At 37.4% G+C, this 144,179-nt stretch overlaps 2 protein-coding genes across 7 annotated transcripts; one reads left to right on the forward strand and one right to left on the reverse strand.

Moving 5' to 3' along the window:
* Nucleotides 1–1,940: 1,940 nt before the first annotated feature.
* Nucleotides 1,941–29,978, forward strand: GFRAL (GDNF family receptor alpha like). 5 transcript variants are annotated; one of them, XM_048298877.1, is made up of 10 exons: nt 1,941–2,039; nt 5,215–5,349; nt 12,033–12,191; nt 13,685–14,122; nt 14,815–14,871; nt 15,492–15,819; nt 17,791–18,050; nt 21,151–21,249; nt 26,686–26,767; nt 27,781–29,978. In XM_048298877.1, the coding sequence occupies exons 1-10, from the start codon at nt 2,018–2,020 to the stop codon at nt 27,866–27,868; spliced, it is 1,668 nt and encodes a 555-aa protein (XP_048154834.1). In that variant the 5' UTR covers nt 1,941–2,017; the 3' UTR covers nt 27,869–29,978. The 5 variants fall into 5 exon arrangements, with proteins under 5 accessions (XP_048154834.1, XP_048154837.1, XP_048154835.1 ...); XM_048298880.1 differs by having other exon boundaries at nt 28,086–29,978; XM_048298878.1 differs by having other exon boundaries at nt 12,039–12,191.
* Nucleotides 29,979–35,331: 5,353 nt separating this feature from the next.
* HMGCLL1 (3-hydroxymethyl-3-methylglutaryl-CoA lyase like 1) lies at nt 35,332–113,231 on the reverse strand. 2 transcript variants are annotated; one of them, XM_048297925.1, is made up of 9 exons: nt 113,066–113,231; nt 91,236–91,313; nt 90,162–90,269; nt 86,698–86,793; nt 84,822–84,970; nt 69,887–69,950; nt 65,225–65,413; nt 40,320–40,445; nt 35,332–36,179 (listed from the first exon to the last, which is right to left on the reverse strand). In XM_048297925.1, exons 1-9 carry the CDS (start codon nt 113,168–113,170, stop codon nt 36,066–36,068), a joined length of 1,029 nt encoding a protein of 342 aa, XP_048153882.1. In that variant the 5' UTR covers nt 113,171–113,231; the 3' UTR covers nt 35,332–36,065. The 2 variants fall into 2 exon arrangements, with proteins under 2 accessions (XP_048153882.1, XP_048153883.1); XM_048297926.1 differs by lacking the exons at nt 35,332–36,179; nt 40,320–40,445 and adding an exon at nt 57,821–60,327.
* Between the last annotated feature and the right edge of the window lie 30,948 nt (nt 113,232–144,179).

A 144,179-nucleotide genomic window follows, 5' to 3' on the forward strand; every position in this document is an offset into this window, starting at 1 on the left:
GAAATAGCTTTGAGAAGAGAGGGTATAATGAATGAATATTTCTTATCCAGTGTATAAATACTGAAAATTATCTGAAACCTGAGCCTTAATTGGGTTTTGTTACCTCTAGCTGTTTTGCTATTCAAATATTTCTAATATTCTAATATTGAAATGGAGAGAAATGGAGAAATAGTTTTCATGCCATTGTCCCTGCTTGTCCACAGCAGCATTAAACATAGAGTTTAAATCACAACATATTTGTTCCTGCAGATACAAATTGTTATGCCACCCTCATTCTGGTGCTTTTTCTCTCAACTTATTTCACAGCCTTGGAGGTCTGATACCCTGACCCGTTTCTCCTTTACTGTTGTCGCTGTAGTGATAAGCTTGCGCCTTGCAGTGACAATGAATGCAAGATAATATCTCCCTGTCTCCACCTCCAAAAACGCTATCTTTTTCCTTTTCTTCTGGACTACATAGAGAGAACCATTTCATTCTCTAATATTATCAACATTGATATGTGTTATTAACCTGGAGAGTGCTTTATAGGATGGAGAATACACAAACATTAGTTTAACTCAGCCCTCCCTGTATGATGTATCATAACCTACTGCTGCATGTTACAGTGGTTTAAGGCAAAGGCAAATTTAGCTTTCCAACCTAAAATCTGTCTCACAGCTAAAATTATGTTAATCTCTCAGGCTGTTCCTTCTACTTGACAATTAGGTTTTTCTGTGGCTGTTGGATATATTGGCTGAAGTAATACATTATTTATGGAACAATTTAAAAAAACATAAACAAATATTTAGTAATTTTGTCATTAAGAGCTTACATAAGTAAGGCAATTTAAAAAAACTAAGCTAAAAATCTGTGTAAAAAAGAAGAGAAATTACATGCAAGATTGATTTTTCCTGAGCTAAGAAAAATACGCAAAATCTGGACTTTGGGTAAAGTTTTGATTTGTCAGTAGGGACAGGATTTCAACCACTGTATCTGTCTCTCTGATAGCTAAGCTGTAAATTTAATGACATCTTTTAGTTTAGGCATTTAAGGATCAAATACAGTTAAAAATGTTCTGTATGGAATAGGCCATTTGTGAAAATAAGATTCATGAGTAGCATGGAGAAATCAATAGGGATCTGTTGCTTCCTCCTCCTTCCACTGCAAAAGCAAAGAGCACACACTGAAGCCAGCAGGTGTATGATTGCATCCTTTATGGTTGATTGCTTCAGTGTTAAGTACCAAGTCAGCTGCTGACTTTTGTATGGAAAACTGCCATACATTTTGACGTATTTTAGTGAAACACCTGAGGTTATACTCATAGTCCAGTCTGGGTCTAGACTATAGATCAATTATTTATTCCCCTGGTCTGCTGTCCAACATATTCCATAGGTCTTCTCTCTCCTTAACTGATGAAGATCCTATTCCACATCTGAGATGAAAACAAATTCACTTCTAAAATGTGTTGAAAAGTGCTTACAGAAGGTGATCGGACATAGCAACAGGCATTTTCCAAAGAGCTTTTAGGCAGCAGCCACAGACCTGCTCTGTTAGTTTCTCTGGAGATCAAGTGCGAACTAAGTGCAGAGGGAGTGCCAGATCCCGTGGAAGATGCCGAAGAACTCATGCGTCTCATCTGGACACAGTCCCGCTTAGCGCTTGTGGCAAGAGAAGAAATGTAAGCAGGGGGTGTGACAGTGGCAGCAAAGGCCGCTCACGGGGGTGCGAAGCTCTATTGCCTGCTCCTGGCCGAGGAGGTGGGCAGAGACGGCGTTCGCAGGGGCGGCTGTCAGGCCTGCCCCCGCCGCCGTGCGCCGCGCTCGGTGCCGCCCGGGGCCGCCCGGGGCCGCCCGGGGCCGCCCGGTGCCGCTCGGTGCCGCCCGGTGCCGCTCGGTGCCGCTCGGTGCCGCCCGGCGCGGCGGGCGGGGCGGGGCGGGGCGGGGCCGGGCGGGCGCTGTCCCCGGGCCGGTGCTGAGGGGCGGCGCCGCTCCGGCACCTGGGCCCCGCTGAGCGCGGAGCTGCAGCGCCCGCGGCCGCCATGGCCGCGCTCCTCGGCAGCGGTAAGTGCGGCGGGGCGGGGGAGCTCCGGCCGCGCCGGGACCCTCCCGCGCCCCCCGGCCGCTCCCTTCCTCACGGCGCCTTCTCCCGGGGCTCTCCGGGCGGGGCGCAGGTGCCCGGCGGGGTTCGCGGCGGCGGCTCGGCCCCGCGGCTCGGGCAGCTCCGGGAGCGCCCCGCAGCAGGGGCTGGGGCCGGGCGGCGGGAAGGAGTGGGAGCGGCGGGGACACCCCCGGCTGGGACGCCTTGTCTGAGTGAGCAGCCACTTGTTTGCTGGCTGGGGAGCGCTGGGTGCTGGCAGTGCTGCACAAAGGGCTGCTGACACTTTGGGTTTGAGTGGAGGAAAAGGGAAAATCAACAAAGCTGGCACAGAAGGATTTGGTACAGGAGAGTAGGATGGGTCAAGTATGTTTTCATTTCTGTTACTCTCCTTTTCTACTCACTACATACTGTATACACGCTGCTTCTCTCTTTAACTCCCCACTACTCCAGACTTCTATTCCTGTGTTAAAAGTATTCTGTAGGTAGTTCTGCCCCAGGTTTTGTTAGAATAAAGTTGTCATTTATCACTTTTCAACTATATTCAAAGTCTATTCAGCTGTAGTTTGCCATTTTGCCTTAGGAGCCAGTTATCTGGCTGCCCTTGACATTGGATGGAAACCTTAGCTTGGTTTCCCAATATTCATTATTACTTATTTACATTACTTTAAGATTGCAGAATTGGGAAATGTAATTCCTCCATTCCTCAGTTCCCAATCTTCAACGTGAAGGTGCTAAAATGTTCCTTTTTTTTTCTTGCTTTTGACTTTCCTTGCTTTTGACCAAATTCTACACAGAAGCAAGAATTTTACACCTACTCAGTGAATCAGTAGACTCTTGCATAAAAGTACAGATATCTGTAGAAATTTAAATGTGTGTCTTCTTGTCAATATGGATCCCTCTAAAAGTTTTTGCTACTAGCTCTTAGATGCCCTGAAGTCTTCTATGTAAAAATCACATTGTATTACAAACATTAGAAATAAATAATTAAAGTGAGTGACTGAAGTAATAACTGTCAATTTAAGCAATTGTATAAGTTACAGTGCCCTGGATTCTAAAATCATGTAGGACAGTTTGTTTCATGTAGGCTTCTGGCAGTGTTCCCCCTCTGTACTGGTAAGGAAGCAAAGACCCATCCATAATATGTCATTAGACCTAAAGAAGTCCTTTCTTAGGCTGAATTGCCTTCAATCATAGATTATGCTGCTCAGCTCTTTATTTTGCAAAAACATCACGTCCTTTTTTGTGGGCATTTTCCAGGTAGGTTCAAAATAAGCAACAGTGGGAAATACTCCTTAAAAAGTAACAGGAAGGCTGTGCAGTCAGTCCTGTTTTGACTGTCTCAGCCACTGCTCCTTGAAAACTGTGTGAACAGGAGGAAGACAGCACAGAGTCCTTGTGCTGTGAATCCTAGTCAGATGTGTAAATTTTCTGTTGTGTTAGAATCTACAAAATAGGTAAATGGTCATCCAGCAAAATACCCTTTCTTAATAAGTTTGTGGGTTTATAATTTTGTATTGTTTTATATATACAGTCATTTTCACCTGTAAGGTATTTGACAACTTTTTTCTCTGTCATCTGAATAAATAGAGAGTAATTTCACAATAAGGAAGACCTTTTGGAGACAGTCCCAGAACTAAAATGTTGTTATAATAAGCCAAAATTGTCCTTATGGATAGCACCAGCTGCACATTCCTCAATGTCAAGAGGTAGGAGCTGTTTCTATCAATATGTCTTCGAGGCTGATGAACAGACACAGCCTAAGAGTGTTTCAGGCTGGAACTCACTGAAATCACCACCTGCACAGATCTGAGAACTGCTGGGAATATGCACAACTGAGGAAGGATTAGCACCAGCTATAATAAGCACGTGTGGCCTCTTCTTTGTCTCATAGGCACACTAGATGCTGTTGCACCTGTCAGTTAAAAAGTGTTAAATATTGCTTCATATTTATCGACATGTATTCAAAAAGTGTTCCCTACAGCAGCACTGTTATATCACAGGTAAATAATTTCCAGAAGGGATGGCATCACCTCTCATCAGTAGTGACTCTTTTAAGATTATCAAGAGGGATGTTTGATATATAATTTTTTTATTCTAAAATGTATAATTGGAAAAATGTAATTTCCTTGGATAGGGTCTGGCCAAATCCTGAAGCAAAATTTCCTGGCTCTTGCACATGATGTTTAAGTGACTAAACAATGCTGGAAACTACTCAAATTCCATATGAACTCTTACCTGAACATGAGGGGGGGAAAAAAAGATATTTTGTCTGGAAGATGCTGTGTCCTTCACCAACTAAAGAAAACACTCATATCAGGTGTTCATCAGGTAGTTTGATAAGGCCTGAAATCAGTGACTGAAACTTAATTTTATAGAAAATAAAGACACATGATTACAAATTAGAGGTTGTCTTACCATGGGAATGTTAATGAAAGAGCTAAACCTCAGCTGATTTATCTTTTCTTAGCAAGGCAATTTAATTTTCTACTGATAAGTCACAGGCAGTGCTGCTTTAAAATTGTTTACCTTGAAACCTCCAGAATTTTTTTATGTAATTAACAGGCTCAATGCACTCAGGAAGGCAGATAAAGACATAAATGTGGGGGTTGCTTTCAAGAAATGATGCATCTGTGAAGTAAAAATAAAGAGGGTGAAGAGTATTGTATTTATAATATAAAATCACATTTATTATCTAACAGTTGTGTACTTGTCAAATCTCTTTCACACAGTCTCTTCATAGGAATTACTATATAGCCTAGCTTGGTGAGATTTCATACGAATAAAATGCTGTTTTCTCTGAATTTTATCCTGTCTTCCTTTCTGTAATTTATTATGTATCTCAGAACTGCAGCAATTTCTATATATCTATGCACTGATGTCATATATAGCTATGGTTGATGTTATAATATTGGAGTAAAACCAATGCAAAATATGCCACACTGAAACTTTGAACATTTAAATTTAATTTTCCAGTTGCAAAACTGAGGAAAAGCTTTGTTCTGCTAAAAATTAATTTGATAGAAAATTTGAATCTATAGAAAAACTATATTAAATTGTATTTTTACAATCTATGTGTAAAGGAAAAAGGTCAGTACAGTATCTACTGCATTAAATAGTCATTATATTCTGTTTTTACAGTGTTGTTCATTTACTTCACATGTATATCTACTGTCCAGACAACTGACTGTCTGCACTTGAGGGAGCAATGTATAAATGCTGCAAACGGATGTGAGAGTGTCTGGAATGTGGTTGAAGATGCCTGCAATATTTCAGGTGATTCTGTATGGCGTACACGGCTTTATTTTGAATTGCTTTGAATTTGTATGGTTGCATAATCATAGTTCATTACATATATGCTGTGGTAACTAAATGAAGGTGGTGAGATTTAAAAGAGAAAAATTGTGGCAAAAGACAGTCAGCTTCTGAAATCCTTTACAATGGCCAATGCCACTTTTAGTAACAGTCATACTGTCTCTTCAAGAAAGTGATAAATGAAATTTCTGCACTATGAACAAAGTCAGAGCCTGAACCAACTCAAGAAGTCTAAATTCAGCAGAAATCAGCCTCTTGTGGGATCCTGTTAAATAAAGCCAGCATTTGGCTGGAAAAGAAGTTCCAACCTTGTTTTACACAATCTGGAGGAGTTGATCTGCCCCCTCCCTGGCAGTGCTTAAGGGCAGGTTGGATGGGGCTTTGAGCAACCTGGTCTGGTGGAAGGTGTCTGTGCCCATGGCAGAGGGGTTGGATCTACATGATCTTTAAGGTTCCTTCCAACATAAGCCGTTCTATAGTCTGTATTTATTCAGTGAATAGTACCAACACATCACAGAGATTCACTTGCAGGGGGTGGTGGTATGATAAAGTGCACATTATGACATGACTAAGCTCCCTTGAATTGTTAAACAGATTCTCATGTAAATGAAAGCAGAAAATTAGTCTGTTTATTGCACTTCCAGTAGTTGGTGCTTCACTTCCAAATAATCAATGTTTTAAGTAGGGAAAGACCAGGTATTATAAGTTTGACCTGAAATTTATCTTAATCTCTGTGGTTATTCAAATGAAAATATTCCTTTCCCTGAAAACATCTTGTCTTCTTGAACAAATCTTGGGTGTCATTCACCACCTCTTTCTTTAAATCCCTCCAAGACTTCGCTGTTAAATGATGAGAATCCACTTTCCAGGCACTGTGAATATGGAAGAGAGAAGAAGAGTGGCTCTATAGTCTGCTAGTGTCATTAGACCAAGCTAGTATTGACACCTTTGTTGATTGATAAGTATCAAGTGATCTGCAACTACATCATCACTAGCAAATGATAAGGGCCAGGGACTATTTTCTGATTGCGTTTACCTGTCATGGGGCAGTGTGTAGTGGTGAATCAGTGTTATCTACATCTCCGTGGAAATCTCCCTTCTTCTTATAATGACATTATTTGAACAGAACAAGCTGTGTTGTGATGCCATAATCTGTTCTGAACCTCAGCTGCAGCAGATTTGACAAAGTGAATGTTCCTCTGTCTTGATGTCAGGACCCAGTCTGACCTGTGGGGGAAGCCAGGCAGCAGAAGTTGCTTGGCTTCATGGTCAATAAGCCATTGCTAAAACATTAACCTGCAGTGTGGGCTACCTGAATGAATGCCTCTGTCTGTCTGTTGCATACATTTGATGTCTCAAATATCCCATGTCACAAGGCAATATTTAAAATAACTAGAGCAGAAAATTCTCTGAGGGGTCTTTCTTAGTGTGTCCTTTTCCAGATACTTATCTACTTTGCATAGAATGGCTGAATACTTTTAAGAACAGATGGAGTAAATGAAAAATACATGATAATTTAACAGTTGCAGCAGTCCCCAAAGCAACTGGGCTTCAGCCCGTGTTCTGTTGATCTGTTAAATATTTCATGTGAGGTGAAACAGTCTCAAAAGATATGGCTGCTGTTTGGAAAAAAAAAATACTGGAATATGCAGTACTTTCTGGCTCAAGTGACCTAAAGATGAGCTCTCTAGAACCAAAACAGAACAAGCTGAATTTGCTTCTCTCATATAATTCATGAGGACATTAGCACCAAGACTATTTGCCACAGAGATCAATATTTGTGCTGTAGCCTATTAATCTGGATACCCTGCAGCCAAATGAAGTGGGCCAGCATTATTACTTCTGTGGTTCCCCCTTTGGATGTACATTGTGCTATAATATGACGTTTCTCTCTGTTATTGTCCTATGTACTTATTCACTGATATTAATGATATTTGTAACTGGGCCAGAGAAACCTTCCAAAAATAATTATTCTTGTGATTGCTTGTTTGGATTTGCATCTGTATGTTTCCTTAGGATAATAGCTCTTGGCAAGGACTCTCTAGCATTGCAGAGCACTCAGATACTGTGTCGGGTCTAGGACAAATTATACTAAATGTGCTTATTAGGTACCATGATCCCAGAGCATGTAAATCCAGTCAGACAGCTGATGGTACCTCTCAGACAGCCCACAGAAACAGTGATAGAAAATCTACCAGCAGCATCCTTAGTAGGAATCAATTAGTAGGAGTAATGTCTGTCATGTGCAGGTCTAGAAACATCATGGATGAGCTGTAGGAATGGAAAAGGTCCTTTGAGCACAAACACGCTACTCGGAGGCAATAGACAATGGGGGAAATATTTGTTTTGTTAGATTCTTTATGCAAAACCTAACTACAAATTATAATTACACTCCTTCTTTGGGATATGAGTTCAACAACTCAGTCCCTCAGACCGTAACCTCGAAGTTAAATGTGTACATTCTGAAGACCTCCATCTTTTGCAGTGCGGGTCTGGGAACACTCTCCAAACTACTGCCTAAGTCACTCCTTTTCTGTCAAACTTTCCATCACTGCCTCCCCACTACTAGCATTTCCAGAGTCTCAGACATAGTCTTCTGAGTCCTCTTCTATAGCCTTCTTCCATCCACCTCTGTGGCCAAAATATGGTGGAAAGAAAAAACAGGGTGTGAAAATGTCTATGAATCATCTTCCAGGTCAGGATAGAAAAGATAGAAATATTAAATTTTGATGAAATAAGATTTTTCCCTTTGAAAAGATCAAAAGAGTTTCAGCACTGCAGAATGGAGATTTTAAGATTTGGGCTTTTATGGTTTGTTTGTGGGATTGGTTTTTGTTTGTTTGTTTTCCTTCTGTTTTTTCACTGAAAAAACAAAGACATTTACGAGCTCTGATTTAACCATAAGTACAAATCTTCTTAATTTTTCTGAATGGGAAGCAGCTGTGTTCAAAAGGAAAAAAAAAATCAATTCATATCACTTAAATTTTAAGGAATCACATTTTGAATTAGATTTGGATGAGTTTACTTTTCTTAGAATAACAGAATCACTGAGGTTGGGAGGATCTCTAGAGATCTATCCGGACTGTGGTCTCACCACTGCTAGACAGGAAGACCTCAGATTTTCCTCTGCAGTCTTCAAATTCAGTTCCCACTGAGACAACTGAACAGCTGACTAAGCAAAAAAAGAGATTATCACTCTGGAAATGTCAGCTTCTACTCTGTCATGCTTCTCTCTGTGGTCTTGTGTACATGAATTATGTACCTATAAATAAATCAAATTATAAATAATGGCTGCCAAACATCAGGTCAAGAGAGCATTTTTTTTTTGTAAATGCCTTGGAAGCATATGTATAAGATAAAATATATTACCTAGAACTAATCTCTGGTAAAGAAACAGTAATTGAAAACCAGTAATAAAATATTTTCTGCTGTTCATCACAGCTGAATCAATACCATGTACAAACAGACCACTACTGATAATAGGCTATTTCTACACAGTTTTCAAGAAGCCATGCAAGGGAGCCCCATAAATGTGATGTGCTTCCTGATTCTGTCTATGCCCTTTGCATGTCCATAGCCCCACAACCTGCCCCCCAGCCCTGCCTGTCAGGTGCTGACTCAGCACAGTGTGCTCACAGAACATCCCTGGGGGGCCACTGAACGCAGCCCCTGACCCCTGGCCATGACTTGTCAGTGTCATGAAGATAGGTGAGTTGAGTGAGGCTGGGGTATGGGGTTTTATTCTTCTAGTTCCACTCACCTCCACTCTTGAAGTGTACTCTAGACCTTGAAGAAGACAGTCATAAATTTTGTGAATAAGCTGTTGATCCTGATCTTTGTTGCTCTTTTTCTACCACTGGAATATATTCTCCTTAAATTCTTTTATTATCCCTTACTTAGTTGATAAAATATGGAGTAGAATATCCACACACTCATCTTCATGGTCCATGTCACCACATTCTTTCTGACCTATTTTTATGGTCAGGGAGTATCCTATGTCTGTGACCTTCGACAGATCTCCTGAGCTCCTTGAGTACTGGAACTGTGAGGGCTAATGGTCGAAGGCATGCTCTACTTCTGAAAAAGCAGAAGGAAAGTCGAAGATGGGGTTGGAGTAATACGGGCAATCCCAGCCACCATCACCTCCTTCCTTGCTGACACAAGAAGTGGAGTGGGAGCAGAAGCTGGGAAGTGCAGCTCTTGCTGGCCCGTGACATTCCTCTCCAGTAGTGTATTTTTTGATATACTCCCCAAGTCCTCCTTAGTCAGCAACAGCAACTGGAGAAAGGATAATGCAGAGACTGTTTGAAAAAGGGGGGTCAGGACAGGGATGTGAAGTCTGGAATAGCTGATTCTCATTCCTTCAGGGACAGGCAAAATGCACTGTTTCCTCTTGCAGAGCTTTGCCTCAATTGCCTTCCACTGCTATTTGTATCAACCACATATAAGTGATTTTAAAACTCTGATCTCATCAAAGTTTGCTCATGGCTGGGGACACATGACTTCTTCTCGCTTCACAGTTTTACTGGAGCGCACGGTCTCTGCTGCTCCACGCCAGTGGGGAAGCAGCAAGGCAGGAAGCCAGACAGCACCATTCACAGGGCAGAGACATCAGCCTATGTGCTCAATAGACTAAAAGCAGTCCTCATGCTGCCCTGTGACCTGCCTGGATCTTGTGAGCCACATACTGCTTCTCTTACGTATTGTGAGACATTTAATATCTGTGAGGTAAGGAGAGGAATTGTGCTGGTTTGGGGACCTACATACCTGTTTTGACAATGTAGATCATGGCTTTCGCAAAATAAAGCTTTCTTAAATTATATTGAACTGCTTCTCAGGTAACATTCTTAAGTAATGTGTAACTTCATTAAGCAATAATAAATCATAGAATTATAGAATGTTAAGGGTTGGAAGGGACCTTAAAGATCATCTAGTCCCAATGCCCCTGCCATGAGCAGGGACACCTCCCACTAGACCAGGTTGCTCAAGGCCTTATCCAGCCTGGCTTTGAACATTGCCAGGGATGGGGCATTCACAGCCTCCCTGAGCAACCTGTGCCAGTGCCTCATCACCTTAAATTTCTTCCTAATACCCAGCCTAAATTTCCCTTCTTCCAATTTTTACCCACTACTCCTTGTTCTGTCACTACAGTTCCTGATAGAGAGTCCCTGTCTGGCTTCTCTGTAGGCCCCTTCCGATGCTGGAAGGTTGCTGTGAGGTCTCCACACAACCTTCTCTTCTCCAGGCTGAACAGTCCCAGTTTTCTCAGTCTGGACTTGCTGGAACAGTTCCATGTCCTTCTTATGCTGGGGCCACCAGAACTGGATGCAGCACTGCGGGTGGGGTCTCATGAGAGCAGAGTAGAGGTGTAGAATCACCTCCTTCAACCTGCTGGCCACACTGCTTTTGAGGCAGCCCAGGACACACATGGTTTTGAGGGTTGTGAGCACTCACTGTCAGTTCATGATGGGTTTTCCATCAACCTTCACACCCAAGTCTAATTCTGCCGGGCTGCTCTCTATCCCTTCTCCACCCAGCTAGCAGATGTATCTGGGATTGCCATGACCTAAGTGCAGGACCTTGCACTTTGCTTCATTGAACATTGCAAGGTTTGCACTGGCCCACTTCTCAAGCCTGTCAAGGTCCCTCTGGTGGCATCCCTTCCCTCCAACATGCCAGCTGCATGACACAGCTTGGTGTCATCAGCAAATTTGCTGAGGATGTGCTCAATCCCACTATCATTATAATAATATTTTTGAAAAACTTCTAGGTCATAAAGTAGATGATTGATTGATGTACCTTTGTACCACAAACTAGTACATGTTCTTTATTTTCACTGCACATACAAGGAAAATATGACCTGACATCCAGTGTGTGTTTGTCACTGAGTCCGAGTGCACATGCAAACAGACTTGAAACTGGGCCAGCAAACTAAGGTTTCTGCACATTTATTTTTTTGTTTTAACTTCTCCCTCATTTTTATTATAAAAACCCTAAAAAATCAGACTATTCTTGGGCTACTTTAAATTTGTTGTCATTCTCAAACTTAGGCAGTGAAGTTGTTCTGTAGGGTAGCAGTTCAAGGGAATATCCAAGTGGCGTTTGTAGGCTCACACGATCCTCACATGAGTACAGAATCTGACCCAGTGCTGGCATCTCCTCAGTGTGGGGTTGTCATCACCATTATCACAGGGCTGGGTCTGCCCTCTGTGTCCTGTCACTCCATTCCATGGCAATGCCTTAGCCTGCACTGTGTGTTCCTGTCCCTGTACCAGGCACTTCATTTCTACTACACAGGACCAAGATAAGTTTCTCAGTTCAGGCTGTGTCCCTTCCACCCCTGGGCACCTTTTTAGTTTGGTCTCAGTGCCTTACCTGCCTAAAACAAAAGGTGTGAGTTTGAGGTTTTATGTACTTTGTAAATGAGAGCAGATATTCTGGCAATGGATCAGATCAAATAAAAGAAGGCAATATTGTATCCACAATTTTATATTACTTTGAATATTATTTAAAATTCGTAAAATGTGACAAACCATCTTCTCTTGGCAATGCATATTATGTTTGTGCTTCAGTTGAATTGTTTTATGTAACCATATCCCTTAAGCATTAATAATCATTAATGAAATTACAATTTTAATGATGAGATCTAGGTAATAGATGCAAGGCAGAAGACACTGTTGGATGTAATAGAATAATCCAGGTCCTGGCTGACGAATACCCAGAATTCAAAAACTGTGTCTGCACTACAGACAATATCTGTAGCATCACAACTTTGCTTGGGAAACAGTGCGGCATTAGGAAAGGTAACTAACGTAAAGTTTTAATTATGAAGACCAAACCCAGTAATTCTGTAAGCACCATTTTAAGTGGATTCAAGTTTCTTTGCATTTCCTCAAGTCTGATAAATGCCCCAAAAAAATTAGTTTTGTCTTTTCTATGATATTCACATTCCAGCATGCAAATGAAAGAAATGCCACAAACAAAAGCAATAAAATGCATGTGAGAAAGTCAGACGGTTTCTAAAGCTCTTGTTGAATCCACTGAAAAGCAAGAGTGAATACACAGTGTGTTGAGGCCTACTCATTTCCTATGGAGGTTTGAGAGCCACTGGATCTAGGTTGCGTGTATGGAGAAACGTATCCAGTACCTTATAAATGGGATTGGGAGTGAATGGGGATGCACAGTGGTGCAGTTGTGTCACACAGTTGCAGGAGAGCCTTCACTACATCTAGGAGAGATTACTGTATGTGGGAAATAGTTACCACTTTCATAAAGCTGTACATAGTACATACAATGCATCTTTTAAAAATTCTGTTTAATCAATGGGCCCAGCTCCCCTCAATCTATTTTTTATTTTTCTGAGAACTCTAATCCCTGCAGAAAACCTATCTTTGTAATTGAGAATTACTTGGTACCATGCAGAAATTGCAGTTTCTGGTCCGAAGTCTCCTGGCATAATGATTAGCAAAGCTGACACAAGAGAGGTAAAATTAGCCAGTGAATGAGAGTGTGCAAAGTGAGTTTCAAAGCTGATTCCTGGCCAGTGCTGGCATCTCTGCTGGCATCAAACAGCATTCATCATACAGTACTAGAATATATGGCCGTATTGCAGAGGAAATAATAACATCCTGGTCTGCCCCAAACTCCTTGCTCCAAACAAGAAGGATGGGTATCTAAAACCTGATGTTGATGTCATTGGAACAATTGCTTTTGCTTCTAGCAAAATGACATAATTTTATATTTTTTTGCCAACTGAGATTACATTTCTCTTCACTATAGAAAGAAGTTTGGATGGACTTACACTAATGTTGAGTTTACCTGCAAAGGATAGCATATGGTGTTGGTAGACACTTTCAGGTGTAATTCTCCCTGTCTAACTTAAATTACTATTTTATGTAATCAATCAGCCATCTTCTGGAATTGTCATTCTCTCTTTAAAAATTATACATTCTCTTAAGATGATAATCCATGATATGTCCAAGCTGTAGGTGGTTAAAATTATGTGAAGTTAAACTCTTTATGCAGTAATTTTAGTGAGGATTTTTTACTAGTTTTGCAGCTGAACTGTTAGAGTGGACTGTACTATACAGCCAACAGCAGACAGTAAGTTGAGGAAGATTTGTTAGTCTGTAAGACTGTGAAACTATTATGTGTTTACACACAGCTCAGAATTAAACTAGGGCTGTTTCATTCAGTGTAATGCATTAAGACAAGTACCCTTTTCCTGAGTTTTTGTGCTGTGATGATAATCCATCGTCCATTTGATTTATAACTCTGTTTGTACCTATTTCTACAGACTATTTGGAGTCTTTCCCAAGGTCAGACACTGAACTGAGCATTAGGCAACGCAGAAACCCTCAAGAGCAAAGGCGCTCTGAAGAACTGGAGACTGACTGCAGCCTTGCCAAGCAGCGCTGCCGAGAGGAGCCTCAGTGCTCTGCCATGTACAGGAGCTTCCAGCGGGCGTGCCAGGCAGCTGCAGCCAAGTGCAGGTTCCCCATGCCTGGAAAGTGTTTGTTAGCCTGGAGACATCTGAGGAAAACAGTTCTGGGAAAGTGCTCATGCTCAGAGCCGCTTCAGATGAGATGCATTAAAATATGGAAGGGAATATTTGACAACCCTTGTTTACAATACTCTCAGGAGAGCCAAGCCTCAGCAGCAGGTGAAAATGACTACAGCGATGGTGACTATAATGCTGATGTTGATGGTGAGAAAAATCCAGTCACTGACACAGGTTAGTGCTATTCCAGCAGTCTGAATGCTTTCATACATAACAGGACTGTGCACAGTCTGTGAAAAAGCTTTTCTTGCCCACTTGTAATTCAACATCGAAAAAATGATCATTTTAGGAGGTTTATTTATAAATAAATTCACAGTCTGACAGAAAATGATAGCCTGAGTGCAAGTACTATTGTTCTTCAGTCCGTTAATTTGATACAACCTGATCCAAATCAGTCGGTTTTAGTTTTTCACTATAACTAGAAACAGTGTAAGACCAATAAAAATAATTTTCTAATAGCAAGAATTATTTGCTTGCCTTGACTTTAGATCATGACAAGCAGTTAGTTGAAAACTGGTCCACCGATAAACACATTAAGGCCTCTGGCTTTTATTTATTCACAAGAAACCTGACTTTATAATGCACTGAGAAGCTCTAAAAAACTCTTCTTGAGTTCATAGGATCTATAATTATGTAAAAATGTTAGCAGCAGCCTTTGAGAAACTGTGCTTTGGCCCCAAAACTTATGAATATATGTAATAGTGGGTTTAGAAATTGTTAATGGGTTCTATTTGGTCAAGCTAATTTGTTTTATTCTTGTTTGTTTTTACTACAGGCACTATGCCAGCAAGACAGCCAATCCTTTAAAGTGAAAAGCTAAGACATTATTTATCACTTATGTCTGTATCTGTATCTTTTTCTTCTAGACAATATTAGTACGGAAACGAAATTACAATGGGGCTTATCTGCTCTCTCCAAACAAGGTAAGTCTGAATTTACTTATGAATACTTATGAAAAATAATTTTAGCTCAGTTTTTGGACAGTGTACAATGTACCTCCAGATAAAAATGAATATTTTTCATTCAAATGAATGATCAGAGAGTTAATAGATCCAACATATTTTCAGTTAAGGTACTGCGTAGAGAAGAATCCAAAAATGTAACAGGTAACAATCAGGTAATGTAAATCAGGTTAACAGTCATGATCCTGTTAAATTTACAGAGGCAAATCTTATCCCATAACCATTTTAGGGTCAGAATTTTCTAGATATTTTTGGAAGGTTTATTTCACAGTCTAGAAATATTTAAACTGATGTTAAAAGCACAAAAATGCCATTTATATTCTCTTCATTACTTATTTCATAGCCTAGCATAAGGAGATTTCAGCAGTTTCAGGAGGGTTGCTTATGAGGGCCAAGCAGGTGCAAGACAGAAGTGTGAAGGTTACTCAGTAGGCTTAAAAGAAGCAATGCTGGAAGAGCTGGATCAGAGTTTTGGGAGTCAAGCTTGATTTACTGGGAATGTTGTAGACAGCATGCCTACCAGTCATCACTTGAGAAAAATTTTCTTGCGATTTTATTTTAAAAACTGTTATTCTTTTTAGTGTACACAACAAACAGAAGCTGTTTGGATGTGAACAGGGAGTGTGTTGAAGATGAAGTGTGTAACAAACAGTTGTCCCTGTACCTTAAAGTTTGCTTAGTAAATAAGAAGTGCGACATGGAAGGATGTCAAGCAGCCATAAGGTTCTTCTATCGAAACATGCCTTTTGAAGTTGCCCAAATGATGATATTTTGTGACTGTATCCATCATGATGAATCCTGCCACAGAGCCAAGGAACTTCTCCATGGCAAGCCCTGTGCAGTTACTGCAGTTCCACCCCCATCATGTCTGAATGTAATCCACATGTGTGAAGAGAATGAATTGTGCAGGTGAGTAGAAGTATTTTGTCCAGTAAAGTGAATAATGATTTGGTGAAACCATTTTTATATATATTCTATATCTCATCTATAACAAAATTATTTTCTGCACTATATCTGCTTTGTTTGACATCTTCACAGATGTTTGCATCAGCTGTGGTAATTCCAGACGTAATTCCAAGAGTAAACTGAAATGATTAATTTTCAGAAGGGTCTTGAATCTAATGTGGGCTTTTCTTACGCCTGTATTATGACACTTAACACCATTTATGCTGGACAAACTCTGTTATTGCATATTTTCATAACCACTTTCTTCAGATAACACCTGCGTGTCTGCACCTTTGCCCTCTAGCATTTTGCCCAAGTTGTGCAGCAGACCAGACAAAGTTTGTTTGGTTAACGTAATTACCTTTCGAGGGCAGAGTCTGACCCTTTGTACCCAACAGCCATGCAACCAACTTGACCTGTTCAAAAAACTTTAGTCTTGTTCTCTTCGTCTCAAGGATACTTTCAAAAAGCTTTCAAAAAGCTGGCCTGAAACATGCACAGACCATCAAACTCAGAAAGGATAATGCCTTCTCAAAGTTTCGTTTTATATTTGTAAAACATGCAACAGGATTACCCATGTTTGTAGCTCAACTTAATTGCCACCTGTTATGGATGGTCAGTTGGCCCACTTTGGTTTTCAGTGTAGTCAGCTTGTGAATTGGATCTGAATTTTACCTCAAAGCTGTGCTCAAATTAACCTTCAGTCAACAAACCACAAGGCCAGGAGATGATTTTGGTTTTGTGCAGATTATTCAGATTGATGTCAGTGAGAATGGACAAAGAACTGGGCTACAAATGTATGTCCATACATGTATAGGCATGTAATTTCATAATAGAAAAGTGCTGAATTCCCCATCATTCTGGGAACATTAATGTTTCCTGGCACTGACAATAAGTGCATAAAATTACCAAAATTAGTCTGTGAATTATGGCTAGTCACATCCATAAATCAGGAGGTGAATAAAAATACTTCCATTAGAACAGAGGTGGCATCTGCTTTGAAACCTTTGTTTGGTAATGAAAATATTTGCAGAAATTTTCTAGCCAGTATTGCAACAGTCCATGCTTTTCCATGTGATATGCTTGTAGCTACTACACAATATCAAGAGCAAATTAATAACCTATTTCTATGATTAAGGAAGAATATTTTAATACCTTAATGTTGTATTAACCTATATATTATACAATATAAAAGACTTTACCTTTATCAACCCCTAAGATTTAATTTGATAGATTTTCTTTTAATTAATATCCACATATTTTTTAGTTAATTTATAATGGATATTTTCTATTGTCATATACAGTGCATTGAAGGCCAATTTTATTCGATCCTAACAGCAAATAATTGGAAATAATTTGAGGTTATTGAGCTGGGAAACAAGTTAATTCTTCATGTAATTCTTCATGTAATCTCTGCTATCAGTTTGTCTTTAAGTTGAACAGAATTACTTCTACTTTTTCCTGAGCCTTGGACATTTCGTATTTTGTTAGCATTCGGCAGGGCCGAGGGGTTGACATTGGATGCTGATTAGTTAATGTAAAATAAGTTGAATGTTTATTCTTCCTTCACACTACTGAAAAACTGATCCACTGGAACGGCCCCTGGTGTGGTTTCATTGTCGTGGCTGGTTTGATTCCTCTATTCACATTTCTTCTCTGAGTATCTGAGACTGTTGGAATTCACACTGTTTTTTACTGGACTCTGGAAAAATCTCCGCAGGTGCTGATTAGAAGTGCAGTTGCTTTTTCTCAAAATCAGAGCAGAATTTCTGTCAGCCATCTCTGAATATTGCCATTTTTAAGGCCTAAGTGGTACCTTGGAATTACACTCTCTTTTAGTGGTGTTCCTTAAATCCCCTTTTATGAAATCACAATTGTAGTTGTTAAAATGTCATTGCATACTTCTTTTTTTTTCCTTTTTTTTTCCCCTACCAGGAAAAAATACGTAACTTTTCAGTCAAAGTGTTGGAGACATGTGACAAAAAAATGCTATGAGGATGAAGCTTGTCTTGAAACTTTAATCAAAGATGACATGCCCTGTTCTGCCAACGCTGATTGCAAAGCAGCCTACATCAGCAACTGGGGCACGATGCTGCACATGGAGTGCACCTGCCAGAATCTGCCTCCCCTGGAGCAGCCTTTGTGTGAGCTCTTCCACCACATGCTGCACAGCAAATCCTGCTTCAGTGACCTACGTGAGTAACACATACAGCTTTACAGAATAATTAGTTTTAAAGAGAATTAAGATGCTAATTTACACCAAATCTTTACTAAATCTTTGCTACCACTGGTTGCAGCAAGATCTATAGCTGTGGGTTTTTTAAAATCCAGATCAAAGTACAAACTGTGTTGTAGCGCTATTGTCACAAAACTGGACATACAGTTTTCTTCCTCTGCTTTGGAGAAAAAATTTATTATAGTAGTAAACCAATGAAATTGACTACATGTCTCATTACTTGAATTTTCTGAAATAAAGAAATAATTTCTGGAGTCTGTATCAATATGCAGATTTAAAAAGTCCAAGGTCTTCCTGTCATTGGCCTAATGTTGTACTTTTATACATTGTTTCTCGAAATAATATGAAGTAGCATTTTGTTTTTCTTTCTTTTCTTCTTGGAGTCTAAATATTGGTAAGCCTTACACATATTTAGCAACAGACTTAATTCCACAAAAAATAACTTCAATTATTTAAGTAGGATGTTAAATAGGAATGAAGGCTTTAGGATTTTGTCTTAAGTAAAAGCACTGGGTGTAATTCAGGTAGGTAGGTACTTTCTCAGAACCAGTAATGGCTTTCATGTGCTTAATCAGCTTATCAACTTATCAACTTATCAACTTAATCAACTTATTTTTGTTAAATATACATGTCCTTGCCAAGCCTTTGGTTAAGAGAATTGTTAATGCAATAAGTGGCAATATGGGAGCAAATATTAGTGTTTTAGTCTGAATCTGCAATGTGCTTTCAAAGCAAACCTCCTGTTTGTCCCCACTTACTGTGTCATGGGTCACATCACAGGGTGGTTCTCTGTCAAAGGGTGGGTCCTGGTCTCCTGCAGCATAAAACTGAGCCTAAAGGTTCATCTGCAGCCTCTGCAGTGCTCCATCTGCATGCAGACATCTGGTCCATCAACCACATCAAAGACCAAAGTATTCTCTTCTCTTCAAATCTCTGATCTATTACACCAACTATTTTGCAATATAAATCCTCTTAGGATATGTTACTCACTAGTGCATCATGCCCTATGCCAGTTACCTTCTACATGTATACTCTAGAGTTATATATATTCTTAAACTAACTTGGGAGAGCAAACAATATCTAAAGATTTCAATGAAAAGAAATGGCTCTTTCATAGTTTTATCTAATGGACTGTATTTTGAAAACATAGGGATTGTGCGCATGCATTTCATTGAATAAAGTAGCTACTCTTTTAGTTCTAGCAACCAAAATGGTACCAATGATAAGGGTGTAATTTTTTTTCGTGTCACTCGAAGGCTACCCAAAAATTAAAATCAAGTTGCTGAAACACTGCTCTTAATTTAGTTAATCACTATTCAAATCCAGACTCCGAGAAAATACTAAAAATTGTATAACTCCTCTGGACAAGGATAATGGAACACGCTTAGAGTTGAGATTTCTAGCAGTGATTTTGCTGATGAATATTATTTACTTGTTTGCTTTATGGCTGGATTTAATGGTCCAAATGAGTGAACACATCATCGTGTTAGTTATTTCTTAACCTACAAAAGAAAAAGATGATCTTCATGTCTGAATAATCAAATAATTGCTGACGAGCTTTTGCCATTCCCTGAAGCAGTCTCAGGATAAAATGGTTTGAGGGCTTTTGTGATTGAAACTTCCCTAACCTAATTGGGACTAAAGAAGAGAAGCTTATGTTGCTTATGTGGTGCAACAATTTCCTGGCAGTTAAGCAAAAAGAATTTGGGGATCCAGAGCCTTTGGTTGATCAGTACCTGCTCTACAGAACACTTGCAGGTTATTGTTAATATTGCTTTTTTTTTTGTCTAGATGCCAGTTGTAATGTAGCTAAACTGATGTTGGTGTTGATTATGGGTTTTATTATAAGGCATGTTTTTAATGCCATTCTCTGCGTGGCAGTTCAGAGATGTGGAGTGACTACTCTGTTGCAGCGCCCACCCAACCCCATCTGCTGACTTATCCCTCTGGCCTGGTGGTGATCTTTGGCTGACTTCCACTCTTACAATGGCAATGACCTTTCTGAATAGGCAAATACCCAGAATTTGGAAAAGGGATCTTTGCCTCCAGAACTGGTGTGAACAGACCCACAAGCAGTGTTTACACCATCTCATCTTCCTACTCTTGCATGGCGCTGCCTTTGCTACAAGTGTTTGCTCTCGAGGCTGTGCTCACAGGATTGCATTTGCTGCAGACTCAGTAAAAGGCAAGAACTGTGACTGACTGCTGCTGTATGAAGGAGAAGGACAGTGTGGATCATTGCCATTGTAGGATCAGTGTCTCAACAGGAATAAGCAAAAATGTCGGTGAGGAGAAGAAAAAATTTAAGTTTCCAAAATACTTTAACTCTGGGTTGTACTTTTGGGTCTCACAGAAAAAAACCAAATTACAGGTAAGTTTAGTCCATTGTTATTTGGACAATAACAATGGACTGTTCCAGGCTGCAGATTATATGCCTTTCTTATGTTGTTTTCATTACAAAAGAATAAAAATTTCATGTCTTGCCATTCATGTGTGTGACCAGATGTACCCTTGTATGGTTTAGCCTCCTTCTCTGTAAACTGTGCTACTTAAGTAAACCTTCTATTTTTCATTTCAACAGAAGATGTGTATTTTCAGATATGTTAATGAAATTATGCCTACTAAGAGGACAGGCCTTTGTGAAAAAAATTGTTGAGGTCTAGCAATGCAGTTGGAGAATATACTCTGCCTTGTGGAAATTACTTCAGACTACTACCTTTCTCTCCACTTCTGTATTGGTTTGGTGAACCCAATTCTTTTGATGGGCCTATTTTTAAAACAGTTTATGTGAAAAGAGAATTTAAGCTGTTTTGTGACAGAGAATATTTTCAAAGCATGCTTGGCACCCACAAGAAAAACTACAGGGGAGGTTTAACTGAGATGGAAAAGGAAGAACTCTTTTGCACTCATTCAATTTGTTCATCAAGTATCAGTAAACAGTATTTTTAAATACCTCCCTTTATAAATTCTGTGGCTGTTAGCAAAATACCAAAAAATATTCACTTGTATAATTATTTTAAAGTAATATTTTGAATAGATATTTTCTTTCCAATATTCAGGTCGAATTTCTATTCAGAAGAAAGGTTTTCACTGGGTAAATACAGAAATGCCAGGCGAAAAGAATTCCGGAGCACAGCTCCATTCTTCTGCAATTAATGGTGAGTTTGGGCAAGTCACTCCATGATTTCCACAGAACTACTCTTGAAATATCCCTCATGTAGGATAGAAAAGGCCAAAGGTTGGGTCCCTCAGGTGGTTTCAGTCAGGTGAGCTTGACCTGTTGCTCCTCCATTCAGTCTGGATATCTCCCTACCTGTTTGGCTTAGCTTATATATCCACAAAATAAAGTTAATCAGACTGAACCAATTACTCTGATAAATGGTTTTGAAATAGATGTCTCACAATCACTGTATTATAATTGGGGAAAATTAGGTTATTAAGCCTGCCAGAGCCTGACTCTCTGTACAGTCATTAGAGAGTAGTAGTCATAATGTGTAATACAATTATTAGCTTTGATGTCACACCTACTTCTATCTCTCTTAGCTTTCTGTAGTAGTTACAGCAACAAAATTAGAAGTCAAGTAAATGGTGGTCTGAGAAGGGGCTTGTGTTACACTCCATCAGACTCTACTTTCTCATGCAACAGAAGGGCACACAGTATCCCATGGGCTGAAGAGCTGCAGCTGCTTTTATTTCCATGCATTAAAATTAAGAAATTAAGCAACATAAGGTTAAAGGATATTGAATTAATATACAGATGTTTTCATTGCTGAAATAATATTATTTTATATTTCCTTTTGAGGGGCCCAGTTACAGAGTGAGAACACTAAAGAGCTTAATGCACAGATACCACCTCTAATGAGAATGACCTGTTCTACCTTGTGCAGGGCAGATTACAATTCTCCAGACATTACTACAAATTATTTCCCAGAACTGTTCATACAGAACACTTTCAACTGTGAAAAAAATAATTCAATCTCTGCATGCAATAGAAAATGAAGTGACTTCTAACCTCTCCATCCTTCAACTATTGCTGAAGTGGGCAACCTGGGAAGTATAAAAATGGATTAAGGGAATGGGATTCCTGAGAGCTGTATGTGCATAATTAAGCATTTGGCTGTAGCGTTAGCATTAAAATTACTTAAGAATCATGCATGTCATCCAAGTGCTCTGTGTAGCCAGAGAAGAAAGTCAGGGACCCTCTAAGGAAGAGTAGTCTTAATCTTTTTGGACTGCATTTCTGAAAGTATTGACTTCTCCTTGCCAATTACAGAGGGAGCCTGAATCCCTAGTTGGAGCAAGACTCTAGTGGTTAAATAATGCAAGTCATAATACAAGAAATACTGCACTAAGTGAGAAAATGCAAAATGTGAGATACTTCACCCTTGTGACTAGTTCTAACTGAAGATCCTTTCAGTGGGTAAAATGCATTATAAATTTAACTCGGAGATTCAGATAAATATTTGCAAGAAGCAGCCTGCATCCAGTTAATTCTGTTCACATTGAAGTCTGAATACTTTCCAAAAACCTCTCCTTGAAGTCTTAACAGAACTTTGGATGGCCTTAGAATAAAAAGAATGCTGACCAGCCTAAACCATACAATAAAATATTCTTTCTCTTGTAGCTGTCATGTACATTAGATGGGAACTCTTAAGCCATAAAAGTCTCATAGAAAAACAGGTCAAGAGGAAAAATTTGATTCAGGATATCTGCCTGATGGTAAAAACCATACTGCATATTGTTTCATAAATCCCACTGCCAAAAATCTAACCCAGTGTCCTAGATTCATATGCTAATAAATGTGCATTACTCAGGCTGCAAGGGGAGTTACTGTCTTCACAAAATATTTCTCTTTAATGAAATCAAATCCCAAGAAGAATTCAGGGCACAGAGACAAAACAGTTAAGTTGTCAAATATAGCTTTTCACATGTGTGAAGACTTCCGAAGACATTTTCTTCTTGGCTATTTTCTTCTTGAAAAACATGAGATAAAATCTGCTGATGTCTCTACATTAAAATCTCAGAAGAATCCTTTACTTAGTTTGTCATTGAAAGAGACACGGAACTCTTTCACTAGATGAAATGAATGGCCATCTATGGATGAACATGCTCAGAAGAAACTCAGTATGTCTTCATCTTTTTCTTAGTTTTATACTCTAAAATATAGTTTACTGTTCAAAAAAACAGTTAATTTCTCTATTTTATTCAGCAGCATTGCAGGTCATCCCATTGGATAAGATTGCTTTAATAGAAGGAGTCTTTCACAATAAATAATAAATCTAAACATATATACATATATTCAAATATATTTGCAAATAAATAGAACTATGGAAGTTGAAATATTATTCCAGCTTTTGGTGTAAAAATGTGATACCAGGATTATGTAAAAATCTTGACTGGATTTAAACACATTCACAATCTCAGGAGGGAACAGGCCCACAGAGTCATCTGTGGGCTGATACAGCTCTGTTATCAAGATGTGATGTGGGCAGAGTCAGAACCATATAAAAGTTAATGAGACTTTTCCTGTAAGCTTAGATGGGGCCAGAATTTGATCTCATTCTGGAAACAATATCAAAAAGTGATAAATAAAATTTGTCCAAACTTCTAATATGTGTACCTAATTTTGCATTTTCAGCCTGGTTTTGACTTTATCCTATGCAAATTATATCAATGACTTTACAGAACCACATAATTGAAAAGATTGCTTCCTGCACTTTAATTTGAAAAATGATTCATGTGGGAAGATAAGGATTTACTTTCATCAGCATGGAACTTTGGAGCTAAGTTGTGGGGTTTTTACAGAAGAGAAAGATAGAAATACTTACCTTGTTCTTGTGAGATACAATAAAATTGGGCTTGACCCAAAACTGTTGAAAATTGTTGTTTTATGTATTTCCTACTGAGGAGTATTGCAGTTCTGAGTATTTAGATAAACAAATAATTGGCAGGGTTTATCTGTAAGTATGCCAGAACTGAGATTATTTCAGCTTCAGTGACTTTAATTTGTCAGGTGTCAAACACTGTCAGTCTGACAGGTTTATAAATGTAGAAGAAAGCCTGTGACAAGCTGCAGGTAGCCAGGAAGCCTCTGAGCCCAAGCTGGGATTAGTCCGTCCGATGAATCTGCGCTCGGTGTACGTAAGGAGGTAGCTCTGCAGTAGAGTGGAATCCCACCCATGCTTCCAGCTGTCGGCTCCAGCTGAGCTCCCACTTCCCCTCCGCAAGCCCCGCAGCCGGGAGTGTCTGTGTGTCTGTCTGCAGACGGCCCCCGGCAGTACCTGCAGCCCTGCCGGCGGGTCCCTGCGGTCTGCAGCTCATCCTGCACAGGGCAAGAGGCTTCCTGCAGCCCTGGTGGCCCTGCTCCACACCTGCCCTGGGGTGAGAAGGCCCAGGAGTCTCTCACAGCCGCTGGCCACCTCTGTGGCACAGAGCAGCCCTGCCAGCACCTCACAGCCCTGCGGAAATGCCGGCTCTCGCTTGTGTCCGTTCGGTCTCTGCACTCCTTACTCGTTCAAGTGGTTAAACCACAAAAAAATATATAAAATGCATAATCAGCTTTTCAGCCACAAAACTTTGCCCTGTCCTAGCCTTACAAATTTCCTCACTTCTCAGCAGGTGTAAGACAATACATGGTTTCTAGCATGATCCCATCACTGAAATCCCTCTTTGTTCCCAATAGAACTGAATCAACATCTCTTTTACCAGCAGTTCATCAAAAACGTGGCATTTTTTTCAGATTTTGTCAAAAAAACAGAAAAAAATGATTTCACTTCATCATTTCAAAGTGTTTTGTTTGATTGAAATGAAGCACCTTTCAGAAATTTTATAAGAAAAAGATCATCATGCTCTGCTGAAAGTTTATTAGCCCATTTTTAAACATCCATGACTGTAATTATAATATAGAATTTGTTAGATACAATATTTTTTGTGGTGACGTACTTTAAAAGTTTCCATTTGCCTAAAATATGTGTGAAAGTCACTTTCCACTTCAAAAAAGTAAGAAACTGTTACCCCTACAACTGCTCCTTCACTTGTAAAAAGTTTTCAAAGGTAGCTGCATGTACAATTAAGATTCAGAAACTGAAAAAAATGCCTACAAATCACTCTTTTGCTAAAACCCATCATCTTAAAGAAATGTTGTAACTTGAGAGCTAGGCCAACTGCTGATGTAGTTTTTAATATATGTTATTAGCAGTCCTTCTCTAAGATAGGCCTCACCCCTCTTTCTTCAAATATTCACCATATTAAGTTTCTTTCAGTAGGTTACTGGATTAAATGGAATGTTCATTCCATTTGTGCAAACTGTGGTGGTTTGATCATTGCTTTCATTTCCTTATATTGGAAAACTTGAACTTGGGATAGTTTTTTGAGAAAAGTGAGGACCCTCCTACAAGGAAAGCCAGGCAGGTCCAGCCTCCTGCTCAGCTCATTTTTTTCCTTGCTGTGGAACACATATTCACTCTCTCTGCCCAGGGCTGCTCCAGCATCCATACCAGCTGTGCTTGTATTACACGACACTCTACACCCTGCTGCATATATGCAGTGTACACAGAAATGCTTCATTTAGGGTTTGTGTGTGCACATACACAACACATGGAACATACTGTAACTGATAACTTACTCAGAGACCAGAAATGGCCTCATTGACTCAGTGATGAGTCCAGGAATCCATCTCTTCCTTAGTGAATGTTCCATTGGTTACATAAGATAGAGAAGCTCGGGAGCAGCTAAGGCCCTCTGCATTTGAATTCCTATATAAACAAAACTTAATTGATTGTATGAAGATGACAGAATCAGTGCAACCGGAAAGTCACAGGAAGGTCTTGTGTTTTATGCTTGTGGCTCTGCATTTGTGCCTTCTTGTCATCTAACTTCCACACCTCTCCATCCCATGTCCTGGGCTTACATTAACACTCTCAACTGTAACATTTCCTCCAGAATATGTGATCAAAAGCAATAGAGTTTTAGGAAAAATAAGTTGCTCCTCATTTGGAAAAGAAAATTTGAAACAGCTCCCAGTTTTTCAACAGTTGGAATTTTTAGCACATAAGCCACCTAAGTGACTTTTTGGTGAGAAGCCTAACAGAAAGAGGAAACTCTATGGGAATGGGGCCCAGAAAAACAGTGTTAGATCCCATTTTACATTAATTTGATTCTAGGTGAAGTATTGCTCCACACTGTAATTACTGTAAGATGTGAAACTGGAAAATAAGTCTAGTAGATAAGAGCCAAGTCTGCTCTGATACACAGAATAAAATTAACATTTTAAAATCAATAGGGAGAATACTCCAAAACAAAAATCATAGTAACAAGCTGTTCCCCTGAAGCAGAGTGAAAGGTACTGCTATACATATGAAGCACTATTGGAGCTGGTATTTACTAAAAGAAAATTACTTAGTATCACATAGCAAAGGAAGAGTTATTCCTACCACTGACATACATCTAGGTCTTTTTCCTCCTTTTAATTAATTTTGTCAAAATTGATAGCTAATTTAGTTTACATATGTATGCTTTCCAACACAGATCTCAAATTTGTTTCTTATTACTAAAAAAGTAAATGATTAATTTCTGTTTTCTGTTTTTATTTATAGGTGAAACTGTCTACATTATTGCTTACTCCTCCTGCATAGCTCTCATCCTAGGAATAGTCCTGTTGACCCTCCTAAAGATCAGGTAATTTGATAGGGATATTAATCACTGGTTCTAGGAAATTGAAAAAACAGAAAATAAAACGTTTTGACTTAGTTAAAAGGTGGACATTGTGATTGTCTTTAAAAACAGTCCAGCATGTCCCAGTGATGGAAAGAACTGACATTGTGGGTGTCAGCAGGGAAGAGTGAAATATGATATGTATCTACAATGCCCTCCATTCATGCAGAGATCCCAGGCTTTGGGAGGTTTCATTTCCTGTCCCATGGCAGGGGAAGGTGAAATCTGAATTCAGAAATTCTGTGAGACTGTGTTCCTAGCCCCATAGCAGGCAGTGGTAATGCAAAAAGGAAATGAGAATATTCAGCATTATAACGTATTTAGAAACCAAATCATGAATGCTGCTATTGTAGTTAATATTCTTGCCAAATGCCATTTTTGCTCATAGGAGTCTTTAAACAACACCCACCATCCCTGCCATCCTTTCCTTCTCCCCCCTCTCTCCCTCCCTCCATACGAGAAACTGCCCATACACCAATGCTTGGTAAGAAAACAGAAATGTGCATTCACTTAGTTAAATGAACATGGCCTTTTCTTAAATGATACATTTTCTTGGACCAAATTAAATGGCCAGATTTCAAGAATTACGCTGTCAGATGATAGGTAACAGAGCATGATGTAGCAGGAGCTATATATAGTGGGAGGGATATTGAGTCAAATTGCATTATTAAATTCCGAGGCAGATCAAAGAGGAATCATAGAAAAATGCAAAAGGCAAGTCAAGGATATATGGGAACAGAGGCTTTCTCTTTAGGTTTGCAGTTACAGAAATATCAGCATATGAAGAAAATTCAGATTTAAAGAATACAGAAGATGGAAGAAAGAGCAATGCATTAATAACTATGAAGGGGATTATTTTATACCACAGTGTTCATCATAAAAAGAGGGGAATTTTGCCACTGATTTCAATTAAGCCAAAGTTCAAACCAAAAGCTGTATAGTTTATTGTTACATAAATGCACATTCTTTGTTTTCAGAGCCTGCAGAACAAAATACGAGTCAAGAAGTCCCTCGCCAGATCATTCTTCTGAAACATTTATGGCCCATTATAAAAGTCACAGATGAACTACTCTGTTGCTTATGCTTTTCAAGGCTATTCCTGAACGCCAGCCTGTTGTACATATGCGATAATAAAATATATATTAAAAAACCACTATAAATTATGGAATTTTGTAGTTAAGCATACAAAATATTTTTATATTTGTTAGATTATTTTAAACCTTTCACAAGCTGAAAAAGGGGTAAAAAAAAGGTAAAACTGTGCTCTCTCTTATTTGTGTAGATTGCCAGATCTCTCCTGAGCTGCACAATTCCTACTTTTTTAGCTGCACATGACACTGGTATAAATGCTGTATCAACAGTGGCAATCTTTGAAGCCCACCCTTCTGATCTCAACTCATCTGGAAGAAATAAAAAAAATCCACTCAGAAACATTTTAGAGACCTGATAAAGAGCACAAATGTGGCAGTTTTGTATAGCAGGCTCCCAGGTACCAAGTACCTGATGCAGTTATTTGTCAAGCAGCAGTCACAGATAAGCTGCCTGTAGTTTGATGGTGGAGCACTTGTAGGGTAGGAGGAGATCAGGATTACAACCCCTTTCAGAACTAAAATTACTATCTGCTTTGTCTCCAAAATGCTGTTGCCGAAACTGTTTTTAACTTCTCCCCCAATATGTTTCTAAAAGAAATGAATGAGGTTTGCCACTTTGAATACAATAACTTTAGAAAGAATTTTTTGGTCTGAAAGCCCAGTGGAGAAAGTCACTTGCTTGGGGCTGAAGTGCCTGCGTCTCAAGAGAGAAGCTATGACCCATCTCATCAGCTGTGTTTCCTATTCATTGTCTCTAGACAAGACCCAAAGTGCCTAATTGTCCCCTTGCCGTGTACTGGGAGTCATGGTCCCTGAACACCATTCTGGATCCCACTTTGTGGCTATGAGCCCTGCATTTCTCTTTATAGTTGAGTTTTTTTGCTAGATTTAAGCTTGTATTTACTGCCAGTGAGTTGTCTTTGTTAAACCTTTGTAACAATCTGGTTCTGGTGAGCACAGGATAATGGACTGCTATTTCTTATTCAACTGTTACCAGGAATAGCACATGTATTGTCTTGTTATAATAGCATCTGATTAATTAACTTTATTTTGAATGTGATTAGTTTTAATTTTGTCTGAATTATCACTAAGTGTAACTCAGCTCCAGTTTTGACCATGACAGATGACTAAGCTAAGGCTACATCTAGGACTAGATGACAGATCTAGGTCTAGAAATTATTGTGATCAGAAAGGCAGGAATCTCTGCTCTTCAATGTGACTCTTGCTTCTGGCTTTGGTAGCTTGTGAAATTATTAGTGTGAGAGCAAAATCTTAGTGTGCAGTTCTGTTGGGGAGAGGCTTAGAAATCTGATACACTTATTACAACATGGATTTTCTCTGTCTTTATTATCTGCATGCATAATACAAAACCAAACGAAGTCCTTTTTGTTTTGCAGTCAAGTGTTCTGTCATTACTAAATCAGCATTTGGACAAAAATCCAGAAACAGAAAAGTGCAGTTAGTTTGCTAATCAAAAAGATCTCCTTTAGCAGTCCAGCAATTTGCAGCGTCTGCCTTACCTCCCACCAAAGTTCATATTCTTCATCTTGAAACTGTGAAGTGGGAAGACTTCAAACTGAAAATACTGTTGAGAATATGTTGGATAAAAATATTTCTTTATACAGGAAATGTACTTCTGACATGAAACCTGCGCTGGTTTTCAGTCTGACTTCAAAAACCAGTGAACCTTCCATATCACAAAATTTGAAGAGCTCCATTTAAATTCAGATTTAACTAAACCTCAATCAACAACAACAAAAAACTTACCTTCTGTCTTAGAAACTTTTTGTTTTCTAATTGTCTTATATTTAGACACTAGAAACCCAACTCATATATGTGCTTACACACACACACACTCGCAAGTATGTAAAATGTATTTGAAACGGAGGGTGTGTGAGTTACTCTGAAAGACAGCAGGACACTTAGTGGCTCTTGTGGTGTTATGCAGTTTTACAGGCTCTCTCTTGAAAGAGATGACTTAAATGCTTAATGGGAGAAGTACATTTCCTCCACTCTACATGTGAAAAGTAGTCTGTCAATTGTATCTAGGTGTTAGTTATTAAATAAAGGAATTTCTGCTGGGATGATCTGTATTCCTGTGATACTGATTTTACTCTAACTGCTTCACAAACAGTTTTGGGACCAGAGAATCATAGAATCAGTTCGTTTGGAAAAGAACTTTAAGATCTTTGAGTCTGACCATGATGGAAGAAAAAGCAGTATTTTGTAAGAGCTTCATTATTAAAATATTTTCCCCTGAAGTATGAGATCTGCATCTAATACCCAGATGAGGGAAATTAAGTATCATTGATGACAGGATTCCCAGGACACACATAATTTTGGGTAAGGATGTAGCATTCATCCTCTTTCCACTGGAGCTGGGACATCCCAAAGTGAAGAAATGAAGTCTGATTGGACTAGAGGGAGAAAGCATTAATTTTTGCCATACAGCACTCTCATCTGAAAGGGAGAATACTGGGTTCCAGTATTTCTTTGAAGATTGTTCATGCATTTTGTCTAATGATTGTTTCAAATTAAATGTGTGAAGAGTTTTTGAGACAAGTACACAGGATTAGCTCTTCCTTCTGCAATGTGAAGCTACAAGGCTGTAAAGCCCAGGTTTGTACTTCTCCTGTCTTGCCACAGTGAGTCTTGAAGTCTTAAAAAGGAACATTTTCCCCTGGCTGTCTTACCTGTTTGTGTGGTCAAAAGAATGAGCTACTTGGATAGGCATGGGCTCAGCCTTTTCAGGCTGGTGTGGGAATCACATCCAGGTACTCTGAGCTACGTATCAGACCAAGCTAGTAACACAGAAGATGGATGGAAGCAGCACCAACACCAGAAGGTGGTGCCATAAAACAGAGAACAGCATTCAGTTCTTTTTAAAAAATGGCTGTGGCTGTCTTTCCACCAAGGAAAATACTAACCCTTATTTTCAAGCTAGTGAAGATAACTAACTGCAGCTCATGTTGAGGCACTTCAATAGTAGCATGGGGTTAGGGAATTTTGCTGTTGACTTTGCCAAGAAAGTTCCCTCATCAACATTTTGATGTTTCAGACCACATGCTGAAGTCATTCAGTCTCCCATGAAGTGTGTAGGGAATCTGAGACATCACTTAGATGGCACGGATTTCTACCCTGCATTGGAACATCAGAAGTTAGATAATGCCTCATTGAATTTTTTCAACTCCTACCTCCATTTCTGTCCTGTAGCTTTTAATATTTAGTTAATGGACGAAAGAAATGTTTCCCCAGTAACTTAAAAGAGATTTGTCTGCTGTAAAAGCACACAGGAACACCATATTAAAAGGTAATCCTAAGAAAAAGCACTCAAAATGGATTACAAGGTAACAAAGTCAACACAGGCATACACGTCAGTGACAGCTTATATTTGCTAATGCTGTATGCATGAGCTGGTTAGTCAGATCTGCTGAATCTGGCATAATACATGACCATATCAGTTTCAATAAACACTGAGACAGATTTTATTTCAGCTTTAACACCACGTATTGCAAAATCACAAATGCATTTAACCAGGCAGATACATGACAATTCCTTAACAAACATATCGTCTCTTTGACATTGGTTTCAAAGGACTAAGTTGACTTTGGCTGTAGTCCTTCTGCCTGCTGTGTTTTTGCAGCAATGAAGATCAACACTGCATTACAGCAGGACTGTAGAGAAAAATAATCTTCGAAAATATAACAAAAGAAAAGCATTGATCAGCAAGTCAAGAACTGGAATTCATTTACTTCTCCAGACTATCTGTTTTGCCACTTTTCTAGATACTTCACAATCATTGAAGAGAACTTAAGGCAGTGTCAGGAATCATAGAAAAATTCAGTGGCAGAGAATACTGATTTCCTAATATCACAGTAACTATTTCTACCCCTTCAAAACAACTCAGTGAAAAAATAGGCCGATCTTATACATTCAAACTAACTCTTTGTATAAGTATTATTTCATTTCAAGAGCACTGATCCCAAACATACGAATTTTACCTCGCAGACTTGCAGTCTTCATTTTGTGACTTCTTAATACAATAATAAAAGTTTTATGAACTCAAATGACACTATTAAAAGAGGAAAATTAGCCAAAGCCTCTCTGGACATATTCACAAGACTAGAATATTTAGTTCTTATTTCATAAGCTCTGGTTACACATGAAAATGAAGCATTAAAGTGCTGGTCCAGAGCCAAGTTGTCCTAATACATAAAAGTTTAAACTACAAAGCAAGGTGCTGCTGAAAGACATTAGAACTGTATGGGATCTATGACATTGCTGTGTTCTGGAAGGCACTGAAGAATGATTATGCCCATACTAATGAAACAGGATCAACTTCTCCTCCAGCAAGGAACACCAGCGATGCCTTTAACAATGTAGTATCTTGACTTGCAATTTTTATAATGACATAGCGTTAAGAACACCTGCTCATGGATGCCAAACACCTGGATGCAAGTCCTCCACATCCAGGGGGCTACTTCAGAATGAAGTGACAGCAGTGTACTTAGCTGGGGGCACTGATAGGGACTAAAAGAGCAGACACCACTAGTGATGGGTTACTCTGAATATAAGCATGAAGATTTAGGAAGTCAGAAGCACTGGAGAGCATCATCCCATGTCTTAACATGTTTTTGAAGGGGTATAGTCTCAGCTGTTTTATTATATGCTGAATTCAATGCTGCCTGTGTGACTGATGCATGTTCATGGAATAGCTACTGGATTAGCCTTTGATCTTAAGAGCAAGACATGCTTATTTTTTGAAGCCAGACATTAGGTGTCAAAATGTTCTGCGCAGTCAAAAATTATGCCAGCCCAGGAAAGCAGAGCAGCAGTATTTAACACACCTAAAAAATGTCAGTAGGCAGAACATAAGATGTCTCAGGATTCTCAGTCACACTGCAAGTAAACAAGGATTTTATAGGGATTGCTCACCTGGACCCACAGACCTAAATCCATCCCAGGTGGCAATTTTGGCACATAAACACTGGGTTGGAGGTTGCTTTTTTTTATTCTGGCTCCATGTTTCTTTCTCTCTTGTAACAATCCTGACAAACAATCTATTTGTCTGTGACCTCCACCCTGGATTACTATAACTCACAAAGTGGTTGAAGCTGAGCATGTGGGTAAAGTACGGGCTCCAGATGTGACTGCTCATCTTTTCCAATGCTCACATCATTACAGAATAACAGACCTGCATTTAAGGCTCTCCACAAGCTTCCAAGTAGTTTCTAAAATAGACCCAATAAAGAACGGAGACATTTTAGGTTGTTCATCCACATGATTTAATAGGTACTCTGTTTCACTGCATAGGGAGAGTTAAGAGCCTTAGAATTGCAAACCAGACAGCCCAGATGCTGAGAAGCCTATGATGCACCGTGCACAGAGGCATAAAAATGGAGCCTATGTTCAGTTCCTAACCTGGCCGATAATTGAAGCCCTCACCACCACCTTCAAGGAACAGAACCCTTCAATCTGTTGCGGAGACATTTACAACATTCTTTTCTTGGGATCTTTCTGGTCTTCGGAATTTTTAATTCCATTCTACTCAGTGTCACATATTCATCCAGGTTTACTAGAAAGTGTGTTCTTTTTCAGTTCAGGTATGCTGAGTTGGAGGGGACCCACAAGGATCACTGATTCCAACTCCTGGCCCCACACAGCACCATCCCCAAGAGTCACACCATGTGCCCGAGATCATTGTCCAAATGCTTCTTGAACTCTGTCAGGCTTGGTGCTATGACCACTTCCCTGGGAGCCTGCTCAGTGCCCAACCCTCTGGGTGAAGAACATTTTTCTAATATCCAACCTAAACCTCCCCAGTACCACTTCAGGCCATTCCCTTGGGTCCTGTCATGGGTGCGCATTTGAATCTTCCCAGGCTGAGCAGCAAGCTCAATCTCAGTTTAGTTGTTTACTCTCACATTCAGGTTTGCATCACAACTGCTTTTTTTTCAAGGGCTGACTTCACTTTCAGTCTTTGAGAAGCTCAATATTGTTTATGTCAATTAAACATGCTTGCTCAGAGGGCCTTGGATGGAAGAAAATTCATCAGGCCCTACATGAAAACTTCATACTTCAGCTCAAAATGAGCCAATTCTGTACCTACAGAGAAAACTAAAAAGGAAAATTTATTATTAAATAGGAGAGTATTACAGTAAGGTTAGTCACCTTCAGGGGTAAATGGCACATAAATTAAGGAGTTTTTAAAATGTCAATTCTGGCACCATCTTTATGCTAAACTACTAATTATTAGACTGAGTACAGTCTAAGTACTGCTTCAGTTTCCTCACTACTTCATTGTATCTAATTCATTACAGAATTTTTAAGTCTGTGAATGGTTCAAGACCTGGTTTTATTTAAGTTCATGTTTTGATATATGAGCCATAGTGGCTGCTAAATAGCCAAGCCCCAGCTGAAACATGGGGAAAAGAGGAAGAGCTTTTTTCTGGTGACCCAACCATGCATCCAGGCCAGGTCAAGCAAATCAGGGGGTTCACACCTTCAGAAGTACTTGAAAGTCTTCTTACTAGACTCTGCAGGAAAATATTCAGTATTTTGGAATGATAGGCAAGATATTTCTTGCCTCACCTGAACACATTTCTTTGTTTATCCTTTGACTTTTACCATGAGAAGAGTGAAACAAAGTAGCTTATATTAATTTTGACTATCATTATGGCATAAGGAGGATAGAGGTATTATGTCAAATTTATGGCTTTGTGTTGCCTGGCATACAAAATTTGGCTTTCTTAAGCTATGCCAATTCTAAACTACACAACTGACTAAAAGATCTCAGAAAAATTCACTTTGGAATTTCAAAGGCAAACCGAGACTCAGATGTAACTTGGCAGACAAGTTCCAGACAAAAAAAGACTCAGCCTTTTCTTTTTTTATGTGTTATCTTTCTTTCATCTTACCTTTTGACAAGATTTCATATTTTTGAGGAAAATTGAGAATATGGAAGAAGACCATAGTCCAGGGTTTTAGATTTTCATGTCAACAGGCCATGCTCAGAAAAAACATAGATCAAGGTTAAGTACACAGAGAAGTACAGACAGACCCTGCACAACCAATGAGCAACAGGACTGATGTTTCAGGCTGAAAAAAATGACAGTATTTTCATGGCACACTTGAACATTTATAAATAGGATAAGGCTCTTTGTCCATTTCCCCCATTATTGATCAAAAAATGACAGTGCAGTTCATTGGCATCTTGTTGAAGTAAGGCATTTAAAAGAACAATGTCATTATCAGCAGAGCACAGAAAAAAATTGTAAGTGGTTTCCTTTGTGTAAGCTAGTCCAGCAGAATACTATTACCCTAAAAAGCTCGTGACTTATGAATGAGAATATCAATTCATAGCCTAGAGAATGAAAAATCTAATTGATGAAACCTTGGATGAAGATGTAGCCCCTTCTACACTACTCTGAACCTGAATGATGTTGAAAACCTTGCTGATTTTTATTTGTTTCATATAATTAGGTTTTAATAAGTTGACCAAAAAAGGAAACTACAACAAATTTACCATATGTAACAAATAAGGAAATTTGCAGGAGGATTTGAAGGATCTGGCAGAGTGCCATTCACCACAATGTCTTGGAACAAGATAAAGTTATCCATAATTTAACAGATGTTAAACAAAATTTTTAAAAAGTTCTATTGCTAAAAAATTCTTACAGTGAATTCAGATTTGGCTCCATGTTCATAACAGTGACTTGACAAATGAAAAGCAAGAATTCAGATAAATAAAATACATAATAGAATGGCCACACATTGTGTGAGATCTCATAAACTACTGAAAATACTTGTACTGTTCTGAAATCATCTTGATTAAAATTTAACTATGTACTCACTGCTTCTACCCAGTTTTCCTGAAAAGAACTAAAAATTCAATTTAAAACATGGTAAAATGTCCTGGTGTTTATACATTTTTCTCATCTGTAGAAGTACCACATACAGGATTCTGTACTTCAGTCATTTATTTCTTACTGACATATCAAACAATTGTTGACAAGACAGTACAGTACAATAACTCTTCCCATAAAAAAAATTATGTATGGGTTCGATTTTGCTTCTTTGATGCAATGGTTTTCTTGCTTCTTTTCCTGATGCAAATGTCCTTGTTCAAGGTAAATGGGAAATGTAATCAAGCTGCAAAAAGAAAAATCCATCTAATTGATAGTTCCAGTACTGAAGGAAGCTTGTGCAACCTTTGAGTTTGTTTTCTTGTTCAAAGCTGTGCAGATGAAGTTTCCAGCTTCCATCACAGCATGAAGATTTACTCCCTAAAAAAGAGATGAAAAATGTGAAGAATAATAAATGCACATGTTGAAAATGCTTAGACTCCAAGTTTTTTGCTCCAGGGTCTAATTTTTGCAAACAAAGGGCCTGATTCATGTTATAGGTCATTAATGGGGATCAGTAAAGCTACAGTGATTTACAGATAGTTACAGCTTCCAGTTGTTTGAAAGGTTCTACTACATCGAGAGTAGTGTCCATCAGCAGTGGACAAAATACTGGAGTAATATCTTTCAACCCCAAAACAATCTGGAATAAAGGACTGGAATTACAATTAGAAGCTAGAAGAAAAATATAGTGTCTAAATATATGCTATACTTATTTATCATCCAACACTATAAAACTTCATGCTTGCAAGTACCCTCCTTGCAGCTCAGGAAAATGGAGGAAACACACTTGCATTGGCAACTGAATGCAGGAGAAACAGGCTCCTGTATTGTCTTGAATAACTATAATCTCTTTCTGGAAGGAGTCCATTTCAATACAAAATTACAATTTACAGTGATAGCACAGCTGAGCAAAAGTTCACAACTGCTTGATCTGCCCATGCCAAAAAAACATGTCCCTTGAGCAACTATTTTGTAACTAAGGTACGAATCAGTGCTGCTTGATTGCTAAAATTAAATCAGATCACTGATTAAAGAGGCAAACCCACTTCATTATGTCTCCTTTATTGCTCATGTATAGTAGAAGTTTTAAAGTTAGATCATATAAGTGATGTAAGTACTTGCTCCAAAGATTGCAATGTAGAAGCCAGTAAAGTTCCTGTAGAAAGGATGCAATAGGGGACTTTGAACTACCAATACAGTGAGCAGTCATACAAAGCTGGGAGAAGGGTGTCACTCTCCATTAAATAGTACAAGTTGTATTGCACCAGAAATACACTTCCATCACACTCCCAGACTGATGCACTAATGTTCAGACCAAAACCTGATTTAAATACTTAATTCTTAAACTGGATCTAGCACTTATTTCCATGTTCTGTGGTAAACTTTGCTTTTTTCATTCTTGGAATTGGCTAAAAATGTTAATGAGAATAGAAATCACTGAGCAGAAATGTAATCAAAAACATTTTTAATTTGAAAAAAAAATGTTTTGGAGCTTCCAATCAGCTCTAATATTTAGCACCATCTAAACTACATAATTCAAAGACATCCTTTTATAACTATCTCATTTTAATACAGTTATAACAAGGGTAATTTCAGCTTATTCTGTTTATCCTTTATGGGCCATTACTTAGGTTTAGTTTGTAAAGTGCTATTGCACATAACATAATCTAAAAAATTTTAATCCATCTGTGTTTTTAAAAAGGAAGAAATGAGCAACATACCCCCACAGACATAGCTGGTAGTTAGATTATGGAAGATGTCAAAATAAACTCCCCAAACTACAAAATATTCATGTTTTCATCACTGTGATACTGCATAATGTGATATGTGTTGATAAGAAACATACTTTCACAGTTCACATTCATTAAATGGAATACATGTATCTGTGCTTTTTATACTGTCTTCCTCAATAAAAGTGTTGTGAACCAAAGAGGATTACCATGAGGGCACACAACCCAGCATTCAGGAGTGTGACTCACAGATGGGAATGGGACGGGAATAGGTGTTTGTAAGGTTGTCCACAAAATAATGTGTCTTCAGATACCCAGAATATACTTACTAAGTATACTTGGTAATCATTCCATATATCCAGAATTACTCCTTCACACCAAGGAATGAATTTCCCCCCCAAAATAACTCAAAAGTGCCTCCAATATTATTTATAAACTTGGATAAGTGCCTTAAATCAGAAAAGCTTCTGCAAGAAGGCAAAATCTTTTCATTCCCATTGACTTAAAAATTATTTCACATTTAGTCTGCCAAAGATTCATTTCACAGGTCACTTCTTGTTTATGTGTTCTGAAGAACAGTATAGAAAAAGCATCAATTATTATTTTGATGTATCTAGTCAATCTGAACTCAATAATTCACAGATATCACAGAGTCCAATCCTTAAGTGAATGGCCCATATGGGGGTGGAACCTGCTACTTTGGTGTTATGAGCACCATAACCAACTCTGACCAACTGAGCTAAAATAATGTATGATTAAATAATGTCCAATATTGCCTGACACTTAAGGTGAGTTCAGTCAACAAACGGAAAACTTTAGTGGATAGTTGAAATGAACATGAGAAAGTGCTCCTTGCAAATGGACAACATTAACAATTACAATTTCATTTTGTGCCATTACACAAAAAAGAAACATATTAATAGTTTTCTGCAATAATGATTTCACAGAATTGGCAACAGTACCAAAAACAACCAAAGACATAAATAAAGACATTATAAAGACAAAAGCTCGTATATTATGGTAATAACTTTGAGGCTCCAGGTCTCTCATGCAGTAAAACACTCTTTATTTAATGAGCTAGAAAGGATTCAAAAAGCAAAGCCTTGTGTTTTGCTATTGCATAATCTAAAATCTAAAATTAAACAAAACCTAAATAAAACCACCACCAAACCAAACAAAAGAAGAACTAAGCATTTGATGGTGAGATTGTCTCAATGGGATTTGGTGTCAGCCTTTAGGACAAGCTGGATTCTTTCTTGGCCACCAGATTGTTAACAGATTAATCAATTTTATCAAGAAGCCTGGGACACAGTATATTTCATGTAATCAGACTATTTTTGCTTAATTGCTTCCTTTTGCTATGAGTCAGTTGGAAAGGTCAATGAGTATTTTGCCCAAGGAAAGACTACACTGAAAGCCTAAGTCTAAGGTGCACAGCAATGTAAAGTAAAATGCATGCTTTCTCCTCCTTATTTCAAAGAATAGTGTTGTTACAAAAGAATAAACATCTCCTTCATGAAGAAAAGTGTGTACAAACAGTTCAAAACAGAGTCCACTCATACAGTGGACACTTGTGATAGAACCTTTCCTAAACATGTGTCTGACATCTACCCTGAACTCCCTAAAAAGCAAATAAGAGCAGATAAGTGCTTACAGGGAACTCTGTAAGGCACTGAATATGCTTTAACAGTACCCAGAAAATGTGCAATTCAGAAATGTAATCCTTTCATGTCAAGGAACTCCATCAGCATGTACACCACACAGAACTGCAGCCTACAAGCAAGTGATAAGTTCCAATGAGCTCCTCAATAATTCAAATCTTACTATTTCAGACATCAGACATTTATATTTCTTTCTGCAGTAGTTTAAATGCAAACCACACACTTCGTAGTTTTGGCAGTTTTTTATATGTTCTTCTTTGAATTTGACTCTCCAAGTCTATGTCTAAATTAAACATAAAGTTACTGCAATGCCTGAGTTAGCACAAACTTCTTATGCCACATATTCAGAACAATGGTGACCGACAGAAGGACCAAAGAGCACATTTATTGAAGAAGGCAGTAGGAATACAGAATAATTAACATGCCAACCAAGCCAGGGGTACTAAATGTGTGCTCTTGAAGTGTGGATTCTCACTGGTAAGGTTCATTAAAGTGCAGCTCAGTGCAGATAAGCTGCTCTGCTCTCTCCTCCAAGAACAGAGCTAGTAATAAAAATGACTGTGAAGCCTCCTAGCCAGTAACAGGTTCTTTACAATTTTGAAATATATTAAGTGGATACTTGAGAAATATCAGTGTCCTGTGCCTGGGCTCCAAACATCACAATTTTTTTCAACTTTTAAGTCAGAAAAATTGACAACAAATTAGTAAGCACTATGAGCCAAATCCAAAACTGTGACAGAAACTGAAGTCTGCTCAGTCTTTCCACTGCAGAGATGACCAGCCTTCTTGAGCAATGTCTACAGTACTGAATTTTTTGTGGTTACTGAGGCAGAGCAGTGACACAAAGCAGCTGCTACTAAGTTCCTCATAGCTCCAGGTAAGAAGAAGGGGATTATTAAAACTATGTTAAATGCACAAACCATTTCTACTCTAAACTGCTAATGAAAAAAACATCATTCCTGTTACATGTCAAGCCATATTAAAGCACTGAGTTTGCAAAAACTACTATGGGCCCTCAATATTTTATTGTACAGCATAGGTTATTGTCAGGTATGTATCGTACATTTCCTGGAAAAATATTTTTGTTTTCCTTAAAGTCTTAAGTAGAAAGATAAAAAATATCTCACTGTGTTGATCCCCAGACCATTCAGCATGTATATCACATCCTCTGTGGCTACATTTCCAGTAGCACCTTTTGCATAGGGACAACCACCAAGTCCTGCAACAGATGAATCCACTACAGCAACTCCCATCTGGAAAATAACAACACAAAAATGAAGCATCAAGCATCAGCACAGAGTATTATTTATAATTTTTCATAAATGGCAGGCCATATGTATTAGTTACCATGCATAAAATATGCATTTCTCCACAAATGGATGTGTTCCTTGAAGGAAATTCCTTATAATGGCTTTAGTCCTGACATCTTTATAAGGTAAGGCTTTTCAAACACAGGATATGGAACAAACAGTCCATTACATGTGACTTTGGCAGATAAGATGATTGCTGTTTCAGAGACAAACTGAGGTTTAAGTCTTTTCTCTCTTTATCTTTCAATATGATGTTTATAAATAACCTGCATCTAGTATTGCAAAGGCTTTCATGCAAAAAAACAATCAATGGAAGTTCTCCATAGATACACATTAGTTCTGAGCTTTACTTGGAATATTTTTAAGACAATAGTTGGTGCACAGTGTTAAGTTTTCTCATTTAAACTAGCCTTAAATTAAGGCTTGAAAAAACAATCAGCTGTTGTAAATTCATAATTTTTTGCTTTTTGTTTTCTTCCTGCTGCATTCAAATGTCTTCTCTCTTCTGATCCCCTCAGCATATTCATGATAAAAAATAGTAAACCAGTTACCAACTCCACCCAGGACATAATATTACATTTCCTATAGAATAAAGCCTTCCTTAGGAGACTTATAAGGGAGGGGGAAAAAGAAACGAGCCAGTGACTTCCACTGATTTGTTTAGTGAGCTCTTGCATCCTCTTCTCTCTATGATTTAGTTTTAAAATAAAGCTGAAACTGGAAAGTAATCTTTTTTTGTTACAACATATTAGGTATGTGAGCCAGGACACTGGGTCTCCCTTGTCAGAGAAAGCTCTTCAGTCTTCCCCTTGCCTCTGGAGGCATTTAGGCTCTACAGATAATCAGAAGCAGACAAGGGAATCAGGCTGAACAATTATTAGGTCTTCAAAGACACAAGCTCCTCTCTGCCTTAAGCACACTAGAGGGTTCCCTTCCCCGCAGGAATAATTTAGACAGACATACCCCCAAACTGTAGAAGGACAGGTCAGGCAGACTGAAATTCAGGACAGGAGTTCCTATGCATAGATAAATTTTCAAAACTCTGACTTTGGGTACAGAGAGATTCAGAGATTAAACCATGCCTCTTACTCATATGCAAGTCAGTAAGTTTGGCTTAGAGGCCTGACTGCACAGATTGCTGATTTCCCTTCTGAGGAACCTACCTGTCCCTGCAGGCTGGTCTGGAAGCCTGAGCTTCTCCTTCACAGACATGCACACAACTAGCTGGCAAGCTAGGCGATGATATGTCCTGCATGTTGCAGTTGCTAAGTCCCCTTTCCAAATATACCTATTAGTTGGTTTTTTAGTTCTAGTATTTTTTTGTACTTGCTTCTAGTTTTAATGGTGCTTTCCATAGTTTTATCATTGGCTTTACAGTCTCTTTCAAAGTCCAACATTTCTGAAGAGCAATAATAAAGAATGAAGTGTTGTCCCAGGTCCTATTCTTGAACAGAGAATATTATCTTGAGCTAGGTAGCTGCTCAAAGCCTGTAATAAATATCTCAAAGGAGTCGAGGTGCATAACTGTGACAGGCAAGACAACACTATTTAATACTGCTTGCACAATTAGAGTCTCTAAAAAGAGCTACTGTACCTTAAAGTACACTAATCTGTGACTTACAGAGTCAATCACCAAAGTGCACGTTTCGCATTTCGGTCGCTTGTCACACTCTTTGTTTGTGTAACCCATCAGTCAGAAAATGTGTTATACAGCACATCTGTGTCCAGTACACAGAGGATATGCATTTGTGACAGCTGGAAATTCTGTCTCTTTTTGTACTAGCTGCTAGGATTCATGCATTTACTCTAGAAGTCATTGCTCCAAGCTCCACAGTGGCAGCTTTCAGCTTGCAAGTGTCCATGCAGAGACAGACTTAAAGCTTCCTATTGGAAAGATTCAGAGTATGGTGAAGGTCTGCAGAAAAGGGTGTCTGACATGTGGATGCACAGGTAATGATACAAGCATGATCCCACTACTAAGCCTGCTCTCTCAGTCTGATTTTAAGATTTGCATCAGAAATTATTGTTTCAGAGATGAAAAGGTAAAAGACAGTGTCTTTCATGGAGTTTTTTCCAATCTGTAAGGTTATGTCATAACTGCTAGAGCATTCTTCTTCATGTACTTATTTTCAGTAACATTTGCATGGGGATAAAAGCTATAGGCAAATAATGTGGTGAGGTACATAATGGCTGTTAAATTCCCAAGGAGTATCAGCAGACTCAGAAACAGCTTCAGTAGCATATAAACAGTCACTTTCTAATCCCAGCAAATTATCACATTAAATGCTTATCCTTTTGCAAAAATGGGTGGAAATATCAACTAAATTGTATTTGGTAAAAAACAGCCAAAAAGGTTTGTCAGTAGCCTCCTCCAGTCCTTCACAGGGCACTCACTGCAAGCAAAAACAAGAACAGTATCCTTCCAGCATTAAAAGGCATGTTTTCTAAAGGCATTGAATACATATACATATTGATTCTTGATGTCCTTGTACAAACACTAGTGATACCACAGTAATTCTGAATTTGCAGGGCAAATCTTGCGACAGTGAGGTACAGGTTGCTTATAATTGTTTGGTGAAAGTGCTGGTGACGATTTGGACGGATAAAGGATATCACAGCAACTTGAAGGTAATGTGAAACACCTATGGTCTAACCACACCCTTGTATTCTCAGGCAGCCTTGTCTGAGTTATTCAAAGTACCCACACCAGACGCTGGAGTAACTCAGACAATTTATCTTATCATAGATGCAAGAGCATATAAAACCCTGATGCCTTCTGCTGGCTAAGCAGTGGGAGCAGTAACCTCCACCTGATGGACAGTGAAAATTGTTCTGTCTTTTAAATCATTGACTATTATGGCTAAATATAAAAAGGAGGAGGTCTAATCACACCTTCACTTAGGTAGCATCCTTGGGTGGTTGGCTTTAACCCTAGCACAGGACACTTAATCCTTTACTTCCCAGAAACAGTGTATAAAGACTAAGTCTCTAAAATTGTATCTCTATCAGGATGTATTTGCTATTTGAACATTAAGCCAGTGGTAGAAAAGGTCTTAAAATGGCATATATAATACAGCAGCCCTGACTGACCTCAAAATCTGACAGTTCTTCAAATCCGTGGTCTTAATATGCAGTGAGAAGGTGTCTCTCCTTTAAGAAAATGTCTTTTAAAGTTCTCTTCATGATGCTTTTGATATGATCTCTACTGCAAGGTACTACTATTTCAGCAGCAAGGTCAGCTGCATCTGTCTGCTCATGCATGTTGTGCAGTCAATTATAATGTGTTTGCTGACTCAAGTGCAGAATCATTGCAGTTCATCTTCAGTGCGGCCCCATTCAAAAAAATCCTAAAATAAACCATACTCTAAGCTCCAATTTAACAGTGCTAAAAACAGATGTTGGAAAGCATCCTTCAGCGGTGCTACTAACTAATTTGGAGGTTGATATTACAGCCCAGCCTGTCCAAGCACAGAGTCTGAAGTAGCACCTAATAAATAACTTCTCTGCAAACTTGAGCAGCTATGAAGCTGTTCTGCTTTTGCAGCCATTAAAAGCACAAGCAGGTCTAAAAGAAAATGTAAGAATTGACAAAATACGTAAAACAAGGTCTTTTCCTTCATCACATGTCAAGTATTTGTCAGACTTTTACAGGAGACAATGAGTTTTAGCAATCCAAGCTTGCAAAAAATTCACTGTCAATATGATGTTTAAAAAGGCAACAGTCTCACTGTCGCTTCCTGACAGGCACTAAATTGTGCTGACATTTCTGAGAAGTTGTACTGCAGCTCTTTCATAGGATATGTCCTAGATAAGCATACACCAAGCTGCTTACATATGGACATGTGTGAGGGTGAACAATGACTTGGCTTCCAGGAAAACTACAATACTTCAATATTTTTTGACACTTTTTGATAATCACTAAATTCCTGACAGTGGTCCCTGAACACCTTCCAAACTTTAGATTTGGCTAGCTTTAGCTTTCTCTCTAGAGAAGGCATAGGACTTTTTGCTCCTGTCCTATGCTAACTTCCTAATACCCCAATGAGAAAGCAAGGAATTAAATTCATCACCTTTGTCAAACAGCCAATTTTAACAGGAAACCATTATTGCCAGTGAATAATAAATGCTTCATGTTTCTCAGTTTGCTTTAGTAGCTCCCCATAACTTTTTGTTGGGACAGTCAGTCTCTTTTCTTACTGATCTTTAAACCTGGTTTGTCTGGCAGAAGTTTAACTTTGTTCCTTTCTTAAAAATGGCAAGGTCAGCATCACTAACTCCAGGAATGTATGTGGCATAAATCAGAAGCTATTAATCAGGTCTTTCATAAATTAGGCTTCTTCTAAACAATGAGATTTTGAAACCATAATATCAAGGATACCAGGTATGCATTAAACAGGAAAAGATTTGTGCCACAAAGTCTAGGGGCCACAGTGTTGTGCAGTTCACTGCCCAATGTCTTAGATATAGGTGCATGGAGGTATGGCAAAGAATAGCTGCATTAGTTCAGCATTTGTTCAAGGAAGGGAGAAGGCTGGCAGGAAGAAGTAAGAGGAGAACCCACATATGTCAGGTCAAAGGTTGCCCACATAAAAGGCAGCACAAGCTATTTAATCCTGCAGCCCAGTCAGTGCCTAGCTGGCACTCTTGGAATGGTGTGGTTCTGTCATATTAATGTGTCTCTCTGGCATCAGTCTGCTACCCACTACTACATGGTGTGCCACTGACAGAAACACCCTCTTCTGTAGAGAGATAGAGAGGTAACCACAGAAACATAAAAAACCATGCCAGCAACGCTGTGTAATGTTCAGTGCCCACAAAGACCCTTCCCTAATTTACATAGTCAAGTTGTCTAAAATCAAAGCTTGCCATTCTCCTGTATTTCAATAAAATAAATGAGTGCAAATAAATATTACTTTGGTATTTAAGAAACTAGAAGCATAAATTTCTACATATAAGGCAATAAAATGGGATAACATCTCTCTGTGGAAATCCCTGAAAGTTACCTGCATTTCCTTCCTGCTTCTTTTTTTCTCTGCTCTTGCTAAAGGTTAACACATCACAAAAGTGCTTTTCAGAGTTAACGCCATCCCTACTGACCACAAGGTGTCACTGTTACATAAAAAGCTCTAATTTCCCAGTTCACGTCGTTTGAAAATTAATACATTCAGCGGGGGGGAAAAAAAAATCCTTTTCTCCCAAAACATATTGAGATGCAAGCAATTTGTGGGCAGACGTGCCACATAAAATAGGTTAATACTGCATTCTTTTAACTTATTGTACACATCTTTTCATATTGCTACTGACACATTTATTATAAGCAAAGCTGGCAATGACATCTAGAGTTAAAGTTCCCTAACACTTTCCATCATAAGGCACTACTTTCAGTTGTTTATTACTTTGTCAGCCTTTAACTGCTGGAACTTATATTTTCTGTACCTTGTCTCTGCCTCAGACTGGATTGTTTTGAAAGTTTTAGTGAAAAATGGGCTTGGCCACTTCCGGGAACAAGTTTTGGGGAAGAAAACCACTCTGTTATGCTAATATTCAATAATTTTTACATGAGTTTCTTGGAGATATTCTTGTAGCTTTGCACTCTCAAATGTGGTGGGAGGGATACTGATCTTAAGAGATCCCAGTCTGGACTTAGTTACAAGCTTAGGGAAGTTCCACTTTATTGTCAGGAGCTGGTCAGTCTGGGGGTTAAAATGCCCAAGGGTCAAGAGAGCAGCAGCTGACCATGCTCCTTCTCTCAACCTAAACAAAGAACTATGAAGCAATTTTTCTGAGACTGAGTTGGGAAATCTGTGTCTCTGACTGACAATGTATCACAAAAAGCCTCTCTGGTGGGCTTGAGCAGTGAGATCTGTGTTGCAGATCCAGTTCTTCAGAGAACATACATGTATGTTTAGGGGGAATCAATTCCATTCAACACAAGAGTGGTTTTGAGATTTTGGAAAGCTAATAAAAATCCTATGCCATAACACAATTAATATTGTGAAACAGATGGTCACAAATGATTTTTCTTATCGCCTATGCAGGCTTATTGTGCTCCTTTCAGGAATATGTGCACTCTTTTATTTAAAAAATACTGGGGGTTGCTGGTGTGGGGCTGTGCACAACTCGAGCTCTCCCTTGCTAAGGATCACAAAGCTGCAGGGGGAGCAGGAGGCATGCCAAGGTCTTGTTGGAACCCATGGAGACGCAATGATCATCAAAACAGTAAGTGACTTTCCAGTCTCCCTTCCTTCCCTCCCCAGGCAAGCCGGGGTATTGCCAGATGCTGCTGCTGACTCAAAGTAAGTAGCTACTGCCCCAGATGCCTTTCAGCAGAAGTTGCTGCTCTCAAGCAAACCTGTGATGGTTCAACAGTTTATCTGCTTAGTCTGTCATAAAATAAGCAGACCTATAAACATGAGATACTTGTTCTATCAACAAAAGTTTGGACACAGTCAGAAGACCAATGAAATAGAGCAGAGAAAATAATAATCTTGGGATCTGGAGGGAAAGGGGGAACTAGACAGAAAAGGCAAAGGGAAGCTTTGAGGTAGGCTGTCTAGTCCAGAAGTGCAACAGCTGTGCCAGATTGCTTGTTCCCTACATGTAGTCAGGTAACAAGGTTTTTTCTCATATGCTACATGCCAGTGTAAATGAATAAAAGTAAACTGGAAAATAAACAGAGGGCTTTGAAAGGACAGGGGAGATAAATGACTACTTAACTCCATGGTAAAGTTACCGAGGGTAGCTTTGTGAGAGGCAAGTTTAGCTGGGACTGGACAGAGAATGTTTGGAGCTGCTGACAGTCAAGGTCCAATGAAGAAAGAAGAAAATATCCACTTACTTCCATGGATGGCTCACAGAGGATAAGCTGAGTAGACACATGCCCACTAAAATAAAATGGCTGAATTATCATAATATGGGACATCAGCTGAGAATGAGCTGAATGAAGGCCAGAATAGGTAAAAATCAATGTTTGAGATGCAGGCTGCAGACAGTGCACTTCTCTGTGAACTACAATACTGAAAAGGGCAGAGTGCTACTATGAAGAATTAGGGAAAGGCACTGATTTGAAAGGTCTAGTATTTGAAGTGCACGTGGCAAATGTGAAATGTGAATCTATCAATGAAAATGGCAAATATGACCCAAACGTCACAGTATTTGAAAAGGCCCCTTTTTCCTACATTCAGGGAACACATAATGAAGTTAATCTATCTTATGTACCCCTTTTACTGGTATCTGTACTTAAGAAAGAAACTACAAATTCTTTCGATCTGGGTTTTTTGTCCTTGTTAGCTTCTGCCAACTCCCAACCCTTCTAGTTACTGGAAGACCAATTCGTGTTGAGTCACTCTTCAGCTTAAGCTGGGTGACCAAATTGTTCCTGAAGGTGTAATTGTTCCTGAAGGTGTAATTTCCCTCACTTCATATAACCAGAACACTTGCAGCATTATGCACTAAGTGGCAGTGGACACTACGTTGTACCAATGTGAGCAAACAAAATAAATGGGTGGCAGAAAACATCTATTGTTTTAAAATAAATTCATAGCAAAGACAACATTTATAAAAACAGAGAGGAAGTAGAGCAGAACTATTTTCATTCCACAGTAGCATGCTATTGTACCAGCATCAGGGTATCTAAAGGAAAAAAACAGTAACAGCATTTAAAATCCCATCTGACTTCAATTCAGCCTGAGCCTTTACACAGCAGCACCTGCCTCCCCTAGAGTCAGGAACATCACCCACCCATGAAAACCACTTTGTTTTGACTTTCATTCTATTCTTTCACATTATCTCTGAAACTACACCCACCTGCCACTCAGCAAAAATGGGGAGCTCCCGCATGTCCCAAGGGCTCATCTCGAGATGTACTGTGGAGTCCTACCGAAGTGTCAGGTCTGGGGGTGATCACCCATACCATATCTTCACAGTCTGAAAACCACTGCTGGCTCCTTGGCTTGGAGCTGGGAAAGACCAACATAGGTGGAGGGACCTCAGCATGACATCAGGAATTCTAATGGATCCTTTGGGTGTCTGAAAATGTACACTAAGATCAACCTCTTCTCTGTCTTCCTCTGTTTAGCTTTCTCCAAGGACATATAAGGCAGACTAAAGGTGAGACCTCAATTTAAGTTGATGGATGCTAAGACTGATGCCCATTATTTCTACTACAAGGACATTTTCTTCCACAACTAAATGAGTTTCACCCAGTGCTTCCCATCTCAAGTGTATATCAAGCTTCCACATTTAGACTGAGAAGACTTTTTCAAATATTAGTGATTTTTAGTACTGTTCCCACTCACACCTTGTCAACTAGACCTAAACCACCTTCTTCTGGATGAGATGATATAGAAAACAAGAGAGGGGTTGGTAAGTCTCCCTTGTCTCTGCCACATACCAGAATATCTGCTGAAGGTTTTGGCTACTATCCCAAACATGGTGGCATTAACGATGCATTAAATTATCTGTTGCACATTAGAATTTAAGTAAATGACTGCTCCTCCCTCACGTTTCTGAGGCTTCTCCTCTGATGTCAGCACCTATGCTTTCCAGATAGCTGCTCAGGTTACTATTGTAGCTATTATAACATTTTCCTTCCAATTTCACCTACACAACAGGAAAAATATCTAGGCTACAGGCAAACTTTTTTTCCTTCCATCTCAATAACCATCCCAGAAAGATACAGCAGACTTAGAAATTGAGATTTCTGAGACTCAAGATTCAACAGTGGAGGTAAGAACCTCCGCATATGCATCCAAACACAGATACATAGAGTAATCAAGCAGTGGTACTATCCTGCCTGGGGCTCAGGTTTTTCCTCACCTTCCTTCTAAATAAATACTTTTAACTATTGGGTAATGTGAGACATCCAGACAGTGAACCACAAAACTCTGTCTACAGATTTTTTCTCATTTGAGACCCAAACTGTACTGTGAAACTAAATGGAAGAGCTTGCTGAGCTTAAGTTTTGAACTCTTTCAGAAACCCCAGGAAGGTGTTGATTTCTGTGCACATCCCAGAGAAGTCAAGCTCCTCACTAACTTCATCTCATCTTTAGCCCTTCAATTTTCAAGCTGGTTTTGATGCACTTTCAATCTCTTTAGGCAAGGAGATTATAAAAGCAAGATATAAATTCCTAGCAACAAAGTTCAACTTGTTAGAAGAGTATGACATTTTATACAGACCAAGAAATGCCTCAACTGCACAAAAGTGGTTTGCATCAATTCTTAGTTTGCTGAAATTATTATTCACTGGGAGCTTGCTTGAGCAAAGGTATGGACTTCAAGACTGTGTCATCATCATCATCATCATCATCATTATTATTTCTAACCTGCAATTCGAGTTCATAGATCTTGTAGATCTCAATAACAATAAATGAAATAACAGAGTTCATTAATAAATGGGCAGAAAGAAAGGGATCTGCCTGTATCAGAGAACAAAAGTCTGCTTTCAGGTTTAACTATTGTTATGGGGTTTATTTCTGAGGACAGGGGGGAAATTAAAAAAAGAAAGAGCTCTGTTAATTCCTGAAGCTACTTATTTTTAAAAAGAAGATAAAGTTTTCTAAAAGAAGTCATAAATCTTCAACAGAGTGCATGTGCTACAATGATATAATTTGTTACTTAGAACTGGGAAATCTAACTTCCATCAAGTGTAGAAAAGTGCTATCTTCATGCATTGTTACAAATTTTGAGATTATTTTAGAATGTTCTACAAGGATATGTAGAATTTTGAATTCTTGTTTGGTCTTTACATAATCCATAGTATCTTTTGAAATTTATTTTAATATACATAATAGATTTTTTGTACTTGGAATACATAATATATTTTATAGCAGTTATTTTCTAATGCAAGAGACTCCTTTTGTCATTTCTGGAGATAAATCTCACAACAAAAATGAACAATTGTGCATCCTACTCAAGCTGAACATATATATATCTCCATCATCCACTATCACTCCATATTAGAGTCAACCAAAAATAGTTTGTACAGTTCATGCTGTTAAATAAAACCTGCACTTTTTATTCAGACTTAACTACTATTTCAAATCTCTCTTAATTCTATTTTCAGAATCCCCTGAGTGAAACAATACTTTATTCTACTTTAGTATGTAGGATATACAGAGATTCAGAGACTCTGCTCGCCAATATTCATTGACAAACCATACTCAGCACAAAGAAAAGTGGATTTCCGAGACGTATGGTAAACTTAGAAAAAAACTCCTGGCATTTGTTACATCATCTGGATTGCACAGGTGCACATCCATCTTCTCCCATATATGGAAAATAAGAACTGCATCCTCCATTCAAATACTTTTAACTTATTTACAGCTAGACTGGAGACAATATTTATCATCACAAAGTATAAAGCCAAATGTCCTTTTTCTTCAGGAGCACCAAAGATTAACAGATTAGAATGTTTTCCACATGTCCACTTTACTGTCAAGAGAATATTAAAGAAGTTTTCCAGCTTCCGCAGCTCAGCCAGATGTCAATGGATCCCACAGTGAAGCAAAATTGGCAGAGTAGCCTTCTCATGACCCCGGCATTGTTTTATCAAGGATCAGTTTAAAAGTATAAAGGGCCATTTCTTGCTGAGATCTGCAATGTTTTTCAGCCCTTTTCCCCTGCAATTACACAAAAGTGCTGACTTTGTTGAACTACTGATATGCAGTAGTATTTCTTATGACTTCTCTCACACTGTGCTGTAATTGCTGTTTATGTTGGCACAAGAAAAGTACCACATCTTGTTTCCACTGTACATTTCCGGACTCTGGTTTCAGTAACATCAGTGTAGGATATTGTACTGGGCATATGTTTTGTTGTGTAAACATTAACTGGAAATTTACCCTGTCAATCTCCACAGTATGGCTTCTAATTATTAGAGGTTGAGGGGCTTCAGATGGACATTTTACAAAATATTTACAGCAGCTATCCTACTTGTTGTTTTTTTTTTTCACTGGTATTTGTGTTTTGAAAATCATTGCAAGGGTAAAACAACACCATCAAATACCATAAAACAAAACCCAAAACCAAAACCAAATGTATTCATTCTTGTACACCTCATTCTCTAGAGAAACTAAAGGCTAGTTTCCCAATTAGTTAAGCAAAAGTCATGGCAATATTACAAAGAACGTTTGTAAACATGATGGTATAATAAAGTACTAGATATTTCTGCTTGCTTGCAATTTGATTATTCCCTTTATATTTTTTTTAACAAGAAAAAAATTTACTTCTTTTGGCATTTTTTTCTTAAAATTCATTCTCGCTAAATAGCCTGTGAACTTGCAAATGGCTGTGCACATCCTTATTTGATTCAAGACTCAGACAAATGTATTTAACAAATGGGACCACTAAGGTCTTGTTGGAAAATCCAGCACCTACTGCAAAGATTCAGAACCAAGGAAAAAACCCCCCTTTAACAGCTATGAAATATATGTTTTAGTCATTCATCTGTATAATTTCAAGGAAGTAGCACTGTGCAAAATACAGTGTCTTGAGCAGAATTCCAGGATGGGAATATGCAGTTAATAATTACAGTAACATAAGCAAAGAAGATGCAATCAAAAAGGGCATTTTTTAGCTACCCGAGGCAGAGTGAATCTTTACTTAAAATAAAATTTTCATCACAACTTTCATTATAATGCAAGAAACATTTTTTAAAATGTGTGATAGTTTCTCATCTTCTACTGTTCCATTATAGCTGGATCAATTTTATAATGTTCATCACATTACAGTACCTTAGCATGTTACACTGCCTCCATAAGAATCTTCCCTTCAAATGCATTGACTAATTAAATGGTAGCATTAAGGTGGGGAGCCAAAAAATGTAAAATGTCATGTAAATATTTTTCTCTTATTCTGATGAAAGTTCCTTTTTATAAAAACACATTTGCAATTGTCTGTCCAATGTATCTGCCAGCAGTAAAGCCACAACACTTCTTTTGTTAAAAAGACATTCAACTTAGCATCTATCTTTTGCTACAGATGCATGTTATACTGCTAAATCTTTTATTTTGTTTACTTGTTTTATTCTTTAGAGGAAAAGATACTACATCAAATTAAAAATTCTTGCCTATTGTTGCAACTCTTAGTGCAAGCAAAATTTAATTGCTGTGAACATTGATCAGAGAAAAAAAATCTTTCTTTCTATAAGCATTTATGCATTTGAATGGCCTATGTGAAGCAAATCACATCACTTGTCTCTGGCAATCTTACCACATATCACTTGCACTACGCAACGAAGGAGAAAAAACGTAAACAGACAAACATGAAAGCTGGCAAAAATATGATGTGTATAACACTATCATTCATTTATGTTTAAAAATTAGAAAAAATTTTATTTCTGAATGTCTGGCTGTTTCAATTCATAGTGCAATATTTCAAAAGAAAAAAAGATAAATGACAAATTATCTGCCTCAGGAGACTGTTTCAGTGTTGCTTCTTCACAGCACAGAAAGAAAAAATGATTGTCATACTTTAAGTACTACATCAGCTTTGGTTTCTGTCTTAGCTGAAGAGTCATCTTCAACTTATGCAAATGCTCACTTGTTCTCCCAAGCTACAAAGATCCACCCAACACACTCATTTGGAGTGGGTTCAGAACTCCAGCCTGTCTGGTCACAGTTATCTACAGATTTTCTGCTGTTTAATTTACCTTAGAAAACACCCTGATCTTGTTTAAAGCCACTTGATGCATCTCAGTATAGGAAGTAACTCTCCCTCCTTCATTGTTTGCTAGATGATAATAAAATTCCTTCTGAGGAGCTGTAAATATGCAAGAATGGCCAGAGGTTTACACCCCCTCAGCACAGCTGTCTGCAGAGCTGCCCAAAAAGGAAGGAAGCATCATCCTGTAAACACTACACTTCCCTACTGAAGACCCTGGGATTTGTCATTTCCCAAGTCTGCTCCTGCCATAGCAAACTACTCTGATCCTTGCCTAGGTCTGAAATTCAGGTTCCATGCAATATCTTCTTTTTCAGGAAAAATCTAGAATACACACACTCACAAATAATGAAAGGTAATGAAAACAATCATTTCCAGGAGGGAAGCATTGTAGTGATTCTGCCTTTTTTTTACAGTTGCTATTAAACTTTGAAGAAAAACTACTTTAGGGTAAAAAGGGAGAGAGAGTCATTCCCATTAAGCAGAAAAATAAATATGTCTAAAAGACATTTCTTCTACCTGATGTGTACAGATTAAAGTACAATATGATTATAGAGAGAACTTCTAAAAACAAGTCAAGCAAGTCTTATAGAAATAATTAATTTTCAAAATACCATGTAAATTAAATGAGGAATTAAATTGTGAAAAAAACCTGGTTTTAAAGGTACTTAATTGTATCTTCACCACACTTTTGAAATTTTTCTTTCGCAATTCTTTTTAAAATTATGTTGAAATATTGTATGCTATTTCTGTCACTGCTCCACATACTTTTTTATTGTCCAGCACGCAAGCTCAAATCCCCAGGGACATCAGCAGCACACTCAGAGCTGACCAGAACCTCTGAAATCTCATGTCCAGAGACATCCTTTAATATCATTATGGAATGCCATTTGTGGAACACCACAAATGGTACTAGGAATGACAGCAAAATCTCTCTTTTGTGTGGCTAATGCACAGGAAGTTGTTCTCTTTTGTGACTATATATATGACCAAAAACCTAAATGGCATCAGGACTGGAATTCAATTGTCCACTGTGTGTAACTCTTGCACAATCCTTGGCACAGATTTGCCTTGGGGCAGACAGAGGTCCACCAAGCAATTTCTGGCACTGTCTGGGAACTAGCACCATTTAGGGATCATCCATAGTTGTCAGTCTGGGCTTTTGGAGGGTAAGAGTTTGATTTTCAGGATGCAAGCTTTACAAAGCAATTGGCTATAGTGCCAGAGAGGCCAGGATGTGCTGAGCATGGCAACATTTTAAAGGAGTGATACAGCAACTGTAGGAATGCAAACCCTATTCAGACATACAACCTCATCTCTAAAATTACCATGGCTGCTGATGAGATAGCAATTGAGGAAGAAATGCATGTTATGGCAGGGGTGCTGAGAAGGAAGAATAGGATGGGCTTGCAAGGATGGGTTCTGAGATGAGCCAGTTGTGTAGCACACTTATTTGTGGAAATCCCATTTCATTTGTTGTGGAAGTTGGAAGGTGTGGAAGAGACAAGCAAGACACCATAAAACTGAAAGGGACAAGTAACAGTTGTGGAGAACTAGCTTGTCTTTCTGTCAATGAGAGAGTGCTTATGTAATGCTGAATAAGGCACAAGAAACAATCTTCAGACCAATGAAAAGTCTCTATTTTCCAGTCATCTAGATAATCAAGACTTTGATTTTTAGGAATTGAATCAAACACTGTTGTAAAATAACAGTTATCAGTTCAATTTCTGATTGCTGCAGGAAGTCATCTCATGAAACCTACAGCCAGTCACTATCGATCACGCAAAAAACCACCCCAAAATACTACTTTTTATGCATGCAATCCAAGGCACAACAGAAATATACATGAGGAATTTGACACCAGCATGCCCTAACAATATTTTTTAAGCATGCTAAAGATCAGTGATTTCAGTTTTTTAGTGCTGTATTTTCACAGCTTCTAAAAGCACTAAATATTTATTTTAAATGTGGCTTAGCATTTTGAAAACTATTTTATACTAATTTGTTCTATAAACACCTGAAACCCTTTTATTTTTTTTTTTTTTAAGGCTTCTTACATTTCCAGCATTTGGAAGTAATTTGTTTCTAGTCCAAAGAGATGAATGTCTGTCTCTAACAAAAAGACCTGGATTACTGCCCAATCCACTTCAGAACTGGATGATGCTGACTCTTAGCCATTTAAATAGTCAAGTTAAACAAGACACAGTTGGGATGATAAAAGGAGGTCTGTAAAAAGACTATTGCTCAGGCCATGTGGACTTACAACTATCAAACAATGACTAGGAAAATAGTGAAAGGGAGAAAAAAAATTAACATAAGTGCCAGGGAAAACATTAGGATTAGGTGAATGCAGGAGCATGGTTTCTGTTCATGTCATTCTTTCCTCTTGCCAGTGGGCTGCCAGCAGGATATTTACTCTGCTTAAGCACTGACAGAGACAAAGAACGGCAAAAAGGCATTACAAAGGAGAACAAATTGAAGGGGAGGTAGACACTAACAGGCTGTGTGGAGTATAACCCTAAAAAGCACCTATAATCTGCTAATTTTGTAGCTAAATTATATTCTATGCTATTTCGTGTGAGCCTTGTTTGCAAGCACTATTTTGCAAGCTTCTTGTAATCTGGTAAAAGGTGAAAAAACCAGAATTGTCTCCTCATATCTTATTAATACTAGTTCCTTTCCCTTTTGCAAACTGTAGTTCCAGATATGACAACTAAAGATGCACCAGAACTGAATCTGATGAAGACCAGAGAATCATTTAAAGTAAATTCTCTGAATCTGTTTATTTTTGCATAGGAAGAAGTGCATTCACAAGAGTATAAAGATGCATAGCAATGAAAACAATATTAGAAATGTATTTTAGGTACTGATCAACCAAATCAGTATGGTATTAATGATTCTAGATTTAATGAATCAGAAAATTATCATGAAGCCTTAATTGGAACAAACCACTGACACTGAAGAATAAAATGTACAAATGAATGCCACTTACAGAATGGGAAACTCAGAAATTAAATAATTTAAGATGTAATTAGGAAAGACACAATAAAACAGCATTCCAAGAAAAAAAAGTAGAAGCATGCAAGGAGGACACCAGCACAGAAAAAGAGCTAAAAATATTTGGGCCCAATTATTTTTTTTTTTTTATAAATACACACTTTCAATAATGTTTGTACAGAAATGATCTTTGCTTTTAAGACAGAAAACAAAAAACACTTCAAATTTTATTTGTATAGTTGCTACAATGATTTTCCATTCAAATTCCATTTAGACATAGAGTGATAAGTATGTGTGAATTTTCAGAGATATAAAGAAAGATGCATAGATTTGCATGTGAAAATCAAATGTTTAAAAATATTTTAGAAGACAGTTGAGGTTCGATTGTAAACCAAAGGGAAGTCGTGTCTACTGTCCCAAGTCAGCTCTAGTGAGGTAATTTGAAGATGAGACTAATCTATACTGGATGAAGGATCTCTTTGATTAGTACCCTGAAACAGACTTAGACTTGAGGTTTGTTGGTTCAGTAACTAGGGCTGAAAGTTTCTGGAATCCAGTCGGCATATTACAGGCAGCTAAAACAATGTAGATTTCTCTTATATGTTAATCTTTTATAGTATGCTAAGTTTCATTTCAAATAAAAACCAAAACCCACAAAAAAATCATACATACAGAATACCTACTGGTATATGCATGTAAACAAATCTTTGCCTCAGGAACTCTCACTGCTATTTCAATATACAATAACAAATATATTCCCCTTCCTATCCTAAAATGTTCAAATGATAAGAATCTTAAAACAAAGCCTACCATTTAATTTCTTCCCCAATTATACTGTAACAGTTAGAATAATAGCAATGATTAATTTATTTGTCGACTCTCAGACTGTCAAGTTTTTCTGAAGCATAAAGAAAGGGGTCAAAAACATTCAGCTGGTCAGAAATTGCATACTATGCACATTCTGCAAAAAGCAGCAGAAAGCAATAAAAATACAGTTTCCAATTCTTTTGTACTGATCTGAGAGAAGAGTAAAACTAGGGTTGCTAATTCTTTTGTACTGATCTGAGAAAAGAGCACGAGTAGAGCTGCCAGTTCATTTGCTTGATTTCTTATCTTGCTGATATTACAGGCAACAACATAAAACCAGTATGTATTTAAAAAAAAAAGAGGAGAGAGACAAAATACTGGAAAACATCTGTCAGATTTTGAGCATGAACACCTATGTTTTCATTTTCTTCCCATATGTAGGTCTGATTTATTCATTTGTGCAGTACATTTTTTCACTTACAATAGTAACTAGCTGACTGCTCACAGTAGCAATATTATTCGATCAAAGGTAAGTTTTTTTCTACTTTCTCAAAGTAGACACCCTCTTTTTAAGTTCTCTTCAGAGGAAGAAAATGTGTACTTCGCAGCCTGGTACTCTTTCATAATTCACCTGCCATTTCCCCCCCAACTTATCTGCTTTCAAATAGAGTCCTATTCACCTGTCTTGTTAGCTTTCAATCTCAAACAGTTCTACTCACATTCTTTCCTAATATCACGTACTTTTTTGTCTCCAACATCTGCTTTTTTAAGTGCTAGCTTTAGCTAGGTGCTATGTCATTTCCACAGGGAAGGGAGAATAAAAGGAAACAGAAACAAAAAAAGGCAAATTGATGTTTTCTAAAGAATTTTATTTTACTGCCAACACTTCTCCTAGTTTGCTAACAAATAATTCAGAAGTACTGTTTGTACTTTCAAACCCAGAAAATACCTAGTAAGTTCCCAGGATAATTTAATTCTTATAAAAATCCAAAAGTAGAAATCTAGGAATACCCTTATTTAAAAGAACATGCATGTTGTAATAAAGTTTCTTGCATTACCTAAAATTATGTGTATTCCCATTCTCTTATGTTTGATCTCAAATATTTTCTTTTGCATGTTTTAGAATATTACACAGATTTCCACTTAGAAATTGTGCTAGCTATCCTGTTTCTCACAATGGAAATCTGAACTTTGAAAAAATTTAATTTCTACAAGTTAAAACAATTGCCCTTAACATGAGCATTATGGTACCGCAAAGTATTCATTTAAGCAGGAAAACCTAGGACCCACAAAACAATATACCCACAACCCTGCTGATGGGTGCTTTCCAGCTTAAAGAAATTCCATTTCATAATTCCATTTTTTTCCTGCCATTTAGCCAACTTTCCACTTATTACATGCCTCCACACCTTAATATTAACTTCCAGTGCTGAACACTTCAAACTGTTTTCTGAAAAATCAAAGCATATGATGGCCATTGTACATCCTTTGTCTTCTTTGGCAGTGATTGCCTCAAAGAATTCCAGCAAAATACTGAAGCATGACCAGTCCTTCCTGAATTCTGTACAGCTATTCTCAGTCAAGCTGAATTTTTTTGTAACTTTTCCCTATCTGAACCTTGAAATTAGTTTCTGGAGATCTCTGTTAAGTCTTCTGCAGCTTCCTGGCATATATTTGTAAACAGCAGAGAAAAGCAAATTTGTGAGGTGCGCTGAAGCCTTTCCATTTCTATGCTATTCCTCAAAAATATTGATTTTTTTTTCAATATTCCCAAATATGTGCATGCTTCATATGGCAAGTCTCTCCTATGCTCACATTGTGCTACATAATGTCTTCAGAGTGCCAAGTTGTGCAGGGTAAAAGAAATGGAAGGTTACAGGCTCAGATAATTTGATTAGGCATGTATGTATTTTGATCATTTGCTTATTCAGATACCTTAGCTTTTTTAATCTAAAAATTACATTCTACACAAAACTTGAAATCTATTCTGTTTTTAAATTCCAATTTCAAAAATTAGTTTTAAATCTTCATAAAAACTATTTGTACTGGTCTGATGATCTTCCTCTGGTTTTTTTCTAGCATTTCACAAACTAAGAGATAAGCCTTATTTCTGTTTTACGAATAAAGTAAAAAAAAAAAGAAAAAGCCAAGCCAAGATGCTATGCCTCCTGTCTCCTGTACCTCCTTAATTCCATACAGTACCTCCCTATTAGCTTAGAAAAATAGTCTGTAAGACTGTGTTGAAATTTTAACTGAACTGTCATGACTATTCTTTGCTCTGTTAAAATTTAGATCAGATATGAATAATTTAATTGCCAGGTAGTGAGTGCCCCATCACACTGCTGAAAAAACCCCAAAATACTAGTATCATTTAATGCATTATTGAAGCAAGAATTTTGGCAGATCAATACCTACAAGTTCATTTTGTCAGTTATTATTGAACTCCCCAAAACTAGTATTTTTTGATTTGTGCAACAGAAAAATGTGGCTGGACTGGCTTCCTCAGCTAAAAAGTTTGTATGCACTGTTATAGGAGAAATTCCTAGCACAATGAGTACAAGCAAGGCTTCACATGTTTTCATAGTTGCTTATCTATCTTCTCTGCCTTAAAACAGAAGTGTCAATTCATTGTACTGCACTATAGCTCTGGATGATTGTGCTTTCCAGGGAAATAAAAAAAGAGCATTGCTTACAAATAAAGAATAATACAGTATTGTTTGGGGTTTTTTTTTCTTTCTTGATCAGTACATAAATCTCATGAAAACTAAGCTAAAGGAATTGGGCTTATAACTTTTTACAACATAGTTTTGTAAAACTGTACTTCAAGAAAATTATCCTGTCGCTTCTTTTTATATCAAGAGATTAAACAGTGACTGTACACGTTTGTATGTGTAATTCAGTAAAAAGGTAATAAATCACCAACAGAAACCCTGAAACAATTTATCTGGATTTACTATACACATGCATTTGCCTTTTTCCCTTTCAGCCTTCCACCACTTCTATCCATACCTTCATGCCATTTTACCATTATTTTATTTTATCATTTCTCTATTTTATTTAGCTTCTCTAACTTGCTTGGCTTCTAGCTGTAACTACTAGTCATTCCCTGGCATAAGCTAGGATGAGTCCTCATCCTTGTAGGGTATCTACTAAAATATGCCAGACAAATCGAATGTGAAAGAACTGACTGCAGGATACAAATGTTAAGTGAATTTTCTAATAGAGAAATGTTCTTACATATGATATATTTATTTGGAAGTTCATCATTATGGGCATTACAGGTATATTCTTTTATGTCAGTCACAGAAATGCAGGTCTGAAAACTTAAGAGGAAAATGTCTGCAAACGTAATCTGGCACCTGAAAGAGATGTTTAAATGCTGTCAGACACCAACACCAATTTCTCAGGCTTTCTTGAGTCTTTTTTTACCAACAGAGCTGACACTGGAGAACTGTTAGGGCTTTGTGTACACCCAGACACCACAAAATGCTTTCTAAATTTAACGGAGTATGAATATCTTGCCTCTGCAAGACAAAGCCTCTGGCTGAGCTCCAAGCACATGAGACCCGCCAACTCTCAGCACCCACTCCACTACCCACCATTAAAAGCCATCTTTAAAGCTCAAGTTATTGGTTGCCAGTCCCTTCTCTAAAGACTTGACTGTCTTAAACAGCAGCAAGGACAGACTACTCCATAAAAGAAGGCAAGCAAGGGGCCAAGAGTCACAGCCAGCTAGGCAGTGGTGGCAACATCACCAGAAAAACAAAGCCAGGAAATTGAGTCAGCGATTCAATATTGGAATCAGGTCTGGAGACAATAACCAGGATCAGACAAGATCAGCCAGGTCTGAGGGTAAGCCAGTAAGTCAAGCCAGCAGGTGAGGATGAGGATGAGAATGAGAATCAGGGAGGTACAAGACGGTACAAGTGCAATTGCAGTGCTACTGCAGAGTAGCTTGGGCAAGGGCCAAGCACTAGAGCTTCAGGTTTAAAGCCACTGCCAAATGAAGGAGAGGGAGCCTGCGCTGAGGATCCTTAGTAGGAAGCAGCTCCTGGACAAGAGATCTCAGCAACAAGCTGGCCTCTAACCTGCACCTGAAAGAGGTCGTGACAGCTTGTGACTTCAAGCAAGTTCAATAGCCATAAAAACCAAATCCTGTATTTGAAAAATAAAAAGGACAAGATGGACAGCTACATCTAGGAGATGGTTTTGGGTGGAAAATTTATCTCATGTTTTCCATGGAAATTCACGTAAATCACAGAGGAGGGAATTTTAAACACAGGGGTTTTTTAGTCACTTAGGCTCTACCATTTCGTGCTGCTGGCTGTTGAGAACTCTATTCCTCTAACAAAATGATGCTTGTAAATTAATAAACCATGAACTTCAGCACCTATGCTCAGATTCCTCTCCTGGTTCTGGCAGTTAAAACAGCCAGAACAAAACTGAGTAGCTTTGAGTGAACCTAGATTTTACCACATAAGTAAACTGGATGCACAAAAATATGCAGTTTGGTTAGTGTCTCCAGCATACACCAAGAGGCTAGAATCAATTTAGTTAAGCAATGCGGGGAAGAGGTAAGCAGTCAGCCAGTCTTATTTGGATTTGTTCTTCTTTTAAGTTTATTTCATCTTTAAAATTCAAGCATCTTAAAGAAATTCATAAAATATTATTAAATATTTTAAACTCTCTATAAGGGGATATATTATAATGTTTGAAATAAAAACCTGTAATCACAAATCTGGATTTTGCAGTCTGAACCTTGAAACTTTAATTAAAGGCTTGCTAAATTCTGTTTCTGGTACTAAAGTAAGGATTTTATTTCAAAATTCATGTTTTCTGTAAAAAGAAAGAATTAATAAAAACTAGTTTCATTTGGCAAGTAATCGCTCTCATTCATCTCATTGTGTCCAATAAGGTGAAAATGATTACCCAAGGTAGTAAAAATCCTTGGTCCTTCTAAGTCATTAGAGTTTTATACTTGTTTTCTTTAAGTTAGAATTTGATCCCTGTACTGTAGGGATCAGTTCATTTTAATGAATTAGGATAGCAATTTGAATTTGATAAAATTCTATGGGACTCCCATGTGATTGTTTCATTTATTCAGGTATCACAGCCAGACAAATATCCTCTTTGCTTCTTAGCATACTCTTTCTTATGTTTGAATATATGTTATAAAGACAGACAAATCTATTTCTGGCAACTACACAAGCTTTACAGGAAAAGAGTTCTTTAACGCTTCCATCAAAAACTTTCCCTTCCATACCCATTCTATATGAACAATGGGAGTCAATTGTCAATGAAACTCAAATCTCCTTAGATCAGTGGCCTACCTTACCAGGGCCTCTCCAGAAAGAAGCTTCCCGACCCATCTTTTTACTCTTCCTTGGAGGTCTGTAACAATTTCCTATAAATGTTTTACTATTTCTTTCAGCTACACTATGTGTTTGTCACATTAGCTAACCCACACATGTAACTTTACTCAAAATACCATAACCTCTAACTAGATCTCCACATCACTTCCCATCTTCTGAATTGTCTCTTTGGTAAATTCTACACTCTGGTAGTTTTATATTAAGCCATGTAACCAAGAGCCAGTCATGTTTCTACTTTAAATGTTTACTCGTTTGTTCTGAAGCATCACCTCATGTTCCTCACATTTTTACACAGACTCTTTTCATAAAAGAAAGTGAATTTCCTTTCTATCTGTATTACTCACTTCAGCAATTCAAAAAATTACTTATGCTTTAAAAGTTGGCTAATCTCTCTCCCATCTTTCACTACCTATCCTTTTGCTAAAACAACACATATAAAACTGAGTACTAAAATTGCAAGACTACTGCCCTGCTAATTTCTTATACAGATATGGCCTGTCAGTTCTAAATGACCTTGGATCAGCCCCAAATGAAAGAAAATATTCTGGGCAGTATAATCCTGCATGAAACAATGTGATCTGTATAAAAAATCACTTACTGAATCACCAGCAACTCTTTCCACTCCTAGGAGATCTCCCATCGAAGCAATGCCTGAATTAGTGCAGAGTGATTTGTGGCTTTCCAGCTGCCATTCATTAATTCTTAGGAAATACAATATACAATACAACAATACTCAACCCGAGGTTGTTCAGAGATGTCTTAGGAAGAATGTAATTTGTCTGCTGAATGTTCTTTAAACTTGTTTTCAAACAATAACTGTAGCCTATTATTTCTATGACTCTCCAAACACATTTCACTCTTGATGAAATACTGTGTCGGTCACACAGACCCATAAAGGGGAAAGGCAAAGGAATTGTTTCTGAGAAGCGTTTGGTTTAGGAAACAGAAGCTGAGTTGAAGACAAGGGGTTTTATTCCAGTGCTCTGCCATTCCTGTATCTTTGGCAGAAAGGAAAGCACAGGCAAGCCCAACAGCAGGGACTAGAAGTGACCTGGCCACTCTGATCCACTGGCTTTAGCACTTCACCACACAGCCGACCTGCAATTGTCCTGTTTTAGGAGTATTGCTTAGCTATAATTCACTGCCAGCTGCCTTGTTCTTTTGACCAGAGACAAGAAACGATGCTGTGAGGTGCAGGACCTGTTTGAGGATCCAAAAGCCTGGGGACTTTCCTTTAAATGAGCCAAGGAGCTGCTTGCACAAAGCCAGTCAGAGAGACTGTGTAATGCCTGCTTCATCAAGGACTTTTGGCAAACTCTATGACAAGTTCAGTTCAGCCAAAACCACTGCACCTTTAGACATGTACTGTAGGAGACCTTGAGCACAGAGGGAAATTTTCTGGTGTGTCTCAGGCACCCCTGGCTTCCCAGAAATCTGAGAAGGTTGCATAGGAATTTCTTTTTAAGTCTTTTGCTCTCTTGAATTTGCATGTTAGTTATCCTAAACTGCACATTAGGTACCTAAGAGGTTTTTTATACCTTTAGCTTTTACACATTTGGTTTAAGAACTAAATAAAAAGATAGGAGCAAGAGGTAAACATGGGACAAGAATCACAACAAATACTGGAGTTAACAAATCATAGCCATTGTTCAGTGTTAGGAGGCACCATGACAGCAATCATTTTAAGGAAGGATTTGAAAAACAATGCTTCAAGTATTTTTATGGCCAACTCCTCCCATGCTCAGGGGTTTTCATGCTTTTAGGTATTGCATCTGCAACTGAAGCTAACTGTGAAATTAGCAATTTATTTATCCCATGGTACATACACACACATTTGCAACAGTGAAAGTGAGTAAGGGTGAATAGGGAATGTTGTGAGTAAAAGTTATAACCTTTTTTACCAGATTTTGTCATTGTTTATTTCACTGAATACCTGCAGATTCCCATATTGAAACTTTCCTTGTTCCTTCTTGTGGCTTATACCACTAATACTGTTGACACAATTGTATCTAAATAACATAATATGAGCTCTACCAAAATAAAAAGTCAGACAAAGGAAAGTTTGACCTTCAGAATGACTGCCTGAATTTCAAGGAAACAGAAGATGCCATTAAGTATAAAATAGAACAATAAAGGACTACAATTTGTAAACAGTTTTTGATTCTGTAACACTTAGTAAAAGTAGCTCTCCGTAGGAAGGCATATTAAGATATTTCTCAAGATTATATCTTTACAAAAGCTACATTAGAACTTGCAGTCTGTTTTTTCTGCATTGTGTCCTATTCTGAAAAATATGTCAACATAAGGGGAAAAATCTGTTATGGAAATTAACTCTGATTATTTAGGCACAGCTGATTAAATAAGATATAAAGTTGTTGCTAATCTTACTTGGAAGGTATAATTGATAAAGAAAAAAGAATAATGAAGGCATATGAACAATGATAAAATTATCTAGACTATTCTGTGTACATAACTACCAATATTTTAGATTTATCCATCTGAAATCAAGATGTAATTATGCATTGTTCAATTTTATATTTGACACATCTGTAAAATTGAAGTTTTAGTTTAATGGAAAAAAACTTACAGCTGTTCCAAAGAAAATTGGAATCTAATGTCAGTGAAATGTAATAATCATCACTGTTTCTTAGTGATTTTGTATGGAATTGAAGGTAAATAATAGATAAGGTTTGACATTTCCTGGTAAAACCAACAGCAATAATACCAGTAGACAATCTGATGTGTGAGCAATAATTTCCTAAAGTTTAGTGAGTGCCTTTTTGCTCTTCTAATGATTTCTTTAATGGCAGGATTTTTTAAAATTGCACATTGAATTAAAATAAGAATCCTACTACTGTATATATAAAATGAGAAACAAAGTTACCTGTATGGCTGTGAGGATATTGGCTAATGCTTGGCCATACGTGTCATGACAGTGAACAGCAAGAGCACTCAAAGGAATTTCTTTCATAACAGCTTCCAACAATTTTTTCATACTTCCAGGCGTCCCCACACCAATTGTATCTCCCAGAGAGATTTCATAACAGCCCATACTGTACAGCCGCTTAGATACCTGATCAGAAACCGAAAAACACCAAGAGGTCAAGATAAAAGAGTATAAACAGGGTCAAGAACATACATTATAAAGGGCATACTTCTGTACAGGTTTTAGGTTTGACCTACTGAGGTGGATCTATTTACCAGACACCCTATATTCATTCTTGAAAACTGCCATTGAAGAACATCCCACAGATCCTCTTATTTTAAAATTATAGTTCTGCTGTGTTCTGTACGTGGAATAGCCAACCAAGTCAAATCCATCAAAAACTTGCTTTCTGATTCTCCCACAGAATCCAAATAAGCAAAAATTTAACATTATGAATTACGTTTCTGTCAAGCTCTTTCCTAACATTTTCTTCTCTCTGGAGACTTCCCAGCTGTTTGGTTTTCTCCATGTACTGCACATGGTAAAGACCTGTCCTTTTGTTTGCATATTACATAGAGACAACTAAGATAATAAATAATTAACAAAAAGCCTGATTTTTCTTTCTCTTGGCACTTAAAAAATCAATGAAAACTGAAATGTTAACATCCTGCAGTCAATACTAATCTTGAAATATTAATTTTACTTGCTTTTCATGAAATCAAAACATTAAAATACTAAGAAAACAAAACTGCAACTTAATTACCACTCTAGTCCTTAAATTTTAAAATTTTTCTTAATATCCAACAAAACCATATACAAATAGGTCTTACTTATGTAAGTAGAGCCCTAAATATTTCAGGAATTACATCTTTGAGGAGTTTTTTGCATGGCTGAGAACGGAGGTCTGGCTCCATAATTTTTTCATGGAGAGAAACACATTCAGAAGCACAAAATCATGTTTTTACTGAAAACATTGCTTCAGGAATTGAATGCAGTAACTCCCCATCTTATTTTTGTTGGATTTATTTGTTGGATATTTACAAAATCATGTTTTTACTGAAAACATTGCTTCAGGAATTGAATGCAGTAACTCCCCATCTTATTTTTGTTGGATTTATTTGGAAAGGTTCTTCCTTATTTTCAGCTGCTCAATATGTTTGTCCCCTTTAGGATTCCCTACTGTGTATGAAAGATCCCAAAAGACCACTCCACTGGAACAAAATCCCAGTCTAGAAATTAACTGTTTAAAAATGAAAAAATACAACCCTTTTCCAAGACATCTTCAGTTGCACTGCAGTCTGCTGTTAAAACAATTCCAGGACTTCATCAGTGGGATTGCTATGAGCATGTCTGAGGAAGCTGACAAAGTGCTGCACCAGAAGTCTCGGAAGTGCTGGATTAATATTACTGTTCACTTAATTCAAAGAACAGCTGAAAAAGAACTTCAAATAGTCTGGATCATCCTGTTTAAGGCTCGGAAGTGCTGTGACTATTGCAAACGTGGTAAAACTGTGCTTTGAAGTCAAATTCCCCGGTTTATATACACATAAATTCAACACATGTTATAAGAAAGGGACATTCACCGGAATGCAAAAGGGATTAATCTCACAGCATATTTTTATATCATCAACACATGGCAGGCATTTTAACTAGACTACTGTTGTAAGAAAAAAAGGATCATCTGCAGCTAGTGGTGGATTATATCCAGTTAAACCTCAAACCTTAGTGTTTCTTTAAGATCAGGGCAAAGAAGTGTACTGCATTTTCCCCCCATTCTTTTTAATTCATGATTCAGAGTTTTTCTAGATGAGCATTTTAGTTACAACTTGGACTATATAAACTGCTAGAAATCATATTGCATTAACTTCTTTTTCATGCTCAGTCCTTAGGTTTTTCAGCTTCCTGAATACAGAGTTCTGAAAGATGGAAGAACAGAGGGTGAAACTGCTAACGAGCTGAGCATCATCACTGACTTGTCATGATCTAACCTTAAAGAGATCCTTAGAAAGAGATCTATATTTAATTTCAATAAGAATAAGCATACTTGGAAGCTGAATGGGAGTTTTTTTGTACTGAAATTGCTATTTTACCATAGTAGAAGGCAGCCTGTTATGTTTTTGTAAGTTTTCAATGTGGATTTTTGGGAGGAGGGAGAAGAGAACACACTGTTTTTTCTATGTAATTGGGATGTGATTATGAGCTTGCAGCTTTGTTGATTGAACAGGGCTGTGTTCTGCACCACTGAGCAGTTTTACTATGCATGAGTCTTGTGCTACTCCCCTTGAGAACACTGCCTTGACACCAAGCATTGATCAAAATGGGAATTGGTGAACCAGCACTGCAACCTCTTAGGCATGTGAATGGTCGTACTCCTGGAAATAATATCAAAAACTATACTCTTATAGTGAATACAAAAGGTCATAATCCAGTTACAGATTATTTTAAGCAACTAACAATGTAAAGACCTGCAGTTCTTGTGCTGTAAGGGAAACTTTAATGATCCAACAATATTCAAACGAGTAGGTACATTTTCCATAGGTTGATCAGAATATGTCCTGGATAATATTTAATTTAATTAATTCACTGCTTTAGGTTAAAAGGAAGCTAAGGAGAGAAATAAGCAGACAGAAAGATAAAAACAGCCAAGCACATGACAGGAAGATAATGGATTACACAACTGGTTTCAAGGATGTTATACAGTGTTTCCAACAACTTTCAAGCTTTAGCTGCCTAAACTTGAAATTCTCAAACCACAAAATGATAAATGGTTAAGCAGTGACTCCATTTCAAGAATCAGCAGAGTAATAAAATAGGACTATACAATTTATTTTAGAATATGATAACTGTTTGTTTCTTTGTTTGTTTTAAAAAAAGAACCACACAGATATATCTGATAGATTCCAGAAGTCTGAAAGCATCTGAAGTTTGCACTCTAGATAACTGTGTAAGGCAGTTATGTATCTAATATACCATAAATTAATTTAGTCTGCAACAGTCTGTAATAATGCATGTAGTCTGAAATAATCCACCTCTTCTAATTGCCTTTGCTTCAGTTAAAAAATCTTTTTCTTAAAAAAAAATTAAAACGGTCACTGTTACTGACTGCAGAAGAAACTGCCTAAACCTTTCAATTGTAGCTGCTGATTGCAATGCACAGTCAAGGGGGTCAAAATGCTCCCATCTCAAAAAGATGATGACCAGAGCAGCAGCCCTCTGAAAGAGTTTAGCAACTCAGCCAGTAATTTTGATAATGCTGATTCTCTGGATGTATTTACATAAAATTCATCAGATGTACATCAGTGCTTGCTGAATCAGGGATGGAATTAAAAAAATTAATGCAGTAGCTTTTATTCATAAACACATCCACAGTGGTATAGAGGTATGCAAGAAGACACTTACTAGGATGAAGATAGAAAATAAAATAGCAGTATGAGTAAAAGTTTGCAGGTCTGGAACATTAAATAGCAATCCCACTGGCAAACTGAGAAGGAGCTCTTCTGTGCAAGGAGAGTCGGTAAAAAACAAGCAACACATGTAAAGAAGCCTGTTGGGGGACATGGTAAGCAGTATGTCATCACTGCTCTAACTAAAGCTGTGTCATTTCTAACCTTCACTTCATATTAAAACAAATAAATTTAGAAATACTGAGTACCTTCCAAATTAGCTTTTTATTTTCAAAGAGTCTGAGTATGTGTGGCTGCTATGGGAGAAGTATTATCACAAATTCCATCTGGAGTGTATACTAGAAGAAGATGCAGGAGAACAGGACCTGAAAACCACCCACACCAAACATAATATATCAGACAATTGTTGACTAGCTGCTAGTGCTACAAATTAAAAAGTAATGGCTTGGATATTCTGCTAGATCAACAGAAATATGTGATTAAGTGTAACAGAGAAGACAAGTCTGTCTCTAGGTGGAAGGCCAGCATGTTCTGCCTTAAGCCTCTTGGAATTTTTGCTCCACTTTTTTTCTTATTGTCCATTTAAGCTTTGATGCCCTCTTTGCTTTCCTGCAAAACTTTACACTTGTGTTTCACTCATCTCTCTGCTGGGAAAAAAAGGCTGGACTAAGATTTCTTCTTCCTTATCTGTTATTCTAAATGGGAAAAAGGGGCAGGGAGGGAAGGTGCAACTTACACCATCATGGCAGTAGAGCAATTTAAGAAGTCATATTGGGGATGAGTTTTGGTTCATGTGTCAATCATATGACCCTCACCAGAAGCCCAAAGACAACACAGTATGCTTATTCCAGCATAAAATGGATTTAAAAGCAAGAAATTGTGCTGGAAACCCTCTTGTACAACATAGTTCACTGACATATGTGCTTGAGTCTATTTCCTTAAGCAATTTCTTACCTTCTTGCTAGAGGAAATAGTGCATAATATTTTTTTTCTCATGACTTATAACAATCAAAATATGCTATTTTTCTCACATTTGACTGTATATGGTTAAGTGAGGTTATGTGCCAAATTTTAGCATTAGCTATGTTTTTTGCTTGTTTTCCTTAAATTTTACCCATTAAAGATCTTTTTATGATTAACTAGAGAAAATTACTTATAGACATTTTAAAATGTATTTTTGATTCATCAAAAAGACAAGCCAGAAATTCACTCTTACTTCTGCCACTTTTTCTGGTATGACATTTCCTTCATATGGGCATCCCAAGGCACAGGACACATACCTATAATAAAAAGAACACACAATGTTCTGTTTTATATATATACATATATAGATACATATATATGTATGTATTCATCCATGTTACATTAAAAAAATAGGTTAAATATAATTTTGAATATTTAAACCAGTCAATGTAGAATAAAGATTTGAATGAAAAGTTAAAATTACATCAGATGAAAACTGAAGGTTTATCAATTTTCCTTTCAGATCACAGAACAGCGATTTATATCTTTACTTATGCTCAATATATGTCACAAGTTGTAAAGGACTGGCAATGCAGTCAAGTTAACAATGTTGTAGCAGACTGTTTTTCTTGGTGTTTCCTTCTGAAGTTGCAAGATCCAGCTCAAACTTTGCCTTGCCTTGTCCTCACAAGGTATTTAGAAGAAGATACCACTTTCTTCCTTTTACTACCTACCCAGATCATAGTGAGCAACACATGGACACAAACTACTTCTGACAATCCCACCATCTCATCAGAACTGCGATGAGGATGTAAGTTATCAGAACTGTGGTGAATGAGGAAGCTTTCACACTCTTTCCCTCTGTACTGGCATTTCTGCCCCAGTGCCCCAGAAGAGTTATAGCTCCATTGCAAGCTGTAATTTAGGTATGCCTTGGGACAAGAAGAAACTGAGAAGCCAAACTGTGTCCCTAAGCAGCTATTGGCTTCATAAAGCACAAAAATTGAAAGCCACAATCAAACTTCCATTGTTCAGCCCTAATGCTCTATTAGCATAGAATTCAGTTTAAATTTCCTCTTTTTAATGACAATTAAGAGCATGAAATTCTAATTAAACTTCTAATTGCTTATCTTAAATTGATGAGGAATATGATTAAACTAACCAGAAACACCCAGTCAAAATCAAAAGTGTGACCGTAAAAGGATTTACAACAGATTCAGAGGTCTGCAGAGCCCCAGTCCCAGTGGGAGGTTGCTCAACTGCTTAATAGGAGAACAAGAGCCTTCATTGATCTCCCATCATTCCCTTTCCTCAACACTGAAGGATATAATGCAAAATTATACACTGCATAATGCAAAAGGGATTGAATAGATGCCAGTTTGTATGTAGTCAAGATCCATGGAGTAAAGGATGTATTGTTTCTTTGCAGTTGAAGGAGAAACTGATTGATAGAATGTGATATTAGGATCAGTAACAGGCAAAAGAAAAATTGTGAAAAAAATGTCCATATTTCAATGCATAGAGCATATTCTATCCCTTATGTGAAGGTACAGTGCTGGTTCACTAGAAGCAACAGTAAAAATGAAGAAAACCTCAAATCTAAAACCAGCTTGATTAGCTCTGACAAAGAAATGGAAATGAATTTTGTTTCCACAAAAGTGGTTGGGTCCATTACATCCTGTTCATAATTTTAATCCAGATGCCTACTAGGCATGATTTCAATTATCTATATGTCATTATGAAAACCAGGTTTTTGAAACTTGGCCACAGAGTTCATTAACTATCAGCCCCAATTTAGATGTCACTGTTTAAATTTCAAAATTCTGAATTTTCATATCTACATTATAGATAAAAATGTAGCTACTGTTAACAGTTAAACACTGTCCTGATTTTCAGTGACACATAACTCAAAAGCAATTCAGGATAATTTCCTTAATTTTTTTTATGCATACACAGTTTTTCAAATGAAACTAAGCATGAAGAACTTCAGACCCAAAGGATTGCTTTTTACATAATACTACAGTGCCTAGAGCTAGTGACTGCATACACTTACTGAAATTATTTTCAATATTAGCCACAGCCCTTTTTATGAAGTGATTAAGAACAGTACTAAATACTAAGTAAATGCAAAACGTACAGTACATATGTGCACATGTTCCCTTTACTTACATATCTTTACAGGTTCCTAATGGCTACATATGTCAGATCAAGAAGACATGCATTTGGTAGTGATAATGTGGCATGAATGACATCTGGAATGGAGTAGGGCAAACAAAAGTAAAAGCAGGCCAAAGGGTATCTAGAGAACAATGGAATACTCCCTGTGGTTCACACCAGTGAGCAGAAACTTGCCTGAGCTCACATAATTCAGCTGGGCCTGCTGGGGTATGAAAGTATGTGGTGACCTGAGGAATCTGCCTACTACAATACACAAATCTGTTTGAGATTATGAACTCTGCATACTTACTCCATTGCGACTAGACTGACATTTTAAACAAGGAAAATATGGTAGATATAATATATCTGGGCATCTGATATTCAATATTAAACTGGGGAAAATAGGGATTACTGAAGAATTTGACAGGAAAAGAACTTCCTACCAGAGAGACAACAAAGTCCTGTGGAGAATGAAAGAACAAATTTTCAGTAGAGTTCATAAAGAATGAGCTTGGCAGAATTTTATCTAATATTTTCACTTAATGAGTTGGAATAAAAAGTAGAGATGTGGTGATAGCATTAAATTTGAAAACAAAATACTTAAAATGCAGCTATAAAGGAGTAAAGTGCACTCCAGACATATATCAGGGTAAGCATTTTTAATAGAGGACCTAAAATAGAGGACAGAATCACAAAATAAGCTGAGCTGGAAGAGACGCAAAAGGATCATTGAATCCAACTCCTGGCCCTGCACAGCACCATCCCCAAGAGTCACACCGCATGCCCAAGAGCATTGTCCAAATGCTTCTCGAACTCTGTCAGGCTTGGTGCTGTGACCACTGTCCTGGGGAGCCTGTTCCAGTGCCCAGCCACCCTCTGAATGAAGAACTTCTTTCTAATATCCAACCTAAACCTCCCCTGACGCAACTTCAGGCCATTCCCTCGGCTCCTGTCACTGGTCACCACAGAGAGGAGATCAGTGCCTGCCCCTCCTCTTCCCCTCACAGGGAAGCTGTAACTGCAATGAGGTCTCCCCTCAGTCTCCTCCAGGCTGAACAGCCCAGGAGACCTCAGCTGCTCCTCATACAGTTTCCCCTCAAGGCCCTTCAACATCTTTATTGCCATTGCCCTCCTTTGGATGCCCCCAAATAGTTTACTATTTTTCTTATATTGTGACACCTAAAATTGCACACAATATTCAAGGTGAGGCTGCCCCAGTGCAGAGAAGAGCAGGACAATCCCCTCCCTTGCCCAGCTGGTGATGCTGTGCCTGATGCCCCCCAGGACACAGTTGACCCTCCTGGCTGCCAGGGCACTGCTCACTCATATTCAACTTGCCATTGGCCAGGTCCCTTTCTGAGGCACTGCTTTCCAGCACCTCATTCCCCAGTCTGTCCATACATCCAGGGCTGCCCCACCCCAGGTGCAGAATCTGGCCCTTTCCCTTCATATGGGTGGTGATTGCCCAGCCCTCTAACTTGTAAATATCTCTCTGCAGGGCCTCTCTGCTTTGGAGGGAGTTGACAGCTCCTCACAGTTTTGTATCATTTGCAAACTTACTTAGTATCCCCTCCAGTCCTGTGTCCAAGTCATTTATGAAGATGTTGAAGAACACAGGGCTTAAGATGAAGCCCTGTGGAATTCCTTTTGAAAAGGTCTTGCTGTATTCTTATCGGAAATAAGAGACACAATTTGAGTTAATTTGTAGAGAACTACATGCAAGCTGAAACATATGCAGACAAGTGTTGAGTACTGCTAGTGGGGTACAGAGAGCCCAGCATGTGAAAGGAGAAAACATGCATGTCTGTGTGAAAGAGGGAAGATAATCGTGTCTGGTCTGAGTATTTCCCAGGATATCTAGAATTAAGGCAGTGCTGAGTGGGATGCTTTCTAATTGCATTAGTGTGTTTCCAAACCATTAAGAGGAAGTGCGAGGAAATAGGTTTCTTTACAAAGGTAGCTTGTTATCTGCAGATAAATTTGGCTGTTATATTTTTCTTTTAGTTTTGGGTATGAAAGAACCCATAGGGCATTAAAATCACAAGAGAATACAACCACATCAGAGCCCCAAAACCTCCACCCATGTGACTCCAAAAGGGGAAACAACTTTGAAGAACATGCTGCAGAACTGCTTGGAAAGAAGAAAATTACCAAGACTCAGCCACAGAGAGCAACAGAAGACACGAGTTTAAAGAACAGTCTGGTCAACTGCAGCAAACACTACTGACAAATCAAGAAGAATGAGGATAGACTACTGTTTCCGAGTAGGTCATCAGGGAGTTTGGTGAGAGTTGTTGCAGTTGCAAGCAAAGAACAGAAGCCAAAGTGTAGGAGTTATAGGAGGGAATCACAGAAGAGGGTCTCCAGACAGTAATTCTAAACAGCGCCTTCAATGAGCTTAGGAATGAAGAAGAGATAGGCAATGAGATATGATATGAAGAACCGAGTAGGGTCAAAGGTGCAATTTTTAAGAGGCGAATGCTTGCTTATATTGCAAGTGGAAAAGAGCCAGAGGACAGTGAGAGGTTAAGAAAGAGAATAAGGGAGGGAAGAAATAAGAGGAAGAACAGAACATGGGGTCACTGGGGCAAGTGGAAGGGGTACAGATGGAAAGTAGACAAGAAACTTCTGCTGTTCTGACAGTGGAGGAGAAAGGACAGAAGGAAAAGAATATGCTATCTATTTTTCTTAGGAGAAAAAGCAAGATTCTATGTGAAGAAAAGCAGCATAGGAAAAAGAGTTTGAGCAATAAATTACAGAGGCAACTGGGATTTAATTTGTGAATTCAATTAAGTTGGAGAATACAGCTGTTTTCTAAAAAGATAGCAGGACTGAAAGAAAAAAATATACCATAAGGAAAAAGACTGTCCCGGTCTCAGAATATTCACCAGATACACTCCACAGTATGAGCGCAGAAGCAAATATCTGGAAGTTCACAAAGTAGAGTCTGCAATGGAAGTGTTTAATTCTAAGTATGTTCTTAAATCTTCGCTGAATTAAGGCCAGACATAGCCTAACTACATCTTCAGCACACAAAAAAGAAAACAGCCCATGAAGCCAGAGATGGAAAGAAGGATTTTCAAGTGAACACATCTATACAGCTGCTTTAGCAACACACAGGTATACGCTGTTTTGCTCACTCAGGTTTTGTGAAATCAGAATCCTTCCCTCTAAGAAAAAGTGATAAAAAGAAGTTTTCTACTTGTTTCACCTGGCAGAGTTTACCCAGTCTCTCATCTGTCTACAGATTTCACTGCAGATGAGTATCATTCAGTCCTCTACTAAAGTGTTTCCTATGCATATAAAACAAAAGCAAAAACAAAAACAAAAAACCCACAACAACTTTACTGTGTAATAATTTGCACAAAAATGCTGAACAGCCTCTGGGGATGGGGAGGGAGAAAGAAGAGGAAGAGAGTTTTCAATTTCTTCCAGAATGCCAAATTTCAATGTTCCACACATGATATAGACAGTATAAGGTCCCCATAATCAAGGTCACTAGAAATGGTGATAGTCACATCAGTGCAATGCCTGTGAAGTGAAGGATATAAAACCATAAACAGGGTAAATGAGCAAACGCTTCTTAACCAAAGTGTGTTAAAGGAAAATGAATCCAAGCAGAAACTGAACTCCATGTTGTAATCAGCCCTTTGTCAGCTTGTTTCAGCAGGAGTCCCAGAGCCAGCTCCACAGCTGCTACCACAGCTGGAAGCATGAAGCCTCCTGAGAAGCCAGTTGCAGACTCAGATGCTGCTGTTTCCTGTTTATTATTATAGTGTAAGTTTGCATATAATTTACCATGTTCACTGCAGATGTATTTATTTTTATTGGATGTTTGTGCTAAAATGTACATGCCTATCATTTGGTGAATTCATAATATTAAGGTTGATCTATTCTGTCTCTTTGCAAAGAAAACCATTTGTTAAAAACAGGCAATCTTTACTGTAGGGAGAGAGAAAACACAAAGAAGAGAGAAAGGAGATTCTTCCAGAAACAGAATCTCCAAGCCAAGTCCAAAATGTGTAAATAAGGCCAGGATCTTTTTTCCACATTTCACTTAAAAAAAAACCAAAAAAAATCCCCAAGCACCTCCCCCCAATACACCCCCCAACGAAAGAAAAAAATCTCTCCATGTACTTAGTGCCCAGTTAAAAGTAATATATATCCTATTCTCAGTGAAAATTATTTCTACTGAAAAAACATTTGTTAATATTTTTAGAATGTCCAAAAACCACTGTTAAATTGTGAATTATGTTCTAAAAAACAGCTGCTTCTCTAAAAATACAACCAAACTGTTACAATAATGAAGGTCCACTTAACCATTTAACTTTCAATAACTCTCTCAAGTTATCCGTGGAGCAATCAGTAACATAGTAGCAAACACATCACATTGTTACCTTATAATTTCATACTAACATTTCACATCTGATTTACGCTACCCTTTAAGAAGACATGGGGATCATTTTTACTTCCCACAGGGATCCCTCTTTTTTTTTTTTTTTTTTTTTTTTTAAACAGCTCTTCTGGCCTGCTATTAATATTTTCTCTCTGCAGGTACAAAAACATTGGGTAAAAGTTGGTATAAATTCAGGGAAACCCCTCACCTCACACAGTGCAATCATCCAGTATGATAGAATTAATACAACAGCTCTGAGATCCTTTTCTTAACCTGTTCCCAGTACAGAGAAATTCACTAAGTCCCCACATCCCAGCAATCTCTGGCTTCGTCAACTTCTCCAGGGCACTGATTCCAGCTGGCTTAATACTGCGTAACCCTGTAGATTTGTTTACCATTCACATACAAAAATGTGCTGCTTCTAAGTCTATTACATGCTCATCTACATTTTGTTGTTTCCATAACCCCAAATATAGGCTCACTTACAGTGACATGAAGGTGTTACACTGGTTTTACCATCTAGAAAAGTGATAACAGTATAAATTACAATATTATCAGAATAATTGTGACTGTGCTAAACCACACAGTGTAGTCTTTAAAATGGGCATTTTAAAGCAATGTAAAAAAACATGTGTATTCGAGCCCTAAGTATTCCAGAATACCAGAAAATATGAGTTCTGAGTTTGTCTGTATTCCTAAAACACACAGAGCTTTGAACTGTATGTATTTTTGCAAAACTGAATTGTTGAGTTTATCTTATGGTATTTCTAATTACATATCAAAAATTCCCTACTGTAAGGCCATCCAAATATCTCAAGTTATTCAGGATGGACTGTAACAAAAGAAAAAAAAAGAACATTGTTGAACTGAGTTATAAATTCTTATTACCTTGATAATCAGAAGTTCTGGATAATCAGGATGTGTCTTTATAAACAAAACAGACTTCACTATTCGTTTCCAAAACCAATTGTTACAAGTATATTAAAATAAAAAAAAAAAAGTTCTTCCATGTCTTTTTTTTTTCAAAATAAATCCAGATATCATTAGCACAAGACAAAATCAATTCTTTAAGTCTTGATTATATTTTGTTTAATATGTGTATTAGCATCAAAGTGAATCAATAATTATTTCCTATAAGCAACAAGGAATTACATATGTTGCAACCTGTTAGTTTTGTTATAGTATAATATAAGAGGTGGTAATGACAATAATAATAATAATAGTAATAATAATAATAATAATAATAAAACACACCACTGTTTGTTTTTTATCTATTTTTCATGGAAAAAATATTGCTATATTTCAAGTATATCAATCAGCATTTGAATTCTGTACAAACACAGATATAAGTCAAATATTGATACGTTTCAAAATACTTTTATGTACTGTGAACTGTACCATACAACTCATTCTTAAAAGGCATAGGACATAAACAAAGGAATTACATAGAGCAGTTTAGAACTAAGGTGTGATTACATGTGCTTTAATTTATGAAGCAGCATCTTTGTAAAGGAAATGCTTCTAGAGGTATTCTACATCAACCATTTGTATCTGTTTTTCTAACGCTGAACCTCTAAACATTTGCATAGGCATTCACATTTGCACAAATGGCCTTAAAAGGGCTATTCACATGAAAATTTTTTAGGTGTGGGACATAAATACAGCTTTTAATTGCTGACCATGGGGAAGTGGATTTTCAGTAGAGGAAAAATATTACAACATTTCAGGCTTATATCCCCTGTTCATTTTTTATTAGGAATAAGGCCGTCCTATATAGAACTGAATGTTTCAGAGGGAGGTAGTCTGATTTTATGTCATTGTCAGAGGACCCAAAGCACCATTTGTGGAAAAGGGGGAAAAAATCCCAGTCGTTACTTCCTTTACTGTTCTACTGTACTAATTGCAATTCATTCCCGTGTCTTTTTAAATTTTGGAATACATTAACTTAAAAGAATCTAGCTTAATGGAATACATTAACTTCGAAGAAACCAGCTTAATCAGAATTTACTTAACATTTTCTTCATATGTACATTCATGATATCTTTAGGGACACTCCAAGTGACTCTTCCAATTACCATTTCCCACCGTTTTGTATCAACCCTGGCTGTTAGACTTAATTTTTAATCACTGAATAATTTTTGATTTTTAATAGTACCTGAATTATGCATTAAAAGGTGCAAATTTAAAACCAGCACTATTTTGTGTCACTTTACATGTAAAACATGCAGAACAGTAATTAGCTGACCACACAGTTCATAACTGATTTGGCTCAGTGTCTTCACAGAGTGTATCCCAGATGTTATTTAAAGTTTTTATGCATATACCAAAAAAAAACCACCCAAAAAAACAATTCCAAACAAAAACCAACAAAACCCCAGCCCTTTATGATGCTAATAAATGGTCTAACTTCTAAGACCATATGCAACATTTCAATTCTTCATAAACATTTGAACTAATTTAGTAAACATTTAGGAAACTGTGGACTGTGCTACAGATTTTAAATGTGACAGCTGACAACATAAATTTTCTGGATGATGATGGAGTCAATGTTAGCGCAGCTGTAGTAATAGTAAGACATGCAAAAGCTTAAAGTTTAGTTTCAACTGTTTGAGTGCATTTTTCATAAGATTCAAGGATTGCAAATGATTTATGCTCACTACATAAATTGTAAATTGCCAGTAAAAATAGGAAATAAAATTCAAACCCCTTAAAATTATTTTTGGAAGTATTTTTCAACTGCTTAATAAGGAGTTAGGGCAAGGCACTAAATTATCCATTTCCTGCAAATAAATAACGCTTTAAAAAATAATAGCACTTTAGAAAGGAAACAATCTCTGTATTGAAATGAACACAAATACAATTCATGCATACTATTATTTTTATTACTTTAGTAATTCTAGCAAAATATTTAGCCTACAAAATTTATATTAGAATTTAATATGTGTATTCCTCAGAGTTTACTTGAGGAAGGGCTGCAGGTTTTGGCTATGGTTCTCTAAATCTGCCAGTGTCTAAAAGGGTGATTAAAAACTAAGTCCACAGAGTAAAAATATTTCTCTGTACAGTCAACAGCTTCATTTTGTGATACCTTGCAGCACAAAGCCTATTAATACATTTCTTCCATCTCTTGTAATTTACACAAATTATAAGGTCCTCATCCTTTGCCTATGCACAGGTAGGATGGGATTCATTTGCTCTTACTTCTAATATATGAGATAATCATCCTTAGCCTTACACAGGTCACCTACAGAATGACCAACACTGGATGGACCTATACTCCTTTGCAGCCAAAAGGATGGACCATCCAGAGACTGTTTCATCTTATCCTATGGCACTTAGGATAAGATGAAACTTAAAAAAAAGTACTTTTAAAAAGCACATACAGTAAACCACAGCATGAAGGTTGCCTAATTCCCCCTAGTAACTACAAGAAGATTTAGGATGACAAGCTCAGACTTGTTTTGTGGTCATGCTCAGATGTGCCTCATGTTACCATACTTATAAACAACATATAATTACTGTCAGTAAATAATAGCCACACAACAAAAAACCTGAAACTAATCTTCTTTAATTGAGTAACAACCAGTCAAACCATGAGCCCTAGTCAAAATACTGAGTATCAAAAAAACTTGCCACAAACCCTTGACTCTCTCAGCATTTAAAAATTTTTGATGGAATCGGGATACCAAAATGCCATTTGTTTCATCTGTCACTAAAAGCAGCTTCTTTTGAACAGACTTTAATAGCTAATTCTTTTCTGATTGTTTTATTTCCAGGGAAAAGTCACCATGGTTGCACTGAATACTTCTGTGAAATCTCAGTTTAAGTTTTACTTTCTGATTATCTTTTAATTTTTTTCATTGAGGGTGATAAACCCAGTGTTTTATGTCATTAAATACAATGAAAAACTCCAGAAGTCTTCCAAATGTACTGCAGTATTTGGGAACTAATGAACTACTTTCTCTCAAGAACTAATGAATTCCCTGTGGTAGTGCAGGCTTTTCTTGGGTGTTGCTACCAGAGAAAATCATGGTTTAGTTTTCTAGAATTGTCTGGAATATCTACCTGCTTCTATAATCCCCCCCTCACAAGCAGCTGAAATGTTGTAAACAGATCTACTTACTTCCTGGATTTGGAATTCAAAACTGATGCTTCATCTTTAAGGGCATTTTTTCATTTTTTAACTAATTAAAAGTTTTAAGTCCGCCTCCTAGACCTTTGTTCAACTGCTGAGAGATGTACTATTAAAAAAAAGAAGTCCTTCTCTTAGAAGCCTCGTAGTTAAGGATCAGAAAGCCCCAGACACCAAGGTCCTCTCCAGAACACATTTTGTAAACTAAAATAGAACCCATCCAAAGGGAAGGTTCGTTGGGGAGGGGGGCTCACTCGAGCCTCTCACTGAGGAATCTTTGATAGATATGCTAATTAGTAAGACCTATAATGTTATACCTGATCTATCGGGTGTGTGCATTGAGATGTGCATTTTGGCACATTCCACCTGGACATGGTGCACCTAAGGATCCTTAAAATAAATACAAAAGTAAAATCCCTTTTTCCCTTCTAACTGTGTTTGATTCTTAATTTTAAGACCAAGAAAAGGCATCACTTCTGAATTCTGTATTTCTATATTCGGGCTTCTGCTATTTTTTTCTGGTCTTCAGAATTCTACTCAAGAAAATACACTGGAGCTTTAAAGAAAGCAGTGAAGTACATGGGCATTAAGCAAACCCTTTTGATTATTATTTCTGAGAAATCATTCTGTCTCAATGCTTCCCATAGTCTTTTAACTCTGCAACCCATGAGGACTGCATCTGAATGAGTACGAACAGGGAGGGACACGAGTCAAAATATCACAATACTTGGTAATTATTCTCTTTAAAGAATAGATATGGATCACCTAGAGTCTGATCCATAGTATTATTTTATTTCTCATTAATTACTATTTTTACTCCTCAAAATCTTCCTGGGATGGATTTTTTTAAAAGTGCACTCAAAATCCAAATGTATGGTGTTAACCAATTCTCTTTTATCTTCTAACTTACTAGAGTGCTCAAAACCTTCTTTTCAACATTTTCATATACTGAAAACCCATGTTCAGTGAATACTCAGAATTATTACCTAAGTTAGGGTTATTTTTATGAAATAAGGCTCCACATTCTGCAGTTTAGATTATCAGCAGGCTTTTAGCAGATTGGCGACTTTATTATTGAGTTGTATTAGATCCCCCTGGAAAAATACCAGCAGTTCTCCCTTAAACTTTTCGATTTGTTAAAGTCTAACATTAAACCATCATCTTATCTCCTGTGGCTCAATCTCTATTTTTTACTGGATAAATTAATTCTCAAACTAATATAATGTGATGAAGATACATGTGACATTCACAGAAATGTAGCTTCTCTTCAATATACATATCCTCTCTATTTGGATCTTTTACTTGGTTACAACCCCACAAATTGAATTATTCTGTTAATGGCTATTTAATTCTGAATGATTAACAACTTTTCCTAGACCTGTAAGCCTAAGGAAGAAAGCTATAGCTGAAGTGCACTTACATAATTCTCATTCACAACTTTGAATCTGCTCACTTTGCAGCATATCTGATATTAAGCAGTCCTCTCTTGAAGTGTTCTGTAATATACTGCACCTGCCATGACAGACTCAATAAAATTTTCCTGCATGTACTGTATGAAGTTTATCTTATGTTTGCATATTGCAGTGAAATTAAAGATATCTGTACTGGATACACAAAGTAAGAATTTTCAAAATATAATCTGACTGTATTTTCCCTGAGATCAATTATCTCCTTTCCCTTCATCTCTGTACTGTTCTGTGTGCTTCATTACCTGGTTCTTGATATTCCTCCCTTTTAACTCTTTGCTTTGATTTGTTCTTTAAATTATTACTTTAATTTTTTTTTTGCTGTGCTATTCTTCTGTTCTACCATTTTCTGCCTCCGACTTCTTTCTCCTTTTTTTTTTTCTGTGTGAAGAAAAATAAAAGCCACATGGTTTGTCAGACAGTAGACAATAAATGTTTGGGAATGTTGTAGAACTCTGCCATGAGAACAGTTAATTCCATCACATCAGTGTATCAGTGCCAGAATAATTGCTTCTGGTATGTTACAAATGCAATACACATAATCTGTGGGAGGAAAAAAGCACCAGGTTGCCACTTTTTTAAACATATGAAAATTAGTGCAAAGAAGACAAGCTAATATTTTAAGGTGAAAATCAATCCACAGTACACTACAGGGGTTTCTTCATCACCTACAATTTACATCTTATGGATAAGTTGCAAAGCCCCTTTTCTGACATCCTCCATAATTAATAATAAAAATAAAATCAAAAATAATAATAAAAATAATAATAATAAAAAATAATCAAAAAACTTCTACAATACATAGGCCTTGAGGATTTCCCGGATGGTTGTACCATTTGGTTGAATATTATTAGTTAAATACAGGGAAATGAAACAGAAAGTATCTCCTGACATGCCTAGACATCTGAAAAAAAACAGAAAACAGAAGTTTAGTGTAAAAACCTTCACAAGTGCATAAGGTTTGTTGCTATACACATGCTGGTTTTTCTGAATTGACTGCCTATTCCCTTAACCACACCTGCCTGGGACCTGAAATTCAGGCATCCCTGTGCTTAATCCTCCTGGAGAACTCAAATTTCTGGTTACGTTCTCAGGTCAGAATTTAGTTTTAGAAAAAATGTGACAAAAAGTGGTAGCAGAGAGCTTTTAAATAACAGACCTCTTATACGAGAAGTTGCTCAGGGAGGCAAATCCTGACTCTACCTGGCAGATTAGCAGCTGGAAATGGTATTTAAACTCTGGTACAAGTTACTATTTCTTAATACAATGAACATCCTTACTTCCCTATTTGGTGATTTTCCTCCTGAAACATACCCAGGCTAAGGAAAAGGAACCCAAGCATTTATGAGCTATCCTTGGTTGGCTCTGTGTGTGGGGGGAAATCATAGAAGCACAGTATGGTTTGGATTGAAAGGAACCTTAGAGATCATCTAGTTCCAACGCTCCTGACATGGGTAGGGACACCTCCTTCCAATAGACCAGGTTGCTCAGAGCTCCATCCAACTTGGCTTTGAACAACACCTCCAGGGATGGAGTATCCACACCTTCTCTGGGCAACCTGTTCCAGTGCCTCACCACCCTCACAGTAAAGAATTTCCTCATAATATCTACTCTAAACCTACTCTTGAAGCTTTTCCCCCTTGTCCTATCATTACAGCTCCTGACAAAGAGTCCCTCTCCGGCTTCCCTGTTGCCTCCTTCAGATATTGGAAGGTTGCTTTGAGGCCTCCACAAAGCCTCCTCTTCTCCAGGCTGAACAGCACCAACTTCCTCAGCCTGACCTTGTAGGTGACATGCTCCAGTCCCTCTGCAGGACTTGCTCCAACAGTTCCATGTCCTTCTTATGGCGGGGAACCAGAACTCTATGCAGCACTCCGCGTGACATCTCATTAGAGCAGAGTACAGGGGCAGAATCCCCTCCCTCGCCCTGCTGGCCACGCTGCTTTTGATGCAGCCCAGGATACAACTGCCTTTCAGGGCTGTGAGCACTCAGGTTGAGTTTTTTTGTCCTTGGGCTGGACAAGACAATCTCCAGAGCTCTCTCTCAACCTAAACCATACTGCTGTTCTGTGATCCTCTGCAGCAGAAGTATAACTAGAAGTCAGATTTCCCATTCTCAAGGCAAATGCCCAAACAACCACACACTGTTGTGAAAAGAAGTGTGCAGTAGCATTACCTCATCACTATTTCTGGAGCAAAGAGAGAACCCAGTATTTATTCCCAGACAGGTTTTCAAGTACTTAGTCTCTGAGGTATCTACCTCCACCTATTTTCAAGTCCAGGTATTTTCTAAGCATGATGTAGTTTACATTACTAATAATCCTCAAGGAATCTCACTGTTGAGTTTCTCCTTGAATCTATGTGAGCCCTTCTGCATTCACAAGGACCTTCACAAATAATCTTAGGTAAGTAGTTCTTACCTGTAATGCAAAAGAAAATGGAAATGAAAACATGTACTGTTCAAGAGGGAGTACCATTCAGGATAATTTTAAACTAAAAAATAAATGCTGGACAATTCTAGAGTTTCATGCACTGGAGACTCAAAATTTTCAGTGCCTAGGTTTTCAAGATAACTTATATACAGAATAAGATTTTTCTTCGGAGTAAATTTGTTATCTCACTTTCATACCTTGATGCTACAAATGTATGAAGTGATATATTATGAATTCTACAATAAAATAAAAATTTGTAGGGCAATTTTTAAAGTTCCAGCAAGTGTTACGAATTTTGAACAGCACAAAAGAAATTTTATTCTGTCATCTGCGGTAGTAAATATAAATTTGTATAATAAAATAGTTATCTCATAAACACAGCTTTCTTTTTTCAATTTCCACAGCAAAAGAGTCACCATCAGCAGTTAAAATTGCAGTAATAACTAAACTTATTCAATCTTAAAAATAAAAAATCTCAGTAAAGACTATTATTACAATTCATCTACAATGTGAAAATTTGGTAATAAACTTTCCTACTGGTACCAAACAACCCCTGTAACAATGACTCAAATAACTCTGTATTACTTCAGAATCTGTATATTTACCCACGCACTGGAATATTCATATTCCTTGCAGATTTAGTGACTGCTTCAAACTTTTCTATGCTTTCTTCAATTGAACAGTTAATATTCATTTTGCTAAAAGATTCAGACGCTGCACCAAATACTGAGACTTCTGTAGCTCCTGCTGCGATCTAAAAAATACATTTCAAGAAAACAAAATCATCACACTATATTAAAGTATTAGATTAAGCATTTAATTCTGTACAACATTCTAAAATTTTAAAGTACATTAAGTATACCATCCATATCTAAAATCTAACTTTAATTCCATTTTTTCTAAGCTATCACATATAGACAGATTGAATCAAATTTTGAGATCATTGCATATTTTCTTCCTTTTCTTTGCAATTAGTTAAACATGTTTTTAAAATGATGAATGATAAAGGTAATAAGATGTAGGAAATCACATGGACCAACTATACAAACAAAAATGATTGATATTTATATTCATCTTCTTAGAAAAGGAAAAGATCATATAACAACTCTCACAATGTCTGTTCCTCTTGCATACCAGGAAGTCATTCTCATGCTTGGGAAAGCTCTCTGTGTGCATATGTCTAGAGCAGCAACAATAACCAACAGGGATTTCCTTGTTAGAGCCAACTCTAGGATCAAGGGCTCCATTGGTCTTGGTGTCACAGTAGATATGGATAATATGGAAAATGTGTACATGAGAGTCTGCTGAGAGAAGTCTCAGAGCAAACACAAGTCTAGAAAATGTGTAAATGTGGTGACTTCACTGAAGGGGCAATTATCCCGAGCTTGTTTTCAGTACCACAGAACCTCAGTAAATCAACTAACGAGGCAAACTAGAAGGCTGAAAGCCAACTGATAGGAGAGGAAAACATTTAATCTTAGGAGAATAATTAACTAATTCTCACTCTCCAGTCAGAATAATACTCTTGTTCAATGTAAAAGTATGGAGCTTTTGCCTTTACTCTCTGCCTCTGCAGGATAATGTCTAAAATTCAACAACCCTTACAGGGACAAATAGTCTTTCAAACAGAGGGAAAAAATATCAGCAAGGAAGAATACAGGAGTCATGTACAACTATTTTTTTCATTGTTTTCCCTCATTATATCACTAAATACAGTATAGCATTAAAGCACAATTAATTCAACTCATACAAGCTACCATTGAGACGAAGTTGTGGCACTATAATATGACTGTTGATAGTTAAGTCAACTATGCACAGGATTCTGTTTTAACAGATATTTCGGTATAGGAACTGAATGATAGACTAGACCACAAATATCCACCAAGTAGTGTGCTTTCCAAATACAGTTTGTCCTACATCAAGACAAAACCAGAAGCATCAAAAATTTTCAAAAAACAAAAAAAGTGTAAAGATTTGACTGGATGTGTATATTTTGAGAAGACTGAACTGCTCAATTTTCACACTTTTAAACACTTTGAGTCTATAATTTTGAATATTTTGAAAGAACTGAAACAATTTAAACTTTCAAACCCAACCAAAATGAGATCCAGAATTGCTATAAACCTTTTTCATTTAAATGAGGCTTTCCTCATCCTTCTTCAGTACTTTCCACCAAGACACTCTTCAGAAACTTTTCTAGGGCCAACAAGACAAAGAGGAAGAACTGTCTTGCCCTTTATATACAAACATCATTTAAAGGAACTTACAAAGTTCCTGGTCAATGCCTCCACTAAAATATGAATACACAGAGTTTAACATCACTCTGTGATTTTCCCCATTTTTCGTAATGAAAACTGAGCATTTTCAGTGAAAAAAACTATAGCCTATTTCTAACATTAAATAGCTAGCTTCTGGTACTGAACTGAAAGTGTCTGAAACATAAAAGAGGTAAATGTGGACAACACCTATGAAGGCACTTACAGCAGAATGAAAACCTTGAAGATTAGGTGTGAGAACGGGATACTGGACTCCAGGATGCCGCTCAATGCCCCTCATTACTTCTTTGTGATCTGCCATCTAAAATATATAAATGATTTGTATTGATCAGAAGTTATTTTTTGATTTTTTTATATGTAAACAGAAATTGGCTTAGCCTGCGGTTTTGCCTTCATTACTTTTACATTTCATACAAAAAGTCTAACAACAAGGGGGTTAAACTGATTTTGTACAAATACTCTTTTTTAATTTCTTTACTTTTGACTATTTGCATTGTAATCTTTTGAGATCTACATGAATATAGAACTGGGGTTACGACTTCTACAGTGTTCCTTTGTGTGTATCTGTAAAAATATAATTTGCATTACAAATTGACAGACATGATCATGCTGTTCACATGAATTGTTACAGCAACTTTAACTTTGCTTCACTGGACTCAATAGATGGAACTAACAGAGTAAAAAAACATACAAATCTTGACAACTTCAGCATGCTGATGAATGCAACTTCACAATGTTAAGCATAACTGAACTTGTATTACTCAACACTGTAATCAGAACATTTGAAAAGACTAAATACATCTTTTCTTAAAAATACAGCAAAATCCAGTTGTCTGCATAGTGTAATTTTTTAATATATTTAGAAGTTTCTTTCTAAAGAAGAAAATACTTCTTTACTATAGCAAAGATCAGAGCACTTTTTTTCCTTAGTCCCCCCTCACAAAAGATAATCTGCCTTTTTAAGATACTCTTATTTTTCTCACACATTCAAGATTAAATATACTCCCTGTCCTAATCAAGAAGATGAATGAAAGACTTACTCATTTAATAAAATGCAGAATATTTAGACAACCACATTTTCTTAAAAGAAGTGGGTTGAAAACAAATATTTTTCAATGGTGTGAATGCCTGAAAACAATACAGTGAATAAAACATATCCCCTTATTTCAAGTCTTAAAGATTCTGAGTTTTAAAAAAAGAATAGTGCATTGTAAATGCTTTTAAAATGAGTTCTCATAAAAGCAAATCTCTCAAGCAAACACTATTAAATTGGATTTCTGTTTCTTTCCACACTGGTGAAAAGTATTTTGAGAAGCACCATATGAGAAGATATATGAACTGTAGAGCTTTCACTACTCCTTACTTTCAGCAGATACCTTATTGATAGCTATGCAGTACCACAATTCTAAATACATGGTATTAAATTATACCACATTATTAACTAAGAATACTACTGGTAACCTGGAATCTTCCTGTCACTGGCTTCCTTCTATGAAAATGAATAGATTAAAAATATCAGAAAAATCCATGTATTCCTCTTCAAATTTAAGCCCAGCATCTACCATATATGGCTATATGGTACAAAAGGTGTTTTATCACCAGACACAATTCATTTCTTATCAGGAAATAAGTGATAGCACAAAACAACTTCTTGTATTTGCTCCTATATGAACTAAATTGGTCAGACAACCTCACAAAAAAACCTTTGTTAACACCTTAGGTTTTTAAGAACAATTTTTCATTCCTTAATTTAATATAAGTAATAGCTACATTTCTCAGGGCAAAGAAGAATGTCTGAAACCAAATGATAAATTAAATGGCAAATGCTGGAACTAAATTCACACTCCACAATTATAGCTGGCTTAAAATATACTGGAAAACCAAAATGACACTTTTTCAAACAGTATAAACCTGCCAGATCCAAATAATATTATATGTATTAAATCTGTCCCATTGTTATTTTTCCTGTAAGTAAAATCCCATCTTTGCACATATTGCATATTATAAGATTTTAAATTGTAATAAAATATTTCTTTTCCCAATTTCTTTAAAAATAAGCTTCCTAATAGTAGGTATTTATAATTTTTGGCTATTTATGTTATAGGTGTGGGATCCTGTTTTATATGGCACCTTGTCACTGTGGAACTTTTTCTTTTAGATTTTTCAGTAAAAAAATCTTTGCCAAAAACAACAGTGGATGGGAAACCATAAAAAATTTAAAATACTAAAAACAGAAATAAGTGAATGAGTAATCTAAACATAACTGTAAATTCTATTCCCATGACCTATGAAAAAAAAGAAAGAAAGAGCAAAGAAAAGACAAAGTGAAGACTGCACTCTGTCAAAGCAACACAATCTTATCTTTTAAATAAAAAACATTTTAAATACAAGCCATTAAAACAAACTATTCAGACATGAATTTAAGATAAAAAGAGATTGGTCATTTTTTTCTAAACTGACAAATCTGTGCTAAATTTGGTACTAATGGCTCACAGGAAAAGGAAATAAACAAGAAAGGAAGAAATACACCTTTGCTTTAGGCTTTTTCTTCTAACATTTAAGAAACTGCATTATCCTCTGTTGCAGTAACTGACGAAGTGTGATGGCACTTGGAAAAACTTAACCTATTCCCTTTTAACAGACAAGATATCAGTGCCCCTCCATTGACACCAAAGAAATTCTGCATTGTCACTCTTCTCTTCCCCCTTCCTATTATCCTTCTTCTAGACTCTTCCCTGGTGACCCTGAGAACACTGAGATAAAGCAAAGGAGTCCCTCAGAGTGTTGGACAGTTTGCTTTGCTAACTCATGAATAAGCATGGCCGTACTATATTTTTCTCAGAGAAAAGCCTAGAATACAGTCCAGGCCCAGGATGTGTTCTCCGTTTAAAATGGACAAACTTTATCTACATTTTGTCAGATGTAAAACATGTAATAGACATTGTTAAAACTGAAGTATTTTCTCTAATTAAGTAACTTCTTGCTTTAATTTGTAAATAACTTGTATGCTCCTTATCAAATATAAAGTATTCAAATTCTTCTGTACAAACAAGAGTGCAATTTCTTGAAAAATAGTTTAAATTACATAGACAAGTATTGACTTATTTTCTTATTTGCAGGAAATAATTAATTTGCACATACAGGAGCTAAATAGTAAACTTCAGGACTAAGTCTGCATTTGCAGTGTTAAATCTCAACTGAAAACGTGGCACTCTAATGCCAAGGCAGTTTTGCTGCCAATTCCAGAAAGGTTAGGTTTTCTGCTGAATTCTACCAAATGTAAAAATTAATTCTGGAAAAATAATGAGCAAATTATTATGATTCATCAAAATTTAAGCGTAGTTGCTGATAGAGTGCTAGAACTCCAAAATAAGTAATGTGCCTAACTGCTACTACATATACAGAAGTCTCAAATTTAGATCTTCCAAACACATTTCCAAATGTGGAAAATTACATTTCACTTAGTGAAAAAGAAAATAACGTATACTACTTTTCTTTTTTACATCAATGACTACTAGTTTTAGAAGGGTAGAAAAGAAGTGAGAACAACATTAAATTATATTAATGATGTGTCACCATCCCAAATCTTTAGTTACAACTGAATGTTACATAAATAAATGGAATGGCATTTAAATTGAAATAGTTCTGAATGGAGATAATTTTACATACCTGAGGGACCCATTTGGATGAAACGAAACTGGTCACTTCTATTGCAGGCAGGCCTGTTTTGGAAAGCTGGTTGATTAACTCAATTTTTATATCTGTTGGGACTATCACCTATAGACATGGAGACATACTTTAGCAAAGTATTTAATACATAAGAAACTTTTGTAAGTGAAATGTTAACTGTACATAATCAATACCTTTTTTTCAATAATGAACTACACTTGCACATTTTACTGTAACTCTACTGTTTCCTGACAGTAGGAAGTATAAGGAAGGTATAAGGAAGGTACTAGGCAGTATACATGATCTTACTCCATTTTCTGTCCATCTCAAAAGCAAGCACTTCTATATAACTGGTTATAGATCTGGCCTCATGATTTGTTATTAACTAAACACCAAACTAGCAAGAAGTGACAAAGGAAATACTAATAGTGCGACCAGAGAAAAATGGGAGAAAAAAGCTCCACAGCTGAGGCAGAGTAACTCTATTCTGCTAATACTACTGACATTTCTGGTATCAGTACCAATGACTATGTGAGCTTATCCTCCAGTTTGTGGAAATAGATGACTGTTTCAATACATGTACCCTATAATCTCTTTCAATCTTCTTCCATGCTTCCCTACCACCCTTCAGGCAAATAATGCTATCAAAAGAGTAACATTTTTCTCCCGTGTCTCTTTAGCAGGAAGCATGATAAAACCTATTTTACTATTCCTTCTATATTAGCACTTGAAGCAGAAACACAAGTTACAAAGATAGCCAGCATTTCATAGTGTTTACCAATTATGTAATGACAGAATGTTATTGACTGACAAGACAAATTCCAGCAAAAAGAAATGTTAAGTAACAGAAAGGCTAGGTAGCCAAGTATAGAAAGAAATTATATGATTTAAAAGCTGTGTAAATAGGAATACACTTTTATTCTAATATAAAGAAAAGTTATCAATACGAAAAGAAATAGATATATTTAATAGTAAAAAATGGAAGAAACCTAATTAGCAGGATGTACATGTTCTACACAATGAAAATAACACTAACGTCCATGTCAAAGCACACACGAAAAAGAGAAAAGTTACCTTTTCATTTTGTAATCCATCCCTTGGCCCAACTTCTACAATCTTTATGTACTCAGGCAGTCCAAATGCTTGAGGTTCCTGAAATAAAAATCAAATTGTTTGAAAAATAAAACAATTAAGGTAACCAAGATCAAAAGGTACAGCTTGTACTTGTCCTTTCATATGATTCTGGGTATAAAGTCATATTGTCAACTTTAAGTTTGCTCAGGGCACTTAAAAATCTGTGAGAACATGTTCCACACCTTGACCTAAGGAATAAAAGTTAAAAACAGAAGTTAGTGAATGTTCCCCTGCTCCTTTGAGGTCACAAAGGTTTCTTAAAAATGTATATAGAACCGTAAATGAACATTGAGTTTAACAGTGAGAAATACTTCCATTTCAAAAATCTTTCCAATGAACGATCCAGTCCTCCAAACTTATAACTGAATGTTCTCAATTTAACTTAGCAGGTACTTCTCTGTAAACATTTGCAAGATTTGGCTATAAATCTGAAAATAACATAGCAGTCAAGAAATGTTAAAGAGATTATTAATGAAAAATGAAAGTTATTTCTCTGGCTGAAGATGAAGGTTTTAAAAAAGGATTTAAAGGAGAATAAGGAAAGCTTCTAGTAGATAAGAAGAATTTTTCAGGTGTACAAGCAGCTATGGAAAGGCAGGAGGCTGATGGGGACGGGAGGAAAGGAAGGCAGCAGTAAGGTCAAAGGGCTAAGGAGAGCATGGGGAACGGGATGGGGAGGAAGGAGAAATGAGAACAGAAAAGCAGGTGAAGGGAAATGAAACTTCCTTTTTTATTATTTAGCTGCTCTGTTATTGAATCAAGTTGACAGGTGTGGCAGTTAATGTAAACTGGGCCTTTTAAGTCTTGAAACAGTTCAGAGCAGTTGGCTGGATTGAACCCCAAAGGCTGTGTGCCCTTAAAAACACACCCCGTGGCTAATTTAGGGCACTCTGTCCATGCCCAGGAGGGCACGAGGGACACAGGCAGCCCTGCCAGGAGCTCTGGAAATACCCTGTTTTCTGTATTGCACTGAGGACAGAAACCAAACCAGTTCTCCTTTGCCGTGTTGAAAGCGTGAGCTGGGATTATTAGCACAAGGTACCTGCAGGACAGCTGCTCCACTGAACCCCCACTTCTCCCAGGAGTTAACACCACTGGATGGGCAACACTGTCAGCACAGGGGGACAGCTCCCGCTCACGGGAGTAGTAACAGCTCCCCCAGACCGGAGACACTCTGTAAATACAGCCACTCATCTCACAACATCAACAACCAAACTCACATTTTATTCCTCCCTGACTGGTATCATCAGGGTTGTTTCAACCAAATGGCTGCTAATTTCTCCTCAGGAATGGAAAATGAGCATGCCTATGAGTACCCTTCATTTCTCCCTGCATTCTTGGGGCTTGTGGGCAATTCTCTGCAGGAGTTGCCAAAATACAATAAATATATTTCAGATCATTTACTGTATTTATCTGAGCCTGGTGAAAAGAATGGGAAACAGCTGTATAGCATCTATTTGATCACATGGAACATCTGGTAAGTTGAAATTCTGTCAGGCCCTGCTAAGCCCACACTCACTGACAGTATAAACCTACTTAAATGTAAAGGTAAAACCTTCACATCTGCTGCATATTGTTCCTCTTAATTTATTTTCACAAATACGGCACTGCTTCAGTACTACAGGCATAAATGTGGGTTATTTCATGATTATCAGATCCTTCTTGTTGCAAGACAAATGCCACAGCTGTGCTGTGACTGAAGCTGTGACTGGAAAATAAAAAGGGAGCTAAAATAGATTATGTAACCCAAAGCTTAATTTAGAGCATGAAAAATTTCAATAAAACTTTGAGAGCAAAAATGTTCAATTTCTAGGCCAAATCTTGTAAATTCTATTTAGTGCCTACTGTGGCAAAACTTTTGTGGAAATCAAGAGCAGTACCTGTCTTTTCAGAACAGATGCAGTCACATCAGGTGATATCTGCAGCTCTTGGAGTTCATAGGGGTCAAAAGTTTGGAGGTGATATTGCAGAAAGGCATTCAAGTATTGGTTTTTATTTTTTTGTCTGTGATATTACAGATATACAATCTCTTTGAACCATAGTCCAGGCCTTTCAGCCCCTGATTTTCTCTATAGCCTTCCTGTTCACTATTCAGCCCCAAATTGAGTTCACCGTTCTTGGAGTGAGAACAACACTGAGAACCACACAGGGAATGACTCCCACATACTGGAAACTCAAGGCAGTACTACAGACAGACAAATCCTTACACCCTTCAAGCTGATGAACTAACAGCTTAGAGTAAACTTCTTGGCTCTGAGTCCAGAAGAGTCTTTGCATTGTATTTAATCTAATTTTATTTATGGTACATTGATTTCTCCTATCTTCAATGTCACTCAGTTTCTCCTGTGTGGCATCCAGTATTGTATTGAAAATGACTCCTCTCTTTCTATTATCAGCAGATATTACTACCTTGATACTTTCTTGTGAAAACTTTTGGACTAACATCATTACCTTATTATAGTACAAACATATATTATCTAAAAAAAATTGGATTAGTGCTATAGAAGAAAGATGTTTTGAAAAAACATGGAGGAACTCCACCAGCAATGTCTTTCCAGTCTAATAAATCTGCTTTCCAGATTATCTCTTATTTCCTCCTCAGCCAGTTTCTTATTCATCTCACAAATTATGTTCTGATCATCCTTCTCCCCAGCATAACTAGTAATTTCTCTTGTGCTGCATTGCTGAAGCTCAGATAACAAGCAAGTCAAAGACAGGCAGAATACTTAGGTTCAGGCCCCTGTATACTATTTATACATTTTACAGTCCATAGCTGCTGGATAGAACTCAGAAACAAATTGAAGACTATAAGAGTATATGTATCATCTTCTGCTAAAGTGACTCTAGCTAATTCCTCTATTCTGTGGCCCAAGCTGAATCCAAGGAGTAAAGGAATCTCACCTGTCCTATGAATGAATACTTGGTAACTAGCTGTTGGGACATTCTTCTAAGAGAGAAAGAAATACGTACTTGACAATGCTGTTGGGAAGAAAAAGCAGACTCCACTTTCTAGGAAGTTTTCTGATCACAGTGCCACACTTGCAGAATATCTGGATATTACTTAAATTACATCTGAAGAAGTTGCCTGAGCCACGAGTCATATTCTGTGCCAGGCTCAATGCCATCTGCACTCCCTAGTCAAGCTTCAAATGCACAGAACACACTGAAGTCTGTAAGAACTTAGGCAGAGTTTAAATACTTCTCTGTTTACTATTTGGATGGCATCAGACCTTAACCAGGACTTGGGCTTCATGAATTGAAGGACTGATTTCCCCAAACTCTAACAACTGGAGCATTTCAAATGTACACCACACCCCTGGGTAAAAGGAATGATTTTTTGAACAAACAAGACCAACTTAGAGAATTTCAACACCTTCAAGTATGGCATCGAATGGCCTACAGATACTAATCAGAAAATAGAAATAAACAGAAAAATTTAAAACAGTTTTTATATTTTAAATTAATGAGAAATTGTGAACTTTGTAGAAATATACAAGTACCAATTTTAGTACCACTAAACATGTCAGATATACAATTTTTTCCCAGAAAAAATATTTCCTAAATTCAACTATATGAACCATTTTTATGAAACAATATATGAAAAGTAGTTATGGCAAATATTTAGGGGTGACTGCTTCTTGAATAATACAGGGTCTCTGTTAAAAAGTAATGACCACCAGAGCATCATGTATTAAACATCAAAAAGGAAATAGCTGACATGAAAGACTAAGAGCCTGGAAAATTTGTTTTTCCATGTATCAAGCCTTGCCAAGGAAGCACAAAAAGCATATAAAACCACAAAAAAATTGCCTCCCTCAAAACAGAATGCAGCCAAAGAGTATTTTTAAAAGAAATAGAAAAAGGAAAACCAAACCATTTAGCTTGAGACATTGAATGCCAAATTTCTGTATGGAAACATTTTCTCTCAACTATAAATAGCTGCAAATTTAGGTTCATTACAGAAAACCCTAGTAACTCCTAATTAAAGCAGTATAATCTCCTTAATGTAACAATAAATGTAAACAAATTAAATAAACACTTTTTAAAGCTCTGTCTTTGCTTCACTACTGCTACTAAAGGTGCTGAGGTTCTTTCAGCATTCTGATTTTTATTCCATGAAGGTCATTCACATGGGCAGAAACAGCAATGGCAAATATTACCCAGAGCTTCTCAAATGTAACTGAAAGAACACAGAAGTAAGGGAGAAGGATCTGGAGCTTCAGGCCTTTTTAATCCTTCTAACCGAGCAAGCTAAAGCTCTGTTTTCCTTTTCCACAAGGTGGTGTTCTGGCACAGAGGACAACTGAACAAAGGCAGGTCCGTCTCATACAAAGAATTACTCAGAAAAGCAGTTTTCAACAAGAATCAGCAGGGAGGTGGCATCGTAATTCCATAATGTATATTAACAGTGACATGGAAAAATGCCCAAAAACCAGGAGAAGGCTCCAAGATAAATAATATGATTGCTGGAAGGAGAACAAAGGAAACAGTGGTCAATCTTCTGAACACACAGATGACTCTAAACTTTACAAGACATAGAGAAAATAAACAGGAAGAAATTAAAATCTTTGTTCACATTGTTCACACTACTGGAAGGCAGATATGAAACATATTAATACCCAGCCTAGTAAAAAAAAAAATTGAGAAGATTCAAAAACCAGTGGGATGCACCTGAAGAATATCCCTCAGTAAAGATAAACTGAGGATTCATTCTAGAACTTCTGCTGTATGCTGCTGACATGACCACTGGGAGAATAACCATGAACAGACCACAACTAGCAAAAACTCTCAACCCCTGAGAATCTTTCATCAAATGAAGTTTTCTTACTATATCACTTCATATGCATGACCTGAATGTTAACACAGATATACCACAAACAAAGCAATTACAACAGAGTACAGAATTCCATTGACACAGCAGATGCATTTCAATAAAAGCAATACATAAGATAACACTTAGGACTCTCCATATTGTTTCTGATGCTGACTGACTAAGTAAGAAAATGAAATAGCAAAACTGATCCTGGGCTATAAACTAGGCTGTCATAGATAAAACAGTAGCCTGGCACTTAATGAGTAGAAATATTGTGATTTCCTACTTCAAAAAATAATTCAATCCACTGGAGATTGTCCATGGGAGGGCAAAATATAAAATGCAAGTAAATCATTACAGAATAAAATTAGTTAAGTGTGGAGTTAACTTACTTGGAATAAACCAAATAATTGTTGAGCCCAGAAGGCTTGTTTGAGCTCATGAAAGAGTAGTGATTTACATATATCAAGAGATTGTCTGAACTGAATGAGAATTCACTCTAGGGATTTCTATGGTAAAGTAATAGGCTTAACATTTCTACTGTCATTTACATTAACTATTAAATTCCAGTATAATCTGCTAGTATACTACTTCTTATTGTTGCAGGGTTGTTTATAATAAAACTCATTCATATGAAAAGATAAGAAATATGATTTTAAACTGAACTATGAATGCTTATGCTGCTGGAGTGGCCAGTTGTTTGATCTAATCCTGTTTACAAAGAGGACTTTAACGGTAAAGACAGAGGTCATAAAGTACAAATAATATTAACTAATAAAGAAAGAAAAATTACATTTATTTAGAAAACAGAAATTAAGATTTGGAAAAAAAATAACTCCGTCAAGTGTTCTGATGAACTGGCAAATCAAATGATATTTGATGAACTGGCATTCTGATGAACTGGCAAATCAACTGGCAACAAATGATACTAATAAAGAATGCCCCAGAGATTAAAAAAAATGTTGCTGTGTTAAAAATACTATTCTTATACAAAACTAGAACATTCAAGTCACACACAACTACACTACTCATGGACATAATTACAAATCTTAAAAAGCAAAATACCATCTATATATCTCTATTCCTTTTGAAAATCCTTTAGAATAGGTCTTCCAAAGCTACAGAAGACAAGGTTTAAGACTGGTATTCAGCTCAAGGTTAAGAAACCTCAGCTCATTGATGATGCCTTAATAGATGCACCTGGAGTCATTCTGGATGACTTCTGGCCTCCAAGTGCTGCTCAGAAAGGGCAGGGCTCCCACTTTGTCCATTTACTGCAGGTCTCACTTCAAATCTATCAAGATGTCTTTACACTGGAGGGCATCTCAAATGGCATTAGACACATCTGTTAGGCAACAAACTGAGCTTTTAAATGGTTCCCCCCATGCATGTGTATGAAGGCATAACAGATGTCTAAACTGCCATTTCAGCTGAAGAAGCTCCAATATGGCTGATGGAGATAAAGAATAAGTCAGGTCATCCTAAGGTTCACACCTAGTGGCTGATGATCTTGGTTGCCAGGTTTGTTTAACTGTTAGGAACTGAATGCCACTCTAGAAGGGCATAGGTCTCTTGTGCGTTTTACAATGTGTAGAATATCACTGCCCCAGAAGGATGTCTCATATATCCTTTGTGTTTCAAATGGCATTAGGCACCTATGTTTAGACAATTGAGTCCTGTCCTATGTCTGCAGTGGCTATCACAGGAACATCAGATGCTGTAGATACCTACTTATGTTTTCATTCAGATGTTGTAATCCCAAGCAAACATTTTCCTCAGATGAACTATGTGTCACCTAATGAGTTACCAAGAGAAACCAGAGGAACTTCTTTTGAGTTCCTCCAAGAACTCAGTAGGCAATTTATTCTTTCCATCATTCTAAATCAAGTTTTCAGCCTTCCTTGCTGACATGATTCCCAATCCATCCTGCTGCTGATTTTACCTTTGCCATTAAATGCTTTCTCACTGAAAAACTGGAATACAGATAAATATATAAAAGAAAGTAAGTAACTTCACTGTTTGTTGCAGACAATTTCAATCCAAAATATACTCTCAGCAACTGATATCTTATGTATCAACAATTTTTCAGGTATATGAAATGCATCATATAGCACATGAATACTCAGGTAGCACCAGTCCAATGAAGAGGATACTAAGTCATTTCAGAGCATCTCTTTGGAGCAACTGGCATGACCTCTATTCTTCTGCTCAAACTACATCTTAGAAGCAAATCAGACCAACTTAATTCTTACCTCCTTGTTTTCCCATGACTCCTCTGTAAACACAGCATTCACATCGATCCAGACCTAGACCCATGGACCGACTTTACAGTTTGACCTTGGATCTCTCTCATCACTATGGACATGCCTGACAGGCACAGGGCTGCATGGCCAATTCTGTTAACCACCGCTGGACCGAATCCTGCCCATGACTCACTGATCTGCACTCCCAGCTGTAACCTTGGACCTCCCTTAACACCACAAACTCACCCAATGACCTGGACTTGTGCTTGAACCCTCTCTAGGCCTACCCTCTAGGATACCACCTCTAGGCCTACCCTTCCCACCCCACTTAGCTATGGTGGGACTGCCTGGAGACCTGCCTGTAACTACCCTCAGGTCCTTCCCTTAGGGAGCTGCTGGCCCTCACTGCTCCCTGTCCAACAGAGAAATTCCTTTTTCTAGGATTCATTGTAATATCTGAACCATGCCCCTTAACACACAGTTTAGATAAATACTCCTTGAGTATTTCTTTACCCTAAGTAAAAAATGTTGGGATTAGAATGCAGCCTATTTCTCCCTTTCTCTGCCCCCTTCTACCAGTTGCACCTAAAATGAAAGTGTAGTAGTTGTTAATGCCTAGCACCCTAAGGATAAGCTTTGTTGATGGAGGCCAGAATTATCACACTTTTCAGATTAGAGTAGCAGCACTCATAAAATACATCTGAAAGTTAGTGGTTTGTGTATTAACTCTCTCTGATTTATCTCCTTATCCACTGGAGGCTACAGCCATTAGATGCTATGACAGTAATCCCAAAGAATAATGTCTTATTCAAGCAACAAACAAGGGTTTGACATGAAAAAATACACCAAAATCCAATTAATAGTAAAAGAGCTCTGTCTGATACACAATCATGTTCATAAAAGAGAACACTGAAGCATAATATGCAATTGTGCTAAATCACCTATTGCACAGACAATTGCCACAGAGGTACTAAGTCTGCAAACCAGTTACACAGCACCGTACTTCCCTGGTCTTAGCAAAATGCAATGAGATGTAGCAAAACAAATAAGGAACTCCTTTCTATAAGAAAGAACATTTCTTTCAGACAAACACAAAATAGCACATTTTCTAAAGAGCTACAGAGTTAATAAATGAATATAGTCTCTGTCCACATGAGTCTAAGAGAGGGAACAGGAGGAATTCCTCACTTCCCAGACTATTTTCTTTATATTAGATCAGAAGAGATCAGCTCTCACATACTTTGGGTGAAACACCTGCTGATTATTTTCTATGATTTGTAGTTTACTCTTTTGCTTACAGTGGATGTCCTTAATGGATGGGAAACCAGAACCTGCAGCTGCCTCCAATACACAATTTGCCTCATATAACCAATTGAAGTGAACCCAGCTTGAACTATGAACACACATAAACTGAAACCCTGGCACTGTCTGTTTTGTTTAATTGACAGGGTAGTCATGTATTTGAATACTGTTTGGAGGTGTCTACTTTTACTTTAAGAGCATAAGAATAAAATATAATAATAATACATTTTTAAATGCATGAGAGGATGAAAGTTGTTTTCTGTTGTACTTTTCATATCACACTGAAGACTAAACTCATGTTCCTTCTTAGGTTCATTTTCCCCTTTCAGGAGGAAGTGCTGAGTTCAGAAGTAGTAAACAGGCTTAAAGATTCTTAACTGGTATTTTTACCATGTCCTGGCTTTGGAATGCATTCTGAAACTACTACTCTTAGTCACACAAATTACATGGGTTACCATACTGATCTTGCAACAATATTATTCTGTATTTCTTTATGATCTTTTCAGTTTCTTCATAAACTAGATTTTCTTCTTGATCTCTCCATTATTTGAGGAGAACACAAAATCTAACAGTGTTTCTTCCAAAGCTGACAAGCTACACTGAACTACTATGCTGGGCAAGTGCTTTTCTGAGTAGCAGGATATAAAACCATGAATTGTTAGCCCATATTCTTTAGCTTTGGTCCTGACTAAATCCTCACTTTGTAACTTCTCCTATATAGCTTTCCAACCCCAAAACTGTGCAAAGCATAGATATGGTGAAATGATAGCAAACAACTTAACTGGTGGATTTATTTCAGGGACACAGTAAAGGCTATGTTGGATAAAAAATCAATAAAGCAGTATTTCCCACTTGACATCATAGTCATGAGCAAAATCTATTAATATAAACATTCATAAAATACAATTTCTAGTAATATTTCAAATAATATAAATAAATATGGGGAAACATAAGCATATAATTATCAACATTTAAGATTTATTAATAATTTAGACTTTTTTTGTTATTTTCTTAACTTCAATACTGGAAAATATACATAAAAGAGATTTTGATGTGAAGATAGTTACAGACCCCCAGAAGCTTTCCCCTTTAGTAAGCAAAGGTAAGAACTGTGAACACTTGAATTATATATGTTACACATTTTAAATTGTGATCATCAAAATCATGACAGTCCATGCTACGTTCTAACTATGTGGCCAAGGACAACAACTTATTACAGTCAGTATAGAGTCACACAAACGTATAGAATCACACAAACATCTCTGGCGGTCATGGCTTAAAATTTACCAAATGCAAGCTCCAGTAGGTCAGAAAATTCCACAGGCATATGGCAGGCTAACACAACTGCTCTTCTGACAGCTCTTCAAAGAAGGAAACTTCAGGAACTGGAGACTGAGTGTCTAATACAAGCAGCAGCTAGTACTAGGAGTAACTGGAAACCATGTCTAATTCTCTGTCATGATGTTGGATGCTCTCAAAAAAAAGAAGTAGCATTACAGGACAAACACTCAGAAAGATAAAATCAAGCCCAAAGATTGTTCACTACCTTTGAAAACAAAGAAATACCTTCTTTAATATTCATATCTGTATTTTACATAAAATCGTTCATAACCTGACAGAACAAAAATAATAGGACACGTCAAATAACAGTCTCCTGGATGAGACTGAACTTTCTAAATTATCTAAATTATCTAAATATGATGACTTGACACCTTCTAAAAACTATTTGTTGCTGTTGTCAACAAATGTAGAGTACGTGGAATCACAGAGATCTGAATACCCAAATTAGAGCTAACAACCTAAAAAAGCACATAAATGTGCTGTAGTCACAGACAATTTTTGATAACTTGAAAAATAATGATCAAGGAATCTATTAGCAGAGTCAGGTGGTAGTAGAGGCGTAGGCAACCACAGTTAGACTTGTGTTACAATGAAATCAATAACAAATGGTACTAGAGACCTCTGCTATTAACAGGAGGCCAACACAGCCAGTCACTTTAGCAAAAATTAAAAATGTATTTTCAGAACATGGCATATACATTACCTTTCTCTATTTCCCTAAATGCTTCCCTTGGCTAACAATCAGCATTTCTCCATTAACCAAGCTGATTTACAGCCAACTCACTTTCATCCATATCCATATCCCTATCTTGGTCAAAGCCTGGAAAAGCAATTATACTCTGCCATCTGGGCTGGATGAAAAGGATACAGAGAACGGAGATCAACAGCATACTGATGATACTGGAGCCAAAACCTCCCACACTTTCCTTTACTATTATTTATGGTAATAGTATTATGGTGTGTACGGTGTTTTACCGGCAAGACTAAAGACAGAATTCTAGAAAGGAGAAAGAGTGGTGTTTTTCCACACACATTGAAAAAGCAGAGGCATGATCATCATTACAAATCCAACATGTGCAAGCAATTTGCAAATACTTTGGGATATCGGGGAGGGGGGGGATGGGAATGAATATACTGACAATTCAGCCCATCCATCCTATCAGATAAGTCTCTCTAAATAATTCATTTTCAATAAAAGTGAGTTATGCATAGAACTTTAAGAATTAAAATAAAAAGCTGAAAGTAAATCAACCATTCTCAATTACTACTGCAACCAAAATCACCTTCTGTGTCCAAAGGTTGGGCCTAAAAGATCAAGTAAATCATGAATTCAAGTACAGGTGGCCCCCCACTATGTTTTCCATAGTTCTCTTTCCAAAAGACACTAATTAAAATGACAGTATTTTAATGGCTATCTATTTCATCACTGTTGGCAACTCATCCTTCATGAGAATTTAAAGTTTGTAAAGCTCTTTAGAAAAATAACATCTGTAAAGTGTTACCATAATAATTTCCCAATAATGGTAAGGAAATTATAACTTGAACACTATGCCATTCTTGATGTTATAAAAATCTTCCATTTTCACAACGAAATTAGTCAAATGTGAGCATATTTAAAGAATATAATTTACTTCCTATTTTGCTGAAAATAATTAAAGGCATAAAAAATTTTCCTTATATGAAATTTTAAAAATACGTAAATATAAGTTGGTAGTTTTTCAATAAACACTTAAAATAATAAAATAAATTATTATTTTCTATGACCTTACTAAAAAATACTCATATAATAATGATATATCATGGCATCTTCTGTACTGGTTAAATTTCCAATTTATTACAGTTAATAGTAACGTAATAGTAATTTTAGCGCATTCTAATCATGCAAACCTGAAAACAGTGAAGTGGAACAAGTACAAGAAAATATACTGGTACTGGAGGAACTATGACAAAGACAAAACCAAACTGGGAACATAACAAGTCAGACTGTTTGCAAGATTAAGGGTTGTCATGACAAAATGAATCATGATATTTCTTAATTTTTTATTGCTTTCACTTCTAGACTTTGCACATTTCGGAAGATTTTTTTTTTTAAGCCTCCATATTCTGGATAATAAAGTGCTTAACTGATGAGAAAGAAACATATGTTGTTGTAAAATTCATAATAAGACCAGTGTTAACTAAGGAAAAAAAAAAGGAAAAAATATATAGTAGTACTACTATTAGCTGTACTTTCATTTTACCACAACACATAATCTTAACTGAAGGATTTTTCCAAACACTGACAATAGATAGTACTATTTATAAACTGAATGGCAATGTAGCCATACCACTCATTAAGCTCAAAAGGTCCTGAAATGTTCTTAATGATAGGACTCAACTGGACTTTAAAACACCTGAACTTAAGTATCTACACAGTTATGTCTACATGTGTCCTAGGCATCCCTGTACAGTCAATGTATATATTCACATAAAATGTCTTAAGGTTCCCTAAACACAGCATTCAGGACACAGGATCTGCAGCTTTTTGGAAGCTGGAGATAAAGGAGGATATTATAGGGCATCTTAAATGGCATCATCACTGAAGCATGGCCAACTGAATGAAGCCACTTCTCAGCACTCTCAGCAATGGCCAAAAGCATATCAAACAACTTAGCAAACAGTAGGGGCACAAGTCAGATGGCTAATTACAGGCACCTTGTGCATTTGGGATGCATCTAACTTGACCTCTAGCCATTGTGCCAAGAGAGCACGAGACTCCTGTAAATCCTATTTGATACCTGCCAACCCTATAAGCTATCTCAGCTACCTTAGGGCATCTCACATGGCACCATACAAGAGCACTTAGGAAATTGAATCAAGTCATAAATATCCAAAAATGGCAGGGAGACCAGAAAATTCTCAATCACCAGCTGACTCCTGTCTGCATAGCCAACAGCCAGCTGGCTTAGTAGCTTACCTTTCCATCATCTTCATTCATCCCATTCAGGCAAAAGTGACATGGCAAGGCCAATGAACTGGCCTATACTCTGTCTTCTCTTTGCCCAATAAAATAGTCATGTACGCTGCTTTAGTTTATATGAAGCCAGCACAAAGTTCAATCCAAATTATGTTTCCAGGGTTTTAAAAATTCAGCTGTGATCAGCTGTGGATTCTGTTAAATCTTTTCCCTAATCCCAGTGTTCCACATGATATACCTTCATCACTTACCTTGTTCCCCCATTTCTCACATACTAACACCCATATTTAATCTCATCTTAACTACTTGCATTAAAAGTAAGCCCTAAAGCCACATACAGTTCCTTTCCAGATGCTGCTGTTGAATTATTTCCCTATGGGTTTCACCTAACATTCCAGCAATGTCCTCTGGCGCTTCAGTCCACACATCTCATCCATTCAAAGCCTTTAAACTTCTTTTTCCAAGAAACTCATAAACTAACACCTTTATTCCCATACAAAACAGCTAACATCTGTGGACAAAAAAACCCCACTCAGACAAAGAAGAAATGTCTACCCAGCACAGTTTTTTCACCAGCTCACCTTTTAGCAGTTTTTGCATGTAATAAATCTGTGTTTTTGTCACAAGAGCTGTGAGAATGACTCTCATAAGAATATTTAATCCAAATAAATTCAAATGTAATGCCACAATTGGAGTAACTTTCATTCATTTACACCAAACTCTAAAATAAATCTCCATTTAACAAGGGAATTATCTAACAATAATACTGGCTACAACAACATTCCGACAGTAAGTATAATTTCCTTCTTATTAGCTGCAGCATCTTTTCCATCTTTTGCAAGATTAGAACTTTGTCCCAAATGTTAATCAAATTCTTCACCATTGATATGATACCTAACCCAGTAAAAGAAAAGAAAAGCTATGAGCTGATTACTTCTAACTGTAATAACTTAAGTTTGAAAAGCAACCCTTAAAACTGTCCCTGGAATTATTTTTCTGAAATGTAAACCATGCATTTAGCAGTTTTCTGGTTCCTCTGAAGTGATTGATTAAAAGACCAGATAATAAAATATGTATCTGATTAATAACGTCTTATGTAATAAAATTTTTCTTCTTCATTGCATGTTCCGTCCCTATCAACATATTACAAAATAGAAAAAATCCCTCATCTCTACTGAACTGCTTAATTTTAAAGTGTGTGCACCATTTTGACATTTCTACCCCAAAAGGGCTATATAAGTGTACATTAACACAGCAGTAATAAAATATTTCCCTTTTGCTGAAGACCAAAAATGCTGAATTTGTTTTATGGGTATTTAGCACAGCATGAAAGTCTGATTTTTTAGGTCATGCTCTTATCTCAAAAATTTCAGATCAACCAATAAAGCAACTACTCTCAGAATTTCAATATCCTGATGAGTTTTCCTAAGTGACAGAAGAAGGATATATTAGATAGACAGAGAGAACCTTTTCCTACAAATTTCTGCCTGATTTTTATTCTCATTCTTAAAATTATTATTTTTCTGTTCTAGCATTTTCTGAGGTTCAATTAATTGATGATCCTTACTGAGTGCATAGTACCTCATGACACTGTATGTCAAGGTCCACATCTGCACTATCATGCGCACTGGCAAACTTTTAAGGTGGCACACTTTCCCCAGAACTTCACAATACCACACACCCATCTTTAATACACATTTCTCTTTCATACTTCATCTATCTTTTTAAATACACATTTGGGGGCTAAGAAGAATGCTACAGAAAATATTATACCTTTGTTAAGTGAATGAGAGAGCTAAACAAAAAAAGAGAACTCAACACAGCCCGAAGTACTAAATAACTACTTTTCTGAAGCCCTCCACAGTTTCTTTAAACATAACTTCTTTCATACTTGACACATTAAAGATTCTCAATAGTCTTCAGTTCTTAAAATTTCAGAGAATCATCACCTTGTTTAAACACCTGAAATATTTATGTAGTGAAAGAATTAAGAGTGAACTCAGCTTTACCTCTGAACTGTACCTACACTGCACCAGTTTCCTACTGCATGATATTCACACACAAACTGAAATTCAAACACACACTTCCATAAATACATGAATCTTTCAACCCAAGTGCTGCAAGAGTTGAAGCTACCTTTTTCCTCAGAAGCACCAAAAAATAGTCCTAACATTAAAATGTAGAGAAATAAGTGTAACTTCATCTGAGGTACCCAGAATTCCACATTTAACCATTCTAGGTACTCAGCATTCCTTCTAAGTGAAAAAAAAACCCTAAAGTGAGATACAAGCCACTACAGAGACAACAGTTACTATTATTTATTAGTCATCACATCAGACAGTTCAAAAGCAGAAAATTTGATTAATTAGGAACAGCAAGTATTTTGCTTTATGGAAACTTCTATGTCTGACCAGCTGGTACAGTAATCTTCTAAGGTGAGATTTCCTTACCAAAACTAAAAGACAGAAGATCCACAAATTGTAAATAAGATCCTTATTAAAAGATATACTCATTTATTTCAGTAGGAATTAAATTTGGATCTGATTGATCTTTGGCAATTCACTTATCTTCACTCCCAGCCAAAGCAATGAGAAAAGAATGATCTCAAGATGCATGAATTTTAAAAAGATGATTTGACACATGGGGTGTCTTAAATCAGTTCTCCTCCTTGAGCTGGCATGGGAGTAAATGAACATCACTGTGCCCATATTTAGGTTTTGAAGGAGATGGAGGTGGGAAAAGTTAAAAATGGGATCTCACCAAAAAGCAGATATGGGGTCTGAAGAAAAACATCTTGTGCATTTTTTTAATTCCCAAATTTGCAAAGCAAATCCTTTACAATATTTCCATCTTTTTTATAAAATCTTAAATTCCCTTAATAATCCCAGTATAGCATAAATCTCTATCAACTAAAAAGCTCCTGTTATCCATCCAGTATTTACAGGCCAATGGTATACAAAAACTGAAAGTCAGTGACTCCACTTAGGTCAAACCTACACTTTATTATCAGCCTCTTAACTTCGAACATCCTGTTTGGCACCCCTAAAAAACCAAGCACTCAGCCTTTTTGGACTTTCTCTCTTCAAGGTTCTTGAGATCTTACTCTGCAGCATATAAAATACCTGACTGAAAAAGTTGGCATGAGTCTAGTGACTGGGTCTTCTAACGGGGAAACTCCTCTTGACTTCAAAGAACATTTTAGAAAAAGCTCAGCATTGCACTCTCCCTACTCCAGTTAAATTCAGTGGGAGTGTGTTTTATTTACTACCTTCAGGGTCAGCATGTATCATATGTCATTCATCATTTCCAAATTCAACAAGAAAAAACACAGCATGCTGATACAAACTTAATAGATTGCTATAATTTAGCATTAAATTATAATCTCTCCTACTTTATTCTATTTATTTTATTTTTATAATAACTTTGTATGCTTTACATCTTAAGAACATTAAGAAAATAAATGTTCCTTGAAATTTGCAACAAAGCAAAAAAAAAAAAAAGTCCCATTCTTGGGACATTCTTGTAATGTGTTCACTGAGAAAATTATCCATCTACTGAATTCTGGATTGACAAGGCCTCTGCAGGTAGAAGAATACAGAAGGGCTGGAAAACAGGAATTTCACAGTCTCTTAGTGATCAATTATTTGGTCTTGGGTTATATGAAAGACAACACATCTGAAAACCTTGGAAGATCAGGATGAAAACACAGAATGAGGTAAGAATGGTGGGCAAAAGAAAGAAGGAAAAAAAGATCTTTGCCCAATGAAATTAATATACTTTCTCTATAATGGTTTCATTAATTCTCTCTAAATAATGCCATCCTTTGAAAGAGTTAAAAAACAAAAACTCTGCAACATAAAATCCAGGATAACTACCTTCTTTTTCCTTTACTTATATGCAATTTAAATCAGATTAAAAAAAAAAAAAAAGAATGTAAACAATGATATATTTCTTTCATATTGTAATTGTCATAGTAAACTAATAAATTTGCAATATTGATGACAGCAATTTTTTACAGTACTTCTTAACTAGGTATATTAAATTAAAAAATGAAAATAGCCTAAATAGTTATTTGAGGAGAGCCTGCAAATCTTAATTTATTCCAGGACTATATAATTACATGGAGATAAAAAGAACATGAAATACAGTATGTCTCAAATCAGTTGCTCTGAGGTGTAGTTAAAAGACTCAAATAAAAGAGATCTGCTGTCTCCTCCCAGGTTGCATAATACCATATGTCTCATTTTTATGCTGTAATTTGAATCAAGAATCAAACATAAGTAAGACATATATAATTGTCACATGGACTGTGGGTCTTGTTGTTATTCTTGAGTTACTTTAAAAATAAATTTGAGAGGTTTCTAGCATATGTTTAAAACATGACAATCTGTTACAAAATCTAAACTAGCAAATTAAAACTGCAAAAGTAAGACACTTGTGCGCATCTCTTGATCCAAGAGTATCATGCAGTGAGGAGATGAGGGAATCTTAGTCCGTGCGTTTTCAGTCTGGGTATTTAGGCACGTAGCATATAAATCATTGCAATCAAAGCTCTGAAACAGAAGTTAGCTGTCTAAATAAGAGGATCCAAGTTTTTGCTCATTATTTTACTATTTAGCACCTAGCATTTGTGTTCCTCTCCAGTAATAAAATTTTCCAATGGTAATATCCTGAACAACTGTTAATGATTCTGGATATTGCATTCCGTGTGACAGCCTAAGTCTGTGACAGAAATCCTACAACATAATATAGCACACATTAGCATTATTTAGACAGATTACACTTCCTAGAGTCACAGCTACATCCAGCAGAATAAGAGACTAGTCTTATTTTTGTCTTATTTTTGCTTTATTTGTTGTAGGTGTAGGCAGCCCTCACCAAACCATATGACTCCTAATATACTCTTATTTTACTATACCCCTTAGTACACCTAGATAGTAGTACATAAACTCAAGGGTTAAGAAAAAGAGGATTGTTATTTAGCTATGTTTAGCCACTACCCTCTTGCAGAGTAGGATTCCCCATTTTAAAGTGGCAGACGAATCATACTACAGTTGACACTCTGACCTTAACAAAGTATTGTAAGCCATGAAATGTAATTAAAAAACTGGACATGGAATTTTCTCTATTTTAAAACATTTAAATATCTAGTCCTCTATTCCTTATATAATCTTTAAAAGCTCCTAAGAATCAAATAATTTTCACTACTACAGAAACAACGTCATATAATCCTTTTAGTAAACCTAAATCATAAAGGGTTTTTACCCTCATTACTGTGATTAAAAAGCTCCTAAAGAATGCCACCAATGGATAATTTGCTTTTAAATTTCTACTTTATATTTATTATATAGACTGACTATAAGTGTGTGTTTGTGGGTAGCAACATCTTCCTTTATTTTAAGCAGCTAATTCCTCTTCTTCCCACCCTGCCTGCACATCCTCCAGGTCTTAACGCTAGGTATCAGACAAACCCAAGCCATTTACATTTCACCTTCCTTTTCCCAACCATTCCAGTGGTGCAAGACCTAACCTCTCCCAGCTGGAATTCAATTTCTTGAACATGACTAACCAAAACTGAACAAATGCAGTTTTTTGCAATGGCATCAACATTTCCCTGTTTGACTGGAAATTGTTGATCTACTCTATCTGAGGACCTAACTTGATTTTTTTTAACAGCTATATTGGCAGCTCATAGTCATCCTATGATTTGTGAATATTACAAAGTTCTTCTTCAATCTATTCTAATAATAAAGTCAAAGTTTCTACTTTGGGTTATTGGTCTCAAAGCACCTAATCATTCTGTATCCTTGAATTTCATCCCAGTCTTTTACACTTCTTTAGCCATCCAGCTCTTCCCTGCTGTGTCCTCAGCATATTCCTAGTGCATCAAAATTCCATTCTAGCCTACATGAAAATATAAGATTAAGTCTGCAGGATAAGACCAGTGTCAGTTACTCTCAGACCATCTCTTCTCCAGCAAGAAGGTCCCTGCTACACCAGAGGACACCAGCAGCAAACACCTTCCCTGCCGCTCAGCCTGATCATTTCACAAAACAGACCACAAAGTACATTACAAACTCCAGTCAAATCCAGTGAGTCACCATCACTAACAACACTGATCGCTGCAGAAATCTCCCTAACACTGCAGTATCTATGGCCACCTCCTTTCTTAGTAGATGCTAGCACATTTTACAGTTCTGATATAAATCCATGTCTTTAACAAATTCTCATGTGACTATAGCTCTTATTTAGTAAATCAGACCTTTAATACTAAGTTAATCAGAACTACTAATAAAAACTATATACATTGGGGCAATGCTAAGAAAATGAAGCTGAACTGTATTCCTTGTATGAAGCATTACAGAAGCATTCTGAAGCAAACAGTTAAGCAATTAAGAATATGGAGAAAGATGAACACACTGCAACAGGAATGACGTGCCTCAGTGACTAGTCAGGTGTTCAGTAATTTTTTGATGCAATGCAGACTAGTCTTAGTAAGACTGAAATAGTTATTAGTAACTTCTACTAGAAGTCATTAGTAACTTTCTACTAGGTAGTAGAAAATTCTGTTTACTGTCTATTTAGCCACCTAACCAAATTATCTTTTACTTTTCATCTCTCCTTTTCAATAACTTACCTACTCAAGGAACTCTATCTTTTAAAGTCAAATGTGGTTCTAAAAATACCAGAAAAATGGTTGGCTAAATGAAACAGAAAAAATAAGGGAAAACAAAGACATCCCACTACTCACTTTAGAACCTACTATTTCACCTGCAGTAGAGCTTCAAGTGGTTAAACCTGGACTTTTACAAATTAGTCAGCACAGTATATAACCAAATTTTTATATATTTGGGGTTCTTAGACAAAATAGAATGATTCTATTTCTACAACAGCCCTGGCAGCAACATTTACATTTTACTTGGCGTTTAAAGAAAAATCCCGAGGAACTCCTGAAAATATTTTGGCAAGTAAATAAACTTTATTTTCATCAGCCATGAAAACATTATTTCCGGGAGACTGCTCTTGCACCTAAACCCCCTTTCCTATTTTATTTCTTAGTGTACCCACATAAATGTCATTGTAGTGGTGCTGCCATAACTATCTTGCATACACTGGTCATAAAAAAAAGACCAACAAACCTTTTTACAACCATTATTTGAGCTAGTATAGTTTCTAGATCACATAACAAGAAACACTTTTTTTCTTGAACAGGATTGGTATGGAATGCACTCCTACATAACAAAGACCTTTGTGGGTTGTTTAAGAATCCACATGAGAAAAATGGAAATTTAAACAGATTCATGTAAAATCACAGCAGAAGCAAATGTTAAAACATGAACAGTGACCAACTCTGGATTTAATTAGTGCACTGTGCAGCTCACAGCCACATCAATGTGCACAGGGAGGATGTTTGCTGTTGATTCTCAGATTTGCTGTTTACTGATGAAGACATATTTCTGTATCCTTGGAGGAAAAAAACTAGTGATGAAAATGAAAGAAGAGCACTGCAAAAATTAAGTAAAATTATCCATTAAAATAAGAAAACCTTTTTAATCTACTATTTTCTGAGAAGATATTAATGACTGGTTTTGACTGCAAACCCACTCTGTTGCAAAAGCCCTTTCAAATGCTTTGTCCGATAGGGGGACAGAGACAGACACAATCAAGTGGCATATCATGGTATTTTGAAGGAAACTTTTAAAAAATGTTCAGATCCTTAAAAAGGAAATGATGCACCAAAACATAGAGAGGGCCCATGAACAGAAGTATGGTGCTTTGCTTCAGGCCTGATACATAAAAGTCCTTTAATTCTCTTTTATTTCTTTACCACAACAAAATATTTTTCCACTTTTATTTAAAAAGAAGAAAAAAGAAAAAAAGGTTTATTTTTTCCCCAAAATTTAATGCTGGATAGACACTGTTCCCAGGGAAATATGATAGCTGGAAGCTGTATGGGACTTACCTATACAAAACCCTATGCTCACAACAGTGTTACTTTGTGTATTCCATATACGCATCTTTTGAGATATGAGGCTCAGACTATCTGAAGCAAAATTAAAATGCTGCCAGTTTTCATATCACTCAGAGCATTTTTCATCATCTCTCCACATCTGAAGTCACATTGCTACCTAATAATTAAATTTCACTTCCAAGTAGTGGAAAAAAATGGAAGATGATTCCACGGTATATCTGCAAACAGAAGAAAAATGCAACAAGATGTGCTCTTTAAAAAAAATAAAAATAAAAATATATTTAAATATATTTTAAACAATTTTGTTCTAGGCTTGGCTCATGTTTTTAAAGGCTTGAAGCACCTATTGATTACTGGAGTTAGAGTTGGAATGAATGACTGTTCAGACAGGAAATGCAGGTAACTTTCCTTCACTTCTTCCCCTACAAAGCCATGATTAGGAAAGTCGGCGTTTCTTTGCCCACGTGCCCAGGTGCCTCCTCATCCAACCTACACTCCCTGCAGCCACTGCCCACACCTGCTCACAGCTGACAGACACCTTCACTCATCCCTCCGTGACAACCCCCCGGCTCTGCCTCCGCACCCCTATGGCTCCAGTGACTCTTCCCTCCACAGCAAACGCGCCCGCCGCAACTCGTGTGAGCAATACAAACTGCATGGAGCAAGGGCAGTGCCGTGACCTCGCGCAAATGCGTGTCACCCTGCCATTTTATGATTTTCACACAGGGAACGATCACGCGCGGCGAGGACCACTGCTGGGTGGGTTTCCCACTGCCTCACCGCTGTCCCAGCGCCGCCCACCTGTGTTAGCGCTGCCTGGAACACGGTGTAACACCGCCCGAGTGCTGAAACACTGACCAGGCACAGCCCAGCGGCGCGGGGCCGTGGGCAGGGTCCCCCGCCCCCCTGCTCCGAGCGGCACGGACAGGGGCAGACAGCAGCAGCGCGGGATGGGCCTGAGGGGCGAGGGGGCGGCGAGGGGGCGGCGAGGGGGCGGCGAGGGGGCGGCGAGGGGGCGGCGAGGGGGCGGCGAGGGGGCGGCGAGGGGGCGGCGGCGCCCTGAGCGCCCCGTCCTCCCCCTGGTGGCGGCCGCGCCCCATAGGGCCGGCCCCGTCCCATCCCTTGACCCGCGCCCGGCGGTACCTGCGCGGGGTGCGCGGCCGCGGGCGGCTCCGCGATCCACAGCTGCTCCTTGAGGAGGTGCTGGTAGCTGAGGCAGTGCTTCAGCGCGGACGGCACCGTGCCCATGGCTCGCCCGGCAGCCGCCGCCGCAGGGTGGGCGCAGCCTCCCGACCCGCAGGCGAGCAGCCCCGCGATTGGCGGACCGCGAGCGCCGCCGCGTCCCCTCCCGCGCGGCTGCGGCGGCCGCCGCCTCACGCCCGCCGGGCCCCGGGGATCGCCTCCTGCCCCTCCTCGCCTTCCGCCCCTCTCGCCCTGTGCGCCCCTGGCCTTCTGCCCCTCTCGCCTTCCCGGCTGAGGAGCCGCGGCAGTGGGTGCCCGAGCTCGCTGCTGGCTCGGCCGCTGCCGCGGCTGCCTGCAATCGCTGGGTGTGCGTGCGGGAGAAACCGCTGAGGAGAGGCGGGGAGGGAAGAGCATGGGGGGGACAGCTAGCCGTCCTGCCCCACATCCTCCCTGGCACGCCCGCGGGACACGGGGCTCAGCCTGACCTGGCAGGGCTTTAGGCAGCAGGGGGGAAAGAGAGGAGCAAGGGGAAGGGACAGGGCAGCTTCCAGACCAAGCCTACGTGTCCTGTTCGGCATCCCGGGACTTTGCAAACGATGCAGGATACACCAGGTCGTGCTCGCTCTGTCGTCCAGCTGACACGGGGCTTCGTGCACGCGCTGGCATTTCTGCTTTCTATTTGGGTAGCAGAAACTTAGAGCATAGCAAATGGCATACTGTTCAGGTTTTAAGACCTCTCTCCGCAGCAGCAAGTTATATTTTGTCAGCTCCTTTACATTTATCGTGCCAGCCAACTTTCCAAACTCCTCGCAAGCAAAAATTGTTTCTAGATCATTCGTTTTCTGGGATATCAGGGATATTTTGTTAAATATATTAACCTTTCCCTCTATCATTTTCTGCAAAAGATTATCAGGCTTACCACCAAGTCTCTGTTTCAGTCGTTCACAGATAGACATGATGCTCTCAAAGCCCCATCTTTCACAGTTTTGCATTTCATGCTTGCTGTTCTGGGCAACTAAAAATTATATTTTCATAGCCATTGTAAAACAAAACTGGATGCGGATTGATTGGCTGGGAAGCTTTTGTTTTTCGAGGATAATTATGGTTTTTTAGATATAAGATATTTAAAATACAATGTAAAAATTTAAAAATACTGCTGGTGGTCACCTCTGCAATTGCAAATCTGGCCACTGAAAAGTGCCAGGAGGTTTTTTTATTGACTACTATCTGATACAGTTAGTATCTTTTCTGCCTTTTCCCAGTAAAATATTTGTGAATTCAATGTTCTTTTATTTTCACAGTTCAAAATTCCACTAAGTTTCCATTAAATGCTGACTCTGGGTACTTGCTTTGGTCTTGTTACCTGTAAAGTTAGGGATAAAATATAGAGAAGCTGGCAAAAAAATCATGCCTTTCTTTTTTGTCTCCCAGTGAGAGAAAGTTTATCAGTCGTGGTATATGTAAAGGGAAAGACACTTTATTAAGATGAATAATTTCATTTTCACTTTTCTGTACATTTCATAGCAAGCTGGAAAAAGTATAAAAACTGCAATCACAAGAAAGAGTATGACTGTGAACAAAGTGTAGTTCTCCTACCTACCTCGCCTGTTCTCGAGTTACTCCAGTTCCAAAGTCAAATTTCATATGGCCTTTAATCATCTTTCTTACAAATACCTCTGAAATTAGCTGCATTGTAATGCTCTGCAGGTAGCTTTTACATCAAACTGCTGTTTTCTCCGCATTAAATCTCTTCTAATGGTATTGTTTCTATGTCTGTACTGTTTTGTTTTTGTACGGTTTAAAACCTCAGTGGGCACTTCCAGCCTACATCCAGTGTGAATGTTTACTGTCACAAACCTGCTTCAAGGCTCAGAGTGCCACCAAATATGCCAAAAAGGAACATCTTTATCTGAAATCCTGGGGTCATTGGCCAGAGAAGGAGAATATAACAGATACATTCTAACATAATCCCAAATTCAGTTCTCATGAAACAGTTTCTCTTGTTTCTTTTCTGTTCCACCTCTCATTCTCCCTGCAATCAGAATTTGGTTTTTCACCCTTGCCAATTTAGCACTGGATTTTTCAACTGGTCCTTCTAAATGCAAGGAGTTGTTTCAAAAACAAGAGATGTATAAATAAAACGCATTCATCTGAAACTTGCATGTTTCTTGGGAGAAGGGTGTGGTAATTCTTCTGTTGAAAAAGGCCCTGTGTGTTAGAACTTTTAGAGCTAAAATGAATTTTTATTGCTAAACATGAGACTCATGGAACAGCACAGAGTGAAAGAAGCTCCAAGAGAATTGTGTTTTAGGCACATAAAATCATCTTGATTCTCTTCTTTGCTTGCAGAGGCTACAAAACTTACTCCACCCCACTTTATGAGTTAACATGAAGGCAGATACCCTTGTCATGTGATAGTACCAGTATATTAACTAATTGAAGGGTTTGCAGAATCATGTAAAGAATAATGGACACTTCTGGCAGATCTTTCTGTAACAGCATGTGGGCCTCTCATGGCCTGGACTTTTATGTGCCCTGTGCTGTGCCTTATTTTGATTCTGCATATCTTTTGCTCATCAACAGCATTTTGGAACAACTTCAGTTTACTAGAACACATGGAAGGGCTCAGATGTGTTTAGTGCTATATCAGGATAGTGAGTAGAAATTGCGCATGTCTGGCTTTTGGCTTTCCATCTGTCTCAAAACTGTTTATCATTCTGATACTCCTCTGAATTTATCATTGTCATTGGCTCACGCTGTATTCTGGTCAAAGATTTTAAAACATTTATTAAAAGGAATGCTTTTCACTAAAATAAATAATCTCTCGTAGAAGTCATGCCATCAAGCCAACCAGATGGGGAGAACAGGCATATTTGTGTAACATGCAGAGTAACTTCAAACACTATCACACGAGATGTTTCTGTACTCCTTATTGTTCCCATGCAGTTACACAGGTAGTTGGCAGTCAGATCATTAGGAGTGGAAACATAAAGCTCTTGGATTTCCTGCAGTGTGACACAAAACCTTGGCCAAGAAAGGCATGGTAAAAATAGGTTGATCATTTATAAGCATCTAAAAGAAAATAAGAAAGTTGTTTAAAGAGTGATTTGATGACAGCAAGAAGGACAGAATCAGAAGCAAGGGAGCTATTCATACTGACGATAATCATAAGTGCCAAACTGGCAAGCAGCCAAAGTGCCTACTAGGCAGGGATCAAAGACACATATGGTGAGTCTCAAACAACAAATAAGCCATAGAATTCTGGCAAGCATTGCAGGAATAATATGCTCCAGCCCTGACAAAGATGAGGGCTAAAAAAAAAAAAAAACAATGGGGCTACCAATACTGGATCATACCTCAGGGAAAGCAAAGCTTTCATCATTTCAGTTTTATTGGACAAAAATGTAGATAACTTCTCACATATGGTAGGTCTGGTTGATCTAAATTGATGGGAAGTGTAACACAATGTTTAAAAATATCCTTTACAGCTGTGGCAGTAAATCAGTATTCCATTAGCTGCAGCATCTTTCAGAGACAGCATTCTTCAGAGAGTTAGTAATAGATTTACTTTGCCAAAGTAAAACTATATCCCAGGTGATAGACACCTGGCATTTGAAACAGACACAATCAAGAAGAAAGTCCAGGTTAACGTCTTGCCAGATGTTGAAGCCTGTTATTTTCTATTCTTCCACTAATTTGGTCAGATTGGCAGGGTTTCTGACAACTAGATCACAATGTAAAACAAGCAAACACAAAAAGGGAAACATTTTAATTTTATTCTCATGCTACTATGCAGCATCAAATAGGAAAAGAAGGAAATTCTGTGAGTTTAGACCTGGTTTCATAGTTATACACCCATACACAGTCATTAAAAAGTGGCATGTCATAAGCAATGCTATTTTACTTTTATAAAGGGTGCTGACTTTTACACTGGTAAGAATGGTACTCGGCAGCCCTTTGGGTCTTTGGGTGGTCTCCAAAGTACCAGCACTACATAGCTACATAAAATTGTTATGAGGCGTATCAAGGACAGCAGAGAATTGTAGCAGAAAGTGCTTATTTATAGATAACATTTTCCATTTGAGATATTTCCATAACTGACAGAAATGCTGTTGAACCAAATGTGTCCCTTGTCTGACTCCATCATTTTGACTGTAATTTCTTTGTCTCAGTGACCTGACCTACCACTCATCAGTATCAGTAGAAACTATGAGCCAATTCCTGAATGGATTTTCAAGGTGCTATTATAATATTTAAGAAAATATTTCCTTTTCAGAGCCTGCTGTTACACAGACTTTGTTTCCATCTCTTTTCTTCATATCAATGCACTTAGTATCTTCATCTCCATCTCCACCCAGTCTTCTCAGCCAATAAATACTGATGTGATTTCTTATAGGGATTATAAGGTGCAATATGCAGTAACCTCTGATTTCCTTCCTCTCTTTATGTTATTAACAGACAACAAAATAGTACTGATTGTCGGTGAAGCCAGTTTTCTTGTTTTTCAAAAAAGTGACCCTATTACATCATGTAGGATAAAGAGAAACTACAAATTACTCTTAGGAAGTGTTTATTGGATAAAGAAATGCTGGGACAGCTTTTATGCTATATCCATTGCTTCTCAAGTAGAGAGCATTTATCAGAGTTTAGTCAAAACAGGAAAAAATAACCACCTGAAAATTGTACCTGTACTGCATTCTGGGAATAGTACTGTCCTAACAGGAAAAAAGAGTTAAAGACCTGAACCTTTTCTGTTCTCTTAGGGAGAAATTCTTCTGGTTTATTTGAAATATATATTTTAGTATCAAATGAACCATCTTCTACAAGCCATACGCAATTTCTCTATTTCAAACTTGTCCACCAAGTGAAAATGAATTAGGCATTATCCAATAAAGCACAAATGTATGTAGATGATACAAATCCAAAAGTGTTCTTTTTTTATTTTATGTTCTTTTTTTATTTTATTCTTCTAATTGCTAAGTTAATGTGCAAAACATATTTTGTGGGCATACCAGAATAAGTGTTTGAGGGTTTTTTTTGAGTCATTTGTCATATAACTGTACTTCTAAAATTACTTGCAGTATGTCTCCGATTGCTATGCCTCTGTCATTAAATTGTTCCAGAGCAATAGTAACAGTTTAAGTTCTAGTGTAGTGACGAGTCTGACACTAGAATTTTTGTATTTCTTCTGTCACCAGCATTACTCAACTTAGGACAAAAAAAAATCCCCAAACAATGGAGAGTTTTCTGGTGCAGTATAAACTTGCTTAATTTGGCAACCAAACAGTAAAAACGGCAGAGTTGTTACAGAAGAGACAAAGCAAGGGTTTTGTTTGCACATAAGGGATGTGCTTGCCAAGGTAGTTTGCTCATGTTTAATAGGGCAGTTTCATGTTTTTCAATTTACTTCATATCATTTTGCCTAAACAATGTGCAATTAAAATGTTTATCCACAGTAACTGAAATCAGTTTTTCAATTATCCACACAACAAAAACTTTTGGGCAAAATACCACTAAATAATGAAAAATAAATTGAAATAGTGTGTAATGTAGGATAAAAACAAGTATCACATGTGCCATAATGCAAAGTAATCTGAGATCATCAAGTAGATGTGTGCATCAATTTTTTCTCCATTTCTGTTTGTATTTAACTTCAGAGTCAGATTGCATTTTTCAGCTGAGTCCTATGATCTAAAATCCTCTTTAGTGTATGCATAAGTTAGGACAAAGAACTGTGTTTTTTGGCTTCAATAGTAGAGGCTGAACCAGGCAAATGAATACTGTAACGCTAGAAGAAAGACTGACAGAGGAACTACTGGAATGGTATTGACATTCAGAGATTCCCTTTTCAGCATAATGGTAGCAACAGCACTATAAAGTAAAAAAACTTGTAAAAAGTCAGGTCTTTTACATCTTTTTTTGCTATCTTCATCATTAATACAAGATATAGTCACATAAAAATTGATGTGCACTACTTCATGTTGCAATTGCAACAAAAAGCACAGGATTTCTAACAAAATTTATCTGTAAACTTCATCTGGGCAGAAAAAAACCTACAATACCTTGAAATTAAAATGCTAATGTCATATTGTGAAGCAGAATATGTCTTACTTTTGTTATGTCTAGGACTCACAGTGTTGCTTAGGTAATATTCTCTGGAAGAGAACAGTGTTCTTTTTCATAACAAGAATACCACTTGCAGTATCAACCATTCCATGCTAGCCTTAATTATTTCTTTCCCCAATTTAAAACACAATTCACCTCCAAAGCAGATGTTTGTATACCAGGATGAGAAGGGATTTGTTCCACATACTGCATCTGGGAGTTTTAAAGTGTATGTGTCAGCTCATAGAATTATCATGGAATCATAGAATTGCTTAGGTTTGGAAAGACTTTTAGAATCATTGAGTTCAGCCGTCATCCCAGCACTGCCATGTCCATCACTAAAACATGTCCCTAAGCATCACAATTACATGGCAAGAATTAGAATTTTCTTAGGAAAATTCACGGTTTTGTCATCTTTCTGATTGCAAATAATGGCTTTTCAAAGTGTTATTGTGGTCCTAGTATGACAGAGTGCTAGTTTTGGCTGGGATGGAGTTAATTGTTTTCATCACAGCTTGTGTGGTGCTGTGTTTTGGATTTGTGATGTAAACAGTGATAAGACACCCATGTTTTATTATTTTATTGCTGATCATTTTCAAAGCCTTCTCTGTTTCTCACTGTGTCCTCCCAGTGGTAGACTCGTGGAGGGCAAGAAGTCGGGACACAGCTGGGACAGCTGACCCTGAAATGATCAATGTACTAATAAAAGCTGAGGAAGGAGGAAACAGGGTGACATTCAGGGTTTTGACATTTGTCACATACAGTTGTATGTGATGGAGCCTTGCTTTGCTGCAAATGGCAGAACACCTGCCTACCAATGGGAAGTGCTGAGTTGATTCCTTATTTTGCCTTGCTTGCACGCATGGCTTGGCTTTCCCTATTAAACTGTCTTTATCTCAACCCACAAGTTTTCTCACTTTTGTGCTTTTGTTTCTCTCCCCCATCTCACTGTGGGGAAGTCAGAAAGTGGCTATGTAGGACTCAACTGCATACCAGGGTTAACTCACAACAAACAGATACAATCTGCATGAGACTGCAGAGGATAAAAATAGACATGGACAGCATTAGTCAAATCTCCTACTTTAGGCACTTAAATTAGACATTGCAGCATTTATAAGCCTTTAGAGAGATTTAAGCTGCCTAAGCTACATTTTTTCTGAAGTAAGTGGAGTGAAAGTAGGTGTCCATACCACCCTCAGGGAAGCATTTGCTCCAGTTTAACTACAGACTTGCTTTTCCAGTGCAATGAAGGAAACTTAGGTGTTTTCTAGGCAGGGCAACGTGCATATGTTGAACAGGCAGCCACTGAATTTTGGCCAGTAGGAAACATCAAACACAGAGGAATAGCTACAAAGTTCCTGGCTGAGTTTGAGAAGCCTTCAGAGTATTGGACCTACACTTCCCATCTCCTAGGAGAGAATCCTAAATGCCAAACCAAATGTTGACACTGCATCACTGTACAGCCAGAATTTGAGTGATAAGGAATCAAAAGCAATGCATAGAATATTTCATTAAGTTTTATAGTAATACATTAGTGTTACAGTTCTGACTTTTCTTTGAGCATTATGTATTGCGGGTTCTAGTGCAGAAAGTTTCTTTAAGATCTATAGTTTTCCATGAGGTCAACAGGTAAACAGACTTTTGGACTTTAAACTATTGTGCTGGGGGTTTTTTTGGTTTCAGTTTTGGTGGCGGTTTTTTTGGTAAAAACTTTTCATCCCTTTCTGCTCATACAGAACTTTAATTAAAATTTTTGAGATGTTTTGTGCCATGTTAAGGAGCATCATTTGACACAATGCCTCAATTATTATAAATCAGATTTGTTACCTTAGCTCAAGGAGAGCGCTAACAGAGATTGGAGGTAGTATGGGTTTTTATAATTCTCTTCTAGTGGGTCTTTTGAGGAGCACGAGCGAAGTGAAACAGGTCACCATGGGATGCTAGAAGACCCAGCACAGACAGGACCGACAGCATTGCAGCCACAGAGGCAGTAGGACTGCTCCAGTACTTGACAGCCAGGAAGAGGAGCTTTAACTTTCTTTCACAATTGGTCCCAGAGAGACTTTGGCTCTTCAGCCTCATTAACATCCATTTCCTGCTCCTTCCCATAGTGTTGTCACCACATATGTTCATGAGACAATGACCTTGTGTTCTCATTGTAAACACAGTGGTGTTTACCCATGGTACATCTGGGCCTGATGTAGTGACCACTCTGTTTAAGTTGCCAAATCTTTTCTGTTACAAAAGTACGTCCAACTGTTTCTAAAAGGAGATCTCCATGTCTTGTAGCAAGAATTTGGAGTTCAGCAGCGGTGTAGCCTGGAGTCAGGAACATGTCCTCTGTTGTCTCAGTGAATAACACTTTAATTTCTAAAATGTTGAGAAATGTGATTTTCTAGCTATGTTTTACTCTTTTATGTTTGCCAGAGACTAACAACTAAGCAGTTTAATATTCCAGTTGCTCTGAGCAGATTTTGTTCTTGCATGTTATTCCAGCATGGGAAACAATACTGAACCTACATCTGGAGCCCACATAACTCAATTCCTGCCACTGCTCCACAACAAATACCCTCAAGGAGTAAAGTTTAGTGAGACATTAAAGAGAAGTTCTGGAAATAGAAATAAAACTCCATGCTTTTGGGCTTCAGACAATCTCTTAAGTATTAGGGTTTAGGATGAGACCTCTTTAATAGAGAAATAATCCGACATCTGCCCACTGTAGGGGGATTTTGCACCTTTATGTAAAACATCTGGTGCTGGCTACCATCACAGACAGGATGCTGTGCTTCAGAGATTACACATCTGATGCATATGTTTTTTATAGTATGGATAGAAAGTTCATTGAATGCTAATTCAGAGGATGCGAGTTCTAAAGGAATTTGGTTGTACCTGTGGACTATTTTATTTCTACTAAAACAATGATTTCCAGCAAGAGATCATTCAGGTAATGTGTATAAGATGCTATTGATGAACATATGAAAATATAACCACACTTGCATGCTTCCCTTGAGATTGACTGTATCCAGACATAAAATAAAACATGTTCCCTATCCCAGTTTATCCACAGAGAACAGAAATATGGTTAAAGAAAGGTAGTCAGAAAAAAAATCAACTTTTAAAAGCCTATCATTGACAAAAGAATATAAAATATAGCCAGCCCTGTTCCTTTTAGACAGAGGCAGCTAGGAAAATATGATAGGCAGGGTACAGAATCTCTTGCTGTTCTTGGTTTATCTGTGACAAGATTTTAGGAGTTAGCATCTTAATTATGAAGAAGTGGGTGCATTGTTAAAAACATTTTAAGAAAACCAAGAAATAATTTTTATTTGTCATAGTTAGATATCTGAACAAATCATTGCTATGGCATTTGAATACTGATATGGTATGAAGGGAGTTAGTTCAACCATTCTCAGATGGAAGAGAGGTCAAAGCCAGCTCTAGCAGCAGTGCAGTAGGTGGGGGTCTCTGAAGTTGGAGTTAAAATTCTAACCAAGGCATAAGGGATCAATTATCAAGGGATCAATTATCAAGGCATAAATTTGATTAAGTTTCCACCCAGAAAACAGTTGTATGGAAAAAACAAAAATAGCTGAAGTGTCTTTTCTGCTGGAAAATGTGCAGCAATCAGCTAAATCAATGAGCACTGCCTGATGAATAATTCACCACCATTATTCTCATTAATCCTCTAGTCTGTCCAGACAGATTTGGGATTGTTCTGTAGAAACATAAATGGCCTGTTAAGGGCGGTAATTGTTGTATTATATTCAAAATGTGGTTTATCTAAAATGTACAGTCATGAATTATTGTGCAGCTCTTACTATATACAGACATGGAACAAAAGAATTCATTAAAGAATTAAAGAAATATAAAATTTTTATTGTCAGTGGGCCTTAAAGGTCTTTATGAACAACACCAATGATTTGGGCTTTCCAAAGTACAAATTAAAGTGAGAGTGAATTAAGTCCACAATCAATGAGATGCACATTCAGGATTAACTGGGCATTTAATAAGTGTCTTATTATTCCACATATTCCAACAAGAAATGGAGACTTGGCAAAGATGTTGTTTGAAAGAAATCTTTATGAAAAAAATAATATACCTTGCTTAAATGGATTTTGTCACTAGTCTGAGAGATAAAGGGGAGGGAGATATAATTGAAAACGTATTTCCTAGGAATAATATCTGAAAACAGTGATTCAGTTTTTAAAAACAAATTGCAAATGATATCCCCATACCATTAAGAAAACGAGTGATTCCTTTGATTCCTAATACATCATCATGACAAATCAGAAAATTATGATTTTTTTAACCAATGTTAAAATTGAATGTGTCACATTTTCCCTTAAAACTTAAAAACAAGCACATAATCCTGTGTCAGGCAGAACACTTCAAACTCATTAAAATGTTCTTAGTACAGTATATATTTAGGCAATTCTTAACTTGTAGGGATTATTTTCCTTGCTTAAGATATCTTGGAAGCTAAGAGCTTAGCAGAATTCTAAGAAGGACTACTACTGTCTATATGCATGAAAAGATAGCTACAAAAGAAAGTTCAAAAATTTAATAATTATTTACCCAGTTGACACTAGGTGGAATTAGAGAGTTCTATTTAGAAGCATATTTAAATTACTTTAGTATTTAAATTCCTATAGTAACCAATGGATTCCAGATCCTGAGACAGGTTACTTCCTAGCTAGACCTTACAGCTGGTGTTAGTTGTATCTTAATATGGACAGAAAAAGGTATCTTAATTCATACTTCTGATGTAAACAAAGCACATCATGTGCACCAATATGCAATGTTATGTTTTTAATATGGGTACTAATCAGGTCATAATTTTAAAGACTTAATTGCTCCCTTTTATGGTACCATAAGGAAGCCCTTCCATCTGTAGCACTACAAAAGACTATATACAATAGCTGAAAAGACAATAACCATGGTAACATGAACAACACATGCTCAATCGTAATTTCACCTAGCAACAGCAGTGAGGGATGATGTCAGAAGACAAAAAACTTGATGGATATGTGGCTTTCATAAAACCAACTTTCTCCTGAAAAGGCTGCCTAGCAGTAAAGGATATCCAGGCAACAAGGGACACCTGATTTCATAAAAGATAAGAATCAAGACTTTGATAATGATTCATCTTGGGGGAGGGATAAGTAAGCAGAGCATCCTATTCTTGGTGTCACTCAGTGTGGAAGGTATCTTTTCAGCTTTATACCGGCTAGCGCTTGTATTTCAATGCCTTAGAAAGCCTCGAGCAGCCTTGAGAGGTAGCACGGGCGATCTAGCACTTTAGTAGCTCTAAAATCGGTACCTGTATCAGCTGCAAAGCAAATACCATCAGCAGAAGCAAACAGGGAGAAATATAGCTCCCTGCTCGCTCAATTTCCTGCAGTTAGAAGCTTTCAAATGAGACAGACAACTAGAGATGTTCACAGGAAGATAGCTGAGCTGAGAGAGGGCGTTTGCCTCCCCTCGACCATCTTTATTAGGAGAAGGGGAAAGGGGAGGACTGGGGGCGGACCCAGGGTGACCGGCCAATCAGACACTGCTAAAGAGTCTGAATTACATTTGGTTTTGCCCGCGCTTAGAACAAAGGAGCTCGGAGCACATGGGCAGGAGCACTTGTCTTTGGGAGGGGAAGATCAGAACAGGCAGCAACAACTCAGTACTCTACAGAAGGAAGAGAGCTTGCTAGCAGCTGGTCATTGGCCTGGTTCCCATTCTTAGCCATTACTGGTACACTGGTCTGTACAGAGACGTACCCTCAAAGTCTGTTGTCCTGCCCTGTGCTGCCAAAGTACAAGTGCAATGCAAAAGGAGTTATCTTGGCCTCAGAAGCAGAATTAGGATTTGCCCCTAGGCAAAGGGAAAAAGGAGAAAAAAGGAGGAAATGAACCTTTTCCCTCTTGCAAAATAAGAAGTCCTGAAATCCTGTGTAATGACAAGGTAATTGCCCTTTGTACAGCTGTTGCTTCTAGGGTCTGGAGGAAGACAGGTTGCCACACGTTCACTTTTGCTCTGCTCTTGTACTACCCCAACAAGTATTCACAGAATCAATCAGGTTGGAAAAGACCTTTGAGATCATCGAGTCCAACCTATCACCAAACACTACCTTGTTGACTAGACTGTGAGACTGAATGTAACATCCAGTCTTTCCTTAAACACCCCCAGGGATGGTGACTCCACACCTCCCTGGGCAGCCCATTCCAATGCCCAATCACCCTTTCTGTGAAAACTTCTTCCTAATGTCCAGCCTAAACCTCCCCTGGTGCAGCTTAAGACTGTGTTCTCTTGTCCTGTTGCTGGTTGTCTGGGAGAAGAGACCAACCCTCGCCTGGCTACAGCCTCCTTTCAGGCAGTTGTGGAGAGTGATAAGGTCTTCCCTGAGCCTCCTTTTCTGAACAACCCCAGCTCCCTCAGCTGCTTCTCATAGGACTTGTTTTCTAGACCCTTCATCAGCTTTGTTGCCCTTCTCTGGACATGCTCCTGCATCTCAACATTGTTCCTAAATTGAGGGGCCCAGCACTGGACACAGTACTCAAGGTGTGGCCTCACCGGTGCCAAGTCAAGTGAAAGAATCACTTCCCTAGACCTGCTGGCCACACTGTTTCTGATATAGGCCAGTATGTCACTGGCCTTCCTGGCCACCTGGGTACACACTGGCTCATGTTCAGTCTGCTGTCAATCAGTGCCCCCAGCTCCCTTTCTGCCTGTTGTCCAGCCACTCTGTCCCCTGCCTGCAGGGGGTTGTTGTGGCCAAAGTGCAGGACCCAGCACCTGGTCTTGTTAAACCTCCTATTGTTGGATTTAGCCCATCTATCCAACCCATCCAGATCCCTCCCAGAGCCTTCCTACCCTCCAGCAGATTGACATTCCCCCCAGCTTGGTGTCATCTTCATATTGGGTAATAGTATTCATAATAGATGCAAAGCTCACCTTTTTATGAAGCCCAGTATACTGTCACCCCTACTTCCTTACTTATCCCTATCTTAAGAGCTGTCATATCATTTAACACGGAAATTTACTACATGAAACTTCTTCTGCCACATAAGGCTCAAATATACCTTATGATAATATCTGTGAAACTCTCTGTCCCTGGGATTTTACACTGCTGCCTCTTCCTGCAGTGTTTGATTGCTTCAAATATAGAATCGATAACAGCAATTGCTTTGGAAAAAAAATAAACTCACTTTGGACTAGACTTTGTTCTTGAGATGCAAGATTATAGTTGCTAAATGTTGTTTATATGGATATATTCTCAAATGCTAACACTAGAAGCAGTGCTGTGACTGTGAAGGATATGCAGAAGTTTTTGATCAGGTGCAATACCTTTAGCAGTATTCATCAATATATTTGGAAAAAAAAAGACGATATCAGGCACATTAAGCCTTCCTAGTCCATTAAGTCCTTCTTGCTACATGGTTAAGGAAGTTGACTAGTTGACAGACTCAGTGTTTTTATGAGCAAAAGACAAGTCAGAGTTACGAATGTTGTTTTGCAGCAGCAAGTTTCTTCACAGAAGGATTTTGTTAATGGAATAAGAAGTTTAATGTTATTAAAAAAAAAAATCTGTTTTGTCTAGTCTTACCAGATTAACTGGTAAAACAAACACAAAACTTGGTTCCTCTGGAATATGATCCTATAGACTTCCATGTGTTGCTGTTAATTTAATGCTTTGTATGTACTTTTACAGCTGGTTTCATGAGCTGAAGCTGTTAAATTTAATTTCTAGCAAGCTAAATAGCTTATGTTCTAGTTTTATTATTATTCATATTTCTGAACCTTAAGCAATAAGACATTGCCTGTAGGGATGTTTTAAACCAACACATGACTAATCCACCCCACGAGAACATGAGCAAAGGAGTGGCAATATATCCACAGCTGATCCCCAGTGACTTTTTCTCATTATTCCTGCAGTCAAAATAGTATCATTTTAAAATTAGTGTAATCATAGAGAATAAAGCTTGGTGACTAACCTGATGAACTGTTTAAAAAATTTAATAAAGCAAAACAAGACTGAAAGACAAAGTGGACTGGAAAACGTCTTCTTGGTATCATTCTTCACCTTTGACAGACTCACCTGCTGTGAAAGTAGATAAAGGACATTTCCCACTGAGATGTAAACTTTTTAGACCCTCATCTGCAAGTCACAGAGTGTGGAAACCAGTCTGAGGTGGGCCTTGCTGTCCAACTGGAATTTATTTCAAATAATTCTGGAATTCTGCAGACCCATACTGGTTTGAATACCTATATTAATCTTAGTGATAAAGTATGCTTTCTCAGATGAAACACCAGTCTTCTATTAAAGCAACCATTCTCTTTTATATTTAAAGTCTACTTAAGTATTTTTCAGCAAAATACCAGTTATGCATATTTTTTTCATGAAAAATGACAGGCAAACTTCAGTTGTGTTATCTGATGTATGAGTTACACTCTAAATTATAACTGCTTTCAATTTGACCCATTTTGTTTAGGGGAAAGCCTCCATATGGATGAAACCTCCCTCGTGTTGGATGAATGCTCCAGAGACTTGCCACCCAAATTTGACAGCTCAGCAAAATTGGCAGGCTCAGGTCTGTGATAATCCTGGTGTGGCTGATCAGAAGCAAAGTGCAAGAGGAAAGCAGTACTAGGGATGGTTGCTTAGCATTTCTGCAATATATTTGTTTTTACCAAAATGCAGCTGGTTGTGCAACATTGTAAACTGGCCTCTTACTGTAAAACAAAAGCAACAAACCTGAAAAAGCAAGCCACCAAAACATGTGAACAGTATAAAATTGATCCTAGTTCTGAAAAGAATGTTGAATGTTAACATAATGAAATGCAATTTTATGACTGTGCTGCCTAAGGACTCTCTTTTGTGAGGTGCTGAGCACTCTTAACTTAAGACATAATATTTTATAATGAAGAGTGCAAGGCAAAACGACATATCAATATGTCATCAGGTCTAATTAACCAAAATAACAGAGCTTGAGTGCATATATCCTATATACCAACTTTATATGAAAGCTATTGAAACTTAAAAGCATCAAGTCCTTAAGTCCCTCAACACCTCCAGTGTCTGAGCAGATTCAGTATTATTACTTTGTTCTATGTAACTAGGCTGTTACACTAGAAAAACATTAGCTACTGTGTTTAAAGTAAAATTTAGAAATCTAAATCAATGTAGCAATTTGTACATAGGAAGGATACCTATTGATCCCAATTGGATTTTATAAGCATGTGAGTTAGAAGATGATATATAATGCATATCAATAATGTATGTTTAGTTTAAAGGAATAGTACCTTCTCTGTATGTGTGAAAATGTACTAGATTAGGATTTCCAATAATATATTTTCTAGGGAGAAAATTTGCACATGTAAGTGCATGAACATACACACATGAGGGAGATATTATTAATATTGAGACATGAGCTTGCACATCATTCACATATATTTTTACCAATATTTACATATTGATATATTTACATTTACTATATCTAAATTACACACAGGGTACTTGTTTACCCATGAAAGCAGCATCAGACATAACCAGTGAACCATACTTTATAAATACTTGCAAGGACCAGTTTCCCTTATGGCTTCTTCACAATTAGCTCAGCAGTGACTTAGGTTCATAAACATTGATGTCTGATGTCTTTAAGCATTGTAGTTAACAAGACATTTGTGTAAGGCTAACAGACAAAATTAGAGAGGATACACGCTTTGAGTGGGATTGACAGACATGGGACTGTGACCTGTGCTTTTCTAGAACGGCTGTTCATCAGCCTTAGTTGCCTAACGAGTGGTTTAAAACTAGCAAAGAGATAAGCAGTTCCAGATCCTCTGGATTTTAGGCTGTGTCATGCTCTGTCACAACAATTTCTGTTTTTATTTTCTAATGAACAAAACAGAAAGGAAAGAAAGGGCATCCATATATATCATCCCATCTTACTTATTCAGCTATGTATTTTGCATAATAAAGCAAGGTCAAACAGCTTTTCTGTTTGATCAGTCTTTTTGATTTCATGTCTCTTATGTGGCAGTGGGGAGTGTCAAAATCTGTAATATAATCTCATAAAGATTTGCTCTTCTCATTCTGAGAAACATCCCCAGTGTTTTGTTCAGCCAGAATTAACAATTTGTTCTTTTGCAATTATAAATTTTGGGCCTGGCAACTTGCATATTGCTACAGTGAGAACTGATTTTTTTGGGTGCCAGCAGTGTCAAAAAACCTCAAAAACTTAGTTTTCCAAATTAAAAAAGATAAACCATAAAAATATTAAACCTATATTTTTATATTTTTCCTCTATTTATATTTTGAAGAGGTATTTTATTTTTATTGTTATTTTCACAACAAAGTACATCTAAAATACTGAATTTATCCATAACTCCAAAAGCCCAGATTTGAATTACAGCATATCAGCAGGCAGTTCAGAAAACTGGCCTCTTTAAACATTGTAGAATGGCTGGAAATATCATCTGCCAAAAGCACATGGAACACCTCTTAAACAGATGCAGATCAGTGTGCTACAAAGGACACTGAATTCAAGTGCCCTTTAAAACAGTTATCCAGCCTTAAATACAAGCTGAAATAAAAGCCAAAAGACATTCATGAGACTGAAACACCACAGCTTGGACTTCCTCAAACTGTGTGCTGAAGAAAAAGCCGGACTGTAAAAAGTCATGAGCTGAGCTTCCATTGACCTTTGCTCTGCCTTCTTAACTGTGAAGAGTGCAGTGCTTCAAGACTGCAGATAACTACAGTCATGTTACAAGAAGAGATATTCCAGATTCAGGATACCTGCTAATGTGCATATAAGTACCAGAGAGGGAAAAAAATTCAAATCCTCAAAGGTAACATATTTCTACTGGGTAATTAAGCAAAATGAAGTGATTGAGGAATACCATTTCTTTTTGACAACAGAATTTTAAATTCTTTTTTTTCAAACTCCATACTAGTTCCTTTTTTTGGTGGGTGCTATCCGGTGTTGGTTTCACTGAAATATTACAGGAGGCTGAAAGATGGAAAACAGCCCTCATTTTTGTAGTCCAGGTTCTTTTCTGTAGGTTGAAAACACAGTCTTGAAAGTAGTCCTGTTTTTCCAGATCTCATATTGGAAGGAAAAGGAATAGCATGCTCCATTTCTAACCCCTTCTCCTTTTCCTTCCTTCCTTCTTTGCCCTTCTCCAGTCACCAGTTGCAAGAAATTTCTGTATGGCCTACCCAAGCTTATATCCTGTGGAATTATTGTGTTTCCTACTGAGTTTCACCAGCAACAGCAGAAGCAAATCTGTAAACATGATCTCAAGGGAACTATCCAAGTTATGAACTTATGACATAACTAAAGATTTACAGAAAATCCAGAAAAAAGGTATCAAATACTACTCCTTCCTAGCATTACTGTTGATACCATCTTACCAGGTGCAAGATGCAGTCTCATAGATGTATATAAACTTGTGCTGTGTATGCGAAAGACTTTTACAACTTAAAGTTTACCAATTCCTGTGATCACTGCAAATAAAAAGGCAAATCTGGTGGCTTTTTGATTCAAAAGCATAATTTTTTTTTTTTAAACAACTGTCTTCCACAGCTCAGTTTGTTAAGAACTGCACCAAATTCTTCCTATAACTGTCGATTTCCAGCTGTTGACATTTGCACTCTGCCCACAGCAGTGAATCTCTGCAAAGCACTAGTAAGCAAGGTGTGGGACCAGGAGGCCTTCAACTCTTTCTATTGAAGGAAGACAGCAGAAAGTATAGCTGGTAAAATGATTAAGTCAGAAGAGAAAAACTTTCTTGCCTTCAACAGGTAAGAAATACAAGTCAGAGAATGAGGGAACCAAATGCTCCTCGTGAGAGTCACAGAAGGGTTCACTTGCTCCCACTGATGTGAAATGAAGGTAAGAGAGAATGTCAGAGAGTGGGAAATATGTGATTAGCATTCCAGAAGAGCTAGGAAGCAAGAATCCCACGGGACTGGACATGAGCCACAAATATGATCATTACATTTATTTTTCAAGGACAAAGAAGAAATATTGTGAGGTACTTCAGGGAATACACTGAAGAGAAAATACAAGTAATGAGTTGTATCTGGGAGAGAGGGAGAGATATTTTCTCTACATGGGACAAGCACGTGCACAGTGCTCAGTCCTGTGAATTCACGTTCCTTTTGAGTAGCTCTATTGAAATCAGTGGACTCCTTCCAGATGAAGGGAAGACATAGACTTCACTGGGCTTTCAGTTTTCACCTAGATGAGGATTTAGAGAGTAAGAGGGTGTTGGCAAGGTTGGGGACAATTTATTTTGTAATCAGGAAGGTCCTGAAATTTTAAGGTTTTGAATTGGGGAATGATACTAAGAGGGTCTTTCTCAAAAAGAATCCATTCATGATGTGCATCTCCTGTCAGAATATCAGCAAAACTGGGTTTAATCCCCTACTAAGTTAGCAGGGGGAGATCCTTTTTTTCCTTTTTAGCAGAAGGCAGAACTTTTAAAACCTACATGGAATACAGAGGGTTGCCTATACATTTTCTTTAAAAACACTGTGAAGAGAAGATGGAGATATTCTCTTTTCTGTCCTTCCCCAGTGCTACACCTTCCATAAATCATGTCACTATATTTGTGAACAGCTTTCTTCAAGGTTAGAGGGGGAAGAACTGAAGCAACTATAGGTGAAGGTAAAGTCAGTACTCAAAGGGAGTGATAACAGTGTCTGCTTTTAACATTCCTCGGCATCCTCTCTTTCCTTGAACTGAGGCCCCCCCGTACTTATTATAGCAAAGTTGTTCTCTTCCTGTAAGCTATGTGTTAGAGTTTGATTGCTTCACCATATTGAAGGCAAAATACATACTTTGAAGAAGGTACAGTTCATATTTTAAGGTATCTCATCACTCAAGACCACAGCTGGCCAATACCAAAAGAACAATCAAGAGACTAAGAACTGTCAACAAAGAACAGTTCTCTACATCAGAGAATCAGACACATTTGCAGTCAATTAACACTTTGCTTAAAAATAGACAAAGATAAGCCCTAAAGAGTGTGGTGCCCAGCAACCCCATCATTATATATACAATAGCAATGCTTAGCAGCAGTTATCATCATGCCTTACCACTCCATTTGCTATAACAACAAAAACATCCACTATCAATTCCTTATCATGTTTGGATATATTTGGAGATACTATCATAAAGCTGTCTCCATGATATTGTCAAAGGGATGATAATCTAGTTTGTTTTAAAAGTGAAATTTATATAATCATATTCTTTTCTACTTAAATTCCTTACTAAGTGCTGATTAAACACAAGCCTCTGTCATGTATGGGTGTGAAAGATGATTTTATGTCACTTTCGCTGTTCTTGAGGTTCAGCAGAAACTATTTTTACTGTTGTAGAAGTTAGCTCTGCTTCAAAATTACACAAATCTGTGCATAGAGCCAAAGATACAGGAATCAGTGGAGTGCAGAAATGCTGTGGACTATCACTTCTTCAGGTAGAGCCCACTTCTTTTTTTAATGGCTGGGAGTCAGTTGGTAAATAGCTTTTCATTCCTTTTCCATCCCTATAACATGGGGATTTATACTCACAAGAGAATTCAAATCTGCATAGATCAGCTAATCCAGCAGCTGTTTTGCAGCACCTGAGTAGCGCAAACCAGAGAGAATTAGGCTGAGAAGAAAACTTACATTATAGCAGGTCACAATTCAGTAACACATTCAGCCTCACCTCAAACATTTCCTTCTGCAATGCAGTATCTGGAGAAGGCATACAGCATTTACAGAGCACTCAACAAAAGAGTAAACTCTTTGTCATTTTCCATGGCAGCTTTCTAATGAAGGAAAGCACTTTTAGAACAGCAGTAATAACTTTCCTTTTACAGAAGCACAGTTCACTAGAGATGGTTCCCACATGGAGAAGAAATGCCTCAGATTTTTTTTAGCATTTACTTGGCAGTTGGGACCTATTTATTACTTCATATACTTGGATGTAATCGCAGTTAACACACAATTATGATGGGGAAGTGATGTAGGATTCTAAAAGATACAAATTGCAGTACATATTAAACTTTAATTTGCTGCCAATCTCAAGTCCTTCAGCTTTTTTAGGACTGGAGGGCCCTTCCAGAAGTGTGGTGGACATGAGCTCTATTAGCTGTTGGTTGAACCCAGCGCTGCTAGATAGCTCACTGGGGGAATAATATCAGTGTGTTCTCTTCTCTTTGCACTTTCCTGATGCTGTGGAGATGACATGCGTAAATAATTGCAGATTTTGTGGAAGTCCACGTGTACAATACCTGTCTTCCATGGCCAACTTAGAGTTAGGTGATTTTCAGCATTTTCTTTTGTAGCAATATGTTATCTAAACCCTAAGAGTTTTACTGATCACAGTGAAAGTAGTGGAAAATATGGCAACTAATTATAAGATTCAGTGCACAATTAAGACATCTGAATTTATATGCAAAATAATATATGAAAAAAATATATCTACATGCAAATGTCTCTCCTTGTGCTAGGCTCATGAGCTCCAGTGGCAGCCAGGAAAAACTTAGCAAATGCAGTCCTTGGAGATGGAAAAGCCATTCCCAGCTCCAGGCACAAAGAGAATTAAATCACTCTCTATCCTGTGCTGATTAGATAACTGCTATCACACCAGCTTAAACGCCCTTATTGGGATTCAGTTGCCTAAATTTAACATGCCTGCTTACAAAATTCGATATGGCATAGTCCCCTGGATGCCCGTCTAGAGGATAGTCTCCTGAAGGCCCTGTGACATCTGTCAAACATGCCACAGATGTCTTGGACATCCCTGAGCACCTCAAATTAAAATGCTATAAATAGGAGTTTATCTTCAGTTTCATCCCTTTGAAAGTTTGGGATGGGTAATTACAGATTAAAGAGATAATTCTCTCTCATGGTGTTTCAGTTTGAAAACTGAGAGCAATTTTTCTCTTTCAAGGAAACCAGATCAAATACCTTCTACTTAGTCCATAGCTCAGTGGTAGCGATCCAGAGTTGAGCACTCTGCAGAAGTTCCCTAGCCATCACTATAATTTTTCCAGGGGCAATATGAATCAGTAGGCTGTGGAGTTACTGACTTACTTAATCACAGCCACTGACTAGAAAACATTTAATCACGCAGTGGAAAACATTAATTAAGCAGGAGAAACTGACAGCTCCTATTCCCTGAAACCTCTGAAGCCTGGCAGTTTAGAAACACTGTTAGATTCAGAGCCTTTCATCCAAGGGATGGAACTGAAACCACATTTCTCAATAGTGATAAGTGCACTGTATACTGTGAAATTCAAAATTAAATCTCTGCTCTCTCTTCTCATTAAACCAAATTGTCTGTGGATATGCTGAGAAATAAAATTTGTGATACTAGAACAACCTTGAAATTATAAGCTTAAATCCATAGGAATTTTATATACTGCAGTTAGTTGAGTAAGGAGTCAGAAAATCTGTGCTTTAGAGTTAAGCTTGTAAAGAGACATTTAGGTAAATAAATTCCTCTTTAATCTCCATTAGCCCAGTTCTTAAGTAACTAAATAATTTGTCAGGAAGGTAATTGTCTGGTTACAGAAAAAAAAGTTGATTTAAATGTTCAAAATTTTTAAAATCTTTTAACCTCAAGTTAGAAGTGAATTATCACATTTTGTATATAAGTAAGTGGTGGATTCATTTGATTTTTCTGTCTTGTACCTTAAATCATTATACTGAATAAGGAAAAAGAAACATCAAACACAATCACAAAAGCAAGCATATTATTATTTTATTATTTAGTACTGAAGTATAAAACTGTAAGAAAATGTCACTGAGTGCTTGCTGGAATGAAGTCAGCTAATCACTGCAGAAATAAATATAGATTGGAAATACAAGGGAATCTGGAAAATAACTATGGCTATTTTTAGATAATGGCATCCTTCCATTCCTTGGATGATGATACAATAACCTTCAACTGGGGAACTTACAAGGAACTTGGACTGAGATCCTTGTGGCATGTATAATCTGAAGAAAGGACAGTATACAGAAATATGGATCTGAAATTTTTCTTTTGTCTTTTAGTATTACCTGCTGGAAAATGGTTAAATGATTTCTTTTTCTTTTTAATTACATTTTTCTTGCCTCTCTCTTTAGAATATTTGTAGTTTTTCAGAAAGATGACAGCAATTAGGAATGCACTGGCAGTCTAACAGTGATAAAGCACATGAACTCTAATAGTTGCCTTTGTGTTCATAAATACATTTATGCTACTGAGGGGTATCTCAGTGTTCAAACAATACACATATTTATTGAATTATTTAACTTTTACATATTTAAACAAGAAACATTCTGAGCTCAAGGGAAAAAACGAGTATACAGTCTGAACTGTACTGTACTCAGGTTCAAATGATGACCATCTTTCAGAAGAGAAAAAAAGGTCTGTTAGCACTCTTAGGCAAGAATGGATTAATTTTTATCTTAATCTGGTTTATAGAAAAGCATTTCCTCCTCTTTGATGTGGTATATGCTAAGTGAAAACATCATGCTCTACCCATCAGAATCATGCAAGTGGTCACTCTTTCTTTTGCACTGATGTTACAAAAGGAGATAGCCTGCATGGCTGGAAGGTATCCATGATATTAAACAGTTCATGGGGCTGTGAAGTGCTGAGAGCAATCATGCAGAGCAACAGGCCACAGGAATGCAAATCATCCACAAAGCCAAAAGTGGAGCTAGCAGGTGGCCTCTCCTATTCATCTGATGTCAACACACTGTTCAGATCAAGCCCTTTTAACATCTGGGTAGGCCCACTATTGCTTTTAATTAAATATAATACAGCCATTCAATGTTCTTGCATGCATGAAAACCACGCAGTAAAAAGCATATCTTTTGCACACTGAGGGTCACTCTAGTTATATAAATAAGTAGTACCATTTAACTTAGACTGTGAGGTAGTTTAAATTTCATAGACTTTCCGTATACTGTTCAGTTAGAGCCTCTTTGACATTTCAGTGACTGACCATATTTCCATGGAAAATGTTCCTGCTCCTTCAGAGGATTTAGAAGGGGGGGGAAAAAAAGTCTTGTAATTAACTTTTTCTACCTCTGAAACATTTCCACTGTAAAAGATTTTGAACAGAAACATTTGTTCTCAAAATTAGTTTACAGAGAGAATTTAACTGTGTTAACATATAAGCCATGGAAACTGTCATAATATCTAATTAAATTATTACTGACGTTCCAATCAGTAGCAAAAAAACATCTGTAACTGTAATTCTACTACAGAGAAAGTATAATTAAATCTATTCCGTAATGGGTAGCAAGCTATTGCAGAAGTATACTGCAATGCTTTAGAAAGCTGGAATGCTTCAAATATCTTTTACAAGTATAATAAACCTTTTTTTTAACTGGGAACATGAATATTCTTCTGAAGAGCCTTTATTAGGATTTAATTTCAATGCATGTATGATTACATTAGTTCTTCTGTTTGAAGCAGACTGGAAAAAATAACTGCCATCATTCAGAGCCCAGAATAGAGAAGCCTTTAAGTGTGCTTTCGTTCTATCTCTATGGAGAGCAAACGGTAACAGCATGCTTCATTTTGATTTCAGGAGATAAGCAAAATAAAGCACACAGTGGAGTGTTTTCTTGAACAGAAACATTTTCCAGAACTAAAGCCAGAAATGTGTGACAAAGCTGAAGTGCATTATTGTAAAATATTAGGAAAAGAGATGACTTGGGAGGAAAGTAATGGGATGTGAAGCATTTAATGTAAGGTCGCAAGGTCAACTGTTGGTAATGGACTAAGAGTTTTTATGTGAATGATGGCTGCTGGGCAACTCTGTCTAAAGAGAGATGGATATCCAGCCTCTAATGGGCAGATGTGGTCACCCTAGAACTCCGTCACAGTTGCCTTTTTCTCTTTCTCCAGTCAGAAAAGGCTGCATCCAACTGGAACCTCAGTCTATGATGCCCTTTTCCGTCTGCACTGAGGTAGACTGATGTTTGGAAAGAAGCTTTGCCTAAATTGGTCTACTTTCTAATTATGCTCATAACATGGATATTTGCTCTCCCTCCTCCAAAGCTGAAGTTATTACTGAAACAAGAATTTCTCAGGAAGAGACAAAAAAGCCAGCAAGGCATCAAAATTCTGTCTCAGCCATTCTTTGTTGAATTATGAGCAGTAATGTTTTTCTACTTCCTTGGACATGCTATCCCTCCATAAATTCCATCTCATTAATTCAGATGCTCAATAGCATTTATTACAAACAAACAGTGTCTAGTTTTCATTCATTATTCTGATATAAAAGCCCATATGTCTACTAACAACCATACTATGTACAAGAAAATGATACTCAATAGCACTTTCAGAGTGAACATCAGGTTTCAGCTGCATAATCGCTGTTGTTTTGCAGAAGATTATATATCTAAAAGACCTATTAAACGCTTTCAGAATTTATGACTGTATAACTTTTCCCAGTGTTAAGTTAGTCTAACTGTAAGCAAAAATATGTGGTACAAATATGTCGCTGCGCAAATAAGTTTATTGGCCTGCTGGAATAAAGAAGGTTTAGAGAGTGCTGCTCCTACTGAGGTCATTGGGAAAACTTCCAATGACTCCACTTGCCACAGAGTTAGGTGTGGAGGGAATAAGATTTTCTTTCTCTTTCATGGACTATGGAGTTGAGTTGGGTTGGGTAGGGTTGGGTTGCATTGTGTTGGATTATGCTGGGGGTCGTTGCCTGCACTGAAGAGAGGGGAGGAGGAGAGAAACTGCTGCCCAGGGTCTTGACATTTCTGAAAAGCTTCTGGGCAGGAGGCACCACTAGTAGAGATCTGCCTATTCAGCTCATGACTCTTGAAGAAGAAATATATAATAATGCCAATTTCTCCACTGATCACCTGGCAGCTGTTACTGGGCAACAAGAGCCAACAGATTTACCAACTACATAGTTAAGGAACAGCTATATGTGGTTATGTAGATCAGACACCTAGCATTGCAGCATTTTGATGTTGTATAAACTGAAAAAGGATGCTATACCTAATTTTGATAATTGCATAAAATTTCTACATTTTTCCATTCTGAAAACATCTGTTTCATATATTATTAAATATTTCTTTTTAGACATAAGGGAATTTAAATAAATCCTAATGAAAGATCTTATCAGATGCCTGTCTTTTTAGCAATTTTTTTTACCCAGATATGCTTTCCGTAGTTTGCAATCTCTTCAGCAAAGACAGAAACACCATCTGAAGTAATTAAAAGGAAATAAGTGTCCCTTTAAGTATAGCTTTGCAAAATTTTGGAATCTCAGAAAGACAGCAGAAAAAAAAAGGCTTCAGATTTACCTTAATTGATAAACCGGTTTGGCAACTGTACCTATTCAGAATGTTTGTTATGTCTTGTAATGAACTGTAGAGGTTTTGAAAACAAATCATTCATTAGAATAATTTTCACAAACCTTAGGAGTTCATTTTAAAACCCAACCAAAATAATTCTCCTCCCAATTTATGTCTTAAAAGTCCTAAAGTCGCATCAAAAAATTGCTATTTTGGAAGCCCTGTTTAAAGTGCAGCTGTTCCATCTCCCGTTTTAAGAAGGTTCAGCACTTTTCTTGGAAAGATTGGTTTCTCTTAGATACTTTAATAAAATGTGTAGGTTTCGGATTCATTATATTGAAGCCTCTTTTTTTATTCATTTCATTTTGGAAGTAATTACGTTTTGGAGGTGTTATCTCTGTTAAATACTTCCTGAACTTTTGTACATCTGTCAAATCTATTTTGCAAATATGATACTGTTCAGAGGAAGTCTGAGGCACTCATACAGAATTCAGCTGGATTAAGTGCTGTAATGAAAATGCTGCCCAAGTGTATTACTACAGTAAGTACTTATTTCAGAATTCAGTTATACCTACAGGAATATATTCTATGTCTGGTTATCTGGGAATGCCAAAGATACACAGTGTTTTGGCAGAATGACTACAACTCTGCTAACTAAGCTAATGACTTTGAAGAGGAAATTGGGTGAAAATATTACGTACAGCCTGAATTTCTTCCTCTGGTCTACCAAACAATGGCATTTACATGATAGAAGTGAGAACAAGAAGGCTGGTGTCTTTGCTACCTCTATAGCTTTTCCACTACAGCTATATAATTGGAAATGTTACTGCTAGACCTTTTTAAATCACAGCTTAAGAAAAATAAGAAAAAGAATATGATAGTCATGGCTAGTACTCAGTAAGAGCTAGGCTAGGATCCTCCCACAGCACAAACAAGAAAAAAGGGAAAAGAGAAAGAAATTGCCAGGCAAAAGGATGGGTTGCCTTGATATTCCGTTCTGAATACGTTTTGAGAAGTAGCAATCTTAAATTTTTACTGTGTTTGATTAAGATTTTAAAATTTTTACTGTGTACTGAAGAAGAAAAATAAATAACATTTCTGTTTGCATTTCTTGCCATTTATATCATTCACTCCTAAGCAGAATTCATTGATAGTCTCTCCCCCTTTTAGCTGTAGTGAGTTCTTTCAATGATATCTTGATGTACATTCAAGAGCTTTTCAGGTTTAATGGTTCATTGACTACTTGGAGACTTCATATTCAAACAAATTCAATTTTACCATCAGTTTGAACTACATTTTGGGGTTTTATTTAGAGGTTGGATTTATGAGCCATTTAGGACAGTTCTACTGTTAATTACCTTTTTTATCATCTTTATTCATACATTTTAATTTTGCAAAATAGTTCTTTATCAAAATAACATTACTTTTAATATTAAATATATTGCTGTTGTGGACATAAAGAACAAAATATACAAAATCTGACAGTGAATGTAATTCCCGTTAAGTTGTATTATCATTTTATTTATAATTTTGCGCCTCTTAATCTCTAGCAGCTTTACTATTCATTACTTACTGACCCATCCTTTTGTCTTTATTAAAAGCAAGCTAACACATTCCTTTCTTATCTTTCTGGCATCTTGATACAGTGAAACATTTTAAACTTTTAAAAGTTTTACAATGTGTTACATGATAGTTCCCACATAGAATTGCCCATGTTTTATCTTTAAAAGAATTTAGAAAACTCTGTATATTTAGCAGATATCCAAAATGAATTTACAGACAAGCTCAGAATAGATCTCCTACAGATTCCTTAGTCTGTGGTTTTCAATAATACAGGACAAGGATTTTAGGGGGAGTAGGTATTTACTAGGTCAATGGTGTTAGAAATAACAGATACACTTAGAAACACAGGATCTGTCTGATCTGAAATGCAGGCAGCAAACTTCAAATTAATTGCAGACTGATTTTAACTCTCCTGAATTAATTATATTGTTCAGACTATTTGAATAAAGGAGGTTGTCAGCCACAGGAAAACTTAGGAAGTTTGTAGTCCTTAAAGAGCCAAGAGAGACATAGTAAGGAACCATGTTTTCTGAAGGATTGTAGTTCACAGTTAGGGGGTTTTTTTGAATGTAGCTGAAATGGAATGTAGAATATTCTATTCTATCCATTACAGTGAACAACTTCTGTCCTGATTCCCCCAACACCTCCTTGCTCAAAGCAAGCCAATTGTTATGTCAGGCAGGTAGTTAAAGAAACCTTTCTAATATATTCAGGATACCAAAATATCAGGTATAAGGGGGGAAAAAAAGTTTGGAAAGCAATATAAATGAATGCAGAGATGAGTTGTTCTCCAGCCGATCCTCTGCATGCAACAACCTGTGCAATTCCAACTGCAGTACATTGTAATGTGCACTTGGTGTGAGTGATACTCTTTTGCTTTGGAACATTCTGAGAAGAGCATATTGATGTGGCTTAACTACATCTGATTTGCAGGTGCCAGTTTTAGGAACTGGAATTATAACACTGAGTCAAGACTCTGCATTCCCTATAGAACAAATTGAGAAAAATAGCCTCCTTGGGAAGTAGTGGATAACACCAACCTACATGTGACACAACCAAAGGAGAGTGCCCAGACTTCTGACCCTCACACATACTTCACCTGCTCTTTAATGTGGACGCAGATGTTGAAACTGCTGTCCTAAAATGTTACATTTGGTTTTTTGATGCCAGTGGTTGGCCTGTTCTTCAGATAAGAGGTGACAGTAGTACTACCATCATTCAGTAGTATTCTGATGCCTATGGTATGCAGCCAAGGTCCCACCTTAACCTCAGGTGATCTGGATCCTTATCTTCTTCAGAAGATGAAACCACTTAGTGACTGTCCTTCTGGCCTGCCAAGAACATAAATTGTGGAATCTAAAGGAATTATGGTTCTTAAAATAAGGGTGGAGAGACGCTGGAATATATTGCCTAGAGAAGATGTGGATGCCCCATCTCTGGAAGTGTTCAAGCCCAGGTTGGATGAGAATTTGAGCAACCCGGAAGATGTCCCTGCTCATGGCAGGGGGTTTAGCACTAGATTATTTTTAAGGTTCTCTCCAACCCAAACAATTCTATGATTGTACAAGTGCTGTGTACATAAGATCAAGAACATTCTTGCGTTTTGTATCTATATACTTTACATGCATAGACAGAATAAAGAACATAATCTTGATAGCAAAGACTAAAACAGATAGTTTGTTATTAGATTATGCTGATAGATTTGGCTAGAGAAATATTTTTTTTAAATCAGTATTCTGATGCTAATTGGTTCTTCCATGAACTTGACAAATATAACCATCATCATTTTCACTTCATGAAGAGCTATGTTATAACACAGATTACTAGAATCACTGACTACACTACACTTAATTCTATTGACATGACTAAACCCAGGAAATGTGAGCTCATGTCAGAGAAAGTTCTATTAATTTCAGAGTATTAATATCTTTTGGCTTGTGATTGTCTATGCTAATTTTATGCATAACAGTTTTCTTTAATTAAAGTTCTGTAAAGATACAAATAAAAATGAGTAACTACATCAATTTGTAATACATTAAGATAGAAATATCTATAGCGCTCAGCAATGAATCTGGCAATAAATTGTTATGCTTTGACTGAAGAATTCAGTGTTTGGCATCAAGATCTTCTTAGCTCTTCTCTCATCCAGGCTCCTACAAAGTCCTCAAAATACGCAGAATGATATATGGAGTTCTGTTTAATCACTGAGCATATGAATTGATGGGAGTTTTTTAGATGGGAAAAAGGGCTCTGAAGTATATTTTTACGGTCTACACTTCTTTACTCATGTTTGAGCAAACACAGACAAGTCAAACATTGTATATTGTCTCAGTGAAAGAATATTATAATCAAGCTGATATTCTTCTCATTTATATAAGCAGGGGCTTTTTTTTCCTGTTTGGGAACCTTCTTGACTAATATAACCCATCTGTGACAGCTGCTGTTGATAAAAGCTTTTTAAAAGCTGCTCTACTTGAAAACATCATATGCTGCTTTAGGAGTTTTTTCTTCCTTTCACAACACTAAAAATTATTAGAAATGATTGATTGGCTTTTTAATCTGCTATTTCCAGTACCTAAATGTCTAGGTTCGTTATCCATGGAAGGCAATTCTAGTCAGAAGGAGCAATCAAACTGAGGATTTTTTTCAGCAGTTGATTGGAAACCTATATTGGATAACTAATAGATAGTTAATTGAAAAAAGAATAAAACAGTTCAAGAAAATTTTGTAAAGCAGACACCGTAATAAAAGATTACATGTTGGGAAACAGAGAATAATGCACATTGTGATTAAGACTTGTAAAAAAATCTGATTGCGTTTTATACTGATACAAACTATATAGTATTTTCTATATTAATGTTTTATTAAATCATAAATAAAATCACATATTTAAAATATGTACTAAAAGGTTAGAAATGCCTTTTGATCTGGAATTTCCCAAATTATGAGTATCTGAATACACTATTAGATTACTATTTTTTATGTATGAAGAAGGTCTGGGTTTTTAATTCTAAAGGAAATTTAATAAATAAATAAATAAATAAATAAATAAGATAAAAGAGAAACCTGATATAATAGCCCTTTGATCTCCCACTACACCAGACAAAGTTTCTTCCACTTGAACAAATGAAGTAACTTGATATCACACTTGAATGGGTTTTCTTCTTTGTTGATTATCACTGGAAGGGATAGGTCACACTGTTAGCATTTGCTGATAGCAGCGTGATAGCAGGGACAAGTGTTGGGGTCTGGATAGAGAAGAGCTGCCTTTGGTGAGTAAGGACTGCCTGCTGTGACGTAGCCCCTTCTGGTCTTCTGAGCCACCTTGATTTTGGCCTCTTCACCAATCAAGTCTGAATACATGATTACTGAATATCAGAGTTTTGCTATAAATACCCTTATTTTTTTCTTCCACGAAGAATCTTTGTCCTGGAGAGATTTGCATACCCCGCCTGTCTGCTTTTCTGGTCAGAGAAGTAGCTATTTGGGCTACTGAATGCTGAGAAACATCAAAGGAATGGTTACAATGCAGAGGCAGATTCAGAAGAGTTGTGAATTCAGTACATCAGAGAGAAACATCAGTGCAGTAATTTTAGCATGTCACAAGTAAAAAATTGTCCATTAGGTGCACATATATATTGCCCGTATTTGGGGACCCTAGATTGAATGTTATGTGATACGGATGCAGCCAAGTTATCAGGTGTCAGAGCTAGAGTTCCTGGCCCTTTTAGATCACTGAATGTTGGCCACAAACATAATGTGAAGCTGACAAATGCATGATGCATTGTGAGGCATGTCCTAAGGACTTGTAGGATGGGTGTCAGCCACCTGAGTTTTGGCAGCAGTAGAACCTGGAGCCCTGTCAATCAAGGGACGCTAGAGTGCAGCCTACAACCAGTAGATGTTCATTCAGGTGGCTGTAGCAACAGCATACAAAGCTGCAGTTACAGGGCAGGTTGCAATTTCTGATGTGTTTGCTTAAATCTCAGCCAGATTTGGACACATTACCAATGAAAGAGTATTCACTTCGATTAGCAGCTGCCACTATGCCAGCAAATGAGCTGGCAGGCACTCCTGCTACTGTGACGGCATCCGTTCTCA

This window comes from Corvus hawaiiensis, chromosome 3, assembly GCF_020740725.1.
Source record: "Corvus hawaiiensis isolate bCorHaw1 chromosome 3, bCorHaw1.pri.cur, whole genome shotgun sequence".
Classification (NCBI taxonomy): Eukaryota; Metazoa; Chordata; class Aves; order Passeriformes; family Corvidae; genus Corvus; species Corvus hawaiiensis.

Coding starts and splice junctions, on each gene's coding strand:
- HMGCLL1 (XM_048297925.1), bottom strand. CDS start 113,170: ATGGGCACGGTGCCGTCCGCGCTGAAGCACTGCCTCAGCTACCAGCAC. Junction 65,414..69,886: donor TACCAGAAAAAGTGGCAGAA/GTAAGAGTGAAT, acceptor GTTTCTGATCAG/GTATCTAAGCGGCTGTACAG. Junction 36,180..40,319: donor ATGGTCTGGGGATCAACACA/GTGAGATATTTT, acceptor TCTCTTTTTTAG/GGAGTAAATCTTCATGCTGT.
- GFRAL (XM_048298877.1), top strand. CDS start 2,018: ATGGCCGCGCTCCTCGGCAGCG. Junction 5,350..12,032: donor AGATGCCTGCAATATTTCAG/GTGATTCTGTAT, acceptor TTTAATGATGAG/ATCTAGGTAATAGATGCAAG. Junction 18,051..21,150: donor ATCCTGCTTCAGTGACCTAC/GTGAGTAACACA, acceptor TCCAATATTCAG/GTCGAATTTCTATTCAGAAG.